The 109548-nt window shown below is 46.8% G+C and overlaps 3 protein-coding genes and 1 long non-coding RNA gene across 9 annotated transcripts in view; 2 read left to right on the top strand and 2 right to left on the bottom strand.

Moving 5' to 3' along the window:
• Nucleotides 1-18964: 18964 nt before the first annotated feature.
• On the bottom strand, nucleotides 18965-76500 carry LOC135902526 (flavin-containing monooxygenase 5-like). 3 transcript variants are annotated; one of them, XM_065432645.2, is made up of 7 exons: nucleotides 76452-76500; nucleotides 51953-52057; nucleotides 32990-33395; nucleotides 32116-32374; nucleotides 24737-25098; nucleotides 22907-23114; nucleotides 18965-22429 (listed from the first exon to the last, which is right to left on the bottom strand). In XM_065432645.2, the coding sequence occupies exons 2-7, from the start codon at nucleotides 51954-51956 to the stop codon at nucleotides 21962-21964; spliced, it is 1707 nt and encodes a 568-aa protein (XP_065288717.1). In that variant the 5' UTR covers nucleotides 51957-52057; nucleotides 76452-76500; the 3' UTR covers nucleotides 18965-21961. The 3 variants fall into 3 exon arrangements, with proteins under 3 accessions (XP_065288717.1, XP_070391502.1, XP_065288718.1); XM_070535401.1 differs by lacking the exon at nucleotides 76452-76500 and having other exon boundaries at nucleotides 51773-52064; XM_065432646.2 differs by lacking the exons at nucleotides 51953-52057; nucleotides 76452-76500 and adding an exon at nucleotides 45232-45376.
• LOC135902530 (venom peptide isomerase heavy chain-like) lies at nucleotides 36679-91867 on the top strand. 4 transcript variants are annotated; one of them, XM_065432662.1, is made up of 8 exons: nucleotides 36679-36821; nucleotides 73658-73825; nucleotides 76476-76754; nucleotides 78324-78412; nucleotides 80368-80468; nucleotides 81613-81869; nucleotides 82420-82586; nucleotides 88037-91867. In XM_065432662.1, the coding sequence occupies exons 2-8, from the start codon at nucleotides 73768-73770 to the stop codon at nucleotides 88190-88192; spliced, it is 1107 nt and encodes a 368-aa protein (XP_065288734.1). In that variant the 5' UTR covers nucleotides 36679-36821; nucleotides 73658-73767; the 3' UTR covers nucleotides 88193-91867. The 4 variants fall into 4 exon arrangements, with proteins under 4 accessions (XP_065288734.1, XP_065288731.1, XP_065288733.1 ...); XM_065432659.2 differs by lacking the exon at nucleotides 36679-36821 and adding an exon at nucleotides 52108-52157 and having other exon boundaries at nucleotides 73661-73825; XM_065432661.1 differs by lacking the exon at nucleotides 36679-36821 and adding an exon at nucleotides 52142-52157.
• Nucleotides 84752-86387, bottom strand: LOC135902535 (uncharacterized). The gene is made up of 2 exons (XR_010564534.2): nucleotides 86279-86387; nucleotides 84752-84893 (listed from the first exon to the last, which is right to left on the bottom strand). It is a non-coding gene; the product is annotated as an uncharacterized lncRNA (long non-coding RNA).
• Nucleotides 91868-106013: 14146 nt separating the features above from the next.
• The window catches only part of LOC135902533 (clotting factor G beta subunit-like), a 15441-nt gene continuing 11906 nt past the window's right edge, over nucleotides 106014-109548 (top strand). The window contains exon 1 of the mRNA XM_065432666.2: nucleotides 106014-106045. The gene's annotated coding sequence lies outside the window, so the exon portion shown is untranslated. The remainder of the gene's footprint in view (nucleotides 106046-109548) is intronic.

The raw sequence follows: 109548 nt of genomic DNA, 5'->3' as shown, positions 1-109548 counted from the left end.
TTACCGTACGCCCTTAAGCGAAAACAAATACTACACCTAATGTATGCCGGTCTTCGACCAAACCATGCTGCGTCGTCCAAGAACTTATGGTAGAAGGAGACGAAACGTTATAAAGGACGACGCAACACCGGACCAGCCATACCAAAACACACGACCTGCACGATAGTTCGAATAGTGTCTTCGCGATTTGAAGTGTCGAACCTGGAGAAAAGCGGCAGTGCGGATATCTTGACCCTTCCTCCGCTACCTCAGAGCCTTTACAAAGTTGAGCGCCGCCCAACACAATGCCTCTCCACCCTTCCTCGTCCGCCGCGGGAAAATGAGCACCTCGTTAAAATAAACTGCGTTCGCCTGGGTGAAGCAAAGCGAGAAAGCGATCGAACGTTCCCTTCGAAGAGGACGCAGCAGTTTTGCTTTGGCAGCCCGTGTCTCTAAGCATACAATGTCTCTACTTTGTCGAAGACTGCCGGTGAATCACCATCGTCCCGTCTGCGCCTTGAAAGGTTCACTCTTATCTTCCTGCCCGAAGATGCGTTTGTACATTTCCCACTCTTCGCTAAGGTCGGTGCCCTTCTCTGTCCTTTCGCACCTTCGACAGCGATTACCTTTTTGAGCTGTTCGCTCTAATCGGAAACCACTGCGTTGTAACCGAAGCCAACTGATTCCCGATGCAGCACTTATTTAAACCGCTTCTGACGTCGCAGTGGGAGAACAGCTTCGATGTTAGGCGCTCGGGTCGTCTTTGTCGTCGTCGTGCCATCGTCGTAGTTTTCATCTCCGCGACGTCTGTCGTCTTCGAAGAAGACTCATAATGTGTGCGCACAAGATGGTTTCCGCAGCTATCGCTTTCGAAGCTCGTGTGCGCAGCAGAAGACTCTTTGTCCATGGCACGACTGCAACATGGCGAGCATGTTGTGAACATCCGTCCATGAATATTTGGCGCAAACGCAGATAAATGCCGTTGCTCTCGACCCCCTACTACTACTACTACTACTGCTACTACTACTACTACTACTGCTACTACTACTACTGCCCATACTACTATCACTACTGCTACTACTGTCCATACTACTATTACTACTACTACTACTACTGCTTCTACTACTTCTACTGCACCTAATTACTACTATTACTATTATCACTACTATTTCTACTGTCCCTACTACTATTACTACTACTACAACTACTGCTGCTAATATTACCTCTACCACTGCTGCTACTACTACTACTACTACTACTACTACTGCTACTACTACTACATCACGTATTTTTATTTATTTCTGAATACTTTTGTAGCACGCCGTTTTAGCGCTCGGTTGTCTGTCCTCGTCAAATTGCGCAAAGGCGACGACCGAGCCTGTCAGTGCCACGAGCCACGCACACTTTTTTTTTTTAAGTGAAGCTTTCCTTGTCTCCTCGCCCCAATTTTCGGGCGCTGCTGCTGCTATTGGGGTCTAGCTCGCAAGCGCCGCTGGATTTCTTGCAACACCCCTTTTGTAGCTGCGATATGCGAGGCCATGGTCCCAAGATCTTCTTCAAGGTGAACGGTGTTCTATCTAGCTGATTGAGAGCTGTGCAGAGGTCATGTCTTTCGTTTTGAAAAGATGGGCAGTAGCACAGTAGATGTTCTATAGTTTCCTCGGCACCGCAGGCATTACAGTCAGCGCTATCAGTCATTCCAATCAAAAACGTATATGCATTGGTGAATGCGACGCCCAAGCGTAAGCGGCACAGCATTGTTTCCTCATTTCGAAGAAGTCCTGGTAATAGCCGCAGTTGCATAGAGGGGTCAAGGGAATGCAATCATTCTTGGGTGAATTCAGGTGTGTGCCACTTCTCTAATGTCATACGGTGTGCTCTTCGCTTAGGTGTTGGGCTGCGTCGGCCCGCGATAAAGGTACAGAAACAAGGGTTGCTCCTTCGTGTGCTTTCCTAGCAGCTTCGTCAGCGAGGTCGTTGCCGGAGATACCGCAATGGCCAGGCAGCCACTGAAACACGACATCGTGTCCTTTCGCTATCATACGATGCTGCATTTCTCGTATCTCCGACACTAGTTGTTCACACGACCCGCGACGAAGAGATGAGAGAAGACATTGCAAGGCCGCCTTCGAATCGCAGAATATTGCCCACCGATTAGCGGGTTGGTTGTTAATATAATCAACAGCACCTCGGAGGGCAACAAGCTCCGATCCGGTCGATGTTGTCATGTGAGAAATCTTGTATCGGACGCTAATTGATCGTGATGGTATAACCACTGCGCCGGTGGAGCTGGTCTGAGTGGAAGAGCCATCCGTATATATGTGGACTCGGTCAAAGTAGAAAGTGTTCAAACAATCCAGAGCTGCTTGCTTCAGGGCCAAGGTAGGCAGGTCGGTCTTCTTTCTTATCCCTGGAACCGTGAGACGCACTTGAGGTTGTTCTAAACACCACAAGACTGAGGTTGAACGTGCTGAGGGTGTGAAGCCCGATGGTAAACAGGCACGATGGATGCTGACCTCGTTGGAGAAGGACGCCTGCGGTCGTCGTTCTGGCAGGCAGGCAAGAGAGCTTGATTGCATGCGTGAAACAGGACGAACATGGGCCCATAGCGTGTCGATGCTAATGTAAGTCGTGATCGGATGGTCTCGAGCCATTATAATGGTTCCTGTTGTTAAGGCGCTCCGCGGAAGTCCTAGGCAAACACCTAGTGCCTGTGCTTGCACGCTCTGTAGTTCTCGAAGATTTGACTTGCATGTTTTAGCAAGCACAGGAGAACTATAACGTAGCAATCCGATAAAAAGTGCTCGATATAACTGTAGCATGGAGCCCACTGACGATCCCCATGTTTTCCCGGCGATAAACTTGAAGACATGAACAATAGATGTGAGCTCTGCTGCGATATTTAAAGGCTACTGCACTGAGTCAGCGTCTGTGATCCGGACTGAGTGACCGAACGATATCCCCAGTGTATTTTTTCTTCTTCTTTTAATCTTTCCGTCCCCTTTTCCCTTTCCCCAGTGTAGGGTAGCCAACCAGGCTCAGTCCTGGTTAACCTCCCTACCTTTCCTTTATCATTTGCTCTCTCTCTCTCTCTCTCTTGCAACACCCCCAGATGACGCTCACTTCCGCGCATATCCAGAGAAGGAAGGAGACCGCTATATGTGACTTTTTCAGTCATTACTGGAGCGTATGACAACGTGAACCGTAAGTTATTGTGGGTATTCTGGAAGGGCAAGGCATAGGTAACGACTGTATGCAGGTTTTGAGATAGATTTACCTATAAAATACAGTTTGCGTTGAATAGGAAGGGATGAGGAGCGAGGAGCAAGTTGATATCAAGGGACTGAGATAGGGGTGCCCTCTATCCCCACTGCTGTTTATGATGTACATAGTATAGATGAAAATGGTGTTAGGGGGAACCAATATCGGGTTTAATCTCTCATACAAACAGGCGGGTACAATAGTAGAGCAGCAGCTTCCAGGTTTGTTTTATGCGGACGACAATATGTTGATAGCTAACAAGCAAAGTGATATGCAAAGTCTGATTAATATCTGTGGACATAAAGCCCAGAATTTAGGTCTGAAATTTACGTTAAAAATCAGATGTTATGGTATTCGACGAAAACAGTAAACAGTCAGTGTCAGTACAGGGTCAAGAAATAACTTGGGTAAAAGGACATAAATACCTTGGTATATGGATAACCGAAAGCAATAAATGTATGGAAACGCAGGAAAAAACAACATCGTCAAAGGGGAAGAGAAATTCGGTCATAATGAAACAGAGCGCTATGGGGCTACAATACGTACGAGGAGCTCCAGTGTATGTGGAAAGATGTAATGGTTTCAGGACTTAAATTTAAAAATGCGATTCTTTGCTTGAAATCAGGGGTACAATCAGGACTCGATGACGACCAAAAGTCAGTGGGACTCGCTTTGGGCCCTCACTGGAAGACTACAAATGAAGCTGTACAGGATGATATGGGCTGGACGAGTTTTGAAGTCAGGGAAGCTCACAGTAAAATTAATTATGAAGAACGACTGAGGAATATGGAAGAAAGTAAATGGACTGGGAGAGTGTCCAGATATTTTTACAGGAAAAACATTGATTCACACTGGAGGAAAAGAACTAGGAAGCTTACCAGCAAGTATACGACCGGTATGTTGAGCAACATGGCAACAAATAACGTCAAGCGGAAAGTCGGAGAGGCTCAGACAATCTCACGGGTGGCGGCAATGGAAAAGAAACCTGCTATGAGTAACTACTTAAGAGGAAAAAAAAACTAAAGCAGGAAAGAAAAACTATTATAACTCAAACGGAAGGTCTTTACTTTTAGAAGCGAGATCAGGATGCCTTAGAACACGCACTTACAAAGCGAGATACAACAAGGAAGAAGACGCATGTGCATGCTGCGGTAATGCTAGGGACACAATGAAGCATGTTTTATTAAAATGTGAAGATATCTGCCGGTCGATTTAGGCACCTCTGGCCTCCTTGAAGCACTCGGGTTCAATGAAAGAAGGGAGAAAGCAAACATGTCTGCAATAGATTACTAAAAGGTGATGGGAAGATGGGTGGAAGAAAAGTAGGGAAACAACAAACAACGAAGCCGTACAAAACAATATTCCCAATAGGGGTTCAGAAAGTTTGGCGATGGACATTCTTCGTGTTTATTTAATTAGGTAGGACATTAACCAGTATAATAACAAGAGCTTGGGGGCTCAACCCACCACCCCCATTCCAAAGGGGACGTTCGTAACATCAATCCATCCATCCATCCATCCATCCACCCCACCAGCCGGCGCCGCCGCGGCAGCGTTTCACAGTTTGTGAGCATGACACGTGTAGGTGCCAGGCTGTGGAGGTTGCGTGCTTGGATGTGATGGCGTAAACATTATAATCGTCCATAGCCTGAAGAAAGCGCTTGGAGGTGCTGCCTCTGCCGGTACCAGCAGTGGTGAAGCATGATGCGCTGCCGCTCCCGCGTGTCAAATGTCCTAACGCTCCTTTCCAGCAGGCGAACGTGCAAGAGCTGTTTCCTTGCTGTCTAGCCGTTGTTGAGGAAAGCTTCTTCTGCACACTCCTGCCACGACGCGATGTGCCATGTGAGGCAATGACAATGCTCAAGCCTCTCAGAGATTATGAACAATGACGCACAACAACACCTAAAGCAAACACGCCTACCTCTGTGTTCTGTGGACTACGCAGACAAGCAGCAGCGGTGCACACAAGGTAACGTTTAACATAAACTCAACACTCTCGTATTGGACTAAACGATGGAGAAATTACACATTCGCCGCCAACATCACCGCCAATTACCGTCAATCAAAGCAAACAGCATACTGTTGTGCCATTACCACAAGCCCGGATTCCGAATCTGCAAGATGCAGAATCTATCCTGCGAGCGCCCTAATTCTCCCTTCACAAGTCAAGATGCTGAGCCGTCAGGCAGCGGGTCCTGCGGGAGAAGCGGAGAAGCCTCGGCAAGCCGCAAGTTTGGACGTGTCAGCGTGTGCCAGACAGCCCGGCGCCGCGCCTCCCTTTGCCTGGAGGTCACCGCGCGCGCGAACTTTGAACCGGGTGGCCAGCGCGGTCGCTGGTTGGACCCCTCGGACGCCCGTCGTGTGCTGACTTTGTATTGGGCCGTTTGAGTAACAATGGTTCCTCGGGGATTATAAAAGCAGCAACGCGCTGCCTGAAAAACAGGATCCGCCGACCCCACCGGGAGAGAGTGTCGCTCCCGACTGGGGTGAGATGTGTAACGCGTTTTCGCCGGACGTCGTCGTGCGAGAACAGTCGCGTTTGTTGTGAGCACTCGGCCCCAGTGCCGACCCGTTCATGTCCTGTATGATAACCTGTATATAATGTATAAAGTCCCTTTTGTTATTCTCATCGACGCCAGGCTCGGAGTCTTCGCTACCAACGCTCTGTCACGAAACGGGTGACGAGCGCTACGGGACCACAAAGCCGTATTCGTGGTGCAGCGGTGCAAGTTCGTAACACTGGCGGCACCGGTTGGATGTCGTAATACTGGTGGCACCGGTTGGAGTTCGTAACACTGGATGGCAGCTACGGGATTGACCGGCATCAGCTACCTCGGCGCGGTGAGTGCCTGAAGTTTACCTCAAACACCAGACTTTCTCTGACACAGGTTATAGTAGCTTAGGGAAGGATTTGGTGTTGCATTGTGATAACCTTGTGTGTTTCAAGCCTAGTAAGAGTGTTTTGAAAACCAGGGGATGCTGAGGGGGTAAACAGGGCAGTGTGTGAAATACTTGCATATGTCTTACTAGTAGTGTTATAGTAGCGTACGGCAGGTATATTCAAAAAGGGTAAACAGCAGGAGGACAGTGTGAACGATGGAGAAGTACAAGGTGAAGGAACTTCTCGAAATTTGTGAGGAGTTGGGCATTGAGTTGGGCTCAACCAAAAGAAAGAATGCGATCCTTGAGGTCATGAGGACTGGGGACGTAACGGCTGAGGAAGCCGCAGAGGCCTGGGCGGATATCAATGAACGTCGGGAAAGGGAGGAGAAGGAACGTTGCGAGCAGGAAAGGAGAGAAAAGGAACTTCGCGAGGAGGAAAAGGAGGAAAGGAGAGAGAGGGAGCGACGTGAGCACGAGCTTAAAATGAAAGAGTTGGAGATCCGAAATAACTCGCCGGCGCCTAGTCTCACTTCTAATGTTCCAAGAATACGCGATCAACTTCCACCCTTTGTCGTCGGAGAGGATATGGCCAAATACCTCGTGAAATTTGAGCACGTGTGCGAACGGAATAGCATTGAGCGATCCCTTTGGGCACAGAATCTGTTAGCGTTGCTTCCTGGGGAGGCATCAGACGTAATAACTTGCTTATCGAAAGAGGCGTTTGAGAGCTACAGTGATGTGAAGGAAGCGCTACTGCGAAAGTACAAATTGTCGCCCGAAGCTTTCCGGCAGAGGTTCCGGTATGCAAAAAAGGGTAAGGAGTCGAATGTTGACTTCGCGTTTCGTCTAAAAGCCGACCTGGTGGAATGGCTGAAGGGCGAAGAGGTTTACGACGACCGCGACAAAATTGTCGAATGCATCGCGTTGGAGCAGTTCTACCGTTGCATTGATGAGGATGTCCGGCTCTGGCTGCAAGATAGGCTAAAGGAGGTTAAGCTAAACAAGGCAGCAGAGTTAGCGGAAGAGTATTACACCCGCCGCAGCTTGCACAGCAAGGCAGTGCGCATAGAAAAAGCAGATAGAAGAGATGGGTTTTACGGGAAGCCCGACGAACGGAAGGAAATCACGCGTCGCGAGTTTCGGGACGACGAGTCCCTTCCCAAAGAAACTGTAAGGGATGGACAGAATGCATCTCAGAATGATGACGATGGTCCGAAACAGCGAAACGAAATGACGCGTTCTTTTGAAAAACGGAAACCGTTAACCTGCTACAATTGCAAAAAGCAAGGGCACATCGCTGCAAGCTGCCCAGAGAGAATTGCTTTTGCAACGATACAGGAAACTCACAAGAACATACGTCTATTGGAGCCCTATGTGCAGGAAATTAAGGTAAACGGCAAGAAGTGCCGAGCACTGCGGGACTCTGCAGCAACTATGGACGTTGTTCACCCGTCTTTCGTCTCCTCGAGTGATTTTACGGGAGAGTGCGTTAGGATACGGCAAGTGGCCGAGAAGGAGAGTGTCTGTTTACCGATCGCAACGGTTATCATTGAAGGAGAGTTTGGGAAACTTAACACCGAAGCCGCTGTGTCAGCCGCCCTCCCGGAGCAATTTTCCTACCTCTTCTCAAATAGCTCGGAGCAGCTGCTGAGGGATCACGGCAAATCATTCTTTGCCGACGTGGCGTACATGGCCCCCACGCGATCCAAAGCGCGCCCGCTGTCGAGGGAACTTGACTTAGCGTCGGTGAGCGAACAGCGGTGCGGTACAGGGACCGATCAGGGTAACTTGACTGGCGAGCAGTCACGGGAGAGGCAGAGCTCGGAGGCTGGCCTAGGCGAGCGGGTCCTGGAGGTGAGTGGGAGTGACGCGTGCAGTGCTAGCCGCGATATAGACGTGACGCCGCAATTAGGCGACGCGGGCTCCACACTCGCTCCGGTTTCCGCCAGCCGGCAGGAGCAGGCTGCAGTTGAAAGAGAAAGTCTGATTCGCGAGCAACAGGAAGGCTGTTCATTAGCCGATCTGAGGAAGAGCGTCAAACGGGGAGTGGAAAAAAAGAGGGTTTCATTTGGCAAAGAATCTGGCTTATCGTACCGCGGCTACACGGATAAGCAGGGTCGCAAATATAAGCAGCTTCGGATTCCGCGAAAATATCGCCGGGAAAAATGAATGACCTCATTTGCTTCCTCAGAAGTATGTTTTCGGTCCAAGTGATTTCAAGGGGACCATTCCATTTGTAATTATTATTGCTGATTAATAATTGTTTCTTGTCTATTTTGTTGTGTTGTTAATTTGAAAACTGGTTGTTTGAGCCTTGTGTACTAGATCGTACACCTGCCTCTTGTTGCAGCGGGAGCAAAAAGAGGGATAGCAATTTAGTTAGGTTGATTTGAATTATGGCCTTGTCTGGTGTTTGACGGGAGACAGAGGGCACTTGTTCGTGTTGGGTGTTGCCTTTTGCCGGTCGGTTTTGCAAGCTGCAGAACGACCAAGCGGGACCAGTGGCGAGAAGCAAGGTCTTAGGAACGACCCGAGCGGAGCTGGTCAAGGTGCCTTGGCGACGACGTGGTGAGCAGAGCTCCTGTCCTGGCGAGTCGGACCTGGGCACGTGAAGTTACCTGGCGTCCCGACACTGGACGTGAACTTGGACGAGCCTGACGAACGTGCGCGCCTGGCATCCGAGCCACGTGGAGGCAGCTCGTCTTCCCGGCGCCTTATCTGAGGGCGGGGATGCTGTTGTGCCATTACCACAAGCCCGGATTCCGAATCTGCAAGATGCAGAATCTATCCTGCGAGCGCCCTAATTCTCCCTTCACAAGTCAAGATGCTGAGCCGTCAGGCAGCGGGTCCTGCGGGAGAAGCGGAGAAGCCTCGGCAAGCCGCAAGTTTGGACGTGTCAGCGTGTGCCAGACAGCCCGGCGCCGCGCCTCCCTTTGCCTGGAGGTCACCGCGCGCGCGAACTTTGAACCGGGTGGCCAGCGCGGTCGCTGGTTGGACCCCTCGGACGCCCGTCGTGTGCTGACTTTGTATTGGGCCGTTTGAGTAACAATGGTTCCTCGGGGATTATAAAAGCAGCAACGCGCTGCCTGAAAAACAGGATCCGCCGACCCCACCGGGAGAGAGTGTCGCTCCCGACTGGGGTGAGATGTGTAACGCGTTTTCGCCGGACGTCGTCGTGCGAGAACAGTCGCGTTTGTTGTGAGCACTCGGCCCCAGTGCCGACCCGTTCATGTCCTGTATGATAACCTGTATATAATGTATAAAGTCCCTTTTGTTATTCTCATCGACGCCAGGCTCGGAGTCTTCGCTACCAACGCTCTGTCACGAAACGGGTGACGAGCGCTACGGGACCACAAAGCCGTATTCGTGGTGCAGCGGTGCAAGTTCGTAACACTGGCGGCACCGGTTGGATGTCGTAATACTGGTGGCACCGGTTGGAGTTCGTAACAATACAAAGCTTCGCTTACATCGATTCCCACAGTGCGGGGGATCCGCATATTTCTTGGCCCTATCATGTCGGGATTTACAAAATAAATTTAAAGGCGCGGTAGCCTGGCTTGCACAGCTACCAATACAGAACTGATAGACATATACTATGAACGGTTTGGGCCTACGACGCAACTAGAACCACGATAACATCAAAACTGCTTTACGTTTATGACAATGCAACAAAAGACAAAAGAAAAGAATGTGCAACGGAGCAGTCGGGTACGATGAAAAGTAAATTTGGTTTATTGATTGTTATTCAGTAGAAAAAAAAACTTTAGTCCGGACATTTTGCCGTCCAGACTGCGTCAAGTCGGGACTTATCGCACCTGTCCGTAGTTATCTGCGAGTGAAAAGTGTTGGACAGTTCTTTGCCGGGCATGCTTTAGCAATGTTCAGATCTGGGGAGCAATGGGTACGCATAAGATGGCTTGAGTTTCTCTTCTTCTGCTGCTATTTCTTCCTCACAAATCGTGGCGAACTTTCTAAGAGAAATGAAGTTAGACAGGTGAACTTCTATTCGCCGGACATATTGACGAAAAAAAGCAGGAAAATAGAAACACGAAGAAAGGTTAAATACTATAAGCGCTCTTCTTTCGTCCGTGATTTATTGACAGTCCTTTAATTGGCCCAGCGTACCACGCCATTGCCACACCGTCAATTACTCAATGATATGTGAGGTACATCTGATGAATTAATTGATCATATATGAACGGCTGCCACTTGTATCGAAGAATGAAAGGGGGTCGAATTCAAGAAGCTTCTCGTTCTAGAGTGTTTTTTTTATTTTTTATTTTTTTACTTTGGCTGGCCGCCTTCGATGATAACATATCGAGTATCAAAATTAGCTGGTATATACTGTTACAAACAATTCTCTAGCGTAAGAACTTGTTGTGAGTGCTGGTTTTCCTCGGAGAGAGATGGGCAGACTAAGAAACCGGGAGCTGAGTTCACTAATAAATTAATTTGGGAAGACTGTTTGCCATTGACCAGCTGTCTTGATCAGTGATGTAAACTCTTTCCACATTTGCGGACATCTGTCTTTTTTTATTGAAATGAATAATAAAAGGGATTGAGCCTTTATGGCGACACGGGCTACTACTTGGCACTTAGCAAAGGAAACAAATATGCGCAACAAGGGAGAGTAATTTAGAAGGGGGATCTAAAAAATCTAGAAATTTAAAATCTAAAAATTTAAATCTAAAAACACAATCTAAAAAAAGAAAGGAAAGTAATATCACGAAATATGGCGCTCATCAGAACACCAGATGAATGAAAACTACACAGTTCAACCGTACATGAATCGCAAAGTTTTGTGCATGAGTTCAGTACACATACGCACATATAAAGTCACATATTTTGAATAGCCAAAACATACAACACATGAAATTACAACGCAAGCACACAACACAATTACACATTGCGTAAAAATTACGATTAGCACATAAATAAATTTTGAACCCAGAACAACATTTATATCACTCATTTAGCTTATTAGTATCTACTCAAACTTAATATTTCCCCAAAAATTTGTGTCATCGAAAAACTTCTTCAAAGCAAGAAGTGCTCTTTTCTGAAGGCCTGCAGCTGGACATGGTCTGATTAAGCATCATTTTTAGAGTGAATGGTCTTCTGTCTAAAAGCAGCAAATTTGCCGGCAATACCCTTCGTTGTGGATCGTATTTAGTGCACTCGAGAAGGAGATGATGCACATCTTCGTCTAGATGGCCAGAAGAACACTGTGGATTAGAGGCACGTTTTATCCTCTATAAGAAGTTCCTCGTAAATGCAGTACCACGCCGCAGGCGGTGCCCACATCTGATCTTACGTACGAAAGGCTTTCACCAACTTCTAAATTGCGTATGCAAATGGCTTCGTGCATACGGGCTGTCGATATGCTGTCTGTACATGCGACTTGGGTTTTGACAGGTCTGTTCAGCTGCGGCAAAAAAATAAAGAATAGTAAAAAGAAACGTACATTAAGCTTCGGCCTAATTAGACCTTCTGGTATGGCTACATTTCCTATCAGTGTGTACAGTCCGCAGTTGAGGCACGTGAACTTCAGTTGCTACTAGTACATTTCGCATTACTGAAGGCGGCCGAGAAACGATATTGACTGCGAAAGAACGCTTTGTGAGCTTAGCCCCCTTACAGGCCCGCATCGTCAAAACACATCGTACATTAGCTATAGTGGTTCCTAAAAATGGATGCGAGGTGGCCAACATAGCAAAAATAGCATTAGCGAAAGGAGCCGGTCAGTCACAAACAGTTTTCACAAAGGAAAAGCTTTGTGAATTCCGCACTTGGGCCGCAACAAATTCTTACGCCAGAATTGTTCGTATACGAGTAGGTGTCTTCCAATCGTGCTGTTGGACACAGTACCGAAAGCAGGCGTTCAATGACAAACAGCTCCTACGAAAGGAAGATTATAGCTTTTCCTACAATAGTCACCAGAGGAATCTCTGGCACTGCGATCGTTCAAACCACCATGCAAATGATGCGAACCAACATGGATTTGCCTGAACATCGTTCTCGTGGCTTCGTTTGTTACGCTTTCCCTTGGCATAAATTGGCCGGAATTCCAAAGCACTATATACCTTCCCTTTTAAATTAAGAAGATAATAAGACACCGCGAACACGCTTAATTAATGTTAATTGCAGTGGTTACACTTGTCCATGCGTCCGTGACGTAATGGTTTCAATATCGGGATTCTGTGATAGCGGTCCTCTTTTAGAATCCTGCCGTTGAATAATTTTTTTTATAATGCTTATTTAATTATTTACAACGCAGTACTTTTTTTGAAAATGACGAGTTTGATAAGTCACGAAGCCGTTCAAAGCCAGAAGTATGATGTTTGGGCAAATCCATGTGCAAAACATCATTCCCTTGATGACTCGCGCTGATTGCAGCTCCCGCAGACACTAGCGTCACAATCCCCTCTAGTAATTCCACGAAACTACATGCGAAATTCGACTGCTGCATGGTGCATCATATGCGCAATAGTTCGCTCTTAATACTGCCTGTTACTGGTCGGTGTCTCGGCCACGAAGTAGTCTCGCCTTACGATCCGCATCCGCGATCTGGCCAGCGTCTAATCTTGCGAAAAGCTCCGGTGTCGTAAGAATCGCCTTGTGAACACGGGTGCACATTGCCCTTTACTGCCCCAAGAAAGAGATCAGGGCCCCTATTCACAAAAAGCTCTTACGAATAGTAGTGTTCGTATAAGAGCAAATTCCAGCCAATCCTGATGCTGGGCATATTTCTTTATTTATTTAGAAAGACCTGACAGACCCACGAAGAGGCATAGCGTGAGGGAGGCATATGGTACAGTTTATCACGAGATACAATCGGTAAAAATGTATCGATGCATAAAGGGATTCAAACATTGGCGAAGGCAACCATCCAGTGACAAAAGGGCACTTACGAACGAACAGCTTCGTGAATTAGGCCCCAGGATTATTCAGCTTTCCGTGTTCGCCTGCCTTCGGGCGCCAGCGTACTGCCACAAAAACATCACAACATACTATGCAAGCAAAAAGGTGAAACGAATAACACGTGACGTTTACCGCAGGTTAACGAACTCCATGCGCTGCATATGAGACGGGAATGCTGTGGAAAGCTGCTTGCGTTCAAAACCCTTCCGAACAGCAGACGTCAACCGATCGTCATTACTGCCGAACGCTACATCGGAAAATGGCTTTACAGCACTCACTACTATTACGACGACGACGACGACGCGGCTGTGTTATTCCACGTGCTGCCTCCTGCGAACACGTCCTGACATTGTTTTAAGAACGGGCGCGCATTACAGCGCTTGCAGCTCCTGCGTCAGCTGTCGCGTGGCGCTCGCAGCGTGGCATGTGTGGCGACACGGAACGACAATGCGGCTCCCCTTGTCAATGGCTTGACCTTTATCGTGGCTTCCGCATGCCGTATGACCACTGCAAGCGCCACCATGCGTGTCACGCGTCACGTTATAGTCTTGCTGCTGCGCGCCCGAATCACTATATATTTAAATTTCAGTTCGCCAGAGTGCGTCACTGCACCGCACGTGCAATGTTTAGCGTCGAGTTGGAACGTCTAATTTGCATACTCCGTAGACGCTTGGTTACCTCAGGGAATATATAGTAATTATTTATTCAGAATGAAAGTCACGATGCGCGCCTTCGACTAGCAGTTCCGTGCAATGCAGCGAAGTATAGGACTGGTGTAAACCAGTCAGTAATGATGGTGTAAAGATGGAATATTTAGATTAGACGGAGTACTTGGGCTTATTTAGGCGCAGCGGCTTCTGTATGTTGTTTCTCAAGTAAAGTTTATTCACTCACTCACACCTTTCGGGCCAGTAAGGTTGCGGTAATGACATTGGATTGGATTGGAGAAACATTATTTATGCCTGCAGTTGGGCGCTCGCGCGCCCGGGACGATGGAAAATCGCCTTGCACACCAACTTAGAAGAGTATATACACTGCTTATAGATGTGGGAGGCAAGTCTTTAGATGCAGATATGAAGTCGTAGGCAGGCAACCGCGATCGCGTGTATGCATAAATTATATTTATTTCCTACACGCGTTGTAACACTTTTGGCTCGTAATTTCCCTTTTCTATTGGCCGGCCGCCTTCACTGTATGCCCAACGTCGCGATTGGCTGCGCTATTTTTACGAACAGCTTTAGCGTAACAACTTTTTTGTGAATACACAAATGAAAGCGGAGAAAGTATGTGCCAGTCTTCTCGGGTGCCAAGAAGTGCTTCTCGCTAATATCGCTATTCTCCTAATATACGTCAAGTGGAGCATCGGGAAGCGTATTCATTTGAACCTCCTATAACCTGGTCCACGTTCGCAAAACTTCTCGGCCCATATTCGCCAAAAAAAAAAAACATGTCTTGCACTATAACTGTTCGTAACAACAGATGCGCGCCAATCGTAAAGTTGCACATGTCAGCGCAGGCGGATGGCCAGTGGCAAACAGAACTGCACTTGCGAATGAAAAGCCTTTAAAATCTGGGACCTTTTACTTATGAGCTTTTCTCAGTTACACCCATGCAGCTCCGGCATCCGCCAATCACGCTAGAAATCAACGAAGAAAGGTGCAACTAGCTGCACTTCCTTTTTTCTCTCTCTCTCTCACCCATGAAAACGAAACCGTTGCACCGTGGCACTCCCCAATCGCAGAGGGCACTTACGAAAGACAAGTTTTGTGTATACGAGACCGAAGTCACCACAATGCTCTTCGTTCGTAAGTGTCCTTTTTTTTGCTTTTGATTGCCCCCTTTCGCTAACATATCCAGCATCAGGATTGGTTGTTTTTGTAACCGTCCTTACTCACTGCTCCCTCCACGGCACATGTAAGGTACTGCAAAAAAAAAAAAAACTTTTTGAAATTTGCGCTTATGATGCATTCTAGTGTAACAGTTATTTGCTAATACGTGCCCTACGGTACCCCAGTTACACTTTCTGGAGACCACGCAAGCTATTGCTGACCAAAATCTTTTTAATCCTAGTCCGTTGCACTTCCCTCCAAAAGAGATAGTCGCTCTGCTCAAAAGGGAGCGCAGAGCGCGTGCCCAGATGAACAACTTTCCCGCATGTTGTTGATCGAGGCCCGCTTGCCACACGAATGCGCACAGTTCCTCTTTGTGTGTGCAAACCAAATAGAACTTGTCTGCATTGATCGAGCGGTTGGCCCCGGACCACACGTATACAGTAGAGCCTCGTTATAGTGAACTTGCGTATAGGGAACCAAATATGAGATTTGCAGTTCGCCAAGATTTCCAAGATAAGTTTGCCAAGATTTACAAGGAAGAAAAAGCAGCAGCCGAAGAGAAACTGAAGTCAGCGTGTGTATATGCCCATCCCTCCTCGGACTTGGATATTTCTGAAAGTGTCCTTGGCAGAGAACTGTCCGGGAATTTTCGCTGGCACATAACTGTGGACAAGTGTGACACTGCGACTGCGGTTCTGAAGTCACGTGCGGAGTGGACGAAAGCGCGATAGACGGACAGCCTTCTGTGTCCGACAAGTGCACGCAAGCGCACACAGTTAAAGTTAAAAGCAGCGATGAACAGCTGCGCACCTTTATTGGATAAGGAACAACGGCGTCAGGACGAATACTCAACATATGCTCAACTCTAACTAGTGACTTGCGTTGTCGTCCGATTGAGGCCACTTGCTTTTATAGATACAAAAATGACTCTCATTAGATATTTTATTTCGTTGGGTTGTGGATTCCTCCTCCAAACCTTCGTGCGATAGGACGAAGACAAACACTTGCTTAACAAAGCACTACAAAGAACGAAAAAAAAAAGCACAGAAAGCGAAGAAAACGTGTTCTTGTTCTTGTTTGTAGTAGTAGTAGTAGTAGTAGTAGTAGTAGTAGTAGTAGTAGTAGTAGTAGTAGTAGTAGTAGTAGTAGTAGTAGTAGTAGTAGTAGTAGTAGTAGCAGTAGTAGTAGTTATTGTTTTTGTTGTCGTCATCTTGTTGTTGTAATTGAGCGTTTACTTACTACATAATTAGAAAAAAAAAATGAAAGCAGGAAATTACTGCTCGCTGCATTGTAACTGTCTGGCTGAGTATGCAGACACGTGTAGGGCGGCCAAAGGAGGGAAAGAGAAAAGCAGAAAGCAGGGAGGTTAACCAGAGTAACGCCCGGTTGGCCTTCCACGCCGAGGGAATGGGAAAGGGGAAAACAAAGATGACAGGGAGAGAGAGGGACGAAGGAAAGGAGGAAATTAACCGTGAGTTCGCTGACGTGTGCGGTCTAATAGTAATCGCACTAATAGTCGCAGACGTTGCGCCCAAAGGGGAAAGAAAACAAGGTGAGTAACAGGCATATAGCAAGGATAGGAGGAGCTGAGAATGAAGCAATGTTTTCACCGCGGCGCGTGAGCGCTCATGAGTCACGGCTCTCGAGATATACCACGTCCTCGAATTGAGAACCGAATCGCGGAAGTCGCTTAAATCAAAGGACGCCAGCTCAGCGCACGTGCCCGCCGTAAATCTTGCCTTCAATACGCTGGACTGCGTTTTTTAAGCAACTACACATTAAGAACTTTGCCCTGAGCGCAAACCTTCTGGGACATGAAACCTTCTGAAACATTTTTCATGCTATGGCATTTATTACTCAGTTCAAGTGTGCCTTCAAATGCCGATGATAATTATATGGTCTTGCGTTGCCCTTGCACCCAAGAAAACGTAAGAGGGAGATGGGAGACCGGGTAGGCGAAAACGTAACATACCCCATAGTTATAAGTTTCCTGCAGTTCAATATGTTTCACGTCATGGAAGCGATGGTTGGGATATCTGTATACCTACCGAGCTTGGACTTTTTCCTTTTTTTTTCTGCGACAACATTTAAGTGCTCGAAAGTGGTCAGAAACAGAATCAAAATCACTTTTATTGTCATGATTAGAAAGATTACTGTACGTTATTGTACAGAAGGAGTTCCCGAAGTTAAAGGCTGCAATGGGACCTCCTTTACAAACTAAACGTAATAAAACACGGATTACAGTAGTTTCAACAAATCGTTAACAAGGAAGAATTACAGGCTTTAGTATGAATAGCATAATTGAAGAATTAAATGTGCATAAATAAGTCATATAAGAAAGCACTGTAGCACAATTTCGTTGACCACTAATAAATTAACAGCGCAAATGACATGACGTACACAGCATAATTTACGAACTCGAATATATATGCATTGCAAGGTCATCAAACGGAAATCTAATGGTATGATAATGAAAATTAAATGAAGGCACCCTGAAAGAATGATTGTGATTATGAGCTAGGCATCAGTATTCGACAGAATGTATTCTTTTAGTTGTTTCTTGAATTCGTGAATTTTAAATGTTTTTATACCTAACGGCAGTGTGTTTCAGAATTCGATGGATGAAAAATGGACCCTCTGCTTGCCATAATTAGTATGTATTTTGGGTAACATGAAGTTACTATTTATTGAAAACCTGCTAATAATAGTATTTATTAGAGAAGATTGTGGTATCAAGCTATCGCACCGCGTGTAATTGATTTGACGGAACAAAAAGGTGCCGATGTTATATTTAACGAGTTTTGTGACTGAATGTGATTAGTTCGTAAAAGATATGAGGCGTTGTGGTTGTATGGCGTAATTATCCTAACAGCCTTTTTCTGTAGAATTCGCGATGAGCTTAAATGGGTTACGTAAGTGTTTCCCCAACAGGTAACGCAGTAGTTAATGTGAGAATGAATAAATGAAAAGTATAAGGATAGTAATATTTGATGGTTAAATATGTTTCGTGCATTTAGAAGTACCCTGATCCCGTAGGCAATCTTCTGTTTCACTTTGGTTATTTGTTCAATAAATTTAAGATTTCTGGCTACTTCTATACCAAGATAATTACAGGAAGAACTTGCAGGGAAAGGACTGGTGCCAAAAGAAATATGAGGAATGGAGTGAAGTGTTCGTTGATAGGAAGTGAATACAACACATTTTGTTAGCTTTAGTGAAACTGATTTGTCCACTTGTCCATTCCGTGATGCTGAACACACCATTGGCGTCATTGTGTCTTGGCCAGGCCGCCTTCTCATAATCAGCTTCGCGATCGCCATAAAGCGAATAAAGAGATGAGTCGCTACATTGCTCACGATGCAGACGATCCAAGCCCAAGCAAACCGCTTTTTTTATAGAACGGCATTTTTACCCACACACTGGTGCACCAATGGGCGCATATCTGTTCCGCGTAATGAAACAATAAATCACGAGAAAAAAAGCCCGCCAATACACTATGGCAAGATCACGCATATATTTAAAGCACACCGATCTGTTAGTATAATGGCGCACGATATTCAACCGTTTCAATAATAAATGCGGAAAACCACATGATAGGGTCGCGTCTCGTCGGGAAAGTCCTCACGGTAACCGAAGGCTTAAGTCAAGGTACATGGAATGTAGTCGTGCATGCCCGAAGTTGGGCCCGTTCCAATCAGCTAGCTTGCATTGAAATTCAAATTTGCGGCACGTTCTTGCAGCATCCATCCTTGAAAGCAGCATTTATAAATAGTACATTTATTCGCGAGCTGACCTAGCCGCTTCATGCGCGCGTTAGTTTGCGATAACGCCACGGTGACTTCGTGACCACTGAAAAAGGACGAGGGGTCCCTTCTCAGCTAAGTGGTGTGCATCGTTTCTGCCATATCAAGTACCCATAACGGAGGATTCGCCAAAGAACCAGAAGCTCGGCGGTAAACTGCGTCGAAAACATCGAGTGCGTCGCTTTCATGAATGATGCTGGAACGACCGCGACTCACTAGTGTTATTACATATTATCTCACGTGATTCACAGCCATTAAATGTTTTTTATATGAGCCTTGCAGACGTATCGAGAAGAAAATTATTTATTTCGTGAAAATCTGGTAAGTTGCACAACGTCATTTCGTTCCGTGACATCCATTGCACAGAAATTATGCTGCATCCGAGGTTGATAGTCCCCAGCCAGCGCCCTCAAAACGGCTTCACCGAGGCTGTTAATTACATTGCATATACAACGCAGATTAATGGCACATGCACTTTCGAGGTGAACACTATATCATACAGAAACGGAGCTGTGTGCATGGCTCACAAAGAAGAAAAAATTCCCAGCATGATTTATAAACAGTGATCTTGTCTTTAATAACACAAACCTTATACTATTCTCTTAATTATTACCTAAAATATTTCACTTTTACATATTTTTACTTTCGTTTAATACGATATTCTCAAAATGTATCTCTCTCTCCCACCATCATGTATAGTGGTACAAGCAATTTGAGGTATACAAGCAAACAAGCATATTGTCGCAGCACTGCGCGGCCGCGGCTGAGGCAGAGAAAGACAAAGTAGAGTGTGCGCGCGTGACCTCGCGGTACTCTGCGCCGGCTGGGCCTGGCCTGTAGCTTCCCGCTCGGACCTCGTTTCACCGTTTCACCCTGTAAATAAACATCATTCGTAACAATATAAACCTGCGATACGCACTGGGAGAGAACGCAGTCGAGTTGAGAGCCGTAGCAATCGCTGAAGTCTGCTGGATAGTTCATTTTTATTCATTGAGTAGTAGGAGCACGTACTGACCAGCACCCATCCCACCCGGATGACCAGCGCAAGCTGGTTTACCGGGCGAAGAGGACGGCTCGACGCCAAGGCTTCCTGTAGTTAAGGGAGGCCTCCCACCATAGGACGAAAACAAGCGTTTCCTGAATAATACCTTATGCAACATCATCATCGTCATTGTTCTAGCTGTCTGGTATAGGAAGAAATTCTTAATACATTGAGTGAGGCGTGAACTTATGCGATTGAATATTGGCGCTCCCACTAATACACGCCTGTACCGTATGTTGGCGTCGTGCCGGTAATCGTTGAAGCGTTTAAGACATCAAATCCTTTCTGTAATGGTATAACGAGTATAACGAGGTAGAAAAGTTGCATAATTGGAATTGCATCATCGGACGAACAACGCGCTGGGTTTCCGGGCACAACTTCCAGCGTTATCACTTGCATATGCAAATGTGTTATAACCAGTCTGGTCTTGCGTGACTACCTTTGTCTCGCTGCAAAGTGACATCGGCCTGCAGCCGCCTAAGCCTCTCAGCCATACATGGGAGCCTTCCGCGACTACGTGTCTCCTTTACGGTATCGAACAAAACTGTGCTATTTGACCAGCACTAAAAAAAATTCAATGCTGGTCTGCTTTAAATTGTGCTTGAAGTAGTCTGCATTATTGTCCTGCTTTAGTGCAGCACAATAGCAATGCGCAGAGGCCAATCACGGGGTCTTTTTTTCGTATTTCTCGGATTTTCTTTGGCACGCCGAAAGAAGAACTACACGAGACATATGGCGTAGAAGGCAATTTATTAGGTGATTTCTGAACGTGCTCTTCAAATTTGCCTATCACACTTATGGTTATAAGTTATTAATTTAAAAGGTTGCGTAATTAAATGTAGTTAAATCATTATTATGGCGAAACTAAAAAAAATGCAGCCTGACTTACTTTAGGCTATTGCCAACACTGTACGTTCGGTGCAATTCGCGTCCGATGTGCCTTTCATTTTCGGAGCCGTGGCTCAAGTTACGTGGGACAACCTTTATTATATATGTAGCGTTGTTCACTGAATGCGGATTGAGAGGATTGTATAAAAATTAAAGAACCTTTAGAATTAGATTCGTACTTACTCATTGCGCATGCTTGGCGAGCACCAAAGCCGTCATAAGATACAAAGGCAGTTAAGCGTTTCGGGAATCCTTTTCAAAAATAACAGCCTATATACGATTAGCAGCGCACACAGAGGCGTAGGCGACTGTTTATCGCTGAAGAGTCAGCGCAATCACTTTACGCGTACATTATTATTCCAAATGCAAAGCTCAAACCTTTTCCTTTCTTTAATGACAAGAGAGAGAGACACTTTAATGGATCCTGGAGATGTCTGCCTAGCTTGCTACTCCAGATGGATAGGATGAAAAATGAAAGGCGCACAGTACATCGGCTCGTATTCACGAAAAAACGTTTTCCCGCTACAGCTGTCGTAAGAAGAGGTGGCAGCCAGTCGTGGTTTTGGACACATTTGCGAAGGCGGGGGTCGACCATCAGCAAACAGCTTTTACGAACGAAAAGCTTCGTGAACTCGGCCCCGAGTGTGCATCGGCTGACTGCCTCGTATCTTTTTTTGTTCGAGAACAAAAACTCATTGCTTCCTGTAATTTAGTTTCATCATAAAAAAATTCAGACAAATTCCAATAGGATACGAGCAGGACAGTGCCGAGTAAATAGCTCGTAAGGTGGGGTGTAATTGTATATAGCCGTATCTGTCAAGTGGTTGTTCTATACAGGGCGTGAAGCCGCGGTTAAAGTATCGGAAGATGACGTTATAACGAAGCGCAACGTTTGGCACGTTCGTTAAATGGAGATAGCATTGCATATGGTACAGTGGCGACGCGTAAAAGCGTGCACCGTACACGTGCACTTAATCTTCCCCTTCGATGGCATGATCTATTGCCAGTACTTTCCACGAAAAGTTGTGCGATGCGGCGCTATTCCCCATTGGTGCGCGCTCTTTATGACAAATGTGGCGACAGAAAACGAAGATTCGATTGAGCACCGATCTTCGTTTCCTAATTGTGGTGCTGAGAGGAAGGCCCACCACACGTGCATGCCACTTAGACGCCTCGAACACCGCGCACGAATCGTCAAGCCCGACACGACTTCTAGGACTTTATGGTGTTGCACACAAACTCGCCAGACGGATTGCCCGAGGCTCCCTGAGTTGGTTCTCGTGAGAATTCTTCCCCGAGTGGCACGAAGTGCTTGCGAAGGAAGAGTCGTGGTGCGTGGCATGTGTACCTCATCACCCAAACAGGTAGTTCACCAACAGCGGCACAACGACCACGCACACACTGACGATGACGATGGCCATCTCGAGAGCGTGAGCGACAATACTTTCGCCGCCCAAGAGCTTGTTCAGTGGGCGCGGTGAAAAGAATCCGCCGCCGCTGTCTTCGACGGCCGAATGGCGCCTCGTCCTGATCGGTGCCTCGATGCGCCGTTGGGTGCCTATCACGGCCTCTGCCGCTCCGTGCCACGAGTGCGGCCCTTGCAGCCGGAACATGTAGGGCACCTGCGGTCCCGCGAGCAACGCCCAGAAAAGCGCCGGCCGCCGCAGCAGCGCCCTGACGAGGCTCGGGTCGGCGCCGATGCGGCGAGCCAGGTCGCGCGTGTACGGCATGTAGTCCACCTGGATGGTGTGACGTGGGCTTGACACGTAGCGTGAGCGTTGTGACGTCTCCGTACGCACCACGTCGGAAATCATCTCCTCCTGAGGGGGAACATAAAAGTTATTTCAGTTGATTGATTGATTGATTGATTGATTGATTGATTGATTGATTGATTGATTGATTGATTGATTGATTGATTGATTGCCTCAGCAGCACTGAGCCTATGGGAGACACCGCAATGGTATAGGCTCCGAAATAATACTGAGAACCTGGGGTTCTTTTATGAATTAACACGGCAAGCTGGGTGAGTTGGTGATTGAACAAATTTCGTCCGGGTTGCGCTGCCCACCCATAGGAACATGTTCTTTCATGGGCACCTATATCTAAGCACACCAGCGTTTTTACGTCCTGCATGCGCCTACATCGGTACGCGGCCACCGCAACCAGGAGACGAACACGCGGGTTTATTATCAGCAGCACTAAACTGTGTAAAGAAGGTTCACTGTTTCGGCGCCCTCGCGGACGTGCCTGGTTCCCTATCCTCGGTCAATCAATCGTTAGGATACGGTTTCACTTGCCTTGGAAGGTAGCCGGACGTTACCCAGAAGAACCTGGACGACCCAGCGTGCTTGCATCTCGGCGATGGGGTTGATTGCGCCGAGCGGCTGGATATAGCCCAGGAAGCTCAGGGTCTCGGGATGTTCAAGGTGTGCCGGGAACACGTATCTGAACAGCGGAAGCTGATTGCCCTCAATCCGTAGCAAAGACTCGTCCAAGAAGGGAAACCTGAAACAATGAAACAAGCACGTTGTGCCGATGTGAGTGAGTGAGTGAGTGAGTGAATAAACTTTTATTTGGTCCAGCAAAGCGCGATAAAACGCGCACCTGGCTAATCCCACGACGGGACTGACAGATCTAGTCTGCCGGCCCGATCGCGGGCGCGCTGGACGGCCAGGATTTGATCCTCAAAGTCGGGACTTCGCAGGAGGGCGTCCCACTCTTCCTTGGTGAACTTCGGGCCCAGCGACCCGCACTCCCAGAGCATATGAGGCAACGTAGCTACCTCACCACACGCCACGCAAGAACAATTCGTATAAATCTCTGGATATATGCTATGAAGGGACGCCGGATTTGGGTACGAGTTCGTTTGTAGAAGTCTTAGTGTGACCGCCTGCGGCCTGCTTAACTTGGAGTGAGGCGGGGGGAAAACCCTTCTCTCTAAATAGAAGAATTTAGTTATTTCATTGTGTGTGAGAGGAGCGTCTCGGTGTCCGGGGAGAGAGTCGCCCGACCCGAGGGCAGCGCGGTCGGTAAAGCCACGAGCAGCCTCGTGGGCAGACTCGTTGAGGTTCAGAGGAACCCCCTCAATCGCCCCGACGTGTGCAGGGAACCAAAGGATCGAGTGCATGGAGGTGTTGCCGTGTTTGGCGCCTTTCAGAATTTGAACTACCTGCCGGGCTACCCGGCCTTTCTGGAATGCCCTGATGGCGGCTTTCGAATCGCTATACACCCTGTCTCTCCGACCGTCTTGCATGGCGAGTGCAATGGCCACTTGCTCGGCCACCTCTGGGTTCGTCGTCCGGACGGAAGCACAGTTGATAACTTTGCCCAGCGTGTCAACGACGGAAACCGCAAAAGCCTTGCCGTCTCGGTATGCAGTGCCGATGGCAGTTTGGTTTCGTGCAGCTATCCGAGATGCTACTTATACTTATCATTATGTAAATCAATCGGCTTTTTCAGGGGTCGGTTTGGCTTGACCCCGCGATGCCCGCCACATGCTCTAATGAATTGTGCTGCTAAGGGTTGTCAAGTGGGATACTGTGACGGAGACGAGAGGTGTATTTACATAACGCATACAGAGAACCGGCAAACTTGATAAGGCAATGCGGTTGAAGGGCTGCACGCGCAAGCGTGCGTCTCACACCATCGTCGTCCTAATTGCTCTGTGGCGCACTTCGTTCATCCTGGTACACAGTCGATCCGGAACAATATATATAGAATTAAGCTCTAGCTGGTTTGTTAGTTGAAAGAGCTGATCATCCAGGCATATACTTCGTGAAGTTTTTACCTACGGAACAATCGACCAACCATGCGAGCATAAATGAATGACTGGGTGGGTGAGTGTAAGCGAGCGTGAGTGGGTGGGAAAAGTGGCGCAGCAACGACGGTAACAGAGCAGATAAGTTTAATTTGTTAATGGTTCTCTAAATACCTCTGCTGTATAAGCGTATGGTGTTCTCTCCGTCCGCGAACTCTGGTTGGCCCAAACGTTTTCTCAAAATTTCGTTCGCCCAACCACGTGCAGTGTGATCCCATGCATATGAGCTCCGTCTGTATACAGCGCACTTCTACCCGAGGCATGTTACACGCATGCATGTTACATGTTACATGCTCCTGTCCCCGCTCACCTGATGTCGTACCCCGTGGCTAGCACGACGTCGTCGACCTTGGTGTCCTCGGCGTCGCCGCTGAAGCGGACGCCCGTCTCCGTGAACTCGTCGACGTCGCCCTTGATGACGAGGGTGCCGCTGAGCACGCGGTTGGCCAGCGCGTCGTTGATGGTCGGGTGCTGCTGGAAGAGGCGGTGTCGGGGCTTCAGGCCGAGCAGCTCGTGGTTGAGCAGCCGCTGGCACTCGCGCTCCGCCATCCTGTTGAGCAGCCACAGGGGCAAGTGCTGGAAGTAGCGGCGCTGTATGAGCGTGTCCATGGGCAAACCGTTGGGCGCCACCCGGTGCAGGACCCAGGTGCCGCGGCGGGTGCTCAGGTACACCTGCGGTCGCGCGCGCGGCGAGCACGACGTCAGAGGGGCAGGGGGCGGCAGTGCGCCTGTGACACAATAAGAGCACCGTAGCACTGAGTAACCTTGCACGCTTTTCAACCTACACAACGCCGTCGTCTCGCCGTACTATAGTTGGGCACGTTCGTGGTGGGATCGATGCGTGTCGCTTTCATTCGTCCTTACGGAGCTGTACATTTCAGATCACCGAGGGACCTCTGAGACATAGTTCTCGCTTCATAACGCGTGCGAGCTTAGTTTTGATTTATTTATAAAGAAAAATACCTGCTGCCCAGCTTCCTGGCCTTGACGAAGGAGAAATGCGTCGTCCACTGCGTCCAGGCTCGAGGAAGACTGAGCCAATTTCTAACGAATCTACCTTTTTAATAATCTAATTTTTCCCAACAGTACGAAACATTTTATTTTAATAAACTTCTTTCTTTCTTTCTTTCCTTCTTTCTTTCTTTCTTTCTTTCTTTCTTTCTTTCTTTCTTTCTTTCTTTCTTTCTTTCTTTCTTTTCCTTAAAAAGTAAGAACGGCAGATGGCCATAGTGGTTTCTTGCTAACAAAGTTATTGGAGGATGAAGAGGGGAGGAGGGGAAGTACCTGGTCCCATTCATACGAGAGATTTTCGCCGCCATCCACTAAATGCGAATGCCTTTTCCAAATGTATGATATGAACGCGAAAGACTTCTTCGGGTGTATCTACTTGCGTGCGTCATCCGCGGCGCTTTAGCAACCAGCTAAATAAGAAATTGGCCTGGCGCTATATAGCTTCGAAGGGCGTGCCGCCTCTATACAACCGGAAACTACTAGTTACCTTAACCTTGAAGCGGCCGCTTTAAGGGAATTTCCGGTGTTACTGAAGATTATATTCTACGAGGGACCTTCCGAAAGTAAGTGTCGTCATTTATTCTCACACGGAAACTTTAATGCCCCCCCCCCCCACCCCCCCACCAGAGAAAGAAAAGAACACCATGGCATCATAAACTATACACTTTGCACTATTTTTTTGGTTGCCACCGACATAGAGACACTTGTCGTAGCGTGTAATCAGTTTGAAGAAAGCACTCTGGCAAAACTCGGTGCCCTGCGATGCAAGGCCTGAGGCATGACCTCTTCACTACACATGATCTATTATTGATCTACACATGATCTACACTTTCTATTAGGGGTGTGCGAATAGTAAGTTATGAGACCGAAACGAATATGAATCGAAGAGTACCAGAAGCGAACCGAATCGACTCCAGTATTGAATACCTTTGGAATGGATTTCCAATAATGGGCAGCTGTCTTCTGAATTGATATAAAACGAGGTTCACATTTTAGTAGTCATATAGCGTTAGCGAGCTACAGTCATTACGTTGCACGTTATGAAGCGTTGTTTATTAAAAGCGCAAATGAACCAGTAAGGACTTCGGGGATTGTGAGTGAACGCTGTGTAGCCGCTAAAGTCTGGATCCCTGTGCGACGTAGCATTCTTGACTACGTAAGTTCTCATGCTTTATGCCTCTATATACTATATGCCCGCGAACATGAAATTTATCGTATTTGTTGCTCCAGTTTTATGTTTCATTGCGCACGGATGACGTTTCGAAATATGCGGAAAGTACACGAAAAATATTCGTATTTACGAGTAGTGACTATTCAATTCGTTATTCGAAAATTTCGAATATGCGCTCATCCCCACTCATTCCGCTTTCATATCATGACGGCGCTATATACGTGCGGCGCCTGCAATGCAGCACTGCAGTTACATTTACCTATCCTCCACCACTCCTTCGCGCTCCTGCTTTTTTTTTCTTTTGTCCCTCTGCTTTCCTCGTAATCAATCAATCAATTTCTGTACTTGTGTTTACTTCTATTGTCCAATAAGATCAATCAACTGCGTGTCAGCCCTCGCTTTTGCCTTTTCGTTCAGTTCTCTTCTGACACGATGTTGCTCCCCCACATGCCCCTTTATTTTTCTACGATATCAAAACAACCAAACCCTATTCGTACTTTACTACAGTTACTGCTCTTTTCCTTTCTTTCTTTCTCTCTCTCTCTATTTCTTTCTTTCTATCTTGTTAGCCGACCGATGCCTTCGTAACGCATGATGAGAATGATTCATTTAAGTGGCTACTCCATCACAATGATCTTTTTAGAGGTCGCTACGTGCTTCCCAGCCTTGTCACGCACATTGAGGGGGAAAAAAAAGAAGAAAAACAGAAGTCTAAAGATGTGGCGCTGCAGCGGCAAAATCGAAGGTTATCCACTTTCGTTGCTACGTATGTCACGTGCCAGACGGTGTAGCTCATTTGGGAAAGGGAACATGCCCGCCATGGCACAGCGGCACATTCCGTCCGCCCTCCCTGCTGACCACAAAGGCCCACGGGCATAAGGAAGTGCTTGTCTACGGCGAACACGGAATGCGCAGCGCCTCTCTGCACGCGTGCATACTGCGGCCCTTGTTGCTGGGCGCACTGCGTCGCGTACTTGCGTTACCTCGAGAAAGAACATGCGAGAAACTATTCTCGGTTCTGTTCCATCGCGAGAAGGCTCGCATCGCATGGAGTTGCCCGCAAGATCGACATTTTACCGAGCGCAAAGCGACGTCTGGTTGCACGTGTTTGTGTTCTCTTGCGCGCGATGCCGTCGCGGTATGCTGAAAGTGAGAGCTCCGAAGAACTAAACGTCAGCTTTTTTTCGCAACGGCCCACACGCAATCATTCGTCAGTACTTAGGCAAATAAAGGCGGATTCACGCGATAGGCGGAATCGCCGATTCGTTGCTCCGCTACTGCGTGACGAGGTTCAGCACGCAGACTAAATCGCGTGTAGTGAGCTGCTACGGTCTACGGCGTTGCTATGCACGGCGTTATTCACTGGCGCTGAATTCACGCTTGGCCCGCAGAGCAGAAACGGGGGCGTGAACTGTTCTCCTGGCGCGCGCGCATCTGTGTGTGTGTTTGCGTGTGTGCGTGCGTGCGTGCGTGCAGGCGAGTATGTGTGTTTGGCTTGCGTGCGTTCATGCGAGTGTGTGTGATCGCTTGCGCGCGCGCGCGCGCGCTTGTGTGTGTGTGTGTGTGTGTTTGCTTGCGTGCATGTGAGTGTGTGTGTGTCTGCATGCGAGTGTGTTTGCGTGTGTGCGTACGTGTATGCGAGCATGTGTGTGTGTGTTTGCTTGTGTGGGCGCGTGCGAGTGCTTGCGTCTGTGTGTGTGTGTGTGTGTGTGTGTGTGTGTGTGTGTGCGTGTGTGTGTGTGTGTGTGTGTGTTTGCTTGCGTGTGTGCGTGTGTGCATGCGAGTTATCTGCGTGTGTGTGCGTGCATGCGAGTACGTGTGTGTGCTTGCGTGCGTGCATGCGAGTGTGAGTGTGTATGCTTTATTTTCGTTGCCGCTGTTTCTTTTCATTTTCCACTTTCTGTCTCTGTGCCTTTCGTCACTGGCTCGCCCAAAGTCATTTCCTGCTGTCGCCGGGATCGGGCAGGGTGCGTGACAAATGAGAAAGAAACAAATAGAGCTGCATGAAAAGAGTCAAAGATTTTGGCTATAGGACCACACATATTCAATTCTCCAACTGTTCGCACGGGAGCATCAGAGTACTTAGACTGCTACGCGTATAAGTGCGGAGAGCAGATGCTAGCGTTCTGCAAAAATTTCCGAGCACGTGCTCACGCAACTTCTCAGCGCTCAAGTGTGCAATCCAGCAGACATTGTCGAAACGTCCATGGTTTTATCGCACTCGACGGAACAATATATAGAGGACATTTCGTATTCTTGCATTGTGTAGTTAGGCAATGACCTGCCATGTTTAATAGAACCTGCAGGTATAGCTGGCGTTCACAGCACCCTGAGAATTCCATCACCGATTACTACAGGCGGTCAGCGCCTCGTATCTGCTCACATTACTTCCTTGGTAAGCTATTTATACCAATGGGTGCTTTGAAGCTTGCTCTTGATCTTACCCGACTTTGATTCTCTAAGTTTATTACAGTCGAACGAACTCGGCCTTTCTTTCGCTTATTTCACTTAAACTTAAAAGGCTTTCATTTCATCACCCTGTACGGAGCACTTTCCTTTTGTCTGACAGCAAGCGGAGACGTGACAGCACGATTAGTAATTCGTATTCTATAGATTCTGGCACGTCATGCTTTGTATAACAACAGCGCGACGCCGCAACATTGAACGCCATGCACAGCACTTGCATTTGCATGGATTGGTCACTGTTATAAACCTTAACAAGCTAGAACTAGAGATATTTTTCTTACCGCGTTAGTACTTTTTTTTTTTTTACTCACACGAGCAAGCCGCAGCGAAAGCAGAGTGGTGTACCTCTATATTTACGTTCTCCTCCTTTCGATGCTACATTCCATAGGTGGAGTAAATAAAAAAAAAGTTTTACACACTTTAGGGCTAATCTTGCCCCTAACAACAATTGGCATCTATCGCGTGTGCACTTCTTTTCAGGTCAAGAATGACGTGCGCGTGACGTAGCGTTTCTTGCGGTAAAGTATCGGCTGTGCAGAAATAAAGAAAGGAAGAGCAGGCATGATGATGATAATTACTGTTATTATACAAAATTAGCTCGAAGTGATGTAAATTTAAAAAAGAAAGGTAAGCATAAGGAGGTGCTTACATCCCACCCTTCAGTGACAGCTACCACCAGAATAACGGGAACACACTTCGAAGGTCATGCTTTGCGTATACTGCAGGCGCCGGAACCAAAGTCATCGCACTATGTTTTTGAACTCCTCTTGACGCCACCTATCTTCAGTTACCCAACATAGCCACCAAAATCATTACAAAAGTTTTTTTCTTACCGCTTTTTCTTTTTCTTTTCTTAGTTAAATATTAGACTTCACTCGACTAGGTCGACCTAGTCGTGTGAAGTCATGTGAAGACTGGTCCTAGCAGATTGCACAGCCAGTTTGCCCAGCCAGTCTAAACACCTTAAAACGCTTTTATAATGCACAAATGCCAATGAGAATCAGGCTGCAAAACGCAGAAACTTCCTCAGATAATTGAACAAGAATTCGCATGGTACCCAGTTTTTGCGCGGGATTTTCAAAAGCTCACCAGGCGTTCCATTTCATTGCGCGTGAAACAACGCTTTCACGCAGGGCTGCTTTGGTATGTCTGCACTCGGTGACAACTTGCTGCGGTACCCGCCGTGGTGGCGTAGTGGCTATGGCGTTGCACTGCTTAAGCACGAGGTCGCGGGATCGAATCCTGGCCGCGGCTGCTGAATTTCGATGGGGGCGAAATGCCAAAATGCCCGCGTACCGTGCATTGGGGGCACGTTAAATCTACCATGGTGGTCAAGATTAATCCGGAGTACCCCACTACGGCATTCCTCAATCATATTGCTACTTTGGCACGTAGAACCGCAGATTTTAATTCGTTAACTTTTTGTGGTGATGAAGGGAGAGCTACGGGTTCGGAGGTTCTCCACATGGGTTACCGCACAAAGTAGGGCGCACAGCATTTCTGCTTTCTCGGAACAGATACTGAATGCTTCCACGTGTGGCGGTTTCGCATTCGCCCGGACGCGGAAGTAAAAAGGAGAACACAATTTGCGGTGCGTATTGTCTTATTTTGCTGTTGCAGTTCGGGAGTTTGTGTTTACTCTTTCCGAGCTGAAAATAACGCGGACGAAAATGCGGGACTTTTTCTCAGAAGCGCTCTCACTTGTGCGCGCTTTGCCGCCGAAGTTCTCCCTTCACTGACACAGAAAATTGTCCGCGAGTACGTTAGGTTTCCCAACGGTGATATTTCTTATGAGGTAACTTTCTTTCAGCTTTAAACGGACGCTAAGCTGTAGTGCTGAGTTAGTCTTGCCTGATAAAGTACTTTTTAGGACTCCACTTGCATGCATTTGAAGAAGAAAGATTGGTTAATTAGCGCAGGAAATCGAGGGCCGAAGTTTCGCACTCACTTTTTCTTTCTCGCACATGGAACACATCGCCACTGAGTTGGTATGACGTCAGCGATTCCAAGCAACTTGGTATTTTTATGTAGTTTTTGTTCAGAAAATACTATGTTGAGTCCTTGGTTGTTTTAAAACGCAACGTAATTCTTCTTTGTCGATAACCCATGCTAACCAGTCCTCCAAGAATACGCTCTCCAATTCTAAAGACATCACGGTGGGCTATATGTAGGGCGTGCTGATGGTCGTAGTATACCAGAAGTGCCACTTGCCAATATAACCCAACTTAACGTTCGTTTCTAGTGCCCCTTTAAAACCACCGCACAGTCCTTCTACAGGAAGACTAAAGAAGAAGCTAAGCTGCATTAGCAAATTTCACCTCTTCATCAGCAAGACCATAAGCGTGGGAGGAAGTTCGGTAAGCCCGAAAATACACAAAAAGAAGGGACTGGTGGTTTTGCCGCTCTAAACTTTGCGTACTAGATCGCCAAAACGCCACGAATTCCGACATCGACTGCTCCATCTGTAGTCAGTTGCTCATCTGCCAACAAGAAGAACACTGCGTTTAAAAGGAACCATGCATTCAACCTAGCAACTTTCGAGAACGCGTGCTGCGCCCAAAACACCCAAACACGAGAAAATGCCTCAAAATTTCTGACGTGACTGTGACGTATTTCGGCGCTGCGGCTTCAGCGCGAAATTTAAAAAATATATATACATGGTCTTTACTTTCTTGACGACGTCAGAACCTGTGCTCTTTGTTTGATTATCTTGAATTTACAGCAACGCAGCACGTAGCAATGACAAAGGATTTCTTAATCCAAGATGATCTACGAACAATCCAAACTTCTGTCGTTATCAAGTTATATTTTCTAATACATCGGGTTCGATCGCATGTGTTCAACGCTTTCTGGGTCGTATTCTTTCGCTGTCCCGTGTTGGGCTGTTCTAAATTCAATACCTTCATTTCACTCGTTATCAACCAACCTTTTCTCGTCAGCAGTAAGAAAATAGTTTCAAAGTAGTACTTTACCATCTAAACGTATTTAGTGCTGCTACTTCGTGTCCCTGTAATCGAGGCTGCCGACGAGTTCGCGTATACCTTTCGCGCGAAGAGACTGGCCTCGGTGGCGACGTCCATGGCGGAGTTTCCGGCTCCCAGCACGAGGAGACGCCGGTCCCGGAAGCGCAGGCAGTCCTTGACCGCGTGGCTGTGCAGCACGGTCCCGCCGAAGCGCTGCAGGCCCCGCAGCGATGCGGGTCGCGCCGGAAAGGCGTGGTGGCCCGTACACACCATGACGGCGTCGAAGGACGAACACGTGACGCTGCCCGTGGCCAGATGTTTGACTGTCACGTCCCACCTGCAGGGACGGGTGACGCGCTAAGGAACCGCTCTCTCGTGGACTTGAGCTTTGGGAAGAGGACGTTGTGGATGGGGACGAGTTGGTATTTAAAGGGGCTTTAACCTCAGCACATTGGCGTAGGCGTTGCCTTGGAGGACATACAAAAGTAAAAAGGGGCGCAGCCTCTGGGGCGGGAAGACGCTGCAAAAGCTACGCCAACGTTTGGGACCGTCTCGGAGGCGATATACGTAAGCAGCTCTGTACTCTGTACTCCGTGCTCTATATACACCTGAAACAAGCCCCGAACCCGCCGTGGTTGCTCAGTGGCTATGGTGTTGGGCTGCTGAGCACGAGGTCGCGGGATCGAATCTCGGCCACGGCGGCCGCATTTCGATGGGGGCGAAATGCGAAAACACCCGTGTGCTTAGATTTAGGTGCACGTTAAAGAACCCCAGGTGGTCGAAATTTCCGGAGTCCTCCACTACGGCGTGCCTCATAATCAGAAAGTGGTTTTGGCACGTAAAACCCCAAATATTATTATTATGAAACAAGCCTCTCTATACGCGGCCCAATACGTGTCTGCAGCTTGCCTCGAGCGCATTCGTGGCTCTTCCGTGCCACGCCCACCCTCACCTGCCGCTCTGCTTGTGGTCGCGGGCGGGCGTGATGCGCACCACTTGGTGTCCGAAGCGGATCGTCTCGGCCACACGGAAGTGGCGCGCGTACATCTGCAGGTACTCGAGCAGCACCGAGTGGTGCATGTAGTTGGCAAAGTGGGCGGGCGGCGGGAAGTCGCTGAACGCCGTCAGCTCCTTGCTCGAGTTGATCACCGTCGAGCGCATCACCGACGGCCGTCCCGGGGGGCTGTCCGGTCGGAAGCGCCACAGCCCGCCCAGGGCTTCCGCCTGCTCGAACACGACGGGCTCGAGGCCGGCCTCGAGGCACGACTTGGCCGCCGTCAGGCCCGCGGGTCCCGAGCCGAGCACCGCCACGCGCAGCGGGGGTGCCGGAAAAGACATGCCCGGGCCCCTCGGTGCACCTGTGGTGAGGAGGCGTCGACGTTAATTGGTAGAAGCACAGCTTCTCGTGTCTACCACGACTATACACAGGATGTCCCAACTACCGCGCACCGAGGTTTAAAAATATGCAAATGCCACGTAGCTGGACAGAAGCAAGGTAACGTCGCTTGCCGTTGCTTGGAGATACTCGGATTACTTTTTCTTGCATCTCGCCTAATTACATAATTAGTCTGAATTAATTCACCAACCTTTCAAACATTATAATTAGATGAAAAGTGCCAATGAGAAAATTTCCGCGCGACTGGCCGCTCCAGGCAATTTTGCGTGTATTCGCGGGCTTCTTTCACGCTCGGGGGAAAAAAAAATCACTTTTATATAGCACGTATTGAGCAACAGACAGCTGTATCGGGAGATTTTCATGTTGCTCTACAATTTTCTCATTGGCACTTTTCACGCATTATAATATTTGATAAGTTTAGTAATCAATTCAGACTAATTATGTAATTAGGCGTAATGAAAAAGAAATAGTCTGAGTATCTCCAAGTGACGGCAAACAATATTACCTCAGTTCTGTCCAGCTACGTGGCAGACGTATTTATTTAAATCTTGCTGCATGATAGTTGAGACGCCCTGTAAAAGAACATCAGCAAGCAGAAATTATGGTAGTATCTGGGATCACCGCTTTTTAATAATTGCAGACTGTTATCTCTGAAACATCCCGTACCATGTACTAAACACGCGTGGAGCATAAGTCTGCTACTACGAACAACATAGATATAAATTGCAAGGCCACTGATTACCAGAAACTTCCGAACGGCTATGAATGCGAGGGCGGCTCTGTTCAGCCCGCAAGGCTAAAAAGTCCAAGCGCCTCGCCTACGGAAAAAGGGCCTCCTGATTTATTATATTAAACCGCTTCCATTAAAGTAAATAAAAATTGGTAGATCCCACGCGCTGTGGCAGTCAATTTAAGCGAAGCTTTCCCTAGATCTTATGATGGCAATGAGAATTGTATGGCCATCCACTTTGAAAATTGTTGCTGACTTCGAAACAGGATACCGCTCTTCAACGCAAGGCAACCGGTTTCACGGCACGGTTCGCGGACTTTTGAATCACCCGTTGTTTATCGTAGGATCGGACTATGTTTCGCGCTGCAAGTTCACATCTATAAATATCACATATCCTGGCTGGTCAACGCGTGCAAATTCCGGCTCTACATATTATCAGTAGCAGTTCACTGTCTAGCAGGAAGTAATAATTTTGATTTAGAAAATGTAATCAGTAAATTATTTATTTGTGTTTTGCCGAACTAATGCTCTATAAGTAATTAACAATCACGTTTCACAAGGCTTTATCGGCCCTAATGTCCAGATGAAAGCCAACGAGACCTGTTTTGCTTAGAAAAACAATTTATTGCTGCCCATATATCATACTAACTGTGGTTAAACGAAACATTCCTCTTTCGTTATTAGAATGAATGAATGAATAAATTATTTATTTATTTAGCTAATTAACTAATTAATTAATTACTTAATTATTAATTAATTTATTCATTCATTTGTTAATTCATTTTGGAGTATTACGTGCCAAAACCACGATTTTATTAATCAAGGTGTTGGATTAATTTTGGCTACCGGATTAATTTTGATCACCAGAGGATCTTTAGCGTGCCACCAATGCCCGGGACACGGGTGTTCTTGCATTGCGCCCCCATCGAAATGCCGGGGCCGGGATTAGATCCCACGATCTCGTGCTTAGCAGAGAGCAACACCACAGCCGCTAATTAAGCCACCGCGGCGGGTTTATTATTATACGAAGCGCCAAATGCAATATGGTGGCCGACTGATAGAGACGCACTGTGGAATAAAAGTTGGATAAAGAGGAGTAAAGTGGCCCATACATTCTGTATGAGGCAAATTACTCTTTTTTATACGACTGCTATTGCACAATAATTGGAACAGGCTTTTATAAACGATAAAAAAGAAAGACAGGAAAATTTCGTCACTTACCATGTTTAAAAAAATAAAAACATTTTCTTAATGACTCGGTCATTCAAAAAAGTAATTAGAGATTTGATTTTGTTTGAAAATAAATGTTATAAGTCTTTTTATTCTTGCTCTCATTTTCTATTTTTCGATAGGTCAGTTTTTCTATATGTATTAGTCAGCCAGGCACAGATCGTTACGTTTTCATTTCTGTGTTATCATTCTGTTCAAAGTTTCAGTCACGGAAAAACTTTGATGCTTATAGTTGTACTGTGATTGTTTCCTTAATGTCGGTTTCTTTTGCATTTTTTAGTTGCATTGTGTCGCTACTGTCGCTGCTCAGTAGTTCATATACTGCTGTTCAGAAAAAAAAAATCAAAAAATCATGCATAATGCTTACGGCTTGTCTCTCTCTCTCTCTCTTTTTTTTTTACTTTGAATGCAAGTTTGAGACGGTCGTAACCTTAGAAAAAATACTGACTTGCTTCACAGGGCCCTCAGTAATTTACTGCAATACCTTTTCTACGAACCGGTTTCAGTTTGGGCGCCCGGAAGGTGAATGCGTCATGACGAAGAAAGTGGTCACGTGGGAGCAAAACCTCATGATGTCTCGGCGCTGCTATACGCTCCTAATAACTGCGTGTTCTCTTCGCTCTATGCTCAGGCGCTTTGGGGGCAACTACTCAGGAGTTTGGTGCTGCTTATTTTAGTATGTGATGTTCTCTGTTTTATTGGTTGTACAAGCCACAAAACCATTTCTTATGTGCGCCACTATGAACGGCTACGTCACAGGTTTCCGCTTACGAGTAGTTTCCTCCGAAAAGCGCCGATCAAAATGTTTTTGAAAGTGCAGACACCGCGTGATCTCGTACGTCACGGTGCATGGCACCCTCGAGAACTGGTTCAAAAAGTGCAACCGAATCGAAGAGACGAACAGTGAATTTTACATGGCGCTCTGAGGCTAGCCAGCTTGTTTCTTTTTCTTCTGGGTTGCGAGCCCTATAAACTTAATTTAACGCAAGAAGTGGCAATCCGAACATGCCATGTCACTACCCAATTAACATGCGACGCTGTAAAAGTGGTGCGCGCGACCCTTGAAGCAGGCTGCTGTGCAAACGCCCGTGGAGGCCAGAAGACTATGACCCTCCCTCGACAGCGGCGTACTGTTGCTAAGCTTATCGAAGACGGAAAGCAGCCCTGTCTCTGTATACACAAACGAGGACAGTTACTGATGAGTATCGCGATCGCTCGTACATGCTTGCACACGCTCCACGAGCACAGCTGCCCGTCAAGGCAACGCGTTTGTGAAAACCCCGCTGGAAAGCAACAAAGATAGAGAAGGTTTAAACCCCGTCGTAACAGGCCTAAAGATACGCGGAGTTGCAGCCTGACGCGCGCTGTCTAGGATAGAAGGAATGTAGAAGAAAACTTGTGAAGTCATTTGCGCCCCACTGCGTCAAGGTGAGTTCATCATAATACGTAGCTTGCATGCGTAAGCCACTCGAAGCGTCTGTTCTTGTGAGCCCATGCGCAGAACGGCTGAAATCATGCGCACGGCAGATCATTTCCGTTAATGCCGCACTACAATGGCATGCAGCTACGTTTGAGCTACAAGTCATTAGCTACATGTCACCTACATGTCATGCAGATGCATCGTGACCTGCTTCGACTGCGAAATTCAGAAATGTGCTTGATCCGAACATTAAGCTGGCCCTGGCACCAACGGCGTACAGAAACTAGAACACGGAGGCTAAAACTTCATCCTACCTTCTAAACGACCATCTTATTCTGATGCGTTAACATTCCAGAAGCTCATCTTCAACAAAATATTCGGCATACGGCAGTAATTATTCTCATTTCGCCTGTAATTTCGACTATATGATTGCTTTCAGAACATTGCAACCAACAATAGTTCTCGTTATAATGTTATTACGCATCGGCAGTGCTAATTTATTAATTTAATAATTTATTCCTTTATTCGTTAATTCGTTTGTTTGTTTGTTTGTTTGTCTGTTTGTTTGTCTGTTTGTTGGTTTGTTAGTTTAACGAGCGTCACTGAGTAAGTGCCGCTTTTCAATGACGAAAAATAATTAAAAAATAACCGGTGCTGCGTGGAATCGAACCCGCGTAACATGTATTCGGTCTGAATATACGGGGTGATTATTTTTAAGTTTTACAGAATTTTTTTAAGAATCGCCTGTTCTAGTCCTTGAGCTGTATTACTCAAAGAGGCTGACATGAACGAAAAACCGAAACGCATAATCGATGAATTGACGGACATCTACTAAACAACTTTCTAACAAATAACTTGACGGCACATATTGCAATTTAATATTTGTAGCCGTTGAGTTTGCAAGGCAAAGGCATATCCCCTTAGAACGAATTTTGAGGATGGCATGCATTTCGAGATATGCGCCACCGAACTATAGCGGTAAAAATGCACTGTTGTTGCACCAAAGTTTACTGAGCCTTTTCGCGGAGCAGTTTGTTCTAGAGAAACGAGATGGCGCTTTCGGTGGCGCGCCGCACGTGACCTCAGCGACAGCGCACGAATACGAAACCATTGCCGCTTCCACCTTGCTTCTGTGCGATCAGCTGTCGGAAACGCATCTGAGTTTCCGCTAACGCACTGTGCTCCTATCATGCTGGATCGAACCATGTGGATCGAAGACGTGTGCAGTAATTGGCCGCAAAAATAGTGACTGGCATGTTCGCGGAACGCTGCTGCAACTTTCCGTACGTGTTACCAGCACTTCGAGATGTACGGCTTTCCTCGAGAATACAGAAATTCGCTCATCCGCCAGCGTTGTACCGCTAACCTTCAAAAAAAAGTGCTTCAGCACCGGAACGCCGGCAAGAGTGAGTACCGCTCGTTAAACAATGACAAAGTGAATAGCGCCGCTTCCTGTCATAGTAAGTTTCACGCCTCTTCCTCTTCACATTCAAACACACTCTCTCTTTAACAACAGACATTCACCCCCACTGGCACGAGAACTTACGCCCGCTCTATGGCCAATGTGTCAATGAGTAAATGGGCGCACACTTGAATATATGCGCACCACATACGCACAATAAATGACGGAATACATCGACAGGGTAGGAATGGTGGAAGCTGAATGTTTCGTGACGGTCGACAAGAGTAGGCGAGTTACTAGCGATCATACATCTTCGCTACAAGGTATTACAAAGTACAAAACAGCTACGTCTCAAGCCGCGCGCGCAGCAAGAACAGATCTATCGGAAGTGAGCACACCCGCGAGCGATTAGGCAGAAAATAATCAGTTAGTGACCGCACCGAGGAAGTCGGAAATGTGAGAAGCCGCTGCTTCAAAATATTTGCCAAATAAAGAACGAAGAGCAAAACACACAAATACTGATTCAATTCATGAGCGGAAAGTTTGGATAGCCTGGAGTGTATCTTCATAGCCTATAGCTTCTAAAACAAGCATTGTATACGCTGCTCGCGCCACTTGGGCTTAATCAGCTTCCAAAGCGCTTTTTCAAGCTCTCTGGAGATGTGACCAAAGCTTCGTTTCGTCCGCCCAGTCACCGTCTACGATATCTCCTGAAACAAAGGTTTAGTAAGCCGCACCGGCTTCATAGAAACCCATTGTAAACGCGGATGCAACAGAGGCAGTTAAGGAAAGCAATGGACGTGTCACGACGTGAGCAAACATGGCAGCGCCCATGGAATCTCCGCGAAGAGGGTCAATAAGAAAATGCTATTCCATAGATTGAAGCACAAAAGTAACTGGAACGTCCACGTATTCCGTCCCACGCTTTCCGGACAGCACTGAACCGGCTCGACTCTAAGCCATATTCGAAAATCAGGATCCGTGCATGGACCATGGCCGTGCGCGTCGATGGCGCACAAAGCCACGAAAGCTTATTGCAGTACCTCAAGGGAACAGGTCTTGGGGCGACCGTTCGACGGTTGTCACTCTATCTTCTCTTTCTTTTCATACCGACATCCCCTTCTACTTGCGCAGGGTAGCGAACCGGACGTGCCGTCTGGTTAATCCGCCTGTTGCCTTTCCTCTTCTCTATTCCTTTTTTTTTCTGGTAATCGAAACTGGTGTCATCCTGAAAATTGAATCTAAGTGGATACGCCTTGCAAGCTCACCGGCTACAGTTCGTAAATTGCAATATGTACCGTAAAGTAGTTAATAAAGAAGTTAATTAGTCTATTTTTGTTAGTTAGTTGAATATGTATTTCGATTTGTCGTGCAAATAATGTCCGTCTGTCTGACATCCAGCTCAAGGAACGGAATTAAGGTATCTGCAGCAGACGACTCTTAAAAATTTTGCTAAACTTAAGACTGATCACCAGGTACGTTTACACAAGAGCCATGCGCGGACTTCACTGCGGCGCCGCTAGAAGGCGTGGCACGTCCAGTTGGTAATAGTCCAGTTGGTAATAATAGCTGTTCATGGTGATATGGGCTGGAATGGTTTTGAAGTGAGGGAAGCTCGCAGTAAAATTGAGTATGAAGAACGACTGAGGAATATCGAAGAAAGTAAATGGGCTGCGAGAGTGTTGAGGTGTACCGACATGAAAAACATTGATTCACAGTGGAGGAAAAGGACTAAGAAGCTTGCCCGCAAGTATGCGGCCTATAGGGTGGGCAACACAGCAACAAAGAAAGTCAAGCGGAAAGTCAGAGAGGCTGAAATGGGTGGCGGCAATGGAAAAGAAACCTGCCATGAGTAACTACTTAAGAGGAAAAAACGAAATCAGGAAAGAAACAATTTATGATAACTCAGAGGGAAGCTCATTACTTTTCGAAGCGAGATCGGGATGCCTTAGAACACGCACCTATAAAGCGAGAAATAAGAAGGAAAAAGAAGCATGTGCTTGCTGCAGTAAAGCTATAGGGAAACTACGGAGCATGTTTTATTAGAATGTGAAGACGTCTACCCAGCGGTCGATTTAGGCACCACTGGCCTCCTTGAAGCCCTTGGGTTCAGCGGGAGCAGTGGTGAAGCAAACATGCCCGCAATAAGCATTAGTAAGAGACGATCGGAGGATTGGTGGAAGAAAAGTAGGGAAACGACAAAAGACGGAGACGTACAAAAGCACAGTTCGCAATAGGGGATCAGAAAATTTGGGCGTGGTAGTTCATAGTGATTTTTTTTCTTTTTTCATTGTTTAACCTAGGCAGGACATTAGGCAGTATAATAGCAAGAGCTTGGTGGCGCAACCCACCGCCCCGTTCCAAAGGGGACGCTCATGACATCCATCCATCCATCCATAATGCGAGAGCTAGGAGCCCAGGTGCATACACGCCTCATATATGACGCGTCTCTGCGGTGGCAATACGATGCACATGTGTTGCTACATTGCTTCAATGCTAATCGCATTAGCGTCGACGTTCATCGTGAGATAAGTTCTGCCCGAACTTTTTCTTTTTGATCAAAAGAAAAGAAACGGTGGAGCACGGGCCACCATGATTTAGAGGACAAAAACCTTGCGCGCAGCAATAGTGACAAAAACTTCGACGCTTATTTGCACGTTTCCAACGATACAGGTGTATTTAAATATGTCTGTCGTTCCGGTTCACCTGAAGAAACTATTAAGCAAAAAGATAGAAGTACGGTGAAATCTTGCAGAAATAAAACAAAGTGAAGCAGTGCAATCCCAGAAGTCTGCAAATGTGACCGAAGGATCCTATAAGCGACTTGGGAAAGACAGTTATTTCACTTATAGTAAGCATAACTTGTCCCTATAGTGCGAGTATTACCGTCTGAAACAATATGTCAGTGCATAAACTACAACTGCTTATCCTTGCGATGACTCCGTAACAATTTGAACTACAATAGATGAAACAATTTCTTAGGAATAATAGCACATGGACTCTATAAACCGACATCCGGATGGTAGCTGTTCGACCAAATCCCACCAAGCTGATTCAAGATATTTCGTACTCAATAGTGCGTCATCTGTTTCTTAATCGGCTAGTATTAAACAGATTGCTCTTATAATTGACAGTGACGGAAGTATCTTGCCACTGTCTCGGCTTCAGCGTGGCCTGACGGCGCACCATACCGAAAAATATGGGAACTGTTTGCACAAGGGGTGACCGAAATTTATACGTGTGCTACTTCAATCGTTCGTTGCTTTCGCACTCCGCTAACGCGTACCAGTTTGATCTGACTTCGATAAACACAAGGGTCAAAGCGTGTTCTTAACCGAGTCACCAGGGCTTAGGAAACGCTCGCGCACAGAAACGTACCGGAGCTTTCAAAACTTTCAATAATCGAGAGGTCAGCCTTTTATGTATCTCGGTGTCAGTGACTCTGTGCTGCATCTATTGCTCCACTTCCTAGCCTTTTTTCTTTCTTTTTATTTCTTTCTGTCGGGTTAACCAATCCTCGCGCAGGTTGTCAAGTGATATCACACGTTGTCACGTTCTGCCGTTTTAGATGATGTCAGATAAGTCGCCGGCTTGGTATGAAAGGTGGGGTTGCAGGGACTATGTCTTGCGAAAGTAGACCAAGCACTGGAAATTTGCGTTCACTTCCTGCGTAGTAGCGGTGGTGCAACAGTATACTGATTTCGGAAAACATCGCTTTTTTGAAAACTCCATTGTTAGTGTATAAAACAACTATCATCTGTCTGTCCTGTCCGAGTAGGTGTTCCATGACAAAAGACAGCCACAGACAAAGCACAGAGAACGCAGCGAAGCACTCGAGTTTGTTCATGGTCCTAGATTAAAATATTTCTTTGAGCATATAGTCGGGAACGAACCCCTACGCGAACAACGGGATTAAAGAGTAACAATATCGTGCCAACGTGTAAAGGCCCCAACTCGAAGGTATACACTAACAACCAACAGACAACTAGGAAGAGTTTTGCGCACAATACGCTTCAAAATCGAACTAGTGGTGTTTGGTACGAAGTGCTTTGCTACATCCAAATTGCCGAATCTTTCTGGTTTGCTTTCTGCAGGACCACTAGCATCACATAAACATGAGACGAACCCAAGTGCCATCTCAAATATTAAATGTTTTCTGCATTCAGCTCTTAAAGGCAAATCTCTCTTGGTGCCATCAATGCTGCAAAAGTGCCGTGTAGAAGTGCATGTGACTTGATTTTTGTGGGTTTCAAACAGCCAGCATCAAACAGCCACGCCAAACCCTCTAACGCAGGCAAAGAAAGCTTCGCCCAAAAACATTTTTTTTTTTTGCACTCGGCGCTGTCTTTCCGTGAGCACCATAGATGTTCCATTCGCGCATCGGGAAATCATCTTCTATCCAGTTGGTCAAATGTTAGCTTCCTTTCTACAATGAAGCACCGTCAGTATTTTATCACTTACCGCGCATTACCTCGCCCACCTGACTGCAGTTTATGTAAAGGAAAAGGTAGCGCACCCAGTCATGAAAGCCCACACTAAGTTAAATGCCGATCTTGTCCTGATTCTACTAAAGAAGGGTGGTTTCATTGCGATTGAGTACATTGATGACGCGCGGTTTACGAGTTCAGTTTCATCGGGTTGTTATAATTCCGCATGACAGATGCGATCACAAATGATACCATCTCATCCAATTGACGTCATTACACAACGTGTTCTTCATTTTATTATTTTTCTAATAATGTTTCTAAAGCCAAGAACACCAGTTCGCCCTTATACTGTAAAGGAGGGTCACCCCGGCCCGTTCCATTAATCACTTTTGTTTATTCATCCTCACTTATATTAGTCGATGCTAAGAGGAAGAACCACAACTGGGAAGTTTATGTAATGAAATGAGTATAGTAGATAAACGGCGCTTCATAGGTAAACGGAATGGGCGCCAAGGGGAGGAAAGTGAAGAAGTCAACTGTGGCAAACAATTATGCGGCATGGTTAGATTACGAAACTTTCAGGCATATGATTGAATTGGATGACGCAAGGCAGGGATAATTGGAGTTGGCATGGGAGAGCTCTTCGTTTTGCGGTGGACATACGTAGACTGGCGATGATTACGGCATTAGTCGTCATAGTAACTAAACATGCACTACACCGAACACAGTTGAAGGAACGCGTAGTTTAGAAACACAATGACACGTGCTCGAGCTATCGTAAGCAATAAATTCGAGTCAGGTAAGGAATACAAGGGAGGTAGACAGCCTACAGCTGATCTGCGGTGTGAAAAGGCCGCACAAACAGGCTTGCTACTCATTACGACCGCTTCATCAGCTACGTACAAAATCAGTGCACGATGGTGCAGTATTGAATTAGTGTATATGCAGGAAAGTGTAGCATACAGTAAATATGACAGCTTGAAATGTTTTAATCATTCCCCCATAAAAGAAAATAGAGACAAAAGAAGCATCACGTATTTGTCGATGCGTAAGTTCGGTGCGTCATTTGTTCTAAAAAAAAAACAACTTTTTTTTGTTTTTGTTCCGGCAGATTTCAAAAAATTGATAGCAAGGTGAGGTTACACCGGACGAACTAAGGTTAACTACATTAAGTGAGTCCGATGTTATGGTTCTTACAGTTCTGCAGGATCACTTTATTTCATATTTTCAACGCTGTCATGCCTCAGTGAACTTTTCATAAAGTGAATGTGACCATCTCGAAGCTATACAGTGGTATCTGTAGGACAAATGAGTACACCCCCATGAAGGTAGAACGATGAATGAGTTGCATACAGACTCCAAATCGGAACGTAAAATAGGCATATGTATATGAAAACACGCTTCGAACAAGGAGCCTCACAGTGGTTACATGTTGTATGGGTACAGCGCAGCTGTTTTACAATTTCCTTTTTTTTCTTTTTTAGTCCCCCACGTACCCTGCGCAGGTTTCTTGGCTGAATGTTCGGTTCGATCAGATCCTTTTCAACAAGCACAGCCTGAAAGTGATACTTGAGAGGAATCGCCGGGTTATATAGATTTTTTCTTTTTCAGTTAGACTTACGACACGTTGGTGTTGCCTTGCGGAGGCAGTCGCTCATCCTCATCTGCCGCTTAAACATATCCCTACGTAAGAAGTAACGGTTCTCCACACTACCGATGAAAGTTCTCAAACGAAATGAAAAGAAAAGTGCGCCATCTCTTGGCAGGGCATCTGGCAATACGAATCGCAGTTCGCGTTGCTTGCCTTACAATGCCGTTGCTGTGCTGTTTGGAAACTGCGTGGTCCTTCGGCTTTTCGACTGTGCGTTGCCCGCTTCCAAGAATAAATATTATTCGTTACGAAACCTACAGACCTTCCTCGGCAGCAGTGGCACTCCTTAAAAAAAATAAGAAGGCGTCGTCAGATTTGGTGAGAGTAAAGGGACTAAGAGGTAACGGGTCTTACCCGCATGCATATATATATATATATATATATATATATATATATATATATATATATATATATATATATATATATATATATATATATATATATATATATATATATATATATATATATGCATAGTAAAAGAAGTCTTCCAAGAAGTTCGTCGTCTCTTTCCTGCGTATGTTACGTTCGGTCCTGCTTGCTGAACTTTGAAGAAAACCCATATATATATATATATATATATATATATATATATATATATATATATATATATATATATATATATATATATATATATATATATATATATATATATATATATACATGTTTGTGTGTGTGTGTGTGTGTGTGTGTGTAATATCGCCTCTACATATTGCGGTGCGCGTCCACGCCAGCACGCGTCTGCGTCTCCGCTATTCTAAACCTCAGCGCGAGTTCGCAAGCCGCGAAGTCCACCCATGCGAGAAACGCGTGCCCAAAATTCATGCAGTACCATAATGCTTCTTGTAGAGCTGACACTGTTCGCAGCCCACACACGCGCGCGCGCGCGCACGCTTATACGGTGGCTGGCCGGATGCGGTGAGTCGCTCGCTGGCCCTTACCTGGTCGGTCGCAACACGTGCTTCCTGGCTTCCGCGTGCTCCGGCCGCCCGTCGTGGCGACGCCGTCGTAGCGTCGCGGGCGAAAGTGCCGCCATGGCGGCCCCCTTCGCGATATGGTGGCCCCGTATTTGGGTTTTCGGGTCCGCTGCCGGCTGCCCCCTCCTCGCGCCTCGCTGCCGATCCTGCCAGCAGCAGCAGCAGGCGCGCGCCGCGCCTCCCAAAGATCGCCCCTCCACCTCGGCCTCGCGTGCAGAAACAGCGAGCGGTCGCCGCGTGCTTCCTGCTCTCGCCGCGGTGCCTCCTCGCGCCTGCAACCCCACTGTGTAATGCGTGCCTTGACCCTTCCCTCCGCACTGCTGCCAAAAGGAACGCATCGCAGCAGCTGGGCGGTCTCGTGCGGGACTGAGATGGACAGGCGATGCTCCGGATAGTCTACACTATTTTTTTTTTAATTATGGGGTTTTACGTGCCAAAACCACTTTCTGATTATGAGGCACGCCGTAGTGGAGGACTCCGGAAATTTCGACCACCTGGGGTTCTTTAACGTGCACCTAAATCTAAGCACACGGGTGTTTTCGCATTTTGCCCCCATCGAAATGCGGCCGCCGTGGCCGGGATTCGATCCCGCGACCTCGTGCTCAGCAGCCCAACACCATAACCACTGAGCAACCACGGCGGGTAGTCTACACTAAAGCTCCATTATACGTATTGGAAAGTAGCAAGGACAAATCGTGTAGTGTTTAGTGTAGCGGGTATTTTACAATCATGAGAGTCGCTTCAAACGCTTGGTTCAGCCAACAAATTTGCTGTAAGCTGACAGACTGTCTGTTAGCCCATCATTAGGACACACAAATGTTGTGAAGAAGCCGCGGTCCCGAAGTCTCAGCTAACAGGCCTCGGTCATGGCTGGAGCGTCTCTCGTCGTCTGCACCTTGCGGCGATGTTGCTGTGACTGTTTTAAAGGGATACTAAAGGCAAATACTAAGTCGAAGCGGACTGTTTAAATACCATTCCAGAAACCTCGCAATGCTTGTTTCATCTCGAGAAAAAACTTAGTTTACGAGAAAATTGCATCTGAAGGGTTCGAATACCTTTTTCCAAATTCAAATCTCCCGCCACCTAACCGGAGGAGTGGTGCCGTTGCATACGCCATCACCACCCTTTTAGGCCACCGCCTTTGCTGCCGTCGCTGCCGTCGGTGAGTAAAACGGCGCCCGACAGACGGCGGTACCGAACCAAGGCAGATAAAACCCCTTGAAAGACAAAGCGGTGAATTCGCCGCTGCAGCTGCTTTTTGGTCAAGTGGCGTAGACCGTTCGGACATCCCACGACATCACATGGAAGTTGAAATCTCTGCTACTTGCAGTTTCGCGAGCCAGCAAAACCAGCGCGGCACTACGCGATAGCGAAACTAGTGAAACGCGAAAGCGTGAGCGGCGCGGGAGTCGAGCAAAAACAAAACCTTTCGACCACCTGCGTCGTTGTCGGGGTAATTTCAGTGAGTTCTTTTTTTTTTAAATGGAGTAGAACTAGATAAGTATATAGCATTTTATTTCGTCTTGTAATAGAATAAAAGGATGTTTTTTGCAACGAGCGCTTGAACACTAGTGGCAGAATTTAATAGAGGAGTGCTTTCGTCATCCGGCAAGTACTTGAATGTCCCAGGGGAGTCTCTAATCATGTCCTGCTTTTACCTCAATTTATCGATTATTAAGACTCTTCACGATGATATTGACGCCTTAGATATTCTCGAGCACTACTCTATCACTTTAGCTTGACTTATTATTTGCCTTTAGTGTCCCTTTAAGGGTGCGGCGTACGGCAACAATTTCGCAGCGTATAATCATCACTTATGTCGAGAGTAAATAAGTTGGTTATAAACGTCTGTCGTGAGGTTGCTTTGTAAAAAAATTGCTTCATAAAATAAAAAAATAAAAAAATTGCTTCAGACAGTCATTGAATTTGGATCTTTTTCTTTATATTTATTTATTACCTACATGAGACCAATCTCAACCTCAACAAATGCGGTGCAGTGTGTGCCGAACGGAACGATTTCTATGTTATATCTTTATACAGGACCCCCCGAGATAAGTTCTCGTTCCAACGAAGGACTCGTATTTGTCATGGCAAGCCTGGAACAAAATGTTCACTCCAGGTTGAGCTGGTTTGCCTTGTGCGGCCACTGTTGATCACGTAGAACAAGTTTCCTCGAAATTTTCGCTATAGCCAGGCTTGTTGGCATCCTGACTTAACATGGCAAACGGGACTAAGACTAGAGATATGGATGGCAGTGACACTGTTTCTTATAACGTTTCTTTTATAACTTTGTCATTTATAAGTCGATGTTTGTGAAATTAAAAAGGTTATGAAACATCGCGGTATGGTTTCACGCATTTTAACGCTCTCGTGAAACAGGATTGTCCATTTGAAGGTGAAATGAGTGAGAGAGCCGGCACCCGAGAGCCCCATTCTTAAAGGGCCCCTCACCAGGCCCCATAGTAAATTTTGGTTATGCGCTGGAAGTTATTACATGTCCTCTAGGCAGCGTTCTGCGGCAAAAATTTTTCAAATCGGCTCATTAATAGCCGAGACAAAAGTATTTCAGTGCCGCGTACCCATGATTTCAGCAGGCGGGCTCCACAGCCAAGCAAGACTCTCTCTCCACTCGCCCCGTCTAGCCTACGCAAGCGAAATTCCTTCCCTGCGTTCTCCCATAGCAGACCTCGAGGACCGCGTGACGCATACGTCACAGACCCTGCCTTCATTTTTTTTCTCCTCGCTTTTTTTTCGGCGCTACGCACTTTCGCCGACGGCGTCGTGCGCGAGCTGTTGTCTCGTTCGCGCAGCGCACGATTTTGCGCGCTGTGCACAAGGACACGTGACTAGCAGTATAATGCAGTGCTACACGAATACTGACGCAGAACAAGCGGATCGCAGAGCATGATCACGAGCTGAAACACGGCATAAAATGGCGTAGTTTCGGTACCTGCGCACGTGACCGCACGAGCGTGGAAACAAGCAGACGAAGCGGAAGTACATCTCTCTTGCTTCGGTGGGAAGTGAAAAAAAAAGAATACGCAGACATTCCGTTTGTGTGTTTTATTATTTCTCTAAACTTCAATTCGTGAATTCAAGCAACAGATCGCACAAATAACAGATGTTGTCTTGAATAATTCTCGAAGACACGTGTCACCACGAGCGACGTCACACTGCGGACACGACTACGTAGGCGCAGCGGTACGACTACGTCACCGTCCGGCTTGTAACGCGGCGGCCGCGAGGAGAAGGAAAAACGGCGTTCGGTTTGAAATTTCACACCTTTCCGCGGCGTGTAGCGATGTAATACTTGGGTAACACAATCGTTAGCGCGCATTGTATGCCCTGTGCTTGTCAGCTCAAAATGGCCAGATCTGGTGAGGGGCCCTTTATTCTTAAATACGTGTAACAGAGCAGCATCAGGTCCGCGGTCTTACAAAAGTGAGTTGGAGCCTGCCTCAGGTGCACCTTGTGGCAATAAGATGCGTTTGGCAGCGATGTGTCGGTCACCAACAAAGGAAAAAGAGAGGAAGGTTTTGTCGCGGTAAAGCAGACCGGTCGACGATAAATAAAAGTTTTCTAGCCTAACACTCTTCTAAGGAGAAGAGCGAAGGAGCGGGGAAGAGGGTTATGGGGAGTGTTGATAAGGACAGGCAGTGTGCGATGCGAGTATTTACAAATTCGTTTCCGACGAGCATGCGCACATGCAGCCGCAAATCTGAACCCGCCTTGCTTAAAATTTCAGAAGCTCACGAATAATTCGTTTCACTCATAATGAAGTCTAGCCGAGGGCCCAGTCAGCACCACCTAGATAGCACAAGGCCTGTTTACTCCGATCCATGACGTCACGCTACCTGGCCCGAAATTTCCATTGACAAGATTGGTGTGATGAAAGCGGCGACGTCAAAATCACTGTTGCCATCTCAGGAGCATCCCCACTAGATTATACGGCAGTCCGGCCACGTAACATGACGTGATGGGTCACAGTGAGATGGTCTTGTGCTATCCAGGTGGTGTTGGCCCATTAAGGGCCCTATGACGTCATTCACCTTTTGATTCCTGCCTGCCTGCATCGAGCCTTTTTTGTTTATCGCAAAATCGGCTGCAGATAAAATTTTGCTCTGCCGAATTACAAAGCACGCGTGTCAAATCCAAGGGTTGAAGTGCAACAAAGGATTGGACACTAGAAAAGCAGGTAGACATGTGGCATAAACAAGCGAAAGGCGACAGAATGCAAAAAAAGTATCTTTTTTCGTCTTCTTCATGTAATCATGTAATTCATTGCACTACAATGAACGATATTAAGGGGACACAGGAGCTCGATTTTGATTGGTTACAGCCACATAAAGCCGACAGACAAGGAGGCCAATGAGAAAAGAGAAAAGGGCTGTGGTTTTTACTTGAAACATAATCTGCAAGAAAACGTGAAATGAAAGACGACGCGAAGACAAACTTACCACCAGTAAGAACCACACATAATATATATCACACGAAGTTAAATGTTCGCCCTCTGAACCATATCATCATGCGCGTAGTCCCGTAACGCTGGTAACACTAAAGTGGGCTTCTTCGTTTTCGGTTTATATATATATATATATATATATATATATATATATATATATATATATATATATATTCGAGGTGTAAAAGTTGGGCCTTATCTTTTAAAAGGAAAACCGAGGACAATTCAATGTTTTACAATCTGGCTGCCCAATGTTCGCGAATTTGCTGGCAGCTTTCCCAGACGACTTTTTAAGACATAAACCTATCCTTCACTCACAGGAACATGTAATGATAGAGAGAGCAGCACGCAAATCATGTGACAAACTAATTTATACAAATTCTTGTTGGACGGCATTATTTACACTTAAAAGCCACATAAACAGAAATAAGAAACAGAGACCCGTTGGCGATCCCTTCTTTACGTTCTTCTCTGTAATTTATTTACCAGAGCAACAAAGTAGAGTTTTGTATACGGGCATGCTTCGCAAGAGGTGAGCTGCTTTTTTGTTGTTTTACAAGCCTTTGTCGACGTATATTATCACGTGCGTATTGAGCATTTCTGTGTGCATCCTAGACCTGCCGGGCCTTTCGTCCTTGTCTGTTGCTGTCCTGTTTTGCTGCGTCGCGCCGCCATACGCTCCGCAATAGAATAATGGAATACGAATTAGATGAATCTGCCCCCTCATGTGAACCTAAGATACGCTTGAGTAAACATACTCCTAACGACACAGCTACTGCTCGCCACACCGAGCAGCGTCAGGGCTGGGTTCGCTCCCGAGCTCATTACCACCGTTTACGTGTATGCGACGTGCGGGAAATCCCACGCGATGGGCCATTGTCACATTCATGTACACGAGGCTACTAAATGAGTAACAAGCTTCCGTTCATTCAAGGCCGGCAAGGCCTAAACATATTATGCGTATATGCCAGTTTTCGCTTGAGTGTTTAGCGAAAAGGAAGCATTTGTATATGCATATGCGAATATATTACTCATATATCTTGACCACTTGTTCACACAAGCTGGACCGTGTTAATAATCGTTATGACCGCCATTTCTCACCGACATCACATGCGAGCAAGGTACTACTAAAGCCACTGGCCCATAGACGTACTTGTGACCGTGTTGTTCTGCTACATAAAATTGCTCATGGGAAAACTTATGTCAATGCACCTATTGTTTTCACTAACCCTTCTTCTCGGCCCACCAGAAGAAGTCATCATCTTAACATTGTTCCTTTGAATGCAACGATTGATTGTTTTAGGTTTTCCTTTTTTCCGCATACAATTGTGATTTGGAATGGCCTTGAGGGGTCTTTGCGCGAGTTACCAAGTGATGTATTTGCCAACCTATTACCTAATCATGTTCATTAATCAACTAGCTATTCCTGATATTGTTTTTTCTATTGTTTGTTTTCTTTTTTCCACTCAAATGTATTCTTCAACTGATTGACATATGTATGCACTCACTCCTGCAATATCTTGCTATGCAAGATGGCAGTATATGTAAATAAATAAAAAAAATAGTTTTGTAACAGCTGCGCTTATTATTATCCTTTACGGAAGGTCGAAGTTCGGGGAAAAATTGCGTTTAGACCGATCTTGATAAAGCTTGTTTGGGATGCAAAAATGGCTAATTGTCGGGGTCTTACAATGAAAACGAAGGACCCGATTTATACGTTACAGCGTTGTTCTTCGTTTGATCATATACGGAACCAGCCTCGAAGTATGTATATGATTTCTCGAGCTGGGGCGCGCGCTTGGAGCCAAGCATCTGCGGCAGGGCGGGTCCTGAACTGCCGGTCGCCCGGCCTCTCCCTTTCTCCACGAGGGGTACGGTTCAAGATCGCGCTAGCCAAGGGGCGTCCGTCGCCCTCGTGTAACGACCGAAACGTGTGCCACCGCATTCGCGATTACTGCAGCGCCGCGCACACCACGACAAAGTGAACCCGGCAAGCCTAATAGTTCGCTAGACGTAACAAAGGCTTTGCGCAAGGCTACCAACCTCCACGTTCAGAACCAACATCAACGGGGCCGGTTTCCAGGATCGGAGCATACTTGCGAGTGCGAAGCCGCCAGGCGCGACTCTGTTTACGGCTGCGGATGACTTGGAGGTCGGCACGTGCCTACGCCGCCGGAATGGCTGTTGACTGCGGTGCTACCCACACCCGCGCTGCCTCCTCACCCATTTCTTTGGCCTGGTGCCGCCGACAGCCATAGCGGCGGGAAAGGGCAGCGATGTTGCAGGCACCTTGGCGTGCATCCGGTCTGCCGCGCCTCGTGCCCTGTCCTGGAAAGACGAACCGGAAGAAGCGCGGGCGCTTTTGTGGCTGACTAGGGGGCGCTGCGCTTGCCGTCAAGGGATACGCGCTGCTGCTGCATGCCATCACGTGAGTACACAGGCAACGGTTCCTTCCCCAACATATCGCTGTTGTCACACGATCCGCGAAGCATGACGAATCGTTCGGCGGGCAGTGATGCTCTCGATCTGAACCGCGTGTCCGCCGTGTCGTTCTCATGTGTAATGCTGCAGCGTGTCTGCGGCGTAGTCAATTAATGGTCAAACGACTTCGCTGCGTTTTACGGATATGCGTCGTTAAAGGTATTTCTGGGTCCGGCCAAAGTGAGGTTGTTACAAGGGCAGAAAACATCACAGGTAGGCGGAGGCCATGCTCCTGTGATGCGGAGGCCGTGCTCGGAGCTCTAATCGAGCAACTATACGTTGCAATCTGCCATAAAGTCCATTCAGTCATGCCTGGAGAGCGGGGGAAAGAACAAAAGAAAAATCGTGATAAATGTGAGGCCGGAGCTAGGCTTGCCCGGTCTGCCATTAAAGGCAACATCGCGATGTCGCATATAACAAATACCAGCAGTATCGACATTTTCTCCGGATCAACACCTTCACTCAAAACCTACAACATACCGACTTACGCGTTCAGCGCCTTTATCGTTGCCAATTATTATGCAGTACATTAACGTAAAGGCCCAGTACTGCTGTGTTGCCGTAACATGCTGCAAGGTCGCCGCAACGCAGCCGACCGTGGGCAGCCGTTCATTGACCGGAAGGGCAACATGGCGGCAACGTCGATTTGTATGCGGCTTCTTCCCAAGAGTTGCGTACAAGGCAGTTGTATGCAGCTTGTTCCTACAGGGCCCTGTAGGCACAGCGCAAACATATAGCGCTGCATGAAGCGTGTTTTATCCTTCAATAACAAGATTGCCGTTGCAAGTAACAAGTTCTCGTCGCAATAGGTGTAGCCCGGGCCCCTCAGTGGCATCACGACGCCTTGCTTGACCTCCGCGCAAGAAGAGCAGCTTCCGCCCATTGCGGTGCGAGGGCTAGAAAACGGAGGAAATGGCGTCAGCTCTCTGAAACCCGCCCTCGCTGCAGCCTTTCACGAAATGATACGCGAGATTTCTCCTCCGACTCCTTTTGCTATTGTTGTTCTTCTGTTTCTTATCTCCTTACCGTGCAGCTCATTTCCTCCGCGAATTTCACGCCCTTGTTCTGGGAGGAGAAAGCGTGTTTCAAGCATTCGTCAGTGTCATTTGCCTTTGCCGGTGTAGTATACCGCGGTGCGCGCCACATCGAGCAACTGGCGCGTAATTTTGCCGCGCTTTTGAAGTCCTGCCTCTGAGACGCGGCAATGTCTCTACAAATTAATGGGCGCTTCATGCGGCCTTCAGTCGACGTCCCCGTCCGCTCTACTTCCTCCCGATCTCATATTGCCGCGTGTAACGCGGAAGCGATTGACACGAATGAAACAGGACGGAAGGAGCATCCGGCCAGAGAGAGCATCATTTCTGCAGGGCGCTTTCGAGACGGGGGAACTATAGACCGGGTGGACGCTATAAGGCTTTTCGACGTATACGTTCTCTCTGCATACACATAAGTCGCCGGTGACACATCCGCTGATATCACGCATCGACTCACGAACAGGTCACTATCGCAGAAAAATACAGTACGAAAAAAAGCACACACATATATATATATATATATTATTTTCGCATGTGTGTGTGTGTGAAAGAGGAGAAAGGAAACCAAGGGGCCCGATTCCTATATTTATTAGTCAGAACAGAAGTGAAGAAACAATGACGCGAAGGACTGTTGGCTTCTTATATATATATATATATATATATATATATATATATATATATATATATATGTGTGTGTATAGAGAGAGAGAGAGAGCGAAAGAGAGAGAGAGAAATGTTTATTTCGAATAATCCCGCTGTATGTTTGAATTTCCCACGCCTTCAGGGCGTCATGTTTCTAAGAGGGAATGACCACGAACATAGAAATCCAACACTGTTATTCGATTCGGGGATTAGATATTCGTAGTCTTTGAATATTCGTTAACACCGAGTAATACGGATTAATTGCGGTTCTTGAAGGAGCTTTTGGCAGTGAAATTCATTCAAGCGGTGACTGTATAATAGACACCCTAAATATCCGCTATTATGCCCAGTCAGCCAACAATACTGGACCAATGCGTCCTCTCTTCCAAATGAGTCTGAGCAGAAGAGGTTATCGATGCTCATGCTCACTGCATACTGAATGAGCCTATGAAATGGCTACGGTGTGCTGCATAACCTGCAGTATTACATTGCTATTACCGGGTTAAACCTTTTGCAAGTCATGTGTATGGTACCTTTGATGACATTATCGTATAGACGCGGAAGACATCATATGTCTCTAGTTTCTCATATTCAAGCCGCCAGATTGGCCACACTTCAAGCTGTGGTCTGCATGACATGTAATAAAAATAACATCACCATTGTTTACTGTACAGCTCCCACCATGAACTAACTTTGCACATTCAGTTAAGTGAAGTATTCGGTATTTGGCTCCATGCCAGAAACCTTCGTTTTTGCGAATATTTGTACACCGTTCGGAAATATTACTATTCGAACAGCCTTCATTTCATTACATGAAATTTCATTTTTATCTGTTATTTTCTTGATATTTTGGTCTCATTGATACGATTTCACCTTTGTTCCTACTCGTGTTGAATTGAACCACGTCGATTTGAAATAGGGAGATTCGAATAGCGAATTTTTTAAAAAAGAATCGAATAAGAATGTTTAAGAAATAATAACCGCCAGTCCAGTCCTGTGAAGGTGATTGGTCAGCGAAGCTGTAGATATGTCGTGCCTAATGTAGGGCAACTTGTCAAACACTGATCACATGATGCGCGCCCATTACGCGCATTGCTCTTCAAAGTTATATATGACACAAACACACGTTTAAGTGCAGTTTACAAAACCTTTACTTTATTTATTACGTTGAAATTACTGCTACATATAACTGCTTTGCGGTCGCTATGATGCACATAGATCTCTCCCGTTCTTATTTGAGAATGTTTTTGGCCAAAGTTAAATCGATGCATGACCCGTGTACGGCGGTTGGTTGAATTGGATCGTTAAAGTAACCAAGGCCAAACTCTACCACTAAGTGGGTGAACCACTGCTTTGTTTCCGGTTTTCCGAGGTCTACGTTGAAGTATCCGACAACGACCAACGGCGAGGGATTGCCGACAACGTACGTTGATCAACGCGGAAGTGCGTGCGCCTCGTCATCAATGATGCGGTTTGACGGCTGTTTTTATTTGTGTGTTTCGTATTAAAACGAAAGCTGTGGTGGACGTTGACTTCACGCCTCCAGCTGCGTTACGGGTCATTGCTCCTGGCCCTGCACTGCCGCCGGTGTCGGCCCGCTGAGTTTTCTGTTGATGCGACGGACGCTGAGAAAATCCTAGGATTCTTGCTATACACACCTTCGCTGTAAAAAACGACCTTCATATATCGAATGTAACACCGAATACTTCCGATTTGTAAACAAATTGGTATGCTGCGTGAAGTCCGTGGAGAAAAAGAAGGCGGCGTATTTTAATTTTTTTTTAGGACAGCTAATGCCCTTAACAACTATATGTAAGGTCAACTAAGAAGACGATAAGTCGAATTGTAAACAGAGACAGCTGAACAGAGGTGGGGAGGGGGGTGGTGAAAAGTGCATTCAATTCGCATTTGAAATTCACAATATTCGCACACCTCCTCTTTGAGCGACCGTACAACCTCTCAGGCGTTCTTCACGGGCGCGGAAGTGCGCGAATTCAGGCTTCAGTATACATGTAGGAACGTGCGTACACTCTGCACGTGTGAAACAGAGAGGTGGTGTCAGGTACAGCCCGTGCACAAATACTAGCGGAAAACAGACTCAGTCCCTAACTCAAGACGGGCGGTGCCACCTTTAATTATGTCCTTACTTCATTCGTAGGCACGTTAAGTTGCGCATAGCTCATCGCGTTTCCCCCGCCGTTTTGAGCACTGAAGGAAAAAAAAAACGTATTGCCGTCGTATTCCAAATACGGAGGAATCTGTACTCAGTATCGGTTGGCATTACAATTGCAAAGACAGCATTGCCGATAGACGGGAAATCCATTTACAAGCACGTCAGAGTGTGAAAAGTTGAAATTTTCTAGTTTTTCCATGCAGAAAATAAAAATTGATCGTTATAGTGTAGCCTACCTACCTGCCACGCGACTCGATCCAGAACAGTGGGCTTTGGATCTGAAAGACGTGTATCGGTCCCGTCGACGTGGCCCGCTTCCTGATCTGTGCGACACTATGTGTGGTTTTGTACGTTTTTTCGCTTGCGCGCCCATGCCTGTGTGTGCGTGGTAACTCAAGCTTTGTACGCACTGATGTACGGTGCCCCGCAGCAGGCTTTAACATGCGCTTAGTGACTGACAACGCCCTAAAGTCATTGTGTTTCGTTCCTTTTTTGGACTGGTACAAACGGACTGCAGGTTTTTGCCGCTCGAAACTACGAGTGCAATGGCCTTTCGTATCATGAATAATAATAATAATAATAATAATAATAATAATAATAATAATAATAATAATAATAATAATAATAATAATAATAATAATAAACGAAGATGCACATTATTGCGATAATGGCAACGCGCGCATACAAAAACAAAATTGAAATGCTTATTTTCGTAGTATAAAGGTACATCGCACAAGCCTTACGCCGACTGGCATGTGTCGTTTTCGCCTGGGCCCTAAACAAAGTTAGGCCTCTTTATTGTTGAGCTGTACAGAGGCGAAGATGAAAAAAAAATTACTTTTGTTTGCGTTCGGAGATACATTTGAAATATTTGTAACGACTGCATCAGACTGTTACTGCATGAAAGAAATGATCGTTCTTATACCATGTTTTCAGTCGTGTGTTTTCCTTGCAGTTGCAGTTTGTACAAGCTCTCGCTTGCTGTCAGTGATCTTTTGTGAGCATCGTGCCGGGACATCTACGTTCTTTTATAGTTAAACTTCTAATGCAACTAAATGCGCTCACAAACGTTAATTGCCAGTTCACACGTTTCTCTTTAACATATCATTCACGAAGTTTATATCTTAAGGGAATTTGATGAATATTAGGGGCAAAGGCAAGCAATTTTTGAAGTGTCTTTGTCAAATATGGGTTAAATTAAAATTGATGATCCCTCGTGTTTGGCCCTTTTAGAGGGGTTATAAGAAGCGCTAAAATGTTACCCCGTGTTCCTATGAGTACCATAATTGGAAGAAATTCCATATTTGCAGAAAACGTGAGAAACTTTACATGTCACGCGTGCGGAAAGTTTGACGTGTGTACCTTAATTATGTTATTTAAAAATAATTACTGAAGACTGGTTCTTTATCCTATTTTTTATACCTTATATGTGGCATGCCGTTGCTTTTCTTTGGGCTCATTGGCCAAACATGCGAGGCACAGTGTTTATATTTGTTTGAAGAAAGACGCATGTTATGAGTGACGAACGTTAAATGTTTAAACTATAATAAATTAGTTACAGGATTTGTAGAACGTTACATATTCAAGCGGTCCGCAGTGTTATACCGGCAGTATCCACTATGTTTCCGATAGTGATAAAACAACTTCTTGAGGACACGAACTTCAAATTCGGAGAATATAAGGCGAGTGACAAATTTAATGTGTGGAAACACTTTTACGTTACCGGCTTAACTGGAAGAGCTGAAAATAATTATTGAACCTTGTTTTCTTTTTTTATTGTCATGCGTCATAAGGGTTTTGTAGTTGGTTTCTCCAGTGTATTCGACGCACTAAAATAGGCACTTTGTTTATATTTGACGAAAGTAGGGGAAACATTATGGGTAATGTGTAAAACAATTTTAAAGCATGTGGGTCATTTGAGCCTTTTGAAATAAATTACGTATGCAAATGCTTCGGAGGATATCAGTGTATATTAAATGGGACACAAAATTGAGTACACTGTCCTGGTGTAACTACACATGACACAAGAATCGCCTTTAGCGAACGCGAGAAGACCGCTATGGTAAATTTGTGCGCGAAATGAAATGCCTGTGGATTGAATACAGCCTTTGTAAAAGCGTCCTTTAGCAAGTGTTCGAAAGCGTTATATGATCATTTCACACTATGTATCTCAGTGTCCCGAGGGAACATTACGTTAGACAAACTTCATATTTACAAAAATTTAAGAACACGTTGTTGGTTACGCGTAGGCAAAATTCAAAGTTTTGGGGGCTGTATTTAAAATTTTTGTACTTAACACCAATAAATTGCGTATTTAGACGCTTCTAAGCTTATATAAATCAGTTTTTGTTTTTTCTTCTTTTTTTTAGGAGCCGTGCGAAATGTTGAACAGAAAATTTGGCATAACTACAAATGCCACCAAGATCACATTTAGCGAAAATTAGGCGAGGTCTAGGCAAATCTCGGTGCGCAGTTAAATGCTCGTAGATCAAACACTGTCTTTGAAAAAAAAAATACATCTTAATCAAGTGTTTAAGGTGTCATACTGCCGTTATCCGCAGTATTTCGCGGAGTCCTTAAACAACTGTACAAGGTATCAACTTCAAGTTCAATGAACATAAGGGGAATGCAACTTTAATGTGTTCCGAAACTTTCAGATTTCTGGCCTTGAAGTGTTGCAACTAATACTGGACTCTCACTTTATTCCTATTTTTATGCTTCGTAATGCGTTCGCAGTTGGTTTCTCCGGTGTCCTCGATGAACTAAACAACCCACTTTGTTTACAGTTAGCGAAAATAAGGGGCACGGGCTGAGCAATACGTTGGCAAAGTTCGCAGGTGGTTATTTCCGGCTTTTGCAACAAAGTATGTATGTATATGCAACTGCTCAGGAGCGTTAAGTGGGTGCTTTAGGAGCGGCGTAAAATTGAGCACGCTGCCCTGGCATAAATGCAAATGTTCTGATCACTATGGTAAATCAGTGTGCTAATTTTAATGTCCGTGGCTCGAATAGCGTATTTGCGAAAAATTCCTTAAGCAAGTGTTATAATGCGCCATGCCGTTGTTGTCAGCTACGCTTCTTAATTTCCCGAGAGAAATCTTCGTTAAACAAACGTTATCTAAAGCTGAAATGAGGGCCACATTAAGTGCAATGTGTCTTTAAAGTTTAGTGTTTCTGGCTCAATTAAGAGCCTTGCAAATATTTACTTGACCCTTTTCTTTCGGTTTCTTCTATGCGTTATATCAGCTTATCACGGTATCTTTGGCGAAATAAGCAACGCACATTGTTTACCTTTGATGAATGTAAGGATAAGGCGATGCGCAGGCAAAATTTGAACTATGTGGGTTAATTGCGTCCTTTGCAATAAATTACTTATGCAAGTGCTCTGGAGCGTTACGAGTGTTTCTTACGAGCGGCGCAGGGTCTATAGCTTATTGCCCTGGCAAAAATAAAATTTAGCGAAAAATGGGGGGAATTCCACTGCAAATATCAGTGCGAAGTTAAATGCATGCCGATTAACTGCAGCTCTAGCAGAAAGATTCTGCATCTATGGATCGAGAGTATCATACAGCCGTTTATTTTAAACTAATGTCGGGAGATAGCTTTACGTTACAGCAAGTTTATGTTTTGTGGAAATGGGAGTCATGCTGAGTGCATTGTGTGGCAACACTTCGGCATTCCTGACCTAATTAGAAACGTTGAAAGTAATTATAGAACCCTCGAGGGTTTTTCTTTTCCTTTTCTAATGTGTTATACAAGGTCCGAAGTAGGTTTCCCTACTGTCCGCGATCCTTGTTTATATTGTATTTGTATTTTTTATATCAGAGGCAGGTTGTGAGTAATGTATGCACGAGTTTCAAGATTTGCTGACTAATTGCGGCATTAGCAGCAAATTACGTATGTAAGCAATCCGGAGCGTTGCAGCTATGTTTTGCGAACGCAAAATGTATCCTGCCACCATGGTAGAACCGTGAACGCAACCTACATTGTATATTGTGGGAGAGGGGGGAGGAGATGGGGGACGTGCACCGTATGGCCAATGTTCTGACGAAGTGAAATGCATATGGATGAATATTACTGCCTTTGTAAAAATTTCTCCTGCTCGAAAGCGAGATGTTCTACTTTAACGTCAACGGATTCTGAAAAAAAATCGCCTCAGGCATTCAGCACATATCTACTTATTGAGATGGAATACTCGAAAAGATATACACTGCTTACACTATACGCGTAATTGACTAATGAACAAGAAGAAGAAACTTTAGTAAAGAATAGTCCGGCAGTTCTTGATGTGGTGGCCTCAGGTGACGGCTCGAAGTTCTTGGACTCGAGCGGCATCTTCGGCTTGCCGGACGGCCCAGAGCTGGTCTGCCAGCTCTGAACTTCTGATAGCCGCCTCCCAGCGGCGGCGACGCCTACGGAGAAGGTCCCCGGCGGCTCCCGCATCCGGGGCGGCGTCGGGAAGAACGGAGCTCGAGCCTTCTACTCTGGCAACAGCCGCGATTATGGACGCGTCGCCAACGGAGCTGCTTTGATTACCGTTGTTGCCGGTACACTCCCAGAGCATGTGTCGCAGCGTTGCTCTGCGTCCGCATGTTTTACACGCGTCTGTTGGGTACAAACGCGGATAGCAGTGGTGTAAGATAGCGGGGCTAGGGTAGGTGTGTGTCTGGAGCAAGCGTAACGTCACGGCCTCGTTCCTGTTCAGTTTATCGTGTGGTGGCGGGAATTTGCGTCTTTCGAGTCTGTAGTGTTGGGTGAGGTCTCTGAACGTGGTTAGGCGATCGCCCCACGCCCAGTGTGTTTCTTGTTGCTGTGTTTCTGTTGTAGTGTCCCGATCCGGCAGATCCGATGCCCCGCTCTCGGGGGCGGAGGCGGCCACATAATCAGCGGCGGCTCGGCGTGTGAGACCTCGAGCCGTGGCGTGGGCCGCCTCGTTTCCCGCTAGCGGAACATCGGTGTGTGCCGGGGTCCAGAGGAGGAAGACCGTAGAATTTTGGGGTTGCGAGGGCGAAGACGAGTCCCCGTCGTCAGAAATTCGGAGTATGCGGGCCGCTTCCCGCGAGACACGACCGCGCGCGAAGCCGCGGATTGCCGCCTGCGAGTCGCTGATCACGATCGCAGCGTTCGGCACCGCGACGAGCGCTAGGGCTATCGCGGCTTCTTCGGCCGCTTCCGTGTGTCCCGTGGTCACCGTGGCGCTCGCGAGGCACCTACCCGAGCGGTCTACAACCGCTATCGCGTGCGCGCTTCTCCCTCCTCCATATCGCGCCGCGTCTACGTACACCGCCTCGTTGCTGTTACCAAACTTCTTCTCAAGGTCGCTTGCTCGTTTGTTGCGTCTCCCGGCGTGGTGCGTCGGGTGCATGTTCTTGGGAAGCGGCGGGATGATCAGGCGGTCGCGAACAGAGGCGGGAACCGCCATCTTTTCTCCATGCTGAGTGTGGTACGCGATGCTGAGCGACTCGAGGATGCATCGACCTGCCTTTGACCTGGATAATCGTTCGTATTGCGCAATGTCGTGCGCCTCGATTAACTCGTTGAGAGAGTTGTGAACTCCGAGCTCTAGAAACTTGTCGGTGCTCGCGTTGAGTGGAACGCCGACCGCCCTCTTGAAAGCCTTTCGGATCATGCATTCGACTTTGTTTTTTTCGGACCCGATCCACCTCAGGTAGGGGGCAACATACGTTATGCGGCTTATCGCGTACGCCTGCACGAGACGGATCGCGCACTCTTCACGCATACCATTGCGTCTGTTCGTGATGCGACGCAAGAGTCGGATGGTGTCATCTACCGAACGACGAAGTATTCGCACCGTCTCTCCGTTATGGCCGTTTGCCTGCAGGTGTAACCCTAGGATTCTAATTTTCTCTACGTTCTAATTTTCTCTACAAACTTTACTAATTACATTTACAACTAATTACTTTAGCACAGACTTTTATATACACGAATTTAATCCAATGGTTTCAACAGGGACTTCCTGTTATGCTTAATTTTGAAACCTCCACCAGTTCTGAGTTAAGCACTGTCAAACATAGCGTAATAATGCACTGTTGTCACACATAACTTTAAGGCAAACCGCCTTGTTATGCATTGAAGCTCAAAAGGTATTGGAACACCAATGCATTTTGTCAAACTTGGCGTAAGAATGCGCTGGTATTCCACACACTTTTATGGCAAAATACGTTTTTATGCATTGAAGCTCAAAATTTATTGGAACACCAATGCATTTTGTCGCAGACTTTGGAAACGCATATCTCGAGACTGATGTAGTCCTCAGAATTCGTTCCAAGTGGATCTAACTTTAATGGTCACCGGCTAAAATTCGTAACTTGCAATATGTGGCTTGAAGTAGTTTAAAAATTAATTAGCAATATTTGTTAATTAGCCAAATATTCTCTTTCACTTTCTGTGTAAATGATATGTGCCTTGGAGAGTAATCTAGCTCATTTAGCAGATTTGCGCTGCGTGTGTAGAGTGATTTTTAAAGATTCCATTAACGATAAAGTAAATCACCCCGTATATGCAGCCAAGGTTTCCAACGGACCAGTCATATACGGGCAACATTTTGAAGTATGTGATTTAATTACAGGCAACTGAATTTCTTATTGCAACCATACAAAAGAAACAGCTAGCTTCGCTGAAAATCGCGTTGTGATTTTGTAAGGTTACACAAGTCTGCTACATGTCCTTTTTTTTTTCTCCTGCTCGACCCGTTGGCAACGGTTTCGGTGTCCTTTCTCAAAAGTGCGAAATGGCAGTGGGTGGCCAGCACGTTCTACATGCGCCAACTGCTCCTTTCAAGCGTTTAATAAAAAAATGAGAGAGAGAGAGAGAGAGAGAGAGAGAGAGAGAGAGAGAGAGAGAGAGAGAGAGAGAGAGCAACAAAGTATTGCTCGTGTCTTGCACGTGCAAATGCAACAAGGTCTCCGACTCTCAGGATGTTGCTAGTCACCAGGCAAGCACTGGATGCTCACAGGGGCGCTTCCTTCGCTCACCCGCATCCAATCACAGCAGACTTAAGCGTCTCGCTTGAACTCCTATGTGCATAAAGCTGAGCGAAGAACATTTGCATTACGCGTCACCGCAGCGAAGCGAAAAAAACTCACAGTACCCCCAACGCTCTCCTTGGTGAAGCACCTGGACGTATAAGGTATGTGTTCCGACGACAGGGACCTCAACGTCGTGTAGCATCTCTATACCTTGACTATATCTTGCCCGAGTTATAAGTGGCGTACATGTTAGGTTAGGGTTTCCACGTAAACGTAACTGCTGTGTTGTCGTTGAAAGGTTTAAGGAAGAAAGAGGAGGGGGGGAAATGTTGAGAAGAATAAAAGAACGCGAGTCGGTAGCTTCGTCTTTCTAACTTTAGTGAGAACTTGACATATCTAATCAGTCCTAATGATCTCTGTCGTAATCCTCTTACGCTGCATCTTTCTGCAAGCAGCACAAACTGCGTCTGTGGCTTGACGTGTGGAACCAGTGGATTCAGTGCATCTGCATTAATTATCTCGTGCGAAGCGAGCATTTTAGACTTGGCAGATTCAAAAGGTGCGCGTGAATTGATTAGAGGCATTAAGTGAGGCTAATAACTACCTTATTCCGCTAAAAACGACGCGTTTTATCATTTTCCACTTTTACATCTGTAAAATACGAAAAAATCATCCATACAATCCGTAAATTTATCATATATCAGCCAATAAGACCGTTTATACTGTGCACTATTGATTAGGGGATGCGATATGATTACCTGTTATACATTAACCCAGCTTCCAAACTCAGACATACTAAATGAACAAGCGTAACGAAGGTACAAAATTTTGTCCTCTGGGCACTTCTTGAACAAATGTCTTTACATGCTGCTTGACTGCATATTACCTGATGATACCTCCGTGAGACACTGCGTACACACTTCCGGAAGAAAATGTTATTACTTTATTTTATTTTCAATTTCTTTTTTTTCTTTTTTTCTATACCATAAGTACTTTTTGTTTGCAGGGGTCCCCAAATTCTGTACACTTTGCTGTGCGTTCGTTTTGTAGGTAACGTGTGCAAAACAACGATGTTCTGGCATTCTGTTTCACGATTATCTTTTCTCATCATTCAGATTTTGCGACTCTGGTATCTAACCATTGAGCTGACTTAACCTCCCTCGAAGAGCGGTGCAACCCTATTAATAGACTATTGCTTAATGCACCCAAAACTAATTTCATGCTTTTTCGTACACCCAACAAAAAAGTGCTAACTATTGCCTTCCTCTATGTCAACTCTGTAGTCATTGCTTTAAGTGGTCAGACATCATTTTTTGGAGTTATAGTGGACACCTACTTGAAATTTCACCAATATAACCAATTTCGTTTGTGAAAAGATTTCATACGGAATTGGGGCATTGGTAAAATCAAGAAAGTGCTTTAGCATAAACACTCTTAAAGCGTCGCGTTATGCATTCATACACAGTAATCCAAGTTACTATATTACATCATGCTGTAATTAATATTCAGTTCGCATTTGACATCTGAAGATACTGCAAAAGCAAGCCGCGCGACTTATTACTTCCGCTACTCGACTGACACCATGACATCCTATTTTCGTCCAGCTTAACATACTACCTATCTCTGAAATATATATTCAGCATACGTCTGTTTTGTTTTTTAAGGTATTTCATCGCATGCTTATAATCGACATTTTTCCTGTAGTCAGCTTATCTAATCCAAATAGAACTATATTTGCCGTCCATAATAACTTTCTTCTCCCTAAAATACATAAAAAGTATGGAAAAGTGAGCAGTGTTTTCTCATCTATTTTATTATGCAATTCACTTTCATCTGAACTGAAATAAATAATACCTATTTGTGTATTTAAGCGAAAGCCAACAATGTTTTTATTGAATGTGTAAGCGTTGCGTTCCACTAACTTTGTTAACTCTGTCTGTTTCATGATGATTTTCTGGGTAATCAGTGAAATATTCGCTGTCTTTTTTACGAGTTACATTTTGAAGTAGTTTTCTATACTGTTATTATTATTATTATTATTATTATTATTATTATTATTATTATTATTATTATTATTATTATTATTATTATTATTATTATTATTATTATATGGTCCCTTTATCAGTTTTCTAGTATATTAACATAGGAGGTCGTGCCTGCGGTTTGTAACCTTGGGACTTCCTTCTGCATATGTAATTGTATTCTTTTCTTATACCACTAATAAAGATTGATACATTGATTTAAGGTGGACGTTCACAACATATCCAGCATCTACAATTCATGTTTGGCAAAAGGAAGAGAAAATTCTCAGTCGTACTCCACCCTTTGACTTAGTAATAAAGGTAATCAGATTGTAATCTTTCGATTAATGTAATCAGGTATAATTAAGGGAATAAAAATAGCTATTGTTACCATTACGAGTGAGGATTTAAAATCACTTAGACCGCAATGAAATGTTCAATTTCCCCGCACACATATTTTAATGTCATAGCCAGAACGACAAAACTTAGTTGTAATATTCATTTTAGTCAACATTCTTTGCGCGTCACATTCCACGCCTGCGATTAGACCTGGTCACTTTTAGGGTAAATTGTGCGTGGAGAGATCGTGTCACAGCAAAGGAGTTACCGACCGGAAAAACTGATAGTAATGCATGCTGATTGCTTTTGTGAAACTGAATGAAGGCTTGCAATGCCACTGGCACGAAGCCTCGATACTTATTTATTTATTTATTTACATACCTACTTCGCCCATTGGGCATTACAGTAGGGAGGACAGATAATCAATATAATATACAAGATTGCACATTCTTAAAAGGCTAAACACTTCAGACCATGGGTACGATACTAATCATACTTGTGTTACATTTTAAGGGAGCGCATGAGACAGCACAAAGAACAAGTTTCGCCCAGGTAACAAGTTACACTTATTTTCACAGCACGTTGGCTAACATTGCAAAACAAACATCAAAGAAGATTACAAACGGCGAGTGCATTTTTATCTGCAAACATATGCTTGGAGAGCAGTGGGGAATTCGACATCAGAAGCAACTTCAATTAGGTCAGGAGGCAGCAGGTTCCATTCGTGAATTGTACGGGGAATAAAGGAGTTTTGGTATGTTGTTGTGCGCGCGCATATTTCTTTTACCTTAAGTAAGTGGTCGCGGCGCCCAGATATGTATGTTGGTGGTTGTAGATAAGTCTCTTTGTTTAGTGGTGTGCGATTGAAGACGATATCTCGAAGGAAAGAGAGGCGGGAAACAACACGGTGTAGCGAAATATCTTCTAAACATATGTGCCGTTTTATTTCTGTGATGCTGCTTGGAAATGAGTAAATGCCGGTTATGAAACGGGCCGCACGTTTCTGTATCGCTTCTGAGCTATTCACAAGAATTTGTGTATGCGGGTCCCACACAACAGACGCGTATTCGAGAATCGGGCGAACGTTGCTTAGGTAAAGTGTTCTCTTGACATCTAGTGGCGCGTGCCTAAAGTTTTGTTTGATAAAATTAAGTACACGCCCTGCTTTTAAAGTGATGCTTTGAATGTGACGATTGCATGTCAGATCGGCGGAAAATGTGACACCTAAGTATTTGGCTTCGCGTGTTTCTGATGAAGGGGAGCCGTTCAAGTAATACTGTGTACGGATTGGTTGCCGCTTGCGGGTGAAACAAATATGCTTACATTTTGAGACGTTGAGGGACATAAGCCACCTGTCACACCATGAAGAAATATTATTTAGGTCTGTCTGTAATGCTACTCGGTCGGAATCATTATTAATTTCTCTGTAAAGGACGCAATCGTCTGCGTACAGCCGGATTTTCGAAGTGATTCCTGTGCCAATGTCATTTATATATATAAGAAGTAAAAGAGGACCTAAGACGGAACCCTGCGGAACGCCAGAAGATACGCGTGCATATTCTGATTCTGTGCCATTAATTACCACTCTTTGTAAACGACCTGTCAAGTAGTTTTTGAGCCAATAAAGTATTTTTTCTGGTAAACCAAGAAGTGAAAGCTTATGAAGTAAGAGAACATGGGACACTTCGTCAAACGCTTTCTGGAAATCTAATAGTATGCCGTCTGTTTGTAAACCTTTGTCAAATGATGTGAATATGTCATGGGTAAATTCCACTAACTGAGTTACGCATGAGTGGCCAGCTCTAAACCCGTGTTGGTAAGGAACAAAGAAACTGTTGTTTTGAAGGTGGGAAAAGATGTTAGTGTAAATTATGTGCTCCAGGGTTTTGCAACACACAGAAGTTAAGGATATAGGTCTATAATTCATGACACTGTGACGGGGCCCGTTTTTATGAATCGGAACAATGTCGCCCATCTTCCAGTCTTCAGGTAATTCTGAGGTTTCAAGAGATTTGCGATACAGTACTTCTAGATACCTTGATATGATATATGCGCAGGATTTCAAAACAAAATTCGGTATCCTATCTGGACCTGGTGCCGAGTGTGGCTTTAACTTTTGGAGGAGGCTGACTATTCCGAAGTCAATATCCGGCATATCATCAAGCGCGTTGCTCAAGAAAACTGGAAGATGTTGAGGTACTAGCGTTGAATACACAGAAACAAAGTAATCATTAAAACAACTTGATTTATCTCTATCATTAGTAACAGATGCACAATTGTGGATTATTGGAGGGATACCAACATCGTCTTTACTGTTTGATTTCACTAGTTTCGAAAGTTCCTTTGGGTTTTCTTTTATTCTAGAACCGAGAGAGTCGAAATACTTCTTTTTTCTTTCTGCGATTTTCATCTGGATATCAGAACCAAGTTGTCGAAGCTTAGAAAATTGCAGTGAATCGGGCTTTTCTCTATACCGTTTGAACATACGATTCCTCTTATTAAGTAGCACCTTTATGGGTTTATCAAACCAAGGTTTATTTTTTCGGTGTTTCACAGAAAGAAGCTTAGATGGAATGTGCAAGTCAATGAGCTGTAAAAGTTGTTCCTTGAACAGCAGCCATAACTCGGAGACAGATACAGTGCTGCTTTGTTCTGAGAAAGTATCGAAGTTTGACTCAAGCGTTTCAGAAATACGAGAGTAATTTCCGCTATCAAAGAAATAAACTTTTCTGGGTTTCGGTCGCGGTATGTACGGCTTGGGAGCAACGAGACGGGCAACCACTGCATCATGGTCGCTTATTCCGGGAACTATGGAAACAGATTGCAGCAACGAAGGAGAGTTTGAAATCAGAAGATCTAAGATGGAAGCGGCATTGCCATGGCGACGTGTTGGTTCCTCCACGAATTGATAAAGACCATGCGTTGCGAAAAGATCGTAAAAAGCCGACGACAAGGATGAGCACGAAGGAAGTACTGGCAGCTTATTAATCCACTGCGCCTCTGGCATATTAAAGTCACCACCGACGAGAAGGTAATCAGTTGAGACCGTAAGTAATAAATGGGAAAGGGTATTAAAGGTACGACTGCTGTTGTCATTAGGTGGACGATAAAATGCTCCAACTGTAAGCTGTTTGCTATGTTCTAGAACAACTTTGCACCAAACAGATTCACAGCTGTTATCCCCCAAGTCAACTATGAAACTTGGCAAGCTGTGCCTGACCAGAACAAAAACGCCCCCACCGTGCGTATTGCGGTCTTTGCGATAATGTATTCCGCAGGAAATACTTCAAAGCTGGAAATCGATTCATCCAACCAAGATTCAGACCCGATAACAATGTCAGGGCCAAAAGATGATACGAGCCCTGTTAACTCGTCGGTTTTGTTCTTGACGCTTCGGCAATTGATAAGCATAACGTTTACCAATGAAGGACGGCACGGCACATGCTCAACGGAGCGGCATCGTGGAACGCTGACGGAACCGTTAACTTCAGTAACAGGGATGGCTTATTATATATTATTATTATATTATAATTATATATATATTATAATATAATATAATATATATTATTATATTATATTTGTTACATTCACTATGTAACAAATATAACATGCGGTCGCGTGTCGGCGTCAGAAACCAAGCGTTCAACTTTGTCGCTGCGCCGGCACTTACTCCTCTCTTGCCTTCGAGAGCAAAAAAGTCCTTCATCTGAAAGCCTTGGCTCTCCTCAAACATATTTTGACGAGAATGCGGATAAAATTTGTGATAGAAAAGGATATCTACTTTCCATCAGTTTGTAGCCTTCAGGAGACGTTAATGTCGCTCTCCCAATTTTTGTATGAACTTAAGGATTTTCATTTGTATAGCTTGAGTCGTGATGCACAGAAATGTGCAGCGATCTGAAAGCCATGTAAAGTGAGAGAGACTTTTGTCAGCCGCACGACTATATCAAGGCTGCAATGTGTACACTTTTTGTAAGGCAAGATTAGATCAATCCTTTTATTGTTAGTCGTGGTCGAGTAGAGTCCAAATGGAGGTGTGCCACGCTCTATAACGTCTCATTTATTGCGCAACTTTGTCGACACCTCCTAATGTGTCTCTTGAAGCATTTTTTGTGTTACTTCAAAAAGAAAAAGAAATTGTCCATTAAGTACAGAGAGAGAGAGAGAGAGGAAAGGGGAAAGGCAGGGAGGTTAACCAGAGAAAAAAATCCGGTTGGCTACCCTACGCTGGGGAGAGAGCGGAGGGGGAGGTAAAGTGGAAACAAAGTAGAGATAAGGAAAGGAAGGAGCATAGACACACAATCACAATCGGTCACTGTCACCGAACACTGTCATCGCACAGCACACTGACACTTGTAGCACTATCAACATCTGTTCAGGCTACAGTCGCCTGTCCAGTTCTGTCGCCCTCAAGAACCGCAACAGTGCCCTCGTCGCCCTCTGCTGCGATGGCTTATGATGGCGGTATCTGAAAATGAGTTCCTCTGTGATAGGTCTTTGGTCAAAGCGCGCTATCGCGGTTGCAAGTGATTGTCTCTGTAAAGTATATCGAGGACAGTCACAAAGAAGGTGTTGAAAAGTCTCCTCGGTACCACAGTCCTCACACGAGGCGTCGTCGGCCCATCCAATTCGGTAATCGAAAGACTTGGTGAAAGCCACCCCTAGCCATAGTCGACAAAGCAGGGTAACTTCGCGACGACAGAGCCCAGCTGGAATACAAAGGCGTAGGGAGGAGTCAAGATGGTGGAGTCGGTAGTTGTGAAAACTTCCAGCGTTCCACAAGGATAACGTGATGTGACGGCTGATCATTCGAAGTTTTCGAGCAGCATCTGTCCTTGATAACGGTATCGGCTCCTCTTCGTCCCCTTGAAGAGCCGACCGAGCAGCGTTATCAGCATGTTCGTTCCCTATGACTCCGCAGTGACTTGGAAGCCACTGAAATGTCATGTGGTGTCCTTTCTCAGTTAAGGTATGAATGAGTTCTCTAATCTCAAATACCAGTTGTTCATGTGGTCCGCGCCGCAGGGCCGATAGCAAAGATTGCAGTGCAGCCTTGGAGTCACTGAATATTGACCACCTTCGAGGTTGTTCTTGGTTGACGAGACGAAGTGCAGCGCGAAGGGCTGCAAATTCCGCGGCCATCGGTGTCGTTGGGTGACATGTCTTGAAACTGATGGTGGTGGCTTTCGCTGGGAAGACCACGGCTCCAGAGGAACACTGGAGAGTTGCCGATCCATCAGTATAAATATGTACGTGTTCGGCGTACCTCTCGCGCAAAAGAAGCAGAGTTAGTTGTTTAAGAGCTGGTGATGACAGCTCAGATTTTTTCCTGATTCCTGGTACGGTGAGGTGCACTGCGGGTCGAGCCAAACACCATGGAGGAATCGATGGCTTAGTTGCGGGGGTGTAGCCTGATGAGAGGCAGGTGTAATACTCCGAAATCATAGTACAAAAAGCTGCCTGCGGCCATTCTAATGGTAGTGTTGCCAGATGGTGGGAACAGGCACGGGCAACGTGCCTAATGTGCACTCTCAACACTTCTACCGCAATGTGTGTTTGTATAGGTTGGTCCTGAGCAATCGCAATAGTCGCTGCTGTCGATGTGCATTTTGGCAAACCAAGACAAACCCTAAGAGCCCGAGCTTGAATAGCCTGTAGAGCACGAAAATTTGTCTGGCAGGTGTTGGCCAGTACGGGCAAACTGTATCTCAAGAAGCCCAGAAAAAGAGCCCTGTACAATTCCAACATTGCATGCACTGACATTCCCCAAGTCTTTCCTCCCAGAAACTTGAAAAGTTGGGAGATTGCTGTCAGACGCTTTTTCAAGTAGGTAACGTGCGGGCTCCATGAGAGATCTCTATCAATGATTATGCCAAGAAATTTGTGAGTCTTCTCATAAGAAATTACCTGGCCATTTATTGATATGGCGTAGGGTGTCATTGGTTTGCGAGTGAACGCCATCAGTGCACATTTGTCTAACGAGATTTCAAGACCTTGGTTGCGGAGGTATAGAGCTGTTAGAGTAGCAGCTTTTTGAAGTCTTGCACGTATCTGAGGACGTGTCACACCTGAGGTCCATATACATATGTCGTCGGCGTACATTGATATCTTGATCGCTGCTGGCAGATGATCAACGAGACCAATGAGTGTGAGGTTGAATAGGGTAGGGCTTAGTACACCGCCTTGAGGTACACCTCGGTACGTGTAGTGTAGTGCGGTTTTACCATCACCGGTACAGACAAAGAACGATCTCATAAAAAAGTAATGAGAGATCCATTGAAAAACTCGACCACCTAGGCCAACCATCTCAAGAGCATCGAGGATAGCCTCGTGAGATACGTTATCGTATGCCCTCTTGACATCCAAGAACAGAGCTGCAGATAATCTATTGCGTGACTTTTGAAGCTGTACGTACGTAGCGAGTACACGACTGTGTCTTCACTATGGCTCTGGAAGTATATACGTCCATTATGTTAGCGCGTCTTGTTTAACTCACCTGTTGAATTCATTGTTCGAGTCGTTTAAGTCAAATTGCAGGCGCAGACACATTAAGACACCGTTGTCAACTTGGCCCCGGCTATACAGTTTACATAGAACTGGCTGAGCTCAAAGTTCAAAGTGTTCATGCTGACGAAAACGCATAACTTCTGTCTCGAATTCATTTAGTAAGAAGCCGACTCGTATGTGAACGACCAGCAATAGATCGTAGACCCTGCAGCCATAATGAAATTAACAGGAAGATTGGCTATTGGTGGATATAAAGTTAGCATAAGCTATTTGCCCTGCGTACACAAGAACTGAAGCCGAGATCAGATTCTCGAAACAGTGAAAAAGCGCATGTTAATTCCTTTTAAAAACACTTTCCAGTGAATACATGTCATCGTTATTCCATACCGAAAAGCGCACATCGACCTGCCGTTATCAGAACGAATATCTGTAGGTAGAAATAGCTTACATGTTCGTGTGCGCTTATACACATGGGTATATGCTTTGTGAAGACCTGTGTGTGCACATAAGTGCGATGGGCACATCGTATTGATGTTGTTAACTGCTCTAGCCACTTTCGCGGTAAGCATCATGGTGGGTTCACCTGCCGTTCTACGACTTCTTTCGCTGCTTGCGAAAGCGGTGTTTACCCAGTGTATTAAGTGCAAAACAATAATTATTACCAAAGTATGCAAGGAGCGTTTACATTCCACTAAAGGTCCCAGTATTTCCTCCTACCCATGTCAATAACAAAAAGGAAAAACGTCGCCAGAAACCACGTAGGGATGAATGTCAACGTCAATGGGATTAGAAGTGAAAATATACATTGCGACACATCGCACTGTCCACCGCCTAAGCACGTCGCGTACGAGGCATGTGCTGCAGTCGGGATCCTCTCTCCTGCTTACATCGTAGCACGGTGCGCCATCTGACAGCGCCGCCACGAAGCACACGCATGACGTGCACCTGAATTCAGATAAGACATGTATTTAGACAAGATTGTCTAAATGTATATCAAACGGGTTTGATTCTGCCCTCCACCGAACAAATTTTAATGCGTGTTATGTCACTGAAGTGCAGCACATGCGCAGTGGCCCATATACAGTGACCCAGACTGGCGGGAAAGAAGTTAGATGCAAACGGACAAACCATAAAGCGGACAAAGTTCTCAAACAGTGCTGGTCACAAAAAAAAACAAGAATCTAAGCTGCTAAATTTCTTGCCGCCGACTTTCTTTAACCAAATCTAAAATGTGACCACCGGTACAAGTGCCACCCATGGTCGGTGCCACTCCTATGCGTGTGAACGAATATCTTACAACACGTGTCGCAGCCCGCTCTGATGCGTGTAAACATCTCACATTCCTCACAGCAAACACGTTTCTGCTATACGCGACCAGTTGTCAAGAAAGTTGCGCAAGCCCACGCGATCGCGGGCACCGTGCAGTTGCGCTTTCCCGTGGTAACTTCCTCCTCGGTATGAATCACAACAGCCTTAACGACGCTCCTGATGCAAAATATGGCGAGGAGGAAATGGTGAGGGAGAGATCTTGGCTATTCAGGTGCAGCTCTCCCGCCGTTTCTCGCTCTCCTCTGTGTCTGTCCCGTATCTCCTCCCCCGTCCAGACCACCTCAACAGCAGACGATCGTGTGAATACGGGGTACCCCGTCCCCGGTCGAACCATGCGGGCGAGTGGAAACAATGAGTAACGCTTCCTCTAAGTTATTGCAACATTTTGTTTTCGTTTTTTTTTTTCGTTCCAGCAGCGCGATATCCAGGGCATCGCTAGCGACACCGTTGGGCGTCAAACAACAGAGCCACGGACCCCGAGACGGTCGTCAAGCCGCTTTCCTCGTCCGTTTCCCGCCTCTTCATGAAGTCCGCTGTTGTCATTGCTGGGGCTGCCGCCGTTCTTCTTCAGCTCTCACTGGGTACGTTAACATGACTGTTGTGTTTTATGAAATGTAAACGAATGGGCCTGTGTATACAGCTGCGTACAGTGGTATAGGTGCGCCGCCAGTTTTGGAACTGTGGTTGTGCATCATCTGATGGTGCTGCTATTTTGTGTTAATGTTGTACTTCCAGGCCTGAATAGAGTATTCTAGTAAAAAAAAGAAACGCTACCGACAGCAAGTTTGCTACCGCAGTTACGAAGGATGCTTTTGCTCACAAAAAACTTGTACAGAGTTGTGTTGAAAAACAGTGTTGAAAAGCTGCTGAGCTGTTCTGTAGTGTCGAAAAACTCTTTGTGTGTGTCAGTTGAAAGCCTGTTGAGTTAGTCAAAAGAAGCTTGTATGCTAGCCACATTAAAAAAAAAAACGAGTGACACTTCCTCTAATTAGGGAGAAACGGTGATGTCTTATAGGTTCGACATTAATCGGTGTAATGTTCCTAATGCCTCTCAAACCAGAGAAAAAAAAACGCGGCAACGTTGTTTATATATATATATTCAAACCATTACCCGCTCTGGGTCACAATAGCAGTTTTGCGTGCAATACACATCCTATACAAACAACAGAGCAATCCCTATAGAGAACAGATACAGCACGACACATTCGCACACAAACACTGCTTGCGCTGGCTGCACCTAAAGCTTGTCAACCTCTTGTATAAGCCATGATGTTCCGACCTACATTGTAGTGCCACTGAGAGCGCCTCTGTTCTACGCGATTAAGCAATAAATCTCGACTGCATGCTTGTATGTCTGTAGCAATCACAGGCAACTCAACAGCACACGATCTTGTTAACTGGAACATTCTTTGTAATGAATTCATTTCGATTGGACACATGCGAATCGAAAGCCTTTCGATTTTCACATTTTGATTGTGTTCGATAACTGGCCAATTAAATGTGTAATGAGTGTGCGCAATTGACGGTGTCTGAACTGTAGTCAATTAAACAAGTATCGAGTGCGAGTCAGTTGACGCTTTCTACCTTTAGTGAAATAAATTCGTATAGGGTGTGAGTATATTGACGCTTACTTAACTTTATTCAGTTAGATAGCTACCAGGTGTACTCTTTAGAAATCGATGTTGAATTGATATTTTATGGACTCAAATTGTACTTGTTACGCAGTCAAAAGAAACACCGAGTACAATTTTGTAGGGGTGACTGTTGACAATTATCTTGCGTTATGGATACTTCTATCCTGTGTCAAGTCTGGGCTTTGAGCAGTGAAAGCTATGCACCCTTACTTCCGAAATTGTACAAAATGTTAAAAAAAGGATTTAAAGAATGATGCCGTAATGCCTACCTTTGGTCGAACAGGTTTTAGAGTTTATGTTCAAACTTAAGTACTTTTGATTGCCCTTCCCCGCGGGATTATTTTAGCGGCATAATTCGCTTTCCTGCCGCTTAGACAACCAAATTTGCTAGCTGTTGACGCTGAAAGAGAGGAGAACTCCACGGTCATTCCCGCGTGTATCGCTGTTTTGACGCATTACTACTCGCATATGAAATATGTTCCGTGTGTAAAAATTTCGGCACATTAACGCGCTCAGAAGGGGCCTAAGATTGGGAATTCAGTTTACAGGGCTTCTATTCGAAATGAAAGGTTTTTGCTATTTACGCGGGCCACGAGATTGCATCATTATCGTGGAAACGGCTGAAATGGCATTGACAACGGTAGCTTCGGACAGCAATGTTTGAACGAACACTCACTAAGAGCTCTCTGTTATACCAGCTGTGCGCTACCCGGTCAGTTAGAAGGAACTAAGAATTTACCTTCCTTGCGGCACCCAGGGACGCCAAATGGATGCAGAACATTATACGCTATAGCATATATAAGCACTTAGCCCATGAAGCACTTGGTCAGGATTGCTTATGGAGAGACTGCAGGCATAATAAACACAAGCGGCGCAGAAGTTAATTAGATGTATATCGAGCTATCTATGTGGCAGGTAAAATGAAAAGTAGATTAAATTAATGCAGGAGAGGTTTGGTTGAACAAGATCGGGAGGGTTTTTCGTCCTGCAGTAAGATGGAGCTACTGATAGCGATGTGATGATATCCCGGGGATGAGAAAGAACATATTATCCAGAGCGTCCTGGGAAATCTACACATATAAATAGAAAATACCACACTGCTGTCCTCGTCATGATCACCATGAATTAAGTTAACTGCAGAAGAGAGGCCATCCCCCCCCCCCCCCCCCCAAAAAAAAAATATCCGGCTACCCCTGTCCCACGTCAACAGAAACCGTTCTAACCCCGCCAATTTTCTAATCGCATTACCTTCGACTCTGTTTCCGAATTGGTGGAACTGATTATGTTATTATAATGGCCTACCACTTACCTGTCCTACACATTTGAGTATCTGTCCTTCCTTCACCTCTGCCTCTTAGTCTTACAAAACTAGGATGCCAACTACCCGCGCATGATCTCTGCTGTGTTCTAACCAGCCTGAAATGCGTACTGCTGCTGTGTTTAAATGCTCCGATGTTACTACGTCTGTTCTTTCCTTTCTCATCATTCATTACGGGGTCCGTGTTGCTTCTGTTACAATTTTGTCTCGTGCCCAAAGAACATGTCACCAGCGCTGCCCACATTGCACACTGACCGATTAACGCGTGCTTGCATGCAGTGCGGTGCGAAACGGACTGGACCGAGTTTCAGCCCAAGGCGTGCCGGGCCGCGGTGAGCGGGGGTGGCCGCACCCCCGGCCGGTGCGTGCCCCTGACCTGGTGCCCGCCCCTGCTGGCTGCGGCGGGTCGCGGGCGCCGACCGCGCTCGTGCGGCTTCCACGAGAGCTCGCTGCTGGTGTGCTGCCCGTCGGCCGACGTGGTGGACCCGAGGAAGCCGAACACAGGCACGCTATCTCCCAGGCGACCGCCCGCTGACGAGGGCCCCCGGAACGAGCCAGGTGTAGTAGTCGCTAGACGACGGGTGTTCCGGGAGCCCTCCCTTCCCATTCTTTCTCTCTGTCTCTCTCTCTCTCTCCCGCTTGCTATCTGTGGAGGCATGCATTACGCCCACTCGTGTGGCACGAGCGAACGTGGTGAAGCAGATAACAACATGGCCGATCGCACGAAACGTATACACGATTTGAAACTACCAACCGTGCGCGAAGATAGGAGGCTCCTAAGCCTTCTCCGATTGTAATGTGAAATAAGCAACTTTATTTGCCCGTTTGTCCTTGACATTTGAAAGTTATTTCAGCTTTCGCGCCTCATCCTGCAATTTTCGCACCGGCACGTCTTCAGAGTCACACTGAAATGGTAAAAGCAAAGAGGATAGTAACTTCTCAAATGTCAAGGCAAGTTCCAGCTGTACCTTCTCCTTCTGGAGAGTTTCATCGAAGCTTGCGAGCCTATACGGTTTGTTTGCGCGATTTACATACCCCAGAGGCATGTCTTTAGGCAGTGTTTTTGAAGGGAAAGTGTTTTCACGCTCAAGTATTCATGGCACTAGAATTCAATGCTCACGTATAGAAAACCTGCTGCTATGCGGAAACAGAGCATTGTTTAAGAATTTTCTAATGTTTCGTTCCATGCACAGCACTCCAAATACGACGCAAACAAAAAAAACGCTGCTAATTTGAAACAAATATACTACACATTCATACAGGCGAACGATTTCCCCGAAGTGGTGCGTGGCGCTGACCTGATGCTCGCTTCTGATGGGCACCAGGTCCTATGCCACCTGGATCGCCTGTGAGCAGGGTCAACAAATATGTTTGAGGAATATAGGAATGTAGGAGAAGTTAGGTGCTCAAGCTATCACAGCAGTTCACCTAATATGTGCGGGCGGAGGCTCGTTGAGTAGATTGGGACGGAGGCGGGGACACCTTCAAAATGTCGAGAAACCTTCAGGAGGGGGGGGGGGGGGGGGGGGGGGAAGGAGCTCATTTTCGAACGCAGACGTGACGGTAACGTTGAGGACTCTTGGCACCTATAGCAAACAACAGAAGCAAGCGTGTTAACTAAACTCTTTATAAGCGTTGTCATGTGAGTAACAAGTAATAAAATTTTTAAAAAGAACGTTGCGCTCAGCCAACGCTTCTTTGCTGTCGCCCACGCAAGCCCACCCACGTGTTCGTTTGCTGGAGTAATGACTTCGAATTTTCACGTTCATGGCAACACAAAAGCGCTTTTCACCTGCGTCTTCCAGCAGCGTCCTGTGAAAGTCAGTAACGAAGCTTATGTCACCAGTTGCACGTGGTTGACCTATCGTCTACGTTCTTAGCGCTTTTTTTCTTTGTTATTATTACAAGCTTGGCAATGTTTATACTGAACAGAGTATAGGATAGTTTGTCATGCTCCCACATAAACTCCCTGCGCTATTCCGTAACAAACCTTTCGTCGCCCCTGATATGTTCAGGGTATGCCGAGGCACCTTCAACATGCTTGTGAATTGTAATGCTTTTCTGTTCCGCAACTTTCGTTTTCATATAGCATATTCCTTGCTTTCTTTTCTCACTTTCACCTCTCAGGCTGCGGTGCCGTGGTCGACGATCCAGGGGTACTCACTAACGGACCAAATGGAGGCGTGAGGCTTACGAGGTCAACGTGGCCTTGGATGGTGAGTCTCTGACAATCGTTGCAGCCTCGAGATTGCCACTGGTGCACAACAAGCGTAAATATCCTAGCCTGCATTTCTCATCAAGATACGCTGAAATGCAAACCGCACAGGGCCTCACTATTGCTGTGCATTGCACAATCTGTCAACCAACCACTGATCCACGCCCACGAAGCGGCAGTCAAGGCTGAACAGCAACATGACTGACGAATCCTTTAATGCGAAAGAACGCATGCCAGCCAATGTGCTTAGTTAACTTGGTGATTAGATGACTGATTTGTTTTGATGGCATTGAAAACGGAAAATTCCTGCCTCCAGGTTTTCTGAAGGACGTCACTATTATATGGTGAAATAAAAGTGACGTCAAATACAAGAGAAAGCATCAAAGGGCATTTTGGCGTTAATGCGCATGATAGAGAAATTTTTGGCCGGTGAAAAGTATCTTGAAATGTGTCTCGGAACTGAGCACAAATATCATATGCCTCATTCTTCGGCTGCACCATGAATCCAAGAAAAAGCTAAACACTTTGCTACGACCTTTCTATTCATCATGTTTACCATTCTATGTATACAGTCGCAGTGTTTTCGGAACCCAGCACATTCTCAGCACTGTTTGAATGTGGTCTCAGGAAATCGTCATTACTGAGGCCTGGCGGTTTAATTCTCCACTACTTGTACAGCTATTAAAGTACGATAGGGCACCTTTGTTTGAAAGTACATACTTTGAGATCTGAGGTTTGTTCTGAGGGTCTGTTTAGTTGACTGGGTTGAAATATTCGAACATTAAAACTTACTAGAGCTCCCTGTTACTTTTGCACTTGTAATCGTGTATTTACTTTCTTGTTAGCACAGCCCAAGAGCTGGTTCCGTAACGTCTGCTACTTTAGAACCTAAAGTCATTGCATTCCCCAGAACATGCGCTTTAAATTTAATGCCATGTCTAGACGGCAGCACGAACATTCTTTCGCTCTTTCGTTAACCGGTTACTAGTGCTTCACAGATGCTAGTTTTTCTGAGCTATGGAGCAAGCGCCATCACTCTCCTATGCCGTCAGCACAAATAAACCCATAAACCCAGCGGTGATCCCCATCTTAAATTGGAATTTGGAGGATAAATCGGGCATGAACGGGCAGAGCGGTACAATTTAGTCACTGCTTCAGCCGTATTACTGTAACACTACAAAAAGTCAACATCCCGCCAAAGAAGATATGTATTACAACTGAACCCGTTTCAATAGCAGCCCATGACTGTCAAGTCTGTCGTAAGCTGACACGTGTAACGCTAAGAAATAAACACGAATTGGACAACAATCTCGTGCTTACGGCATTTTAGCCCGAATCAAGAAGAACGAGCGAACTTGACTGCATGCGGGTACGCAGAACACAGAGCCGGTGGTGCATTAGAGAAGCATTAAGAAGTCGACACAACGTGGGAATGATAACGCCAGTGATGGCATGGGGGCATTCAGCGTGGACAGATCTTTTAAAAGATATTTCGCACACCGGCGTTTCTCGTGTAAGGCAAGCTTTAGTGGGCAAAATTAAGAAATAAGTATATTATGTTTACGTGTCAAAACCACGATATGATTATGAGGCGCGCCGTAGTGGGGGACTCCAGATTAATTTTGGCCACCTGAAGTTCTTTAACGCACACCTAATTTCACTGCACCAGCGTTCCAACCGCCTCTAAATGCGGTCGCCGTGGCCGGGAATCGAAGCCACGACCTCGTTCTTAACAGCGCAAAACCACAGCCGCTATAAGCCACCATGGCTGATGGGACAGAATTTGGAAAAGCTTACGTTTCTTATACGATGAACCTAAGACGTGGCGGTATTTTTTTATGACACATATCATGGCCAGGGGCGATGCACAATTTCTGTGCCTGCTGGGAGTTCCAAGTTTTCGCTGTCTATAGTTTGGCACGTGCCCATAGTTTGGCTCTTTTCATCATCATGCAGGCGGCTATATTCAAAGGCGACAAGTTCATCTGTGGTGGTTCTCTACTGGATCGCAACACTGTGATGACGGCGGCTCACTGCTTCCCCGACCTCAGGAATGAGTGCGTATACATATTTGCAGCGATTTCTTTAGTGTTCAATTTTAGGGACGCAAGCGTGAGGTTGGCGGCCAGTGTTGCTGCCGCATTCACTCTTTCCTCGTTAGATCATTGTACGCTGCGGAATAATGCTTTGCTGCTCATTAAAAGCAAGACTACTGACTGGCGTCAATTTCTGCTGCAGCAATTTTTTCTAAATTCAACCCTTGTGGAGTGAAATCACTGTCGAAGTATCCATGAGCCATAGTTATGGCTGCTTGTTTTAACAGTTATTATAAGTTATATATGTATAAATATACAAGTACTGATAGTTAAAATGATTTCACATCCGCAAGAGTTGGAGAGCTGCATTCTTCCTCAGGCGCATCGTTTTTCCTTAATGATAAGAGCGCGTGGCCTTGACGAAAGGATGAAAGCGCATCGTTGTGATTAAATTAATAGCAGTAATGTCTCGTGATTTCACGTATTGCGTGTTGCCAGCCCACCCATTGCCAGAAGGCTCATCGCTATCTACGAACTGTCAATGGCGAAAAGGTGACAACACTAATTGCCTCACGAGTTGCCATAAACAATTTATCAATATCGTTCGTGGCCGTGTCATTCCCTGCAGCAGAAAAATTCCCATTGATCCATCACCGTCACCTCACGGCTTATTCATACATTGTGTAGCGTCAATCAGATTTATTCAGATGACACGTGAGGCCAGTAACAAACTTGCGCCCAAGCGCCATGCCACGTAGTACTTATTTGTATATCGCATGTTTTTCGGCAAGTCCAGAAAAATTAAACTCGCGAGAGCTATCTTCATCCAAAGAAACCAAATAGGTGCTCCTCAATGCGGTTTGACAACTTCTGCGTTGAAAGTTTTGTTTAAATCAACAATTTCAGAGGTAGCCTATTAATTGTTGTCAATTTATCGCTTAGTATCATCGCAAGATAGAGCGTAAGTTGCCCAGGAATGCAGTGAGCCTGAGTGCGTCAATCGCGCAATCGTAGCAGCTTCTTTTTTTTTTTTTAATGAGAAGGCTTGGCTACCTAGCTATTTTTACTCTGCGTTATGGTGAGCGCTTCGTTATTGTGCGCCTGCTGGCGCCGTGCAGCTCGTAATTCGCGAGAGTGATCGTGGCCGTCCCCGTCGTTCGTGCAGCGCCGGAAAGTACAAGGTGCGCGTGGGTATCCTGGAGGTGAACGAGACGGTGAGTTCGCACAGCGCCAACCTTCCCGTCCGCTGGATCCGGCTGCACGAGCGCTACCGGACTGACCGGCACTACAACGACATCGCGCTCGTGAAGACCGTCAGCAAGGCTTCCTACGGTAGCCACATCGGTGCGGTGTGCCTACCGCAGCCGGACCTCAAGCTGGGAGGACAGGTCGTCGTACTCGGCTGGGGACACACGGCTTTCGGTGAGCGCAGGAAGTTCTCCTGATCGCAGTTACAGATTTAGCATTTCGCAATGAACCTGCGCCGTATTTTAAGTAGCCTAGCCAAACTTGTAACTCACATCTGGTGGACCCGTTGGCACCATGCAGCTTATGAATTGTGGAAGTGATCGCGGTCGTCACTTGTTATTCACGCAGTGCCTACATGCGCAGGTTGCGTCGACCTTTGCCCAGTGAAGTTGACCAGGAATGTGTTACGAGCTTAGTTCATCTTGTTAAGGCGCATTATAGTTATAGCACAATAAAAGAAGCCGCAGAAGACACAAGAAGACACACTGCACAAGCACGTTGCGTGTGTCCGGTGTTTCTTCTTGTGCACTCGGTGGTTTCTTACGCTTTAACTCGCCTTGACAAGTTACCCTTACGTCAAAAACGAAAGCTGCCGAAGTGCCTTCATTTCACTCTGTCTTGGCTTTTTTAATATTTAAATGAACAACTTGTAGGGATCTCCGCTTCCTCGGATCTCCTCTTGAGATACGGCTTTCCAAACTAAAGTTCGCTGGCAAAATCGCAGGTGGTCGGTACGCGCACCGTCTGCAGGAAGGTCGTGTGTCCGTCATCAGCAACGAGGAGTGCGACGAGATCATGCGCACATCGTCCAGCTACTGGGTCGCCACACCTGACGGCATCACCGAGGACTTCGTGTGCGCCGTCAACCATACGGGCGTCGACGCCTGCCAGGTACGTTGATGCGGCGACGTGAGTGCCGCCTGCCCTTGTATGTGTGTCAGCTCTTCTCACTTTTCAAATGCGTAAGCGTTTTCCTTTCTTTCTGAATAGCTCAGTTATCTCGCCTTTGGGTTCGATGGGACGGATCGGTGATTGTCTAACTGCTGAGAAGAAAAGAGACTGCGATAAAGAGACGTGTGATAGCAGCGTGACTGAAAGCTACGTGGCGTGCAGCGCCTTTCCTTTGTCGACATGAATCCTTCACTGCGAAGTGTACCTCTTGAGTGGTCAGTAAGCAGAAGTTCGAGGTGAACACACTAAGAAGCTAGTTGGCAGCCTTTGACAATTACTGGTGATGTGGCTATGTGCAACGCATTGTTTTCAGCGCTCCCATCGGTACGCCCGCAGCAAGGTTGCTTATTCTTAATAACCTAATCATGTTGAAGCTGCTAACGCTTTTATCCGCTGCGAAAACCTTTATTGTGGTACCAACTAATACGGACACGCGAAGCGCGTGTTCGCCACCGTCGCCGTCGGCGCTGCCGTGTGGTCTCGGGTGCGAAGGCGCAAGCGCGGCCCGTTGACACCGTTGACACACGCCTTTGCACCCGGGACCACACGGCAGCACCGGCGGCGACGGTGGCGAACATGCGCCCCGCGTGCCAGCAGTGCTCACACGTCGCCTACTGCTTCGTTTGCGATGGCACCAACCAAGAAAACTACTACGCTAAGCGGCGCAAAAAGGCAGCGACGTCAACGGGCGAATCTCGCTTTGGTCCGGCGAGAGACACGCCATCGCGAAGCAGGGTGCCTTCGCATGTTCGCGGCGCACGCTGCGAACTCTACCACTCGCATTCCTGAAGCTGAACGCGTCGCGACTCAACTGGCCGGCTGCCCAAAACGCTGCGGAGCCGGGCCGAAATACTCGCACCTTCGCCGAAGCGACTCGGCAGCAGGACACCGCTCGCCAACCGCGCGCCAAGCAAACTTGTAACACGGTCGCCAACCCGCAAGTCGTGCGCGTTTTGCTGCAGCGCACCGTGAGTTCACGAAGCAAACATGCAACACCTTCTGCGAAGACGCCTTTCACTTTTGCGTTCTAACGATTCCTATGAAAGAGAGATCAACCATATATTTGTTTCTTTCCTTCATGGTTGGTGGCTTGATGCGCACTGCCCTCCCGCGAGTCCAGTGTTTGGAGTCAGGTTATCTGCTGCAGGTGACAGGACAAGCGAGCAAGCAAGGGGCACCTGCAGAGAAAGCTAGTGGCTTCGTGTGCGGTGTCTTCCGCGCGCCCCCTGTTCGATGTCGCGTGATGTGGTTTTTCAAGGCGTAGCGCTGTTAAAATGGTGAAGGGAGGTGCAGCACGGAAGGTTCGCTTTGGGGCAAGCACGCACTCTACCCGCTGCTATAGTTACTCATCACGCCAGCGTTGTGACCGCGGTCATCGAGTGAGATCTGTTCATGTGCGACGCTTGTTTAGTTAGTAAGCAAATGGTTACTGCAACTTATACGGACCTCGATACTACGAGCTGTAACTCGTGTAATAGTGCTGCCGTATCTTTCTTTTGCCTTTGAAGCGAAACTGCAACTTTTTTTTTTGTGCGACAGCGTCAAATGGTGCATTGAGCGAAAAGGCCGGTGACGTCTGTAGCAGCGAAACGGCACCTATAACTTGCCGTTGGCTGCGACGACACATCACCAACGTCACGCGAACGCGCGCGTTCGCGTGACGTTGGCTCGCGCTTGCTGGCTCAGGCCTCGACGGAGCACAGCCATAGAAAAAGAAAAAAAAGTTAAGAGCGGCCACTCCCATACACCCCCAGCGGCCCAATCGAACCTAGCGCACCTGGCGGTTGATGAGAGCAACTGGCCTGCACTTCCTGTTTCGGTTCCGCTGGCGCGAAATTTGGATTACCCCGCGTAACCGACGTTGGGCTGTCGCGGAAGCTTGTCATTTCAGACCACTTTTCGTCACCCAAATGGCAACGCTTTTATTTGTCGCTTTGATTTAGCGATTCACTCTTTTGTCTAGTTCAATATTTGGTGTGAATTGAGGTAGTGACGCAATTTTTATTTCGATTAAGTTGTAACAGATGGAGATAGAGGTAATCATAATTCACTACGGCTTTATCCATCGCGCTTGTCTTTTGTGTTTTGGTACAAGCGCTCATATGTATCAAAGAGACAGAGTTTCCGCAATGTTTTTATTGCAAGTCAAGATAGGCTTCTTCTGGGTTCTGCCGTTGTCAAAGCACCACGACACACTGCAGTAGCTGCCGTAGCTTGGACCGCCGGACGGCATGGCATCAGCACGGTCTGAAAATGTCAATAAGTGCACGCTTCATTATTTACCAAAAACATATGCACACGTCATAACTGTACCAGGAAACCGCTTTGAATGAATAGCGAACCGATGCATAATATAAAACCACCGACACATCCTGACCTCTGACCCATATAACCCGGACTTACAAGGATAAATGTTGATACCCCGTACAGGGGTGTTCAAAAGTTCCCAGGCCGCTTTCCCATTTAATCCCATGGAGGGCATCGCGGCCTGTGAAGTTTTGGACACCCCTGTACGTACTCAGTATAAGGAGTACATTGGTAGGCAAAATAGCAGTTCACATAAGCGTGATGAAGATACATTCGAAACGTCCAAATACGAGGCCTTTGTTCAAATGCGCGCCACGCCACGCCTACGCGACAATACGTTGTGCAATGTCTTCGCCACAAAAAAATGATAAGGAACCGAAAATTACTAGAATGCGCAGTACTTCCCAACACGGCCGCCGCAATAAGTACGTGCAGTAGTCACTGGTGACTTTTCTCCACCGTTACTTTTCTGTATAAACAATCCGCACGGACGCATACACCAGCGTCCGTCCGTGCGCCTTAGATACACACCTCGCTAAAGTACCAAACGCAATAAGCTATGCTCGCTGTTTATGTCACATGCCATTGTTTGCAAGCAATATCGTTAAAATATTCAGGAGCCCTTACTCTATAAAGGAAACGAGCAAGCAAAACTTCGCTACAGTGTGCCTAACGTCCTGCTTTATTTAGGTAGCGCCCGTCCCCGGAACGCCGTTTTCGGACTGAATCAGCGTGGCGTCTTTTATGTTCTTTCCAGCGTTCGTCAGCCTCTAGAACGGGCCAACGAAAAGACCGTCAACCGTGACGCGATCATTTAAACGCGGTTTAGGAATTCAATTTTCTCGAAACCGGAATTTTCCTGAAATGCGCGATTCATGATATCGACCTTAAGCGTTGCCCAGCAGATCATTTTTAATCCGCCAACACGAACTATTTCAATGGAACGCCGATACCGCGGTTATCGCAAAGAGCGCTGGGCAAGAACGGTTTACCCTCGCAAACCTAGACGCAGCGTTTCGATGGCGTCTGACAAGCTGCGAGTCGCAGTGCAGTGCACAGCCGTGAACCGGTGGAAGGTAATGGCAGCTTCGCGTCGTTTGATTATTTCCACGGAACGCAACCAACAAAGATTATGCCGTTCTCGGTGGAGATAGCAAGGAAGTACAGCTAGTACAGCCCTCTTGCTACGCGTTTCTTGAGGGGGGATGCTTTTCGCAATGTTCGCGTCTCGCCGCCTCATATAGAGCCGCAAACTGCTTTTTTTAGCGAACCTCGTCGCGCTCACAAGTCAATTACTCCAAGCTTCGCTTAAAAACGTGACTCACCTTTCTCACACACAAGAACACCGCCGCAGCCGACGTTCACGAGACGTTCCCGCTGGCACGCCGCTGGTGTCGTTGATTTCTTCTCCATGGACGAATGGTGATTGGTGTTGATGGCAGTACGAATGAAAAACAAAAAGCACGGAAGGTGTTCTCGATAAATTCTGTTCTTATGTATCAGAAACACGCCAAATTTGGGTGTATAATTATTATTTTGTAAAGCGATTGAGCAGAATTCATTACAACATTTTCTCTTTTTGCGCCTGCGTCCCCTGGCGTTTGATGAGAGCATTCGTTCGTTACGTAGCCGTGACGTAGTTCCTGAGGCCAGATTTCTCGGAGTGTCCGCTCTTAGTCTTTTTCTCTATGGCACAGCGAGCGAAAGGGAACACCTGCTGCCATGGTATTGCGTGAAGGGAGAGGGCGTCGCCGCGACGCCACGTCACCCTCGCTCCCGGAAACCTGCGTTATGCGCGCGTTGCTTGTCTGCGCAAACTCTCGCCTGCGTTCTAACTGCGCCTCGGTAAAGCCAAATCAAAACGCGCCAAGCGTCACAGCGTGCTCGCTTGTCCGCGAGGAGTTCATAGCTCGAAGAATCCCTCAGCGGCGTTCGACTGGATATTAATGTTTTCGCATTCACAACTGATAAGAAGTGCGTGGGCGTCCTCGGATATTTTGTAGGCGTCGCTTTCGAGGCAGAATGAACGTTATATACTTTCACACTGACGGAATACCGTGCGATTCGCAAAGCACGTATTAAAGCGATAGCGTTAAGGGCCCCGTGTCGCAGGAATTCCGTGTGTTTAGAAAAAGTTTATTTCGACAGGAGACGATACGAACACTGAGTCATAATCACGGCACAATTCCACGCGGACGATAACATGTAAGACACGAAACACAGCGCGTTGTCAACGCGAGTAGTGTCCGAGTCCCCACGCACCAACATATAAACACGTATACCCACGGAAAGGCACAGTTACACATAAACTAAATGCCACATGTACCGGCGTCATTGACCGCGGTTTCGGGAATAATCATTCCGAACCATGCATACCTAACCACGCATACCCAACAACGCACGCCCTCCATGTAGCGCAAAAAAGTTACTGAACTAATTGCATTTCTCAAAGCAAAATGTGCGGGACAAATCGTAAAGTACGACTTACGCACAACCTACAGACATGATAGCGTCGGACTTTAATTTGAATATACGAGAAAAGATAATTCTGTTGCGCGGAAACTCAAACACAAACCCCTTTTAACGCAATAGCGTTTTCCAGCTGCCATTTAAGGTCTGCTTTAGTATAGGAGTGGCGCGGCCCCCTCGGTTCCTTGCACACCATCAATAATAGAACCACGAAGCTCGCCTTCGTGCATAGCAATCGCCACCAGCGTTTCCCTGTAAGCATTACGGTTACGTAAGCTGCAGTTGCCGGGAAACGTGAGAAGCATTCGGGGATCTTTGAATACTATCGCGTTCCACTTTTAAAGGCGATGCTTAAGCGCCCTCCAAATTTTTCATGGGCTTTTGAGCAAGCCTCAATCGCAGAAGTCTTTTAAGGGGTACTCGAAGCGTCTTGTCTTCCAACGCTCCGTTCTGCGTGCGTCCGCGCTTTTGTGCGTGCGTACTTGTGCCTATGTCTGCGTGTTCTTTGTTGTTGTTTTTGTTTAGCGCTACGAGTAGTATCACTCGTACGATCGGTGCAGCACCATGGAGCCAAGCAAACTTCTAACATGAGACACCCCACCATTCTCTTGCAGGGCGATTCCGGAGGACCCTTGCTGGCTCTGGGCCTCGACTTCCGGTGGAACGTGGTGGGAGTGGTCTCGTTCGGCATCGGTTGCGGCGGTCGCTTTCCTGGAGCCTACTCGCGCGTCACAACCTTCCTCGATTGGATCGCCCGGAACAGGGACTGAATTCGACGGGACAAAGTCGCTGGGTCCACCTGAGCACTGCTGTCCCCCCCTTCTTCACAGAAGTCCGTACAGAAGTCTCAAGGCCAACTATAAGGACTGTGTCCGGTTCGGTGCGACACATGCTGATAGACAACAATCGCGGGCTGCTTCTGATAGGACCACTTGAGTCGAGTGCGTCTTTACTATACCTCGATTCAAAGTGGCTCGCAGAACCGTCATCTTCGCATTGTAAGTCTCGAACTTCGTACGGTGCACAAAGACATCCTGTGTTCAAACGAGTGCCTTCGCCGGTGCCTATAGTTGTACTTTGCCTACCCCGCATCTCAATTTTCACGGACATTGTAATGGGTGCTAGAACTGATGTTCGACCTGTGAACGAGAGACAAGTTTTCCCAAACATCAACAGCACTCGGCGTGCGCTTGTTGCATCCTTTTATCCCAGCCGTGCACTCACTTAAGGGCAGTGTAGCAGCTATTCGGTTCGTAATGTTAGAGCCGTTTACGTAACCTCAGGTTCGCAAACCCTTTCTCAGCAAACTTGGTGCCATTCACTGTTATTGTCGTAGAAGCCAAAAGATAGTCCGCCCGGGGCTCGAAGCACTGGGCGTCGAACCAATGACATCCCGCCTTGCACTGGAGCCCCAGCCACCTGAATGGTGCACTTGTCATACAGCCTCAAGGCTAAATGCTGGCGAAAGGGTTTGATATCTGATATATGTGGAGCGCAACGTGTGTGTCGAAGCCTAACGTGCTTAAGCGGGCGACTATGAGGCAGAACTAATTGAACAAGCCTGCGCGCACTGTTTGCGATTGCGAGAGACTGTCCGCAGTGAAAAGAAAATGCGTGTTCCCAAACAAGCGTTGCTCGCTTACGTAGTGAATTCGATTCTTTCGAAAGACTAGGAACAAGGTGCTGCCGTGCACCAATGGCGTCCTGCAAAGAAGGCACAGGGAGTAGCTTCATAGGCTGCGCAGGCGCGGCTATATCACCTCTTTTCGTAGCTTTATACTCATGGACAACTATGCAAGACTTATATCGAACGGTGACTAATAATGGTGACGGCAATATTGAAGCGTATGCACGACACACCATTATGCTACCACATTTTATTGCCTGCAGATGGACGCTTTGACGTCCTTAAATCGATTATTCAATGCGTTATAAAGTACTGCTAAAAGGATATAAGTACACCTAGATAACTAGACCTCACTAAAGAAATTAAGAACAAATCACTCCTACCGAGATCAGTGATTTGGTGAGAACAAAACGCGGCGTAAAAGTGAGACTAAGGGCCCCGTCATGTTTTTTTTTTTTTTCGAAATCGGTTTCCTGCGATGTCATAGGTTCTGGCAATGGCTAGCCGACGCTAGTTGACTGTGGATGGTTAAATGGACCTCTATATTACACTTCAAAAGAAAAATATCCCATTTGAACTTATAGAAACTTTCCCACAGAAATAGATCCGAAGTCTGCGAAGATTTTGCAAAAGCTTTAACGTCATACAATAACGCTATCGGAGCCATGATTTAGGTCAGAGAAACTTCGAAGCCGAGGCTTGCCCTTCAATTACAAACTTGTCCGCTCAAGTCTCCCACTTTCTTCTTTTCTTTTTGCTATTGTAAAATATTTTTTAAAGTTTAAAATAACTATGAACTTTCTTGTATATGTAGTCCGCGAAGAATACACATGTTAATAAGAGATAAAGTTCCACGCGCTGAGGTCCACGCACTGGTGCATATCTATATATTATTTAGGTTTTCAAATCGCTCCTACAGGTGAACAGGCCTCGTGCGACGGTGTCTAAGTAAAGCGTGGTTGAAGTGTTATTGTCGTTTGATGTGTCATCACTACGCAGCTTTCATAGTGCCGATGAGATGAAATAACTAAACTTTACAGCAGTAAAATCAATACGTATTGTTTTTTTTATCTGTAGCCTAATTTGGATCCTGTGATCTACATGCTGACTATTGATGAGGAAAAAAAAAAAACTGCAGTCATCCAATCTAGCTTCACTTCTCGCCTTCAGTGTTCCTCTGAAACGCAGTACATCGTCCTGCCCAACGCTTTTAATTGTGACGTAACATTCTCATACTCATCTTTTTCATCTTTGTCGCCTTTTATCATTTAATTTATTTATTTTGTGTGTGAATTGCGTGTGCATTAACTTATTGTTTGCGTACGAAGATGTAATCGATTGTCTTTTTCTATATAGAGAGCCAGTGTGATGTTGTACGGTGTAGCTACATGCCTCGCTGAATGTTTTTGTTTTATTCAGACGAGGTCAATCATTGTCTTTTTTTCAAGTGTATCACTTTATTTATATTGCAGGAGTATTTGTACTTTCATAGCTTTCTCTGAAGACTGAATTTGCTTTCTCTTAAGATAAAATATATTAGTGACAACGGCTTACTGTTATCATGGTTGCGCAATTACACAGGAAAAATGAAAGGCGTGTGACATAATTTTAAATTGAACAGCACAAATTTCGGGATAAAATGATTGCTCCGATTCATAACAAGTGCCTATGATCGGGCTTTGGGAAGAGTCCGCCTCATGCTCTCTCTCGACAGCTGTCTAAACAAAGTTTCGCAGCATGTGGCCTCCGAGATCAGGGGGGGGGGGGAGGTTGAGGGGCGCACGGCGGAGCATCTCGTTGCACTGCTGGATGTTGGAGACCAAGTGCAGCCCAAGATAATCAGTAATCTGTAATTCAAAAGAGTATCAGACGAAGCTAACCTGCTTGTGTAAGTTGCCCCCTTCAGGGCGGTCAGTCGAAGACGAGCTTCCTAAATTTTCACTTAGAAAACACTCGCAAAGAAGATGTTATGTAAATCAGAATTTTTTTGTTCCACATCTTCTATTTCACTCTACTGACGCTATGAAAAGCATGGATATCATTAAATCACATTGGTACAAGAATTTGCGAGAATGACCCAACACCGAAACGACCTAATGGGGAGAACTGCATGCTGTTGGATGGATGCTGTATCGCAGTTTAGTCATTGAACAAAAGGTCACCTTAAACGTATTATGGGTGATAATCAAATTATATATGCACTTTGAATAGGAAGGGTGATGGTTTGGGCTAGTTGGTTTACCATTTTAAATAGTGTTGTGCTAAACTATCTAAAATTGAATGGGAAGTCTGAACCCTAATATTCACTGTGCATTGCTTTGGCTTTTCATCTATAGCAATTTGCGCTGGCAGTTGTCGAAAGAGTGCTTGAGGCACGTGTCTCATATGCGTGAGCATGTAGTACGAGAGAAGTACGCGAACCCGTATATTCTCATTGCCAGTGATGAACCTGGTATTAGTAATGATCACGCTCTTAATTTATGCATTGGCAATACGTAGAGTTTTTGAGGTCATGCAGTAACAAAGTTGGATTACTTCGCTCGTGAAGCTGTACGGCTTTGTAGTGATATGTGTGCGATTATTACGTTGTAATCGGTTACTCGTGAACTTGAAGTTGAATTTGAATTTGAGTTTGTTTTTGCAACAATGTTGCGGGAGACCAGGAGTAAAAGATGCTTAAACAGCTTGAGAGGACCTGGCCACCCTACACACACGTTGACATAACGGTAGTTGCATCAGGAAAAAAACTCTCTTTGGGTATACCAAGCTTATGTCACTAAAGTATACGTATGATCTAATAAAAATGTATACATTTCTTTGTGTGGAGTTATTTTTCTCTCTCTCTCTGACATATTCAGAGACGTTTTCCTGCCTTGAATGCATTGATACACAGAAACAGGCTTGTTACATTTGTGTTTTTGTACATTATGCTTAGAACGTTCGAAGAGCTGTTTTAATTTGCACTAATTAAATACCACATAACGCCGGGCAAGTTTCGCTGTCGCACCCTCTGAACTGCGAAGCAATGGACCCAAAGCTGCAAGCTAAAAAAATATGCAGATCCAACTGACATATTGGAATCTATGTGGAGCGAACCTTTCGTGAAGCAGCTTATAAGAAGTGCTATACATTTTTCCACTGAATTTCGACGTCTTCGGCGCAAAGGAAGCTGGCGCGAGTGTATATGCTCTCGCTCGATCACTCGTGCTACTCAATGTGACAATTGTTATATTGCCTTGTGTGTCATCGATCATGGATCCCGGCACATATGGGAGAAGTTACCATGAATGCCCCTCCCAACCTCAACGAGAAGGCCCACCGAGTCGCGCGAACACTAACCCACCGCGGCACGGACAGTGACGGCCCAACACCCCGCAACCCTTGGGGAAGAGGAAAGGACTGCGGCGGAGGCGATGGAGAAGACGGAGGAGGCGAGGACGACAAAGAAGCGATAAAAGACGACAGGGACGGACTGGTCACGTACCAGGACATACTGACACACTACACGAAACAAAGAGAAGCATACCCACAACCCCACAAACAACTCGACAGGTCTCAAGAAACAGATTGGAGAAGATTGCAAACCAGAACGTTCCGAAACCCAGTACACTTAAACAGAATAAATTCAACACAATATCCAGACGCAAGCTGCAAGCTCTGCAAACACGAACACGCAGACATGGCACACATCTTGTGGAAGTGCACACAGATCGGTTCAGTATACGTAGAGGACAAGATAGAACCGGACCTTCTCGGAGCGATGGCTAAGCGCTCTGACTAGCTCAGAACTACACGACCAATTATGGGCTATCCAGCGGGCCCGGGCAGTGGTGGAAAGGCTATGCCTCACCGCACACAATGCCCGGGTGGCCTGAGCCCGGGCTGGCAACCTCGCAGGTCCTTTTTCCATTAAAGTTTTTTCCGTCCGTCCGTCCGTCATCGTTTCCTCGTTTTTATTTTGAATGTAGCGCCCGCATCTCGGTCAATACCCCATTGTGGGCATGTTACCTTAGTATGCAAATCATCATCGATACGCGGCGATCATCTCAAAGAAGTATAGTTGTTGTTAGCATGATCCTATAATAATAGGAAAGTAGGCATATGAAAGTTATAAAAGTTATAAATATAAAAGTTATAATAATATTGTTACGTAGGAAGACGCAGACGAAAAGCTATGTACAAATATATTTACAAGGAAAATACGCTGCGCTTGGCCAAGAGGCCAAGAGGCCACGCAGGGAACAGAAGAGGAACCCATAGAGGACGACGAGGTCGAGTTCCCCGATACCAAACGAAGACCCACTCCCACCCTTACAGAGGCAACACGACCCAAACGCACGCGCGCAGCGATACGCGACGCGCGAATAGATGCACTCGAGGCTCGCTTCAGCAATCTCGAGGAAACTATCATCGCGTCCATCACGCGTACCATCCAGCGGAGCCTGGAGAGTGTTCACCTCAGACTGTCGAGATTAGAAGCCGCAAACAGCACGATCGTACCGTCGCATAGGGAAGCGGCGCAACACATGTAACAAGATATAAGCATGGCCCGACACTCATCGAAACAAAAACACACGATATGGCAGTGGAACTGCAGAAGTTACCAAAACAAACGAGCGCACTTACAACAATACCTGAAAACGATCCCCGAACGCCCAGACGTCATCATACTGCAGGAAACGAATGGTCCCGCCAAACTCGCGGGGTACCAGTCTATAACAGGCAAGGCGGAGAAACCAAACGTCACCACACTGGTCAAGCGAGCGCACACAGTTATCGAACACGATACCAAAATCAGAGACATCGAAAACGTTCTCGTAGAATTAATTCCACCACGCAAGACCCGCAATAGCATCTTCGTACTCAACGTCTACAGCAGTCCCAGATGCCGCCAGCACCGCTTCCATGTCCTCTTCAAACGGGCAATCGACATCGCCAAGGGGCAACAGCTGTTCATTGGGGGGGACTTTAACGCAGCGCACACGGCGTGGGGTTACAAGCACGATCACCCCAAAGGCACCAATCTATGGGCAACGGCGCAATACGCCGGACTCGAGCTGGTCACCGACCCCGCGGCACCAACAAGGCAGGGCAACAGCGTAAGCACTGACACGACGCCGGACCTTACTTTCACGCGCAACACACGCAAAGTCACTTGGACAAACACCATGCAAGACTTGGGGAGCGATCACTACATTATTTCCATAGAAGCAGAAGGCGGTCCGCAGGAACACAATGCCGGTCGTCAAATGAAGATCACCAACTGGAATCGGCTACGCAAACATCGTGATGAGCAACAGATGGAAGACATCACAGATATAGAACAGTGGACCGACCAACTGCGGTGGGATATCGAGCGCATGACGCAAACGATCCCGTCGACAGCTGGGCTCGAGACAATAGACTCCCGGTTGCTGCACATGTGGGAAGCCAAAACTAACCTGCAGCACCGATGGAAACAACAGAGACACAATAGGAGACTGCGTAAACGGATAGCACAGCTCAACAAAGAAATAGAAAAGCACGCGCTTAACCTGCAACATCAACAATGGGAAGAGAAATGCGCGGAGATGGATGGTCAACTCACCACGCGTCGCACGTGGCAGATACTGCGGTACCTGATCGATCCCGCCAACACCAAGACTACACACATGCAAGGCATATACAAAATCATACACGCTTACGGGGGAACGGAAGAACAATTCCTACGGGATACGGAACGCCTTTACATATCCCAAACGCCACCGCAAATATATCCAGACTACTCAGGAGAAAGCAACGCCACCCTAGACGAGGAATTCTCCGTAGCCGAAATCCAGGCGGCCCTCGTAAAGCTGAACACCAAGTCGGCCCCTGGCCCCGATCGAATACCCAATCGGGCACTACGCAATCTCGATTACGGATCGATCGAGAAACTAACAAAATACATTAATGAGTGCTGGGCGCACGGCAAGCTACCCCGACAATGGAAAGAAGCAAATATCACACTGATACCGAAACCCGGAAAGAAATTACAGCTGGAAAACCTGCGCCCCATCTCCCTCACGTCCTGCGTGGGCAAGTTAATGGAGCACGCGTTTCTCAATAGACTCACGGATTACCTCGAGGACAACGACTTATTTCCACACACCATGATTGGGTTCAGAAGACATCTCTCCACGCAAGACGCCCTTCTGCAACTAAAACACCAAATCATAGACAATCCGGGGCGTTCGACGAAAGCCATCCTCGGGCTGGACCTGAAGAGGGCCTTCGATAACGTTCGCCACGATGCCATATTGCGACAAATAGACAATCTAAATCTCGGCCTGCGCACGTACAACTACGTCCGAGACTTCCTCACGGGAAGAACCGCTCGCATGCGAGTGGGGCAACTACAGTCAGAGCAAATCAACATCGGCAGCTCGGGCACCCCGCAAGGCTCGGTGATCTCGCCAATGCTCTTCAACCTCGTCCTGCTGGGGTTGCCCGACCAACTGTTTCAAATCGAAGGACTGCATCACACGCTATACGCGGATGATATTACGATCTGGACGACAACGGGCAGCGACGGAGCGATCGAGCAACGTTTACAACAGGCCATCCAATGCGTAGAAAACTACCTCGTGGGCACGGGACTCGCCTGCTCGGCCGAAAAATCCGAACTGCTGCTGTATAGACCAGTCAGAAAGGGGCGCCCACCTAAATGCTACACCCCCCAGGAAAAGCAAAAGATCCAATTAACGGCATCAAATGGCCTACCCATCCCGATAGTAGAGAAAATCCGGGTACTAGGAATGATGATAGAGCATAAGGGTGGCAATGGCGAAGCACTTCGCAAGATAACGGCAAAGGCCACCAGCACGATGCAGCTCATTCGACGCATCACCAACAAACACGCGGGCATGCGCGAAGGCAGCGTCATCCGACTCATCCAAGCCTTCGTCATTTCCCAGATAAGGTACACGGCAGCGTTTCACAACTGGACGGTTGCGGAAAAAAACAAGCTCAACGCGCTCATACGCAAGGCGTACAAATGTGCGTTGGGACTTGCGCCTGGAGTCAGCACCACCAAGCTCTTAGAACTAGGCCTACACAATACGCTCGAAGAACTCGTGGAGGCGCAACAAGTGTCCCAACTTGAACGCCTATCCAAGACCCGCCCGGGCAGACACGTGCTTGAAAATCTCGGCATCACATACCACTCGCAACATGGCGTCAAAGTAGACATTCCAAGACCCATACGCGAGCAACTATACGTACCCCCATTGCCTCGCAACATGCACCCCCAACACCACACGGGGAGGCGTAAAGCCAGGGCACAACAAATGAACAAAAGTTACTCTAACGACAAGGATGCGGTCTTCACCGACGCAGCCCGCTATCGAGACAGGAAGAGTTTCGCGGCAGCAGTTACTAGCCACCGAGGCAACCACCTCACGAGCGTCACCGTGAACACGGCACATGCCGAAGCGGCAGAGGAAGCGGCCATAGCACTGGCCCTCACACAAACCAAAGCTACATACGTGATCTGTGACTCGCAAACAGCAATTCGCAATTTTGCAAATGGGCGCATCTCGCAAGAGGCATATCAGATACTCCAGCGACATCCCATACACCAGGGAGAGGCCGACATTGATACCCGAAGGCATTTGCTGTGGATCCCGGCACACACTGGAATGAGCACCCCCAACGAAGCGGCTCACGGCGTTGCTCGAGGCCTGACTCACCGAGCAGCATCGGAGGAAGAGCCCCCGCGGGGTACTGCAAACGTCTGGGCATGGGAGGATCGTATGACCACTTTTCACGACATCACGGCACACTACCAATTACAAAGACGCATATACCCATTCCCTCACGCTATGTTATACAGGACGCAAGCAGTACACTTCAGACAATTACAAACAGACTCTTACAGAAACCCCAGACTCATGCACGCCATGTATCCAGACATGTACACTACAAACAGATGCACATCGTGTGGCGAGGTTGCCACACTAAATCACATGCTATGGGAGTGTCGGGACCTAACAAACAAGTCGGGCAGTGCCGACCCCTCCGTCTCTTCCACCGCCAGCCTCCAGTCACGCTGGATGACCGCACTGCTCAGCTCTGACCTGACAGAACAACTCTGGGCCGTCCAGCGAGCCGAGGAAGCCGCTTCGAGACAAGGTCTCGGAACCGCGTCCGCGGCGGGTGCCCAGACCCACTAAAAGACGCCGGACTCAAATCTTGCTGATTTGAAATTAAAGTTTACGCTCTCTCTCTCTGGCCAAGAGGCAACAGCCCGCGCAAGCTTCTAACCGTCGTCGTCGTCTTCACACTGCTGGCCTTTCGTGTTCACACATATTGTGCCGTAGCACTACCCCCGGCTGCAAAAGCGCCGTCCCGGAGCGACTAAAGATCGGACTCGGAAGCAGTGTAGTAGGCCTTGAGCCTACTGACGTGTACGACATCACTAGATGCCACAGGAGAGGACGAGCTTGAGCCCACAGGAGCAATTTCGTAAGTCACAGGCGTCACCTGGCGCAGCACGCGGTAGGGCCCTGTGTATCGCGAAAGAAGCTTCTCTGAAAGCCCGACGTGACGAGAGGGCGACCACAGGAGCACGAGCGCACCAGGTGAAAACTGTACGTCACGATGGCGGGCGTTGTACTGACACTGCTGAGTGGTCTGTGAGGCCGTAAGTCGAGCACGGGCAAGCTGGCGTGCATGGTCGGCGAGGGCGATGGCGTCGCGCGCATACTCGCTTGTTGAGACCGCAGCAGGAGGAAGTGCCGTGTCTAGGGGCAAGGTAGGTTCGCGACCGTACAGTAGATAAAAGGGAGAAAATCCGGCGGTGTCGTGCCGGGAAGAATTGTACGCAAATGTTACGTAAGGAAGGGCAATGTCCCAGTCGTGGTGGTCCTTGGAAACGTACTTGGCCAGCATATCGGTAAGAGTACGGTTTAACCGCTCTGTCAGGCCATTGGTTTGAGGATGGTATGAAGTAGTCAGTTTGTGTTGAATGGAACAGGAACGCACAACGTCAGCGATAACTTTCGAGAGGAAGTTTCGACCACGGTCAGTAAGCAGCTGTCGCGGGGCGCCATGAAGCAAGATAATGTCACGCAAGAGAAAGTCCGCGACGTCAGTGGCGCAGCTGGTAGGGAGAGCCCGAGTGATAGCGTATCGGGTGGCATAATCAGTCGCGACGGCTACCCATTTGTTCCCAGAGGATGACGTGGGAAAGGGACCGAGCAGGTCTAATCCAATACGAAAGAACGGTTCCACAGGGACGGTGATCGGCTGGAGATGACCGGCAGGTAGCACCTGAGGTGTCTTCCGACGCTGGCAGGGATCACAGGCAGCAACATAGCGTCGAACGGAGCGAGCGAGACCAGGCCAATAGAAGCGGCGGCGGACGCGGTCGTACGTGCGGGTTACCCCAAGATGTCCTGCAGTGGGTGCGTCATGCATCTCAAAGAGCACAGTCTGTCGTAGATGTTTTGGCACGACAAGAAGAAGATCAGGGCCATCAGGGAGGAAGCTCCTTCGGTACAGAATGCCGCCCTGGAGGACATATCGGCGAACGGATGCGTCGGTAGGTGTAGAGCGCAGACGCTCGATGAGTACTCGCAGCGATAGGTCTCGGTACTGCTCATCGGCGATGTTAGCGAAGGCAGACACAGAGAAAATGCCGTCGGCGGTACTACTGTCGGCCTCGTCAGGCTCGTCGACCGGGTAGCGAGACAGGCAGTCAGCGTCCTTGTGTAGTCGGCCTGATTTGCAGGTGACAGAGAACGAATATTCTTGGAGGCGTAAGGCCCAGCGACCAAGTCTTCCTGAAGGGTCTTTCAATGAGCATAACCAACAAAGCGCGTGATGGTCTGTGACAACGGAAAAGGATCGACCATATAAGTACGGGCGGAATTTCGCAACCGCCCAAACTAGGGCCAGACACTCACGCTCAGTGATGGAATAGTTGCGCTATGCGGGTGAGAGGAGCCTGCTGGCGTAAGCGATAACACGGTCTTGGCCACGCTGGCGTTGTGCCAGTACTGCTCCAATTCCGTGACCGCTGGCATCAGTACGGACTTCGGTAGGCGCAGAAGGATCGAAATGGGCCAGAATGGAAGGCGTTGTGAGAATGGCGACTAGATGAGAGAATGCAGAGGCCTCGTTATCGCCCCACTGGAAAGGAGCGTCTTTTTTCAAAAGGTCGGTTAGTGGTCGTGCTATGGCGGCGAAATTCCTCACGAAACGGCGGAAGTACGAACAAAGGCCGATGAAGCTGCGCACATCCTTGACACACTTCGGAACAGGGAAGTGCGTAACAGGATGGATCTTGCCTGGGTCCGGTTGCACTCCGTTCGCGTCAACGAGATGTCCAAGGACGGTAATCTGGCGACGGCCGAATTGGCACTTCGATGCGTTGAGTTGCAGACCGGCTCGCCGAAAAACGTCCAGGACTGCTGAGAGGCGCTCGAGGTGCGTAGCGAACGTTGGGGAGAATACGATAACGTCGTCCAAGTAGCACAAGCACGTGGACCATTTGAAACCGTGAAGAAGGGAGTCCATCATGCGTTCAAAAGTGGCAGGAGCGTTACATAGGCCGAACGGCATCACCTTGAATTGATAAAGGCCGTCGGGTGTTACAAAGGCAGTCTTCTCGCGGTCGAGATCGTCCACGGCAATCTGCCAATAGCCGGAGCGAAGGTCAATAGAGGAGAAATAGCGAGCACCGTGGAGGCAGTCAAGGGCGTCATCAATCCGAGGTAGGGGATACACGTCCTTTTTGGTAACCCTGTTAAGGTGCCGATAATCCACGCAAAAGCGCCATGAGCCATCCTTCTTTTTTACCAGCACAACCGGTGACGCCCAAGGACTACATGACGGTTCAATAATGTTCTTGGCAAGCATTTTGCGAACTTCTGCGTGAATAACTTGACGCTCAGCTGGGGACACTCGATACGGGCGGCGATGAATAGGAGGGGCATCGCCGGTATTAATGCGATGTTTGACAGCTGTAGTTTGGGTCAAAGGACGATCGTTAAAGTCAAATATATCGTGGTAGGAAAACAGAACGCGGTAGAGTTCACGAGCGTGCTCGGAGGGCAAGTCGGGGGCAATCATTTTCCGTAAGTCAGCGATGGTACAATTTGTCGGCTGCGATGGTAGAGGAGTATCGGATGAAGTGTTGTCTACTGCAATTGATGCTACTGAGTGATCCTCGAATGAACAAAGCTGGGCCAAAGACATCCCACGTGGCAGCACTTGTGTCGTCAAGCCAAAGTTGACCACTGGCAGGCAGACGCAATTTGCCGTAATAGATAAAACTGTATGGGGTACTGTGATCCCGTGTGTAAGGAGGACGTCTTGCATAGGAGCCGCGATGTAGTGACCGTCGGGGACTGGTGGGGATGCCACTAGGTCAACGTAGGTCAGTGCTGAAGGTGGCAAGCGAACGAAGTCGGCGGAACGGAGGCGACTGGGGTGGGGTTCAGCAGGATCCAGAACAGGCAGGGCAAGGCGGAGAGTACTGGCGGAACAGTCGATGAGAGCAGAATGTGCGGAGAGGAAGTCTAAGCCGAGGATGATGTCGTGGGGACAGTGGGCGATGACTGTGAACAGCACGATTGTTGAGCGATCGGCGAAGGAGACGCGGGCGGTACACATACCAATTACGGGGGCTGTTCCGCCATCGGCGACACGGACAACAGGCGTCGTGGCGGGCGCGATAATTTTCTTCAGCCGGTTACGAAGGTCAGCGCTCATTACGGACAAATGCGCTCCAGTGTCTATGAGAGCAGACACAGAAACACCGTCGACTTGCACGTCAAGAAGGTTCAGATGAGTGGGCAAAGTCAGTAGAGGATTTGGCGGCGTAGGGAGCAATGCAGCGTCACCTCGAGGCGCTGCATCGTCTAGTTTTCCGGCTGCGAGCGGCGTCCGAAGGGAGTCGGCGAGTAGGAGTGACGGGGCTGGGGAGAGCGAGATTGTCGTCGTTGGTGCGAAGGCGAACGAGAATAGGGGCGGTTCGTTGCAGGAGAATCAGTGGCGGCATTATCGGAGCGTGCGGCATAGGGACGAGAAGGGCCACCTGAGGGGCGAGAGTAGGCAGTATAAGTAGACCGGATCGGGGAACTCCAGCGACTACGACAGTACCGAGAAATGTGCCCGATTCGATGGCAGTGGAAACAAATAGGCTTGTCGTCAGCAGTGCGCCATTCACATGGGTTGAGGAAACGTGGTGGCTAAGAAGATGCGGGACGGTGCGAAATCGAAGAAGCCGGGCGGGTATCAGGGCGATGGGCCGAGCAGATGGTGTGAAGACCCATGTTTTCAAACTCCTGGCGGACAACTGCCTGGATCAGTGAGACCGTGACTGCAGATGTGTTGGTGGGACTGGAGTCGAAGGCAGCCGGATAGGCGGCCTCGATCTCACGCCGGACGATCCTGGTAACATCGGCAGTGTTGTTGGGACGAGGAGCGTCGGCACAGGACGATGTCGCTGGGGTGTTGGGCAGACGGGCAAACTGCTGGTCAATACGGCGGCTTTTGGCGAGTTCCAGGCGGCGGCACTCTTTGATAACAGCATCCACCGTGGCTACGTTGTTGCAAACGAGCAAGTTGAAGGCGTCATCGGCAATGCCTTTGAGGATGTGGGAAACCTTGTCTGACTCAGTCATGTGGGTGTCAACTTTGCGGCACAGAGCCAAGACGTCCTGAATATACGTCACATAGGGCTCTGTTGACGTTTGCACACGGCCGGAAAGCGCCTTCTGCGCGGCAAGTTGTTGACCGTAGGGGTTGCCGAACAAGTCTCGAAGCTGTGCCTTAAGTGAATCCCAACTGGTCAGCTCATCTTCGTGCGTGCGATACCAAACTCGAGGTGTGCCACCGAGGTAAAAGACTACGTTGGCGAGCATAATAGTAGGGTCCCACCGGTTATTGCGGCTGACGTGTTCATACAGGCTGATCCAGTCATCGACGTCTTCCCCATCTTGGCCCGAGAATACGCCAGGATCACGGGGAGCGGGGAGAGTGATGTAGGTCGGCGAAGTGGCAGCAGGTGTCGGAGCCGGCGGAGTCGGGTTGTCGTCACCGGGAGCCATGAAGGAAGGCTCGACGTGCCGTCCACTGCGAAGCTCCGTGACGAGGTACAGGGAACGTCCACCTCCACCAGATATGTTACGTAGGAAGACGCAGACGAAAAGCTATGTACAAATATATTTACAAGGAAAATACGCTGCGCTTGGCCAAGAGGCAACAGCCCGCGCAAGCTTCTAACCGTCGTCGTCGTCTTCACACTGCTGGCCTTTCGTGTTCACACATATTGTGCCGTAGCAATATAAAAGCCTATTAAAGTTATAAATGAAAGCGAACGTAATACGTATTGCTGTAACTACACAGGTCATATAGGCAAACAAAAATATGCATGTGTAAGTTACAATGCAGTCGCAATAATTACAGCCCCACCCAGTTGAAAAAATAATCCTGTAAGTGACCTTTGCTGGACGGACAGGATTCCTGATGACGAATTCTTGAATATTTCGAGAATCAATACGATTCTTAGGTGTCCCTAAGAATTACCTATGGTGAACACGTTGTTGGACTCGTGAGCAACAGCTACTCTTAAAACGTAAAAAAAAAAATCTTGGAGGTCAGTAATATTCTATAGACTAATGCATAAGATAACAAGTGAACGTGACGTTCAGGTTCTGTGAGAATGTCGTACCTTGAATTTCACTCTGTTTGCAGTCATACACATTATTTCGCTCATTACATTTTTTTTTCATTATCAATAGTGTTTCCAAATGTGTTTGTCTGCGGTGATATTCCATGTTTTGAGCGTTTGTTCTGTTTATATCATTTTGTGACCGGGTTCTATTTCCTCGTTTATATTCTCCTACTTGTGATATATTTCTCTATTTACCATGTAAAAATGAGTAGCCAGCACCGTTCTTGATGCAAATAAAACCTCCATGTTCACTGATGCCGATAAAGAAAGACATTTATTTACATAGATGCGCATTATGAGAATGTCATGTAGTCTGAAACACCTCGCTGACGAACAAAATTGGGTTTCTTGTTAGTTCACTGTGCTGACGCATTGTTAAACAAATTATATTATTTCACATTCAGTGGTTTATTAGAATATTTTGTATGCCTGCTTCAGACGGTTACTGCATGAACGAAATTGTAATCCCTAAAGAACATTTACAGTGGTCTGTTTTTGAGCCGAGCTCACATGTGTACAAATTAGGACTGCCGTCAATGAATTTTTGTGAGCACTGCATCCCGACATGTTTGTTCACTTCTGCTGTACAGCACTCTTGCAGCGGTCTCCGTGTCCCTTCTCCGACGCCCGAAATTGCGAAGATTAGGCACCAGAATCTCACATGTAGCGAAGTCTCGCGTTTGTGTGTTTGATAATAAAAATTCGGCAGACATTCCACTCTGAAGGTGGATGACCAGCGAAGCTGTACAGCTGGTATAATGTACAACACAGATATACATAAATATTTGGTGTTGTTTATTATTTCACGCAACTTACTATAGCTTTGTGGTCGCTGTGGTAGACGGCCAAGGGTCCGTGTGGTGCTGATAGCTTGAACCGTTCCGATCATAAACGAGGGCAGCCGTTGCCATCTGGCTGCGACACATCCGCGTTGAAGTCGCCAACGACGAGGACAGGACTTTGATCATCATCGGCCGGATCGAGCAGCCATCCAAAGTGGCCGTTCATAAAGTCCTCTACGTCGCTCTTGGGAGAGGCATGTCGAACGTACTACACGGTGGTAAGGACCATCCCGTCGGCGGTCTTCACGGCATACAAGCCGGCACAAAACACCGTGCTATCTGGTTCTTGGGTGGTGGACGAAATGTCGTACGGCCCGACGGCAGCGGCTACGAGGGGCGCAAACGAGCCAGCCGTGGAAGAAGACAATGTCATTGATGATGATAGTTGATTATTATTATTATTATTATTATTATTATTATTATTATTATTATTATTATTATTGTTGTTGTTGTTGTTGTTGTTGTTGTTGTTGTTGTTGTTGTTGTTGTTGTTGTTGTTGTTGTTGTTGTTGTTGTTGTTGTTGTTGTGGGGGTGGTAGTGGCGGTGGTGGTGGTGGTGGTGATGGTGGCGACGATGATGGTTGTTTTATGCGAACGGTGGGCATTATTCACATTTAAACTAGTAAAGGTCCCCTCCTCCCCCCACTCCTCATTTGCAGAGAAAATTTACGTTAAATTGCCGCCCCCCCCCCCCGAAGCAAATCCTGGGTACGTGCCTGATCTCACAGGTGTATACCTGTGAGATCAGGCGTGTGGACGTGTATTGGCCTATGAGATAGACCTACCCTTTGCTTGACAAACAAGGAACCACATCAAATGGACTCGCGCCGCAAAGAAGCGCAGGAAGAGCACTGACAAGAATAAGTAAACAAGCGAATGTGTAAAATAACGATTTATAGTAGCGTTCTTGTTTAATTAGCTCTGGAAGAAATACATATAAATATATATTTGCGGAACAATCACAGTTTTCTTTTGATCCATCGTCTACTGCTCTACCAAGTTAGGTGCCAAAACTGGCTCGTATTGTTATTTGGGAAGTTGCGTAACCATGCGTGGCTGCCAGTCCCATACAACCGCGTAGAGCGCAGGACGCTGCGGTTCTAGACGTACTGCGCTCACCGCGAAATGTTATATATTTCTTATGGGTTTAACTGACTGCGAACTGAATCCCTTTGCGGGTCACTGGATCGGTCTAAACGAAGAAGGTTGAACTAACGAAGCAACAGCGATGCACGTGACCATTGCAATAGATGCTGACAACTGAATGCATCTCGAGTTAATCGCGCGGGTACCGAATCGATGAGAAAACTGGCCTTCACACCCCAGGAGATGCCATCAATTAGCGTCATCCAAAAGGAGTGAAAAAGGCAGCAAAATGTCGACCGCCAAATAGCTGTCAAGTCTCAAAATTGGTTTGGCGGTGCTTTAGCAATGTGTGTGAGGAGTGGTGGCGCGGGTAGGAGGGGGGCACCCCCTTCCCCGCACCCCCCTTTTTTCTGGGTACGTGCCTAAAAGACGGCACGTTTCTGCAGATTTGCAATGCATTTGCGTTTGCAGGTGTAAAAGCTCGGTAAACATTAACAAAAAACAGGGAACCACGCGCAAGCACTTATTCTGTTCATGTTTACCGAGCTTTTGCACGTGTTGTACGACGTTTCGAGGGCGTGTTATATTCAAATTAAAATTCGAGTTTATTTACCAGGTAATATGCTGGAAGGTCCGTTGGGCTAAAAGCCGTGAAAATGACTTGACGGGGCCCGGCAGACGAGAACTCGAAATAAATCTATTGTTGAAAGTTAGCGCTTTGTGTGTCAGATGTGCCTTTCTGTTGTCCTTGTCTTTCAGCTTGTGCTACAATAAAATAAGTTATGCCGTACCAACAAGCCCCTATAGCTATCCTCACGCGCTAAAACACCAGCGTGCCAAGCAAGATCTTCTATCCTGCGTCTTCTTCATTCCCTTGTGAAAGAGACGTGTAACGAATATATTGAGTACAAAGAGTTAAAAATTGGTACAGAGACAGATAATATCCTACACGGTTTTTACAGACGCGAGTATCCCCCCTTACTGGCATCAACAAAAAGAAAAACAAGAAAAGTAAAACACATCCAAGCTGCTAACTTTCTTGCCGCCAACTCCTTTAATTGCCTCTAAATGAGGTTGATGCTGCAGGCACTGGTCCATGCCGTCGCCACACGTAATATGTGTGAACGACTCTCCTGTGACACATGTCGCAGCGTGCATTGAAGCGTGTAAGCAGCTCCCAATCTGTACGGCCAACGTGTATCGACCGTTCCCACTGCAAGCCCCACCGCTCGATTAAGCGCACGTGCCAAGCAAGGTATGGAAAGATCGCCGGCGCCAGTTGCGCCTTCCTGTGGTAACTTCCTTCGACCGCTGAATAACAGGTGCCTGCGAGCGACCGTGAGATTCCGGACTATCCTCGAAGCAGGTGAGTGGAAAGAAGGGGTAACGCCCCCCGCTAAGTTGTTGCAACCGCCTGTGTTTTTGTTCTGGCAGCACGACGTAAAGGAGCTTGCTGACGACGCTAACGGGCGTCGAAAAAAAACGAGGCATGGGCCCTGATTCTGGTGTAAAGTGGTTATCCTGGCCCGTTTCTCACCTTTTCAAGAGGTCCGCCGTTGTCGTCATTGCTGGCGCTGCAGTCGCTTTTCTTCAGCTCTCACTAGGTATGTTACCCTGTCGCGTAATCGATGTGGCTGCGTGCGTTAGAATATGTGCCTCGCCAATTTTCGAACTGTGATTGTGCATCACTCGGCGGCGCATCTCTTTGGTGTTTCTCCTGTAGCACCGTTGATGAATAGAGTGATCAAGCACAAAGAACTTGGAACAAGTTGGCCACTTCAGTGAAAGGTCGTTTTATGCTTCAGGAGTGATTGTTTACAAATATTTTGGTATATGGGGGCTTCTATCCTTAATCAATTTCAGGCTTTGTGTAGCAAATGTTGAGCACGTATATTTTTAAAGAGGTTAAAATAACGAAAAATAAAAACTTTCCAGCATGATCACAAACTGCCTTCTTCAAGCCAAACAGGTGTTTTGCGGTTGTACTTAAAGTATATTCTATGCCGTGTCTTGTCTGACTTGGTTTAGCGGCTTGAATGAACAGTTGGCGGCATTTTTGCGACATTGAAGTGAATGATAAGTTGCTTCGAAAAAAACTCACCGACGAGTACGATACTCCCTAATGCGAATCTTGAGCTCAGCTCTTTACGTGTTTTCATTTCGCGATATATTGACTGGCGCGGACAATATGCCTCGTGCGGCATGTTGCGAATGGAGCGAAATGAGGCGCGACTGCCTCGCTAATCGGGAGATGGCGAGAGGCAGCGCGTGGGCGACGCGTGGGCGCGATGCACAGCAGCCGCCGCACACGGACCTCCCAGACGACGCGCGCTGCTACTCTGGTGCCATCTCGTAGCCATCGTCGCCGCCCTACGCTTTCTTTTCTTACGCTTTCGCCATACTCTCCTCCTCCGCTTTCCTCCTAGCGTCCTCTGCGTTCGCTCTTTCATCCTTTGCTCGTTCGCTCGGTTACGCCGACGCCCACGCCGACGCTCGCCGCAGCAACGGGCGTCAAGCGCTGCGATCTAAAATGGTCCTGATATCGGAGATGCGCGACCGACCTAGACCCAGAGGCCAGTATTTGATTTTTAAAATAAAGACGCTTTTCACCACCCCCCTTCCAGAACAGTTTATTGTTTCATGTAAGCAGCCGAAACTCTATGTAGCATATGGGCTCCGTGAGAATGAAGCCAACGGTTGCCTTCACATTGGTAGTTTTCACATTGTGATTGTGCTTCACAGCACAGTGGTCATCAGACGCTTCACAGTGTGCTCACAGAATTGTTTTTCTTTATGTTTGTAGACCCGATTCGAATGGGTTTTAACGCCACGGGTCATGCGGTATGCCTAAATGCATTCGATCGATGGGCATTTCTCCAGCGTAGCAATAAATTAATTTACCAAATAAATAAATATTGTGTTAAGATTTAGGGTACAGCAGATGAATACGACAGATTCACTCTATAGAAATACTTAAATATATGAGCGGGTGAGCTATATTTCGTGCGACATTGAACAAATCGCTTCCGTTTCTCACAGCTTTCGGACGAATGAATACTTCACAGTGGCTTTCAGCTAAATCAAGCACGGATGCGTAGATGTTGACCTATATAAAGCTCGAGTAATAGTCATCGCCGTGTTAACAACATGCGATGATGTTGCTAACATTCCCACTAAGAAAACAGTCGGTACGCCATCGTTCATGTGTCAAGGTTTCGGGCACAATACCTTGAACAGCGGTCGAATAAGACTGACATTTTAGTTTATAGCGCTTGTGTTTGACAACAAATACTGTTCTTATTAATACGGGCCGTCACACTTCATTCTTATGGCGAAAAGGATCTAAATGCAGTCACAACGGTAGCTAAAACTAAAACTCCGACACTAATGACCGAGTTTACGCTCGTTAGGTTCTCTCGGTCATCCTGTGCCTCCCATTACCCTGACAACGGAAGGAAATGATAGTTGGCGCTCGCTTGCTGCACCTGCGGGTGCCGCGTTTTGTCTACTTTCGAATACAAAACTTTTTTTACGCTATATATCGTAAGCACTTAATCTATCAAGCACTTCATCAGGGGATCTCATTGACGGAAAGCAGGCGGACGAGGTTATTATCAAATTAGTACAGATGAAAGCGAACAGAAACGCTTAAAAGGAGGTATTTAGATAGACCTGAGACAGTAACACGACCGGTGAAATGAAAAATAGGGAGGGTGTGTGAGAGAGAGAAAGAGAGAGGATATAAGGGATGCAGGGAAGTTAACCAGTCAAGAGTCCGGTTGGCTACCCTACGCTGGGTGAAGGGAGAAGGTGGAGAGAGAGAAGGGACAGATAAAGAAGGGGGTATAAAGACGTATGCGAGTGATTTATTGGCAGTTCAAATACGAATCGAATAGTAATTGCTAGTCGATTCATATTCGATCCGAGAATTCACTATTTGAAATTGCTCAATATTCTTTTTCTGTTCAACTGTGTAGAGAGAACAGCACTTGTTGTAGTCTAGATGGGAGCAATTTATTATTTAGGGAATGTTCCCCTGTGTGCATTACTTTAAACCATGTCCAGTGCTGTAGTAGCACAGTTCCCTTCAACGAACGTAACACTCCACGTGCGTCTGGTGGTGCGCTGTTCCCTTGTTTAGCAGTGTCACTGTCATGCTGCACCATAAAATTGTAAGCAATTGTTTCTCATTTACAAGCTCCTCAATTTACCGAACGCCCAGTTGCGAATGGCATTAGATGGGTGGATCGTATAATGACCATAAACCTCTGTTTTACAGCGAAGTTGCTAAGTGGACTTACACGACCATTTTCGTGTAGTGATGGGAAACAAACGGACTCCTTACAAACTTTATTTTCCCTTTGCTTAGGAAGCACCCTATATTCAATTTAATTTTAGGAGGTCGTCTTTTTCGAATATTCGTATTCGATTCGGGCGTTGCTCTGTTCGAGCAACCCTAATAGAATAAATGATAATCCCTTGGAACAGGGGTAGTTAAACTCTGAAGAAGGTTGCGAGGAGTCTTCCGTCCAGAAGTAACGTGGAGTTTCTGATACTGATGTCATGGTGGCGATGAGGACGACGAAGAATGTATCATCCATGACGCCCTGATAACGTTTCACATCGATATGGAAGAAGCCCTGGCCATTATAATCAGCATAATTAACTCCACTGTAGAGGAGAGACCTCTCCCATGGGCCTCAATTTGCCCTAGTCCTGAGTGAGCAGAAATGGTCATAACTTGCCAATTTTCCGATCGTATTACTCCACTTTGTCTATTCGACCGTATGCTACGTTTCCCTTATACTTACATCGCTTTCTTTTTTTGCCCTAATCATGTGCACAGGTAGCCGACCGTCTACCTGCTCT

This window comes from Dermacentor albipictus, chromosome 3 (assembly GCF_038994185.2).
Source record: "Dermacentor albipictus isolate Rhodes 1998 colony chromosome 3, USDA_Dalb.pri_finalv2, whole genome shotgun sequence".
Taxonomy (NCBI): domain Eukaryota; kingdom Metazoa; phylum Arthropoda; class Arachnida; order Ixodida; family Ixodidae; genus Dermacentor; species Dermacentor albipictus.
Note: the sequence above shows the minus strand (reverse complement) of the source record. Positions and strands in the feature narration are given on the sequence as shown.

What these genes read in the sequence shown, in the direction of transcription:
- LOC135902526 (XM_065432645.2), bottom strand. An exon ending in GACCACAAGCAGAGCGGCAG is followed by an intron (nt 32,375 to 32,989) that starts GTGAGGGTGGGC and finishes CCGTCCCTGCAG; the next exon opens with GTGGGACGTGACAGTCAAAC. An exon ending in CCAGTCTCTTCGCGCGAAAG is followed by an intron (nt 25,099 to 32,115) that starts GTATACGCGAAC and finishes GCGCGACCGCAG; the next exon opens with GTGTACCTGAGCACCCGCCG.
- LOC135902530 (XM_065432662.1), top strand. Translation starts at nt 73,768, where the DNA reads ATGAAGTCCGCTGTTGTCATTGCTGGGGCTGCCGCCGTTCTTCTTCAG. An exon ending in TCTTCTTCAGCTCTCACTGG is followed by an intron (nt 73,826 to 76,475) that starts GTACGTTAACAT and finishes GCTTGCATGCAG; the next exon opens with TGCGGTGCGAAACGGACTGG. An exon ending in CGGGCGTCGACGCCTGCCAG is followed by an intron (nt 82,587 to 88,036) that starts GTACGTTGATGC and finishes ATTCTCTTGCAG; the next exon opens with GGCGATTCCGGAGGACCCTT.